This window comes from Bombina bombina, chromosome 2 (genome assembly GCF_027579735.1).
Source record: "Bombina bombina isolate aBomBom1 chromosome 2, aBomBom1.pri, whole genome shotgun sequence".
Classification (NCBI taxonomy): domain Eukaryota; kingdom Metazoa; phylum Chordata; class Amphibia; order Anura; family Bombinatoridae; genus Bombina; species Bombina bombina.
The window spans coordinates 822519785-822663963 of record NC_069500.1 but is presented as its reverse complement, the minus strand read 5'-3'; the positions used below and the strand labels follow the sequence as shown (position 1 = coordinate 822663963).

At 38.5% G+C, this 144179-nt stretch overlaps 1 protein-coding gene across 1 annotated transcript; it reads left to right on the top strand.

Moving 5' to 3' along the window:
• The first annotated feature begins 40288 nt into the window (after positions 1-40288).
• Positions 40289-130242, top strand: SCAMP4 (secretory carrier membrane protein 4). Its single transcript, XM_053703083.1, has 8 exons — positions 40289-40369; positions 52819-52890; positions 53059-53105; positions 54743-54871; positions 100750-100906; positions 101030-101131; positions 109453-109570; positions 129185-130242. The coding sequence occupies exons 3-8, from the start codon at positions 53099-53101 to the stop codon at positions 129359-129361; spliced, it is 690 nt and encodes a 229-aa protein (XP_053559058.1). The 5' UTR covers positions 40289-40369; positions 52819-52890; positions 53059-53098; the 3' UTR covers positions 129362-130242.
• Positions 130243-144179: the final 13937 nt, after the last annotated feature.

Here is a 144179-nt window from a genome sequence, read left to right as displayed (position 1 = left end):
GCAGGTAAAACAAGTAGGGTATATTTCTATATCACAGCTAGTGAACCAGTTTAGCTCCTATTCACCACTCCAACATGTTTCGTGCCTAACCGGCACTTCGTCAGGGATAGGGGTTACCTGTGATTGGTGTATTTAAAAATGTGTAACAACCTATCATGAATAGTCTGGCTCTATACGCCCATAAGGGTATGTGTCATCTCATACGTCACAAAATTTATTTTAGCGTTATAGGTTGATATTCTGACAGGTTATTATACATATTTTAAAAGTTTAACATATAAACATAACTCCTATACAAATGGGTGAATATAGAAAAAATGCTCTGGGAATAAAAAGTTACGCTGGTGGCAATGTTAATTAATAGTGAGTCCCACCAAAAACCATTGTTATATTGCTACACTTTACTACAAGTTCGTTACTGTATTAGATAATATGTACCAATTATTTATCTTAGAAGTATATTAACACAGTTTACGAATATTGCAGTAAATGGGTACTCTACTATGTTTAGTTACAATGTGCTTTTTGGTCTATGTATAATGCCCTAGGATTATAAAGATATAGACTATGACGCTACTATCTGTGTTTTTAAAGGGCAAAAAGCAATTCTACCATTGTCGAACATGTACAGATTTTCGATATGTTGGGAGGTACCTCAGAAGGTTGTTATTAATTATTTATTTATTATTATTTATTTAGTATAACTTAAATATCAACTGGCTCAAAAATAATTTGTAGGGTTACAATATGGGAGAGTAATCAGCTTTAATAGAGTATTACTTAAGTTTTAAGACAATTGTCCGTGAATATTAATATTAATGTTAATATTGATAAATACACAGTTAAAAACAGGTGAATTGTTTTTTTTTTAATATTTTTATTGTTTGTTTATATATATATATATATATATATTTATTTATTTTTTTCATCTTGACCTTAAGTATGTGTGAATATAAGTGAATGTTAGTGAAAAACGAATAAACTATTTTATTTTTATCTTTGTCAATAATCCATTTATCATTTGTTATTTTTTTTGTTTTATTGTTTTTTTATGTTTTTTTTCACTTTATATTTTTTTTTTTTATTGTTTTTTATATTATTTGTTTTATACTTTTTGTTTGCATTTATCCCTTGTCCTATATTTTCTAGCCTTTGTTCACCCATCCAGCATTGTTAGATATATCAAATTAACATTATGGTGAAGAGATTTAAGTTTTTTGCTATGGCCTGTGCCCGTTTGTATGCAGGTTGCTTAAACCCCTATCCCTGACAAAGTGCCGGTTAGGCACGAAACATGTTGGAGTGATGAATAGGAGCTAAACTGGTTCACTAGCTGTGATATAGAAATATACCCTACTTGTTTTACCTGCAAAGTAAATAAAAGTTATATTTTATACCGCTCACTTTGGCCAATTGGACGGCTGATTTATTTCATCGTTGGAGGTGATATCCTATGTTCCTATTGAGTATTTCAGGCGGAGTTGGCTTATCCACCATATCGGCCGTTATTCAAGCTCACCTGGCCTCTGCACAGAGAAGGAGCAGCTGTAATCCCTGTCAATTCGAAGGTTCCCAAGGCGTGCTTACTAATTGCACTAAGAGCCCAGTTTGAATCAGTCTGAGTGAACCGAGGACCAGCTTGCGACACATACGTACCGATACATACCGGGTGAGTGAGTTTTGACTACATGTTATGTGTACAGTTTGCTAATCACAAGTGATGCTACAATTTTACTAAGTGAAAAGATTGTCACTTTGTTACAACACAACTTGGTACAAACGAATGAGGTATTTGTTTACCGAAATACATATATTATACAAGCTGATACAATACCGGTATTCTGAAATAATTTGTTGCCAAAAGTGTGAATTATATCTAGCACTGTACATTTCTTGGCCCCGGCGCTTTGTCCCACTGAGTAAAGAGCCGTAAGGCAGTACATATATCAGACAAACAAGCTCATTATTGTGGTGATAAAGACTTTTTAAGCCTGTCTGATTTCCAATGGAAGCCGAAAATATCACAGCTAGAAGGGCAAAACTACAAGCCCTAATTAGAAACCAGTCTAGCAATGATCTAGAAAATGTGGATCTGGCAAGTTTATTCTCTAAAAGGGAACAAATTGAAATTAAAGAACTAAAGTTATGGTGGGAGATAGAATTTTTACAAATCTATATAGAAGAAAGCAAAGTCCCCAGAGGCTTGAGGATGAAAAAATATCCTGCATATGCCACACAACGAAAAGAGTTTATGTCAGAATGAAATAGTACTCTGACACAATGTTCATTGATCCTTATGAAACAATTGTGGAAGAACAAACAAATTGATCATACTGAGGTTATGGAAGAGTTAAAAGTAATTAAAGAGAGTATGACCTCATTTCCGACAGATCCAAACTATGAGAGTTACAACAACCAATTAGAAGAGACTTTAAAAAAGATAAATGAAGAACTAGCAGATTGTAAAGCTAAAAGATACCATCGAGATAACAAAGACTACGAATTGGATGTTGTATATAACTGGAATACAATACAAAGGAATACCAACAGATCAAAATCTAATAAGGGAAATAAGAAAAATCAGAGTGGCAAAAAAAGTCAAATTTTCCAGCTTTGAAGGATCTTCAGTTGAAAGTCCCAGGTCATCTACCCCTGTGCAGGATACAGATGAAGAGATAAGTGTAAGACCTAAAGATGGTAGTCATCCTGTACCTTTACCAGAATTAACCCCTTCGACACCTGATAATAAAATGAAAGAAGCACTCAAGAAGAGACAGTCAAAAAACGGGGAAGGAAAAAAGGATCAGCCAGCAAGATATCCAAGCAGGAGAAAGGGATGAATGAGAGCAAGCCCAAGGAAATAAGTTTAATTAACTTAACAGATACAACACTATCTGATGTGGAGATTGCAGTTCTGACTAAAGGACTTACTTTTTCACCAACAGTGGACTTCTCTTTGTTTAATACACTGGTTGATATTAATAAATTTACAAGAGGACTCACGCTAAAAAGACATTTCAAAGTTGGTATGAAATATACAAATACCCAGTTAGAAAATCTAGAGAATTCAGATAGCCAAATATGTGCAAATGAAACAGCAGTCAGCAGTAATGATAGTCAAAAGAGTACCCCTGTCCTTAATTTTGGAGAACAATGCAGTCTTACTGATTTGATTAATCTTAACAGTGATAGTGTGAGATATAATACCAATACACATACTACCCCAACATCTAGAATAAGATATAAAAATGAAAAATTCTATCCTGTACAGATGAGGGGGGATTTATTAGAAGCTTTTCACACCATTGTTGAAAAAGAGATTACAGATCTACATAATAAAGTTAAAACATCAAAAATAAATAAAACAAATAACTTAACACTGCAGGAAAGAAGGGCTTGGAATAAGCTAAAAAGTAATCATAAGGGGGCGGAGCCAGCTATCATGCAGAGAGGACGTGTTTGAACATGGCTCCTGCAATAAACGATAAAAAATTGTCAAAATTTAGCCAATTTGCACAACAAAGGAGATGTACCCACTCTAAATGAGCCCTGCAATAGCTGAGGATCTAACTGGCAATCTATAAGAGGGTTTTAAGCACCAGAGAGGAGCGACAGATTGAGGCCTAGCCGAGCTCGGGGCCTCCCTGAGAGAAACGTTTGCCACGTCTTTCGCAGCAAGACGATAGTAAGAGGGCCTGAGCTGGCTTTGCGGAGTGGTGCCTGATGGAGTGTGGGGCCTCCGGGACCATGGAGGGGCTGTTTGCGACACTGCAAAATTGGCTTGAGGACTTTGATGGCAAGATGTGCCGAAGATTTGACCGCCTCCTATCCATCATGGCGGATACCCACGCAGAAGTTGCTACTGAAGTCTCGGAGGTGGCACCCCATGCAGCTTTGAGTGCACAGCACAGTGACTCTCAGGAGGATAACGATCAACCCCCGGCTAACCTACCGCACAATCGGAGGCCTGCGGATTACCGACGACCCGGTGCAGGTCAGATCTCTTGGTCCAGATACCCAGGGGGGACTGTGGGAGCTCCTGCTGTTGTGCCGCTACACTTCAGGAGGGTGCACATGGAAGACAACTTGACTTTGACATGACTAACTGTCTGGGGCTACATCTGATGGACATGTCATGCTGGAAAACTCTGGATCTACCTCCCCCCTCTCCATCCCTTCCCTCTTCCCTTTCCCCCCCTTCCTCCTCCTCTCCCTCCCCTCTCTTTCTTCCCTCCCTTTCCACCCCCCTCCTCTTCCCTTTCCCCTCTTTCCTTCCCCCCCTCCCCTGCTCCCCCCCCTCTTCCAATTGTGTAGTAAAGGGATAAATAATGTATCCTCTATGCTCTTATCTGGCAGAGTTATGCAGTCTCTGCCCTGTTCGTAGAGCCCAGGTTAGAGAATGTACCCATATAAGTGTAAAAATGGCTCTTCGAATGTCATTAATGTAACAATTTATTATGAATGTCATTCATTGTTTAATATCTAGACTGTATATCATTATTAGTTTACTGTATCTGCAACCTCACTTATCTATCTAATGTTTCTCCTAGAATTACTACTATGTTGTCTAAGGCTCAGAGATTCTGGGACGTCCGATTCACGTGTTTTCCACTCATACGCTGCCCACCACGGTGGTATAAGCACTTAATCACCTCCAGGTGATTACAGAAGTTTGTAGCCCAGTCAGCAGCCTATTTTTTTTGCAACGTTATAACCCCTTTTGAGCCTGCAACTCCTAGTTTGTTTGTTTTTTTGCCTCAATGCTCTTCCTATATTTGTATTCTTGTGAGCAACTACACTCCTTTATATATTAGTATGTGAGCTTATATGAGACGCAGTTCCTGCAGTTCGTTTTTCTGATACAATGTGAGATATTGGAATATTTAATGTTGCTATACTTGATTATATCATCTCCTTCAATATTACTCTCAGTCTCTCGGACCTTTCTAGGGTCCTAGTTGTCATTGGAAGGAGTCTATCAGCATAGGCCTTGATTGGGTCTGTGCTTTCTAAAAGCCCTCTGAATAGTACCCTTAATTCATAGAGGTCCAAAAGTGGCCTCAGCTACCTTTGAGGGAAAAGAGGGCGATTTTGAGTTTGTTCTCCAACTTTTATCCATTTGATGTATTCTTCAACTTGAGAACACTTTGTGAATTTTGATAGGAGTTTTATCTCTATAGTTGTTCTTCTACATTTATAATTGTCCACAATACTTGTTTTATTATATGCTATATACCACATCCTTGTTGGGGCAAACTGTTTTTGTGTATTTGTAAGTGCAATTCCCTCAAAAAAAAAAAAAAAAGTAATCATTATCTTATCATTACCAATTCAGATAAGGGAGGATCAGTGGTTATTCAAAGTAGAGCTAAATACACTGAGGAAGCACTGAGACAGTTAACTGATACAAATACCTATACCAAACTTACATTCAATCCTACTACCAAATTCCAGAGAGAATTGGATCTGTTTCTTAAAGAAGCAGTATATAAAGGTTTTCTCACTAAAACTACAGCAGAAAAACTCAGGGTAGAATACCCCCAGGTCTCAGTATTTAAGCATATTCCCAAAGTGCATAATGATCCATTACAGCCTCCAGGTAGGCCTATTATATCTGGCATAGGCACTCTTGGAGAGAAACTAGGAGCATACATTGATGAATTGTTACAACCGCTTGTGTCCATTACACCAGGTCATGTAAAAGATACCAAACACCTTCTCAAAATGTTGGATAATTTAACTATTGATGATGATTGTATTTTAGCATCATTAGATGTCTCCTCACTATACTCCTGCATCCCTCATACTCTTTTTGACAGATGTTAAAAATGTTAACTGATTTTGATGGTAATTTTATAGGCTTTCTTATTGAAACCATAGGATTTCTGTTGACACATAATTATTTTGTTTTTATGGGAAATTTCTATGTGCAAAAATGTGGCACAGCGATGGGGGCAAAATTTGCCCCCGCCTATGCTAATTCATATCTAAGCTTTTTCAAATTCATTAAGATATTCACTGAAATTAATTCATTTAAACAACAGATAAAGGCATACTTTAGATATATAGACGATCTGTTAATCGTTTGGAGAGGCAGTGCCACACAGTTACAAGACTTCATGAATTATATAAATAACAACGAAATGAATTTGAAATTCACACATAATAGTGCAAATTAATTGCCTTTTCTAGATTTATTCCTTACACTCAAAGAAAACAAAATAGTCACAGAGACCTACCGTAAACCCACATCTGGTTATACCATTCTAAGGGCTAACTCACATCACCCTGAACACCTTAAGAAACTCATCCCAAAAGGACAGTACATACGAATACGAAGAAACTGTACAGAAGTTAATAGATATACTGAACAAGCTAGATAACTCACAAAGAGACTAGTTGATAGAGGCTATAATGAAAAACAGTTGGAAAATATTGCATTAATAGTGAGGGACATGAATAGAACAGATTTATTGAGAGATAAGGATTATAGCAGAACAACAGATTTCTCTAGCAACACAGTGGTATTCACCACTCCATACAGTAGACAATATCAACAAATTTGCGCTATTATCAAGAAAAATCTAGCAATCCTAGATAAGGATAAATTGCTAGACAATGAAATAATAGACAATATAAAATTTGTACCAAAAAGAGCAAACACTATTGGAGATAGCCTTAAAAGACACTTTGATTGTGACAGGATAGTATCAAAGAAGACATGGTTAACCCCAAAAAAAGGTTTTTTCAAATGTGGAACAAGACCATGTAAGTCTTGTGAATATGTGGATATGGGTTCAAGTTTCACTTCAAGTCAAACTAAAGAAGAGTTTAGTATAAAACAAAATCTCACATGTAATTCTACTTTTGTTGTATATTTAATAACATGTCAGTTTTGCAAAAGTCAGTATGTAGGGCGTACCTCAAGAATGCTTAAAGACAGGATTTGATGAAGAGAAACCAAAAACACAGGTTGCTAGACATTTTCATACTCATGGTGTAAATCCACTGAGTATTTTCACCTTTAAAGCTATAGATTATATCCCTAAAGTAATAACAGGAGGAAATAGGCAAACAAAATTAAACAAAAGTGAAATATACTGGATATTTACTCTACAAACAGGAGCCCCCAAAGGAATGAATGAAAAATCTAACTTTAAATTATATACTGGTCAATAAGTAATATTAATATCTAATTAGGAGGCTGGCTTCAATAGGGCAGATGACATAAATAGACAGGAGCCGCCAAAGGAATAAATGAAAAATCTGACTTTAAATTATACACTGGTCAATAAGTAATATTAAGACCTAATTAGGAGGCAGGTTACAATATGGCAGATGACATAAATATAAGAATTTAATTATATTAATAGAGTTCCCCCACACATATAATATATCCTTGTATAAATAAAGCTATTTATATATTAAATAACACTTCAGAAAGTTTTTGTGTGCACTTAGTGTTATCACGGTTTAATTAATCTTATTTTTTCACATTGACAGTTAGTGTGCTCACTATTTCAGTCAGGTTATTGCTAAATATTACGAGATTATAAACTCAATTATAGTTAATACATATAGCATTTTATGTATATGTTTTTTATTGTTTTACCCCTCTCTTCTGCCTTTGTTCATAACATATGTGGTAATGCCATAATGAATCATCTGGTGAATGGATCATTGCTATGATTTAAGCAACCTGCACTTTCATTTATATTACATACAAACGGGCACAGCCCATAGCAAAAAATTTAAATCTCTTCACCATAATGTTAATTTGATATATCTAACAATGCCGGATGGGTGAACAAAGGCTAGAAAATATAGGACAAGGGATAAATGCAAACAAAAAGTATAAAACAAAGAATATAAAAAACAATAAAAAATAATAAAAAAAATATAAAGTGAAAAAAAACATAAAAAAACAATAAAACAAAAAAAACAAAAAAATAACAAATGATAAATGGATAATTGACAAAGAAAAAATAAAATAGTTTATTCGTTTTTCACTAACATTCACTTATATTCACAAACATTCACACATACTTAAGGTCAAGATGAAATATATATATATATATATATATATATATAAAAACAAACAATAAAAATATAAAAAAAAACAATTCACCTGTTTTTCACTGTGTATTTATCAATATTAACATTAATATTCACGGACAATTGTCTTAAAACTAAAACTTAAGTAATACTCTATTAAAGCTGATTACTCTCCCATATTGTAACCCTACAAATTATTTTTGAGCCAGTCGATATTTAAGTTATACTAAATAAATAATAATAAATAAATAATAAATAATTAATAACAACCTTCTGAGGTACCTCCCAACATATCGAAAAACTGTACATGTTCGACAATGGTAGAATTGCTTTTTGCCCTTTAAAAATACAGATAATAGCGTCATAGTCTATATCTTTATAATCCTAGGGCATTATACATAGACCAAAAAGCACACTGTAACTAAACATAGTAGAGTACCCATTTACTGCAATTTTGGTAAACTGTGTTAATGTACTTCTAAGATAAATAATTGGTACATATTATCTAATACAGTAACGAACTTGTAGTATAGTGTAGCAATATAACAATGGTTTTTGGTGGGACTCACTATTAACAAACATTGCCACCAGCGTAACTTTTTATTCCCAGAGCATTTTTTCTATATTCACCCACTTGTATAGGAGTTATGTTTATATGTTAAACTTTTAGAATATGTATAATAACCTGTCAGAATATCAACCTATAACGCTAAAATAAATTTTGTTACGTATGGGATGACACATACCCTTATGGGCGTATAGAGCCAGACTATTCATGATAGGTTGTTACACATTTTTAAATACACCAATCACAGGTAACCCCTATCCCTGACGAAGTGCCGGTTAGGCACGAAACATGTTGGAGTGGTGAATAGGAGCTAAACTGGTTCACTAGCTGTGATATAGAAATATACCCTACTTGTTTTACCTGCAAAGTACATAAAAGTTATATTTTATACCGCTCACTTTGGCCCATTGGACGGCTGATTTATTTCATCGTTGGAGGTGATATCCTATGTTCATACATTATTTAAACATTGATGATAACTTTAGCGACATAGCCATATAGTTATAATAAGGCTTATTAGTTATAGTATAGATTATTAAACGTAGTTATTTTTAGGAAGTTAGATGAGCTTTACAGGAGAGTGTTGTTTACACATTACGTCAGTGTAGATGGTATTAGGGACTGGGTGTTTCGGGGAGGTGTAGGTTAGGCGTAACGTAGGTGTAGGTGGTCAAGGGGAGTTAGCTGGGCAGTGCAGGGAAGTGTAGGTTAGCTGTGATGGTGTAGGCGGTGGGTGGGGGTAGCGAGGCGGAGCAGGGGGAGTGTAGCTTAGCTGTGACGCAGAAATAGGCGTTTAGGGGGAGTTAGCGGGGTGTGCTAGTAGGAGTAGCCTACATTTTTCTTTGGACACATCAACACAAGATCGATATGTTCAAAGCAGCGAAGTGCAGGTTGCAAGGGTGGTAGTGGTCATGTTTTTCTCACTAGCTATCAGCTGACGTGTAGGTATTGTAAAATGTAAGTCCCCACGGCAATATTTGAAGTGTGCCTGCCTACATAGAAAATATTTTTTATTTCATGAGTCCACTGTCTGCACCGTTTAAGCATACTTCGAATAGGGCCTCCTTCACAGTAAAATGCAGAAGAGCTTGCCAGCATTGCTCAAATATGCTGCTTTTTTTAACATTCTGACGAATCGTCGGGCTGCAATGCCAACGAGGCACTCAAAGCAGTTTCCTGACGGTACGTCAATGTTTTGAACATCAGGGCCGTAGAGAGAACAACTGGAAATTAACATGTTATTGCTTATATAATTTACCTTCCACTGGAAGTGTAATTTCTTCTGCTGGCTAAGTTTATATTGGTAAAATTTAGATCTCATTATTTTATCACTTTCTGTATACACACACATTTTTCCTTATCTTATATCTGTCTGTATACCAAAGCCCAATACTTAGGCCCCCGATGATCAAAAGTGCTAAAAGCGGCAAAATATTCTAAGGGATCCAGCACTATATTGAGCGAGCCTGTTAAAATATTCCAAGCTCCTAACATAGCAGCATTGCTGAGAGGCATTTACTATACATGCCATTAGTCGGCGATGTTGGCTATAGATATTTATAGTAAAGGATCCATTGAAATAGAACTGCCATGCCTAACTACTAATCCTAAAACCGCTAAACCGAAGTACCCCACGATTGCAAACTAACACTACACTAATAAATATCTAAACCACTACATACCCACCGCAATTACTATCCTATTAACCCCTATATTGCCACATACCCACCGCATGTACTTATCCTATTAACCGCTATATCACCACATACCCACTGCAAGTACCTATCATATTAACCCCTATACTGCCATATACCCACCGCAAGTACTATCCTATTAACCCCTATGCCCCCACATAATCACAGCAAGTACCTATCCTATTAACCCCTATATCACCACATACCTACGCAAGTACTAACCTATTAACAATTATACCGCCACATACCCACTGCAAGTACCTATCCTATCAACCCCTATACTGCCACATACCCACTGCAAGCACCTATCCTACTAACCCCTATCCCGCCACATAACTAGTGCAAGTACTATCCTATTAACCCCTAAGCCACCACATACCCACCGCAAGTACTATCCTATTAATACCTATACCACCAAATACCCACCGCAAGCACAATCCTATTAACCCCTATACCCCCACATAATCACAGCAAGTACCTATCCTATTAACCCCTATACCGCCACATACCCACGCAAGTACTATCCTATTAACAATTATACCGCCACATACCCACTGCAAGTACCTATCCTATCAACCCCTATACTGCCACATACCCACTGCAAGCACCTATCCTACTAACCCCTATCCCGCCACATAACTAGTGCAAGTACTATCCTATTAACCCCTATACCACCACATACCCACCGAAAGTACTATCCTATTAACCCCTAAACCGTCACAACCCCTAATGCAAACTAACCCTACTCTACCAAGCCCCCCCTCTAAACTAAACCCCCGAAGTTAAGTTAAAATAAATTAGTCCTAAACCCCACAACCCCCAATGCAATCTAACTCTACACTACCTAACACCTTAACCACCCCTTTAAACTAAAACCCCTAAGTTACATAAAAACAAAATCTAATTTACATCTACATGCCCCATAAAAAAACACCCAAAACAAAAAGAAAACCTAAACCCTAACAATAAATTACAATAGCCCTTAAAAGGGCCTTTTGTAGGGTATTGCCCTTAAGCTAAATTGGCTCTTTTACAATAATAAAAAATTACAAACCCCCCTCTACAATACAAGTAACCTCCCATCCCTGAAAATAATAAAATCTACCTAAAAAACCTATCCTAAAAAATAAAAGCCCTCTTCAACCCGGTTCCCGGTGCCAGGGGCCCATCTTCGGTGCCCTCTTCTGCTCCACATCTTCTTTTCTTCGGTTCTCTTCCTAAAGCCCTGCTCTTCATGCAGTCGCCGCTGCACATTGAATTTCCAGAACCCTTTAATCAGCCAATAGCAAGAAAGCTTTTAATTTTAAATTCTTATTATCCTTTTCTATTGACTGATTTAAAAACAGCCAATAGGGATGAAGCGGTACCCCTATATAAAGGGGTTTCATGCTTCTGGAAAGTCAGTGTTTGGTCACAACCGTATGAAAAGTAGGGTTCTAGGAAGAGAGTCGAAGAAAAGAAGATGCAGAGCGGAGGCGGCAGAAGAGGCCTCCGAAGTCCGCCTTCCGTGAAAATGAGTCCCTGGTGCCAGGAACTGGGATGAAGAGGGCCCCAAAGTCGATGAACGTTGCAGAACGGAGGTGGCAGAAGAGGCTGCCGATGTCCACCTCTGCAAAGATGGGCCCTTGGTGCTAGGAGCTTGTATGGGGGTTGATTAGGTGATTATTGATATTAAGCATGCAGTAGGCCTTTATCTCCTAGCCACTCCCATACCTGTATGGGGGTTGATTAGGTGAGGGCAGCTTAGGGGTTAATAGGGCATGCATCTACAGTGTTTAAAATATTATGCATTCTTATTTATGATACATATTCTTTTAACTATTGTATATAAATTAATATGTATTTATTTATTCTTGTTGTGTTTTTCATTGTAAACATAAATATATATTTTAAAATGTATATTTATGTTACAAAGGGCATTAGCATTACAATTGTATTATTATATAACAGGCATACAATTATGTAATACTATATTGGATGTACATAAAGCGTCCGGTCCTGATGATATTCCTGGACATGTGTTAAGATCCTGTGCGTGAGTATTGGCTACAGTAATTGCTGATATTTTTAATCTGTCTCTGGCTCAAACAACCGTTCCTATATGCTTTAAGGAAACCATCATCATTCCTGTGCCTAAACAATCGACAGCAGTCTGTTTCAATTACTTTCGCCCCATTGCACTCACTTCAGCCTTTATGAAATGTTTCGAGAGGCTGGTCATGGCCTATTTTAAAACTTGCCTACCACCTGCATTGGATCCTAACCAATATGCGTATCGCCGAAATAGGTCAACAGAAGATGCTATCTCGTCAGCTCTGCATTTTGCCCTCACTCATTTAGATCACAATAACACCTATGTTAGAATGTTGTTTATTGATTTTAGTTCAGCATTTAACACAGTTGTTCCTATTAAGCTGGTTGCCAAACTCCATGATCTTGGTATTAATAATTTATTATGCAACTGGATTCTGGACTTGACAAACAGACCGCAATCGGTAAAAATTGGTAATCACATCTCATCTACTCTGACCCTTAATACTGGTGTTCCACAAGGGTGTGTATTGAGTCCACTGCTATACTCTCTTTTTACTCATGACTGTTTGCCTAAGTATGTATCCAATAGTATCATCAAGTTTGCTGATGACACCACTGTGATAGGCCAGATCAGTAACAACAATGAATCAGCTTATAGAGAAGAAATAAGGCATCTGGCTACTTGGTGTGCTGAGAACAACCTGGACCTAAACACCAAAAAAACTAAAGAAATTATTATTGATTTTAGGAAATCCAATCGATGTTTACATTTGCCCATTTATATAAATGGAACTGAGGTTGAACGTGTATCAAGTTTTAAGTTTCTGGGCACACACATCTCTGAGGATTTGACTTGGTCTTTGAACACCTCAATTTTAGTGAAAAAAGCACAACAACGTCTCTATTTTTTAAGATCACTGAAAAAAGTTAATTTATCTACTCAGATTTTAATTAATTTTTATCGCTGTACTATTGAGAGTATTCTCACTAACTGTATCACAGTATGGTATGGAAACTGTACGAATTCTGATCGCAAAGCTCTGCAATTCAGGTGATATTTTCCTGTCAGCTTTTTACAGTTATACTGCATCAGTTTCAAGTGATTTAGCATATGAGTATTATGTCCCTTTAATGGTCCTTTTTCACTTCACTCTTTATTCACATAACACATATAATATAAAATACACATGTGTTTCATATAAAACACTCACGATTCACATTATATATATATATATAATGTAAATATACACATATGTGTGCAAGATGACCAATTTTTTATATTACATTTTTTATACACACATATATACTCTTTTGTATGGAACTGATTTTTTTTTTTTTTTATTTTTTTTTGCACTTGCACTTTATTACACTTGCATTGTATTTATTTTTGCGGTATAGAAATTTTTTGCACAAGTCACTTGAATTTTTGCTATCTATTAGTCTTACCATTATAGTGCTATCTGTGTATAGGATTGGTTAGATTTTCAAATATAATTTCGTTCTCTGTTTTCCTACTTTGTACAATGACAATAAAACGAATCTAATCTAATGTACAAAAAACCAAAGCAAGAGAAGCGCGGACTCAAGTGTAGCATTAAAAGTTTTAATAGTAGTATAACACACATAAAGTTAAAAACTCACAAGATGCTTGTAGCATATGTGCATATCATAGCCGTCTGCAATTGATGTCCCAATTTCCAATGTCCCTCAGAGTCTGTATCCCGTAAATGTAAAATTCAAAATTTTCCCTTGGTGTAAGAAAGCTTGTTACTTACAAGCCTGCAACTCCCGCTCTGCAGTCGCGGGGAGGTGACGTCTTACGTACGTCGGAAAATAGACTAGTCCGTGGATGATTAGAAGAGTTACGGATCCTCCAAGGGACCAAAAAGCAGTATACTTCAACGCGTTTCGTCGCAATCGACGGGACTTTGTCAAGAATACTGCAGCTGCTCATATGATGCCCTTATATACCGGGGTTTTAACACTCCCACATAATAAAAGTATAAATATTCAATTATGGGTATATAAAGGGCTCAAAAGGGGTTAATTAGTGTTTAACATTGTCTACAATCAACTATAAATAAACTATTACCTTATTAAATATAACATTAAAACAATTGCATACTATATAATTCCCTTCAAAATTCATAAGTTATGTATAACGTACGCCAATAAACTCATACCATAATAAATGCAATATTAAAACAAATACATAATATACATTTTATACTTCCCCTAGTTATTCTATATCAATTGTGGTTCCCTTCATAATATAGACCATACTTCCTGCATATTTCATTCATAATACGAACATTATATAAGCTCCAAAAAACACTAATAAATACGATTAAAAAACATATTATTATACATTTAAAAATATAAATTACATTTGATAGTATATAAAAACGAATATAAAAATTCATAAAAACGCCTGAATGTCTAACTCTATATTTAACCCTTTTGGTTCAAGGCAATCTAAGGTTTTTATCCAAAAGGTCTCGCTTTGTCTAAGCTTCAGTAACCTATTAGTGTCCCATCTATCTTGTGCAACCCATTCTATAATTTTAATACTAAGATCTTTAGGATTTTTATTATGGCAAATTTTAAAATGGTAGGACACACTATGATTGTCAAAACCTGTTTCTATGTTGTTTATATGTTCTCTAAGGCGATACTTGATTTTTCTTTTGGTCCTTCCAACGTAAATTTTGCCACATTTGCAGCTGAGTTGATATACTACATAGTTGGTGTGGCATGTACACCTAAATTTGCACTTGTATGAGCGACTACCATCAAAATTGGTAAAGGTAGTGTGAATAGTATCTATAAGGGGACACATCACACATTCTGAGACTTTACAGGGATATAAGCCTACGTGTCCCCCACACCAATTAGTTAGAGTTCCATTATTGGTCTTATGTTTCAATTTCGTGGGTGCTATATAATTTTTTAAATCCTTATTTTTCTTGAATATAACTTCAGGTTTATCCCCTAGCACACTACCTAATATAGGATCAAGTTTTAATACCTTCCAATGTTTATTAAGAATATTTTTAATTTGGTAATGTTGACTATTATATTTAGTGATAAATTTGACATTCCCTTGATCTGGGTTCTTTAACTTTTTGTTTTTGTTTGTATTCTTATTCTCTTGTTTATTACCAATAAGCTGCGATCTATCCATGTTTATAACTTTAGTTCTAGCATCATCTAATAGTTTGATGTCATATCCTTTCTCTATAAATTTTTTAGTTAGATAATCTGCTTCCTTATTAAAATCTTCTATATAGGTACAGTTGCGTCTAATCCTCTGATACTGTCCTAGAGGCACATTATTTATCCACTGTTTGTAGTGACCGCTCTTGGCATTCAACAACCCATTTCTTTCAGTAGGTTTGTGGAAGTTTTTTACACATACCTTATTTGTATTGGTATCACTATATAGGACTAAATCTAAAAATGAAATGGATACTGGGGAGCTTTCGTATGTAAATTTTAAATTAAAATTATTACAATTGATATGAGATATAAACTCATTAATTTGATCTTTAGGACCCTGCCAAATAAGTAAAATATCATCTATGAATCTAAAATATTTTATTATGTTATTTAAATAAGGGTTATTTTTCCAAATAAAACTATTTTCAAAAGAGGACATGTATAAATTAGCGTAAGACGGAGCAAAAGTAGTGCCCATCGCAGTACCCTGTACTAGGTGGTAAAAAATTCCCTCAAATAAAAAATTAGTAAGGACAAAAAGTATAGCATCTTCAATGAATTTTTTCTGTGATTCTGGTATGTGTACATTCTTTAGAAATTCCCTAGTAGCTGCTATACCTTTTAGATGGGGAATACTAGTATATAAAGCAGCTGCATCGCAGGTTATCCAAAAATAATCTTTGTGCCAATCAATACCCTCCATTTTGTGTATGACATCGATTGTGTCTCTGAGATAGGCTCTAGTGGAAACCACAATGGGTTGTAAAAAGGAGTCCACATATTTAGACAAATTGTCACATAAAGAGCCTATCCCAGAGACAATCGGTCTTCCCAGGGAATTTACAGGGTCCTTATGGACCTTGGGAAGATGATAAAAACATGCAATCTTAGGGGACACTTCATATAAAAATTTAAATTCATCCATATTTAAAATTCCCATATGTTTGGCTTCATTTAGAAGTGTGAACAATTCTTTCTTAAATTTAATAGTGGGGTTAAAAGTTAAAGGTATATAAGTATTAGTATCCCCTAGCAGGCGGTGTGCTTCTGCTAAATAATCTCTCCTGTTTTGTACCACTATAACACTGCCTTTATCGGCGGCCCTAAAAATGATGCCATTATCTGTACTAAATGATTGGAGAGCTAACCTTTCCTCCCTTGAAAGATTATCCTTATCAGCTTGTAATTTATATGGAGTTTTTTTGGAGAGTGTCTCGATATCCTGACATACCAGCCTATTGAATATTTTGATATATTCCGTTTGGGTATGGATAGGGTAAAAAATGGATTTACGCTTCAGGGTACAATGTTTAACTGTAAAGTCATCACTATCTTCATATATTGAAAGGCCAGATAAATTTAAATCCACTTCAAGGTTGTCTATGTCATCAACCTCCCCTAAATTCTCTAAGATATTAATATCTTCATTCATGATGATATCTTGGGTTTCCAAATTATCCTGTCTAGCTATTTTTGAAAAATATCTTTTTAGGGTGACTTTCCTAATAAATTTTTGAACATCAATATAGAGATTAAAATAATTAGGTGTACTGTTAGGTGCATAATTTAAACCCTTGGTAAGTAATTGGAGTTCACACTTGGAAAAAGTCTTATCTGATAAATTAAAAATCATTTTAGTGTTCTCCTCTAATTCCATCGCTCTTTGTTTCTTCTTTCTTGATTTATACCCTCCCCTATTTCCTCTTGGTCTATTTCGTCTAGGGTTCTTTTTGGATTCCTCTGACTCTACTGATACTATAATGTAACTGTCTTTAGTTATAATTTAATATGTATATTTAAAATAATAAACACATCAAGCAATAATATATACATTGTAATGTACAGTATATCAAACAAACTATTTTTTCCTTTCTTTCTCCCCCTTATTTCCTCTTAAGGTTTAAGTTTCACACCTTAGTCAGACCCTTCTAAACAGACCGGTATGATTGTTTTAAGCTAATCAATGGACTGCAGACTCTCACCAAGTGTCAAAAAAACTAAACAAAAAAACAGCAGAAGGGGTATAACAGTGACCCGAATGAAAGCAAATACAATAGTCTGTGACTTTCTCTGTAGTCACTTAGTAGCCAAGCTTCAAAAGTTAGGCAGTCTGTTACAGCTACAACGAACCACAGGCTATATATTTTTTCTCCCTTTTTTTTTCCCTTCCCTTCGGTTCCTTATGCTTATTCTCTCCCCTTGCCTAGATGAATATCTTTCTTCAAAAAGAATATAGATAAATTGGCTATCATCACAATTTACACCGTCCAGGATTTTTAAACAGCCCCAAACATCACTAAGCTGCCTTTCTCAGGCTCCAAGAGCAGGCAAAAGCTCTATCAAATAAAAAAAAAGGCCTTCTGCTTGTTTTTTAAAGTCAAGGGATATAAACAGTTTTTATTATCCAATCCCTCTAAGACTCACTTTGCTTTTCTAATTCGCTCCCTTCTTTCTTTTGGCTAATACCCAGTTGAGGGAGTGCTTATAAAAAGGCCTTTATGTAGCAAGGGTATAGGCAGGTCCTTGTTACCATTTTATTTGTTTTCCTTTTTGTCCGCTACCAACACACAGTTACTGCAACATTTAAATTGACATTAGAAGTTCCATATCCCGCAATCCACTTTTGGCAGAAAATATTTTTTTTTCTTCTCTATATTGAACAGTATCAGTCCTGCACCATCAGTATGCAACAAAAAACTCCTCAGCGTTCTGCTTTCATATCTAGCCCAGGTCTTAACTCTGATATTATTATACTTTATTTATGAAGCGCCATCATATTCCGCAGCGCTGTCCATGGATACAGTTCATTTGAATAAAACAATAATATAAAACTTCTAAGACACAGGACAAAATTTACAAACACATACAGGAGGAATTGAGGGCCCTATTCCCGTTGGAATTTACAATCTAGAAGGGTAGGGGGTTGAGAAACAGGAGGTGAGGACTGCAAGATTGAGAAAGATGTTAATGCAGAGTTAGAGGAGGGAAATGTTGTTAGGAAAGAGAAATATTATTGAGTTGGGTGGTAGGCTTGAGTTGGGTGATATCCACATATTTTGGTTTTTGGCTTTACAGAGCCCTTGGGCATACAATAAGAAGGGCACAAAAAAAAAAAAAAAACAAGCATATTAGTACAGCTCTTCCCCGTTCCCTTTTTTTTGCTTTTCCCCTCTATTCCTGATAGTATCTACTTATTTGTAGTAATGTCCAACGAGCCAAGGAGTGGCCTGACTTTTCCACAGTCCCTCTATAGTGCTGGAGGATATGTCCGGTGTATATCCAGGGAATGGGGACTCAGCAGCCCCTGCCGCCCCTCTCCTGAATTAGATATTCGCTGAGACTGCAGTGTAGTATCCGGCGTCTGAGTTACTCTCCTCTCAGATCGCCTAGGGCAAGAAACGCTTCCACACGCGGCTTGCTCCGGGACCAATCCGTCTGTGGAGTCCGGATCTCACCTCACACAAGCCGGTTAGGGCACACAACCCAAGGTTCACCGCGCTGTCTGGGACGCCATACCGTTGAGAAGCGCCACTGCTAGGATCTGCCCACCGAAGTTTCTCTCACCCCCGAGAACCTGGGTTATACTTGCTTATTGGTGGGTAAATGTAAGCCTCCAATAAGCAAGCGCTATCCATGGTGCTGAACCTAAAATGGGCTGGCTGCTAAGATTTACATTCCTGCTTTTAAAATAAAGATAGCAAGAGAACAAAGAAAAATTGATAATAGGAGTAAATTAAAAAGTTGCTTAAAATTTCATGCTCTATCTGAATCATGAAAAAAAATTGGGTTCAGTGTCCCTTTAAACACACAGTCCTGCCGGGATGATAGTCTTAAAATTACATTCTCTAAGGAATTATAGATTGGGATACCACAGGCAAAATCAGCTATTTCAAATTCCGAAATAAGGATAAAGAAGATATTTGTAAACAATTTAAAACATTCAGGGCTAGATTACAAGTGGAGCACTAAATTATTGTGTTTTTGCCCGTTTATGGGCGTGCAATCTTTAACCAGCCATTACAAGTGGCTGGTTATTGCTACCGCGAGCTTGCGGTAGCAATTAGCGCTCCAAAGATTAACCAAGATTAGATTTCTGGTTAATTTTCTAAAAGTGCCCCAAATGCCCTCAAAATAGAGGGTATTATAGTTTTTTTTAAATAAAAAGTAAAAAAAAAAATAATAAAAAATGACTGCACTAGGCAGTTTTGGGGCTTTAAAGTTGGTGGAAGTGGGGTCTTAGAAAAAAAACAAAACGGCACTGAAAAGTGCCTTTACATTGGGGTTTATGGGACTTGTGTGTTCCCATAGACAGCAACGTAAATATATATAATTATATACAGATATATTTAAGTGTTAATATGTGTATTTACACATATTAAAACAAATATATACATATATATTAATATACATTAAAGATGCTGCCTGTCGCTGCGCTACTTACCCCCTTTGCTCTCTGACGGCATCAGAACGAGGCTCCCATAGGAGCCTATGGAAGTGGGCTCGCGTTCGCATTGTGATTTACTTGTAATACTAGTGCACATTAGCGTGCATTGGTTTTACAAAGTGGAGCGCAAATATTGCTTGCTCACAAGTGATATTTAGCGTTCCACTTGTAATCTAGCCCTCAGTCAGGTAAAATGGATCATAAGGAACAAATTAAAGGGGATACAAATTTAGGGTAAACTGACACTTTAAAGGGATGGTAAACTCATTTACTTTACAATTTCATATTTACACTGCTATAGGTATATATGATCAAACCGCATTATTCTTTTTTTATATTTATATGTAATTTATCCTCAATTTTCCTAATGTTTTTTAACCTGTTTGCTCCGCATCTCCCCACCTCGCTCCGCCCCTCTTATATGCCCGTAACAACACTATGGCCTAGATTTGGAGTTTGGCGGTAGAAGGGCTGTTAACGCTCCGCAGGCTTTTTTCTGGCCGCACCATAAATTTAACTCTGGTATCGAGAGTTCAAACAAATGCTGCGTTAGGCTCCAAAAAAGGAGCGTAGAGCATTTTTACCGCAAATGCAACTCTCGATACCAGAGTTGCTTACGGACGCGGCCAGCCTCAAAAACGTGCTCGTGCACGATATCCCCATAGGAAACAATGGGGCTGTTTGAGCTGAAAAAAAACCTAACACCTGCAAAAAAGCCGCGTTCAGCTCCTAACGCAGCCCCATTGTTTCCTATGGGGAAACACTTCCTACGTCTGCACCTAACACTCTAACATGTACCCCGAGTCTAAACACCCCTATCCTTACACTTATTAACCCCTAATCTTCCGCTCCCGCTATCGCTGACCCCTGCATATTTTTTTAACCCCTAATCTGCCGCAACCTACGTTATCCCTATGTACCCCTAATCTGCTGCCCCTAACACCGCCGACCCCTAGATTATATTTATTAACCCCTAATCTGCCCCCCTCAACGTCGCCGACATCTGCCTACACTTATTAACCCCTAATCTGCCGAGCGGACCTGAGCGCTACTATAATAAAGTTATTAACCCCTAATCCGCCTCACTAACCCTATCATAAATAGTATTAACCCCTAATCTGCCCTCCCTAACATCGCCGACACCTACCTTCAATTATTAACCCCTAATCTGACGACCGGAGCTCATCGCTACTATAATAAATGGATTAACCCCTAAAGCTAAGTCTAACCCTAACACTAACACCCCCCTAACTTAAATATAATTTAAATCTAACGAAATTAATTAACTCTTATGAAATAAATTATTACTATTTAAAGCTAAATACTTACCTGTAAAATAAATCCTAATATAGCTACAATATAAATTATAATTATATTATAGCTATTTTAGGATTAATATTTATTTTACAGGCAACTTTGTAATTATTTTAACCAGGTACAATAGCTATTAAATAGTTAAGAACTATTTAATAGTTACCTAGTTAAAATAATAACAAATTTACCTGTAAAATAAATCCTAACCTAAGTTATAATTAAACCTAACACTACCCTATCAATAAAATAATTAAATAAACTACCTACAATTACCTACAATTAACCTAACACTACACTATCAATAAATTAATTAAACACAATTCCTACAAATAAATACAATTAAATAAACTAGCTAAAGTACAAAAAATAAAAAAGAACTAAGTTACAAAAAATAAAAAAATATTTACAAACATAAGAAAAATATTACAACAATTTTAAACTAATTACACCTACTCTAAGCCCCCTAATAAAATAACAAAGCCCCCCAAAATAAAAAATTCCCTACCCTATTCTAAATTAAAACAGGGCCCTTTGCGGGGCATGCCCCAAGAATTTCAGCTCTTTTGCCTGTAAAAAAAAACATACAATACCCCCCCCCAACATTACAACCCACCACCCACATACCCCTAATCTAACCCAAACCCCCCTTAAATAAACCTAACACTAAGCCCCTGAAGATCTTCCTACCTTGTCTTCACCATCCAGGTTCACCGATCCGTCCTGAAGAGCTCCTCCGATGTCCTGATCCAAGCCCAAGCGGGGGGCTGAAGAGGTCCATGATCCGGTCAAAGTCTTCATCCAAGCGGGGCAGAAGAGTTCTTCCATCCGATTGAAGTCTTCATCCAAGCGGCATCCATCCGTAGCGAAGCGGCAGGATCCTGAAGACCTCCAGCGCGGAACATCCATCCTGGCCGACGACTGAACGACGAATGACGGTTCCTTTAAATGACGTCATCCAAGATGGCGTCCCTCGAATTCCGATTGGCTGATAGGATTCTATCAGCCAATCGGAATTAAGGTAGGAATATTCTGATTGACTGATGGAATCAGCCAATCAGAATCAAGTTCAATCCGATTGGCTGATCCAATCAGCCAATCAGATTGAGCTTGCATTCTATTGGCTGATCGGAACAGCCAATAGAATGCGAGCTCAATCTGATTGGCTGAGTGGGTGGTGGGTTGTAATGTTGGGGGGGGGGGGTATTGTATGTGTTTTTTTTACAGGCAAAAGAGCTGAAATTCTTGGGGCATGCCCCGCAAAGGGCCCTGTTCAGGGCTGGTAAGGTAAAAGAGCTTTTAACTTTTTTAATTTAGAATAGGGTAGGGCATTTTTTATTTTGGGGGGCTTTGTTATTTTATTAGGGGGCTTAGAGTAGGTGTAATTAGTTTAAAATTGTTGTAATAATTTTCTTATGTTTGTAAATATTTTTTTATTTTTTGTACTTTAGTTAGTTTATGTAATTGTAGTTATTTGTAGCAATTGTATTTAATTTATTTATTGATAGTGTAGTGTTAGGTTAATTGTAGGTAGTTTATTTAATTAATTTATTGATAGGGTAGTGTTAGGTTTAATTATAACTTAGGTTAGGATTTATTTTACAGGTAAATTTGTTATTATTTTAACTAGGTAACTATTAAATAGTTCTTAACTATTTAATAGCTATTGTACCTGGTTAAAATAATTACAAAGTTGCCTGTAAAATAAATATTAATCCTAAAATAGCTATAATTTAATTATAATTTATATTGTAGCTATATTAGGATTTATTTTACAGGTAAGTATTTAGCTTTAAATAGGAATAATTTATTTAATAAGAGTTAATTAATTTCGTTAGATTTAAATTATATTTAAGTTAGGGGGGTGTTAGTGTTAGGGTTAGACTTAGCTTTAGGGGTTAATCCATTTATTATAGTAGCGATGAGCTCCGGTCGTCAGATTAGGGGTTAATAATTGAAGGTAGGTGTCGGCGATGTTAGGGAGGGCAGATTAGGGGTTAATACTATTTATGATAGGGTTAGTGAGGCGGATTAGGGGTTAATAACTTTATTATAGTAGCGCTCAGGTCCGCTCGGCAGATTAGGGGTTAATAAGTGTAGGCAGGTGTCGGCGACGTTGAGGGGGGCAGATTAGGGGTTAATAAATATAATCTAGGGGTCGGCGGTGTTAGGGGCAGCAGATTAGGGGTACATAAGGATAACGTAGGTGGCGGCGCTTTGCGGTCGGCAGATTAGGGGTTAAAAAATTTTAATCGAGTGGCGGCGATGTGGGGGGACATCGGTTTAGGGGTACATAGGTAGTTTATGGGTGTTAGTGTACTTTAGGGTACAGTAGTTAAGAGCTTTATGAACCGGCGTTAGCCCAGAAAGCTCTTAACTCCTGCTATTTTCAGGCGGCTGGAGTTTTGTCGTTAGAGCTCTAACGCTCACTTCAGAAACGACTCTAAATACCGGCGTTAGAAAGATACCATTGAAAAGATAGGATACGCAATTGACGTAAGGGGATCTGCGGTATGGAAAAGTCGCGGCTGAAAAGTGAGCGTTAGACCCTTTAATCACTGACTCCAAATACCGGCGGTAGCCTAAAACCAGCGTTAGGAGACTCTAACGCTGGTTTTCACGGCTACCGCCGAACTCTAAATCTAGCCGTATGTCCTTTGTCCTCTCTCCACCCTCTCCTCACGTCATACTGATTGCTCGTTCCCGATATTCTAATTTTTAACTCATGCGCATTCGTTTGCATGTTTTCGTAAATAAAAACCTAACGCATGCGCAATGTCTATCTACCTATCAACTGCGATCTGCTAAATAAAACCTAACACCTAACGCATGCGCAATGTCTATCTACCTGTCAACCGCGATCCCCCGCCGCAAACCCTAAAAAAATATTTAACCCCTAAACCGCCGCTCCCGGACCCCGCCGCCACCTACATTAACTACCCCCTAATGTGATCCCTCTACACCCTCGCCAACTATATTAAACTACCCCCTAAAGTGAGCCCCTTACACTGCCGCCATCTACGTTACCTACCCACTAAAGTGAGCCCCTTACACCGCCGCCATCTACCTTACCTACCCCCTAAAGTGAGCTCCTACCCCGCCGCCATCTATTTTAAAATTATTAACCCCTAATTTAATCCCCCTACCCTGCCGCCAGCTATATTAAATTATTTAACCCCTAATCTAATCCCCTACCCCGCCGCCAGCTATATTAAATTATTTAACCCCTAAAATAATAAACTATCCCTATCACTAAACCTAAGTCTAACCCTACAAATAGCCCTGAAAAGGGCTTTTTGCGTGGCATTACCCCAAAGTAAACTGCTCTTTTGCCAGCCCTTAAAAGGGCTTTTTGCGGGGCATTACCCCAAAGTAAACTGCTCTTTTACCAGCCCTTAAAAGGGCTTTTGGCGGGGCTTTGTCACAAAGTAATCAGCTCTTTTGCCTCTAATCTAAATCCCCCTACACCGCTGCCACCTATAATAAATGTATTAACCCCTAATCTAATCCCCCTACACCGCCGCCACCTATATTAAACACATTAACCCCTAATCTAATCCCCCTACACCGCCGCCAGCTATATTAACTATATTAACCCTAATTATATTAGTGTTAATATAGTTAATATCGTTATTATATTATATATATATATATATATATATATTAAGTATAATAACCCTATCTAACTCTAACATCCCTAACTAAACTCTTATTAAAATAAATCTAATATTTTTATTATTAATTGAAATATTCCTATTTAAATCTAAATACTTACCTATAAAATAAACCCTAAGATAGCTACAATGTAATTAATAATTACATTGTAGCTATTTTAGGGTTTATATTTATTTTACAGGTAACTTGGTATTTTTTTTAACTAGGTACACTAGCTATTAAATAGTTAATAACTATTTAATAGCTACCTAGTTAAAATAATTACCAATTTATCTGTAAAATAAATCCTAACCTAAGTTACAAATACACCTATACTATCAATAAATTAAATAAACTACAAATATCTAAACTAAAATACAATTAAACTAAACTAAATTACAAAAAATAAAAAAAGATTACAAGATTTTTAAGCTAATTACACCTATTCTAAGCCCCCTAATAAAATAATAAAGCCCCCCAAAATAAAAAAATTCCCTACCCTATTCTAAATTAAAAAAAGTTAGCTCTTTTACCTTACCAGCCCTTAAAAGGGCCTTTTGTGGGGGCATGCCCCAAAGAAAACTGCTCTTTTGCCTGAAAAAAAACACACAATACCACCCCCCAACATTACGACCCACCACCCACATACCCCTAATCTAACCCAAACCCCCCTTAAATAAACCTAACACTATCCCCCTCCCCCTGAAGATCTCCCTACCTTGTATTCACCCAGCCGGGCAGAACTCTTCATCCGATCCGGGCGATGTCTTCAATCAAGCTGCAGTGAAGTCTTCTTCCATCGGCGATGTCTTCAAGCAAAGTATATATGATCAAACCGCATTATTCTTTTTTTATACTTATATGTAATTTATCCTCAATTTTCCTAATGTTTTTTAACCTGTTTGCTCCGCATCTCCCCGCCTCGCTCCGCCCCTCTTATATGCCCGTAACAACACTATGTCCTTTGTCCTCTCTCCACCCTCTCCTCACTTCATACTGATTGCTCGTTCCCGATATTCTAATTTTTAACTCATGCGCATTCGTTTGCATGTTTTTGTAAATAAAAACCTAACGCATGCGCAATGTCTATCTACCTATCAACTGCGATCTGCTAAATAAAACCTAACACCTAACGCATGCGCAATGTCTATCTACCTGTCAACCGCGATCCCCCGCCGCAATCCCTAATAAAATATTTAACCCCTAAACCGCCGCTCCCGGACCCCGCCGCCACCTACATTAACTACCCCCTAATGTGATCCCCCTACACCCTCGCCAACTATATTAAACTACCCCCTAAAGTGAGCCCCTTACACTGCCGCCATCTACGTTACCTACCCACTAAAGTGAGCCCCTTACACCGCCGCCATCTACCTTACCTACCCCCTAAAGTGAGCTCCTACCCCGCCGCCATCTATTTTAAAATTATTAACCCCTAATTTAATCCCCCTACCCCGCCGCCAGCTATATTAAATTATTTAACCCCTAATCGAATCCCCTACCCCGCCGCCAGCTATATTAAATTATTTAACCCCTAAAATAATAAACTATCCCTACCACTAAACCTAAGTCTAACCCTACAAATAGCCCTGAAAAGGGCTTTTTGCGTGGCATTACCCCAAAGTAAACTGCTCTATTGCCAGCCCTTAAAAGGGCTTTTTGCGGGGCATGCCCCAAAGAAAACTGCTCTTTTACCAGCCCTTAAAAGGGCTTTTGGCGGGGCTTTGTCACAAAGTAATCAGCTCTTTTGCCTCTAATCTAAATCCCCCTACACCGCTGCAACCTATAATAAATGTATTAACCCCTAATCTAATCCCCCTACACCGCCGCCACCTATATTAACTATATTAACCCTAATTATATTAGTGTTAATATAGTTAATATCGTTATTATATTATATATATATATTAAGTATAATAACCCTATCTAACTCTAACATCCCTAACTAAACTCTTATTAAAATAAATCTAATATTTTTATTATTAATTGAAATATTCCTATTTAAATCTAAATACTTACCTATAAAATAAACCCTAAGATAGCTACAATGTAATTAATAATTACATTGTAGCTATTTTAGGGTTTATATTTATTTTACAGGTAACTTGGCATTTTTTTTTAACTAGGTACAATAGCTATTAAATAGTTAATAACTATTTAATAGCTACCTAGTTAAAATAATTACCAATTTACCTGTAAAATAAATCCTAACCTAAGTTACAAATACACCTATACTATCAATAAATTAAATAAACTACAAATATCTAAACTAAAATACAATTAAATAAACTAAACTAAATTACAAAAAAAAACCCCACTAAATTACAAAAAATAAAAAAAAGATTACAAGATTTTTAAGCTAATTACACCTATTCTAAGCCCCCTAATAAAATAATAAAGCCCCCCAAAATAAAAAAAATTCCCTACCCTATTCTAAATTAAAAAAGTTAGCTCTTTTACCTTACCAGCCCTTAAAAGGGCCTTTTGCGGGGCATGCCCCAAAGAAAACTGCTCTTTTGCCTGAAAAAACACACAATACCACCCCCCAACATTACGACCCACCACCCACATACCCCTAATCTAACCCAAACCCCCCTTAAATAAACCTAACACTACCCCCCTGAAGATCTCCCTACCTTGTATTCACCCAGCCGGGCAGAACTCTTCATCCGATCCGGGCGATGTCTTCAATCAAGCTGCAGTGAAGTCTTCTTCCATCGGCGATTCAAGTTCAATCCGATTGGCTGAACCAATCAGCCAATCGGATTGAACTTGAATCTGATTGGCTGATTCAATCAGCCAATCAGATTTTTCTACCTTAATTCCGATTGGCTGATAGAATCCTATCAGCCAATCGGAATTCGACGGATGCCATCTTGGATGACGTCATTTAAAGGTACCTCATTCCTCGTTCAGTCGTCTTGCCGGATGGATGCTCCGCGGCGGAGGAGCGAAGAAAGAAGATTGAAGATGCCGCTTTGCTTGAAGACATCACCGATGGAAGAAGACTTCACTGCAGCTTGATTGAAGACATCGCCCGGATCGGATGAAGAGTTCTGCCCGGCTGGGTGAATACAAGGTAGGGAGATCTTCAGGGGGTAGTGTTAGGTTTATTTAAGGGGGGTTTGGGTTAGATTAGGGGTATGTGGGTGGTGGGTCGTAATGTTGGGGGGTGGTATTGTGTTTTGTTTTTTTCAGGCAAAAGAGCAGTTTTCTTTGGGGCATGCCCCGCAAAAGGCCCTTTTAAGGGCTGGTAAGGTAAAAGAGCTAACTTTTTAAATTTAGAATAGGGTAGGGAATTTTTGTTATTTTGGGGGGCTTTATTATTTTATTAGGGGGCTTAGAATAGGTGTAATTAGCTTAAAAATCTTGTAATCTTTTTTTTTATTTTTTGTAATTTAGTGTTTTTTTTTGTAGTTTAGTTTAGATATTTGTAGTTTATTTAATTTATTGATAGTGTAGGTGTATTTGTAACTTAGGTTAGGATTTATTTTACAGGTAAATTGGTAATTATTTTAACTAGGTACCTATTAAATAGTTATTAACTATTTAATAGCTATTGTACCTAGTTAACAAAAATACCAAGCTACCTGTAAAATAAATATAAACCCTAAAATAGCTACAATGTAATTAATAATTACATTGTAGCTATCTTAGGGTTTATTTTATAGGTAAGTATTTAGATTTAAATAGGAATATTTCAATTAATAATATTAATATTAGATTTATTTTAATAAGAGTTTAGTTAGGGATGTTAGAGTTAGATAGGGTTATTATACTTAATATATATATATATACATATATATATATATATATATATATATATATAATATAATATAATAACGATATTAACTATATTAACACTAATATAATTAGGGTTAATATAGCTGGCGGCGGTGTAGGGGGATTAGATTAGGGGTTAATACATTTATTATAGGTGGCGGCGGTGTTGGGGGATTTAGATTAGATGCAAAAGAGCTGATTACTTTGTAACAAAGCCCCGCCAAAAGCCCTTTTAAGGGCTGGTAAAAAGAGCAGTTTTCTTTGGGGCATGACCCACAAAAAGCCCTTTTAAGGGCTGGCAATAGAGCAGTTATCTTTGGGGCTATGCCACGCAAAAAGCCCTTTTCAGGGATATTTGTAGGGTTAGACTTAGGTTTAGTGGTAGGGATAGTTTAGTATTTTAGGGGTTAAATAATTTAATATAGCTGGCGGCGGGGTAGGGGGATTAGATTAGGGGTTAATTAATTTAATATAGGTGGCGGCGGGGTAGGGGCTCACTTTAGAGGGTAGGTAAGGTAGATGGCGGCGGGGTAGGGGCTCACATTAGGGGGTTATAGATTTAATATAGCTGGCGGCGGGGTCCGGGAGCGGTGGTTTAGGGGTTAATAACTTTATTAGGTGGCGGCGGGGTCCGGGAGCGGCGGTTTAGAGGTTAATACATTTATTATAGTTGCGGTGGGGTCTAGGAGCGGCGGTTTAGGTGTTAATAACTTTTTTATTGTTAGGATAATGAAAAATAACCTAAGACGCATGCATTAAATCGAACGTGCACGCGCAAATTCTTAGACGGATTGAGAGGATGTTGATTGGTTGTTAGGATCGTCGGAAGTGATCGTTAGGGCGCATGCGCAAATATTGTATGGCAAAGAGCCTGTCTAGCGACTGGATAGATGATTGGACACAGGCAGGAAAAAACATAATTTATGTAAGAACTTACCTGATAAATTCATTTCTTTCATATTAGCAAGAGTCCATGAGCTAGTGACGTATGGGATATACATTCCTACCAGGAGGGGCAAAGTTTCCCAAACCTCAAAATGCCTATAAATACACCCCTCACCACACCCACAAATCAGTTTAACGAATAGCCAAGAAGTGGGGTGATAAGAAAAAAGTGCGAAAGCATAAAAAATAAGGAATTGGAATAATTGTGCTTTATACAAAAAAATCATAACCACCATAAAAAGGGTGGGCCTCATGGACTCTTGCTAATATGAAAGAAATGAATTTATCAGGTAAGTTCTTACATAAATTATGTTTTCTTTCATGTAATTAGCAAGAGTCCATGAGCTAGTGACGTATGGGATATAAATACCCAAGATGTGGAACTTCCACGCAAGAGTCACTAGAGAGGGAGGGATAAAATAAAGACAGCCAATTCCGCTGAAAAATAATCCACAATCCAAAAAAGTGAAACAAATTGATTGAAACTATAAGCAGAAGAATCAAACTGAAACAGCTGCCTGAAGTACTTTTCTACCAAAAACTGCTTCAGAAGAAGAAAAAACATCAAAATGGTAGAATTTAGTAAAAGTATGCAAAGAAGACCAAGTAGCTGCTTTGCAAATTTGATCAACTGAAGCTTCATTCCTAAACGCCCAGGAAGTAGAAACTGACCTAGTAGAATGAGCTGTACTTCTTTGAGGCGGAGTTTTACCCGACTCAACATAAGCATGATGAATCAAAAACTTTAACCAAGATGCCAGAGAAACGGCAGAGGCCTTCTGGCCTTTCCTGGAACCGGAAAAGATAACAAATAGACTAGAAGTCTTTCGGAAATCTTTAATAGCTTCAACATAATATTTCAACGCTGATATGTGGGTGTGGTGAGGGGTGTATTTATAGGCATTTTGAGGTTTGGGAAACTTTGCCCCTCCTGGTAGGAATGTATATCCCATACGTCACTAGCTCATGGACTCTTGCTAATTACATGAAAGAAATTAATGTGACGTCACGGTGGGCTGGGGATTTTTCAGAACGGATATATTCTTTAGTTGTAAATTGTAAGTAAATGGCTATTTCATGTTTTTAGTGAAATTTCATGAGAACATTTATTAATATTTGATAATACCTATAACATATTCACCCTATACTGAGTTTACCATCCCTTTAAGTATAGAAACTTTCAGTATAGGTAGGCATACCACAAGCTAAAATCAGCTATTCCAAATGCTGAAATAAAGTAAATAGAGCTATTTCCAAAAATTTAATATACACCAGGTAAAATTTATAATTGGGAACAAAGTAAAGGGGGACAATTAGGGTAAACTGTCCCTTTAATTAAACAATTGATATTTCTTGGACCACAATTGTTATGGTGTTTTTATCTGCATCAGATGTAGGGAATACAAATATTTCCTTAAATAGTCCTGATGTCTAGATCAATTCCAAACAGTTTCAGTTACTTGAGGAGGGATTGGAATGCTGGTTTAACTAAATAAGAGTATGAGGAGAAAAAAAAAAAAAAAAAAAAGGTGGTGTATGGTTACGATTTGAATTTAGATCCATCTTACTGTCATTTCCCTAGGCTACTTATTTGTATCTATTTCTATCAATTATTGTGTTGCACCTCACTGTCCATTTTCCTCTTATGATTCAGATAGAGCGAAACATTTTAGAAGAATTTTCATCTTACGGTTTTTCAGGGGTTAAAGTTATGGTAAATTTGAGCTTTTTAGAATAGCTCATTAGGTTACCGTTATGATGTATACTAAAGTTGCTTAATTTTTCCCTAAGTTTAAAAAAATGATATCCTAGATCTAATTATTTACTGGTCCTTCTTCCACCACGTTGAAGTATCAGCTTTCGACTGCCTGTGATGTAGAGAGCAGTCCCATCTGCTCTCTACATTGGCGTCCAGGTGCACTTTGATCAGGGTGCAATGTAGCACATGCGCATTACTTCCGAATGAGGGTTGGGCGTCTAACGACCTGGAGATTAATTGGATATCAAATACAAATGTCAGGGGTAAAAAATAAAAAGAGTACATCGGTGGCAAGTGGAGGAGTGGCATCCCAAATACAGCGACAGTATCGTCGATAAGAGATTTATTTGGCTGTTTTTAAAAAAATAATGATGAAATAAAGTGATGTTTATTTTTGATAATACCTCTAATGCTATTGTGCAGAGCAATGAACTGTACCATCAATTGAAACAGTTATATTCATGCAATAATTCTGTAAATTCTGTAAAAATGCTCAATATATTCATATTCCTTTTTGCTACCTCTTGTCTCTATAACAAACTACATTATTCAATTACTCCTTTTCTCTCTCCACCTGCACTGTTCATTAGCCCATCTCTCTTAAACTCACCTTACTTTTGTACTCATGGACTTTACCTATTCCTAAATACTCTCTCTCCCCCCTGCAGCTCATCTCAAAAGCAGTCTCACTACTGCAAATCTGTATCTCATCTCATGTCACTCTCCCTCTTGCTTCTACTTACTGCTGGTGACATCTCCCCTAATCCTGGTCCCCAACCACTGACAAGCCGTGCACATCCATGTATACCATCCCATAGACTCAGAAAACAAAACTCTGCACACCTTACTCACATTCCTCTTGCATCTAAAGCCACTACCCCTTTCACTTGTGCACTCTGGAACTCTAGCTCTGTTTGCAACAAGCTCACTTCTATACATGACCTCTTCATCTCCCACTCCCTCAACCTTCTGGCCCTAACAGAAACCTGGCTCTCTCACCTAGACACAGCATCCACTGCTGCTCTGTCACATGGGGGTCTCCACTTCAGCCACACTCCTAGGTCTGGTAACAGACAAGGAGGTGGTGTAGGTATTTTACTTTCCTCTCGTTGCACCTTTCAACAAATACATCCTATCTCTTCCCTCACTTTTCCCTCATTTGAAACCCACATGATTCGCTTATTCTCCCCTCTCTCTGTACGTGTTGCAGTCATATACCGACCCCCTGGCTCCTCAACTCAATTTCTAGATCACTTGGCTGCCTGGCTACCCTATTTCCTTTCCTCAGACACCCCTGCCCTCATTCTTGGCGACTTCAACATCCCCCTTAACAATCCCACTGCCTCATCTGCTAAACAACTTCTGCAACTCACTTCCTCTTTCGGTCTGTCACAATGGACTGATTCTCCCACTCACAAAGACAGTCACTCTCTTGACCTGATCTTTAGCTATCGATGCACTCTCTCAAACTCCCCTTTTCCTCTTTCTGACCACCATCTCCCCTTCCTTCTACTCCTCACACCAAACTTCACAGAAGCATTAGGTCTTTAGATCAGCAACAACTTGCTAATTCCCTTAAACCGCTCCTCTCAACCTTCTCCTCCTTTTCATGCCCTGAACAATCTATCTGCCACTATAATTCCACCCTTATATCCGTCCTTGACAATCTCGCCCCTCTTACCATTACTCGGAAATCACACACTCATCCCCAGCCCTCGCATACTCCTTTGACACGGTACCTACGAAGATGTTCCCGTACAGCTGAACGGCATTGGAGAAAATCACAGAATTCAGCTGATTTTCTTCATTACAAATTCATCTTGAACTCCTACTATTCTGCCCTTAATCTCCACAAGCAACACTACTTCTCTGCTCTTATCTCTAATCTTTCTTCAATCCCAAAACGTCTGTTCTCCACTTTCAATACTCTCCTCCGCCCTCCCCCACTTCCCAAAACAACTTCTCTGTCAGCTCAAGACTTTGCCAGTCACTTCATTAACAAAATTGACTCCATCAGACATGAAATCAGCTCTCAACATAATTACATTCTGTCCCCCCCTCAAATGCTCTCACTCAACCACAACCCTCATAAGCTAAAACTTAGTTCATTCTTCCCTGTTACTGAGGAAGAAGTTTTGGCACTTATACTGCGCTCTCACCTCACTACCTGTCCCCTTGACCCTATACCCTCACAGCTACTCTCCTCCCTCTCTGCTACCCTTACCCCTATACTAACACACATTTTCAACCTCTCCCTCAGCACTGGTATATTTCCCTCCTCCCTCTTGCTTCAAAGCTTCTCGAAAAACTAGTATATGCACGCCTATCCCATTTCCTTACGTTAAACTCCTTTCTTGACCCACTGCAATCTGGATTTCGTCCCTATCACTCCACAGAGACAGCTATTGTTAAGGTCACCAACGACCTACTTACAGCAAAATCAAAAGGCCAATTCTCTCTGCTTATCCTCCTTGATCTGTCCGCAGCCTTTGACACTGTCCACCACCCTCTTTTGCTCCAAACCCTCTAATCCTTCAGCATCTGTGACATAGCCCTTTCGTGGCTCTCTTCCTACCTATCAAACCATACCTTCAGTGTAGCCTTTTCTGGGGCCTCCTCTGCCCCGTCACCACTTTCTGTCGGAGTACTGCAAGGCTCTGTCCTTGGTCCCCTTCTCTTCTCAATCTATACGTCATCACTAGGCTCCCTAATTAAGTCCCATGGTTTCCAATATCATTTGTATGCCGATTACACCCAAATCTACTTCTCTGCACCAGACCTATCTCCTTCCTTGCTAACCCGTGTCACTAACTGTCTTTCTCACATCTCTTCCTGGATGTCCTCCCACTACCTCAAGCTAAATCTCTCCAAAACTGAGCTCCTCATTTCCCCCCCTTCTTCCAAAATCTCCACCCCCAATATCTCTATAACTGTTGACAACTCCATCATTACCCCTACCCCGCATGCCCGATGTCTCGGGGTCACATTTGACTCAGATCTTTCCTTCACTCCTCACATTCAGTCCTTGGCTAAAGCCTGCCGCTTCCACCTTAAAAACATTTCCAAAATTAGAGACACTTCCTTACACAAGACACAACTAAGATTTTAATCCACTCTTTCATTCTTTCCCTGCTTGATTACTGCAACTCTGTCCTCTCTGGTCTCCCCACCTGCCGCCTAACTCCCTTACAATCCATAATAAATGCCTCTGCCAGACTCATCCTCCTTACACGTCGCTCTTCATCTGCTGCTCCTCTCTGCCAATCCCTTCACTGGCTTCCTCTTGCCTCTAGGATCAAACACAAAATTCTCACTCTGACATACAAAGCCCTCAACTGCACTGCTCCCCCTTATATCTCAGACCTTGTCTCCAGATACTCTCCCTCCCGTCCCCTTTGCTCTGCTCATTACCTCCTACTCTCCTCCTCTCTGGTTACCTCATCGCACTCCCGTTTGCAGGACTTCTCCAGACTGGCTCCCATCTTGTGGAACTCTCTGCCTCGCACCACAAGACTATCCCCTAGTTTTGAAAGCTTCAAGCTCTCCCTAAAGACTCTACTGTTCAAGGATGCATACAACCTATGCTAACCTTACTTTATACCAGTTCCACTCCTCCATTGCTATTCCCTGAACCCCCTTAGCATGTAAGCCTTAGAGTCCAGCTGTTTGTAGATCACCTTCTTAAGAGTGGATTACAACAGTGCAACTCTTGGCAGGGCCCTCTACCCATTTGATCCCTTTAATTGTTTTGTTGTGCTCCCCTATGTTTATAGCGCTGCGGAATCTGTTGGCGCTCTACAAATAACCGATAATAATAATAATTAAAGGGATAATGAACCCAAATTTGTTCTTTCGTGATTCAGATAGAGAATGCAATGCCACCAACCAGCAAGCGCTATCCAGGGTGCTGAACCAATAATGGGCCGGCTCGTAAGCGGACATTCCTGCTCTTACAAATAAAGATACCAAGAGAACGAAGAAAAATTAATAATAGGAGTAAATTAGAAAGTTGCATGCTCTATCTGAATCATGAAAGAACAAATTTGGGTTCAGTATCATTTTAATAAAATGCATTAACACAAAGCATTTTCTTTTTGTACTTGTATGTCCCTTTAATATGTCCTTCTTAATCTTTTTGGTATTCCTTCTTGCCAATATTTTTTGCTGGGGCTCCTACTTTTAACAAGTTATAATTTTGCCCCTGACTTGACTGTTCTCTGTATTTTTCTTTTAACCTTTGTTCATATTGTCTTTCAGACTTTCTTTTGCATTTAGCTGTAAACCACTTCTCTTTATCATTAACTCTGATTTTTCCCTGAACATAGCCTTTCTTTCACAACCTCTAATTTGTTGTTTTTATCCAGACACGTAGTTTCCTTCAGGTTAACAATCACCTAAATTACGAGTTGTGCATTCGCGTTTTAATGCTGAAAAAAATGTTAATTTCAGCGTTAAAACCGGACTACAGCCATTACAAGTCTTGTCGGTATAGCTGTACCGCATGCCTTTTAGCCTGTAACGCAACGTCAGTCCCACACTCAAAAAAAATGACGTTTTTTCATGGGACTTCCACAGCACAGCCATTATGAGTTTTACGGTGAGGCTAAAAAGCTTGCGTTGCAGGCTATACCAACACGATCTGTTTTACAATCTGAGAGCAGTAGTTATGAGTTTTACACAACAAAACTGTTACATAAAACTCATAACTAAAAAGTGTTATAAAGTCCCATAACACCCATAAACTACCTATTAACCCTAACCGCCACCCTCCCGCATCACAAACACTATATTAAACTTATTAACCCCTATTCCGCCGCTCCCCGACATCGTCACCACTATAATAAATTTATTAACCCCTAAACCGTCGCCCTCCGGCATAGCAAACACTATTTAAATATTATTAACCCCTAATCTGCCGTCCGCCCACATCGTCCCCACTATACTAAAGTTATTAACCCCTACACCGCTGCCATTATAATAAAACATGTTCATGAGTTGTTTTGAAGACAAATTTGTCTATGAAAATGCTTTATTCTTAAAGTATGGGGCAGCCTGGTGGCGCTTCATAAATGACGTGTTTGGCGTGTGGTGGGGTGACATTGGTTCCCTTTTGGCTTTTGTAGATCAGTTGAATAGTGCAGTGCAGGGACTAAAATTTACACTTAATTTTAGCGAGACAAATATTGTATTCTTGGATACTGAAGTGCACAAGGATGTCATGACTGGCAATTTAAAAATTGACATGTACAGGAAGAGTATAGATAGAAATTCCCTACTTAAATATGATAGCTTCCATCATGAGTCTTTGAAAAATTCCCTACCTAAAAGCCAGATGCTCAGAGTTCATAAAATAGTAAGTGACAGCCATGTGAAAGAGATAAGACTTAGAGAGATGACTGAGAGATTTGTACAAAGGGGTTATCCTTCTAGCTTAGTGGAAAGAGAGAAACAAAAAGCCAATAGTGTCAGTGAAAATAGGCACAAAATTAGGAATAAACAGGATAGAATAGTGTGTGTAACACAATACAATCCTTATAGTGCTGAAATTGCCCAATACCTTAAAAAACATTGGCACATTATAAAAAATTGTAATACAGATATTACTGAGTTTCAAAACTATCCACTAATGGAATATAGGAGAGTGCCCAATATTAAAGATCTAGTGGTAAAGAATGACATTGGGGCCAAGGTGAAAAAACAGACATACATATCATCTAAATCATGTGGCACCTATCCCTGTTTAAACTGTGCCAGTTGCCATTCGGTCATAAAGGGTAGAGAGTTTGTACACCCCCAAACAGGTAAGAAGTTTAACATCAACAAATTTTATACATGTGAGTCTACACATGTAATTTATCTTATTAAGTGTCCATGCTCCAAAATCTACTTGGGCGAGACTGTTAGAAAAATACGTGATCGCCTCAGTCAGCACAGATCAAATATAAGATGTGGGGACATGAAAGCCCCGGTAGCCTGTCACTTTATTGAAGCTGGTCACAATATCTCACAATTGAGGTGGCAAGTCATTGATAGTGTTGAACCCCATAGAAGGGGTGGGAATAGGGAAACTCAGCTAAAGAGGAAAGAATCCTTCTGGATACACAAGTTAGATGCTTTAGTTCCCAAAGGGATTAATAGAGAAATAGACATGACAGTATTCTTGTGAGTAAAAATTTGAATTTAAAAATTTGAAATAAAAGATATTTTTCTCAGTTTGTAATACAACACAATATAGTATTCTCTGTAAATAAGTAAACTGTAGCAAAGATAATAATATTATCATATGATGAATGTGTAAGATATACATCTGGAAATTGTAACTACTAACAGCAGATTGTTTTTAACTATGTATTTAACAATTTTTATAGGAATAATGAGTTTTGACCACTAGGTGGCGATATTTTGTAGTTGTTTAGGTAACACAATGTTATTTGGTGTATTAAGGGTTAATGTCATATGGTATTTAAGGAGCAGCTAACAGGTGTTCTGAATAAGCATGAGTAAGGGTTAACAGCCTGAAACGTCGCTTTTTTTGCTGCTGTGTGCCAAGTGCTAAAATGGAATAATAAAGGCTAAGTTTATTTAACAATTTTCCTATCATTTTTTGGTGCTGTGGAAATCAGTTGTCTACACATTACAGAGAGGTGTGTGCAGTGGCCCTCTACCACGAGCATCAGGTGTGTGCTGTCTGTCACTTGGGAACTGTTTGCCATTATAATAAACCTATTAACCCCTAAACCGCAAGCCCCCAACAATGAAATATACTAAATTAAACTATTAACCCCAAATCGAAAGCCCCCCACATCGCAATAAACTAATTTAAACTAGTAACCCCTAAACCTAATGTCCCCCTAACTTTATATTAAAATTACAATTTCCCTATCTTAAATTAAAACTTACCTGTCAAATTAAAAAACTAAGTTTAAACTAACAATTAAACTAATATAACTATTAAACTAACTACCAATTAAAGAAAACTAAAACACACATTAAAAAAATAATAATACTAAATTACAAAAAATAACAAACACTAAAATATGAAAAATAACAAACGAAATTATCAAAAATAAAAAAAGAATTACACTTAATCTAATAGCCCTATAAAAATAAAAAGTCCAGCCAAAACAAAAAAACACCTAGCCTACAATAAACTACCAATAGCCCTTACAAGGGCCTTTTGTAGGGCATAGCCCTAAGTTAAACAGCTCTTTTACCAGTAAAAAAAAAAAATACAAAGACCCCCAACAGTAAAACCCACCACCCAACCAACCTTCTAAAATAAAAAAAAACAACTCTAACAAAAACCTAAGCTACTCATTGCCCTGAAAATGGCATTTGTATGGGCATTGCCCTTAAAAGGGCATTTAGCTCTTTTAAAAAATGCCCAACCCCTAATCTAAAAAAAAAAAACCCACCCAAAAAAACCTAACACTAACCCCTCTTTAGGTACTCACAGTTGCTGAACTCTTGCTTGGAGGATCTTCATCCCGGCGGCATCTTTTATCTTCATTCCGGCGGCGCGGAGCGGGTCCATCCTAAAGACATGCGGAGCATCCTCTTCATACGGTCGCCGCCGTACACTGAATCTTCAATGCAAGGGAGCCTTTTCTAAATGGCATCCCTTGCATTCCTATTGGCTGAATTGATTTTGGAAATTCAAATCAGCCAATAGGATGAGAGCTACTGAAATCCTATTGGCTGTTCAAATCAGCCAATAGGATAAGAGGTACTGAAATTCTATTGACTAATTTGAACAGCCAATAACTAGGTAGTTATTATATAGTTAATAACTATTTACTAACTAGTCTACCTAGTTAAAATAAATACAAACTTACCTGTGAAATAAAACCTAAGCTAGCTACAATATAACTATTAGTTATATTGTATCTAGCTTAGGTTTTATTTCACAGGTAAGTATGTATTTAGTTTTAAATAGTTATTATTTAGTTAATAGTAGAGCGGCGGAATAGGGGTTAATATATTATACTGTGGGCGATGTAGGGGTGCGGGGGAATAGGGGTTAATAACTTTAGTATAGTGGCGGCGATATCGGGAGCGGCAGATTAGGGGTTAATAACTTTATTTAGGTGTCTGCAATGTCTGGGGCAGCAGATTAGAGGTTTATGTTAGGGTGTTAGGTTTAAATGTAACTTTTTTTTTCCCATAGACACCAATGGGTCTGTGTTATGGAGCTTTTCTTTCCGCGATCGCAGGTGTTAGGTTTTTCTCTAACCGCTCTCCCTATTGATGTCTATGGGGAAAGCGTGCACGAGCACGTCAAAACAGCGCTTGGAACTTTGCTGCGTTCGTTAAATTCCCTATAGCACGCATAACTCTACCTGATAGTTATTCATATTAATTAATCATTCCTTCGTGGATTACGCATTTCTAAACCGATCATCTAGCTAACACATTTATCCACTGCTAACTTCACCTACTATAGCTTTTTCCATAACCCTCTATTAAACTGTTTCTTCATAGCCACTCTTGTCCCAATAATCACTAAATGAGTATATGGCAACAATTTTTCAAAATGATTTGTATATTTATTTCTGCTGTTTCTTGGTTTTACGAAATGTTTTCTTCATGCCCTTTTTTCCCGCACTAACTGCTCTTTTTCTTCAGCCTATTTAGGTTTTGTTTTTCCCCCCACACGACTGCTCTATTCCTTCAGCCTATCCGTATACCCCACGCAGCTCCCCCATTATACACTTACAGTGGTTTCCACAGAACTACCATATATACAGAGGTAATCACATGTCAGGAGAATGCATAGGTTGCTGGTAGTTGTAGTCCAAATCCTTTTTGTGGTCCGCCTTCCCACCTCCTCTAAACTACAACTCCCATCAGTAAGTGTGTGGAGGGTGTGGAACGGATCTGCTGTGTTGGAGATATAGAGAACGGTGAGCTCAGCGATTAATTAATGGTTAATTAAAATGCAAGAAAGATATCTGCTTTACACAGCGTGTAACTTTATATCGTTGTAGCTCTTGACATCTGTGTGGTTAATTGTTGTATTCCTGTGTGTCTACGATGTATGAGTGTCACGTGTGTTCTAACAGTGTTTTCCCGTAGTATAATTAAAGTGATTGCACAGGCATAAAACATACATTTATTTTGTAAATGCATTATATTGTGATCATCACGATACCAGCTCAGTCGCGTATCCAAATATACGTATATACATTCTCCTTCCGTACGCTGGATCCAATTAAAAACAGACAAATTCCCAAGTGACCCTTGCATTTTTTCCAGTAGATGTAAAAATACTTTTATGTATTTCATAATTATGCAAAACTTGCACTCCATATACAATTCTCCCTTACAAACGTCCTTTATGTATACATGCGTATTCTTCTTGCACAATTTACTTTGTATCCATATTAATTTGCTATATATACATTTTTACATCCCCAATACTTACTGAATATAAAACAAGTGATGTGTAACGCCAAACATATTAGGATTTCTGTAGCTTCCTTACCAGAGCACATGAGAGTCAGTAAACTTCAGGAAATTTGATTAATCTTCAAGCAGAGAAAACATTGTATTTAGTCTGTAATGATTTAACACAATGGTAAAGGTATGCAAGTTCTGCATACTATCGTATGCCCTATGTAGATTCAGATGCGGTTCCCAATATGATGAATGTAAGTATTATTAGATAAATAATTGCATCACCCTATAGCATTTTATTTAAAGGGACATAAAATTGAAAAAAAAAAAATGTTCTAATGTGTTAGATCATTTTATTATTGCACTATGGCATTGGCTTGCATATAACTGTGTTTAACCTCTGCTAAGGGCATAAACACATAAAATCAGCTCTCAAACAGCAATGCAATGAAAGGCAATCTTGGAATCTATAATACACACAGAGAGATAGCTGGACACATCTGTTGATCCAGTGTCAAGAGCCATATGTGTGTAGCCACCAGTTGCCAGCTAGCTACCAATTGTTGCTGCTTTTGAGCCTTACTAGATATGCTTTTCATCAAAGGATACTTAAAGAACTAAGTAACATTTAAAATACAAGTCATTTAAACAGGCCAATAAAAATCCATGTGCTATTTGAAACATAAACATTTATTTGCCATTTTTTTGGGGATGGTGAGCGATGAACCAGGATTTGTTAGTCAAAAGGAAGAGAGTCCAAGAATCCAAATATTTAAACTTGAAAAGCTTTAATCCAAAGATGCGTTAAAAAACATATAACGATCACTCAACATGGTAGAAAAATAGAAATGGGTTATAAGCGCCTAGATAATAAGCTTACGCGTTTCGGCCGTAACCTTAGTCATAGCTCATTCTCAACATACACAGCTGTGAAATTAAAAGGAACTTACTTGACTGTGATTGGTCTCAAACTTAATTGGCGTTATTAACCCTGTGCTATACTAAGCTGTAAATTTATACATACTAGTGTCTACATAGAACATATGGTAAGCACAATTGTGAACAATTCATGACACAATATATGAATCTAATATAAAATAAGCAAAATACAGTCTAATGTGCATTGTGAACATATATAAATATACCATTTGTCCTTTACGACACACACTCGCCACTATAACTAGACGCACCTAGCAGGTTATCCCCCTGTATAACAGAATTTTTTCAGTATTTTGGGGACTAATTAAACACTCATTTACTAGTATCTTTTCTCCACATTCAATTGAGAACTTAAAGGGACACTCAGGTCAAATTAAATTTTCATGATTCAGATATAGCATGTAATATTAAACAACTTTCCAATTTACTTCCATTAAAAGAAAATGTGCACAGTCTTTTATATTTACACTTTTTGAGTCACCAGTTCCTACTGAGCATGTGCAGGAATTCACAGACTATACGTATATGCATTTGTGATTGGCTGATTGCTATCACATGGTACAGGGGGAGTGGAAATATACATGACTTTAAAATTTGTTAGAAAAAAATCTACTACTCATTTAAAATTCAGAATAAATGCTATTGTATTGCCATGTTATCTTGCATTTGTTGATTATGCAAATCTATTGTGTTTACTGGTCATTTAAAGTGCCATAAAGCATTTTGAGTTATGTGCATATTATAAAAGGGCTAACTGAAGTAAAACAGTGTAAAAAAAGTTTATAAGTATTTTAATAAAATTTCCAACAATCTGCAAAATGACTTTCACTTTAGTGTAGCCTGCTCCACCCACCTTATCAGTGTCCTACTCCAAACCCTGGGGTATCATGTAACAAAGTGTGCTTTTGAGGATAATTACTTTTGCAAGAGGCTTGATTGTTTCCATGTCATATGCTTTGTGAAAGCTTTAGCATTATAATGTGAACTGCTTTAGTCAAGTGTCATGTTACTCTGCCCGTGCCGTGCACGAGTGTGTTCTGCTGAAGCTATGGCCTGGATAGCACCTTCCATTTATGGAAATGCCAAGGGGGGAGCTTGCTGCAAACAAAACTATGTCTGAATTAAAGGGGTTAATAGGGGTTAAAACAGAAACCGTTCTGCAGGTAAACTTTGGCTGCATTATTATATATTTAGAAACTTATGTTAGTTCAACAATATCTTGTATCATTTAGGCAATATGCACACGTCATAATACAGCTTATACATGCAACCTAAATATATTTTTATATAATTTTTAATACTTTTGTATATACAGTACCCTCAGAAAGCTAGTACAGTACTCTAATAATATAAAAATGCCTTTTTTAAAAAAAATAAATATAGACTATTATTTGCATTTAGAATTTAAGAACCAGTCCAAAGACTGAATTTGTTGACATTATTTTATGTTTAAATATTTTTTATTAAAGTTTGCAAAGATTTATGAAGTACATTTACATCAAAATTTGCCAATTACATTTTCAAATGAATTGAAAATAAAACACATCGTAATAACAAAACATAACATATATGGTGTCCTAGACCACGCTCTATTGACACATTATTTTAAAGGGACAGGAAACCCAGAATTTTTCTTTCATGATTTAGATAGAGAATACAATTTTAAACAACATTCCAATTTACTTCTGTTATCTAATTTGCTTAATTATTTTGGTATCCTTTGTTGAAGAAACAGCAATGCACATGTGTGTGCCAATAACACAAGGCATCTTTGTGTAGCCACCAATCAGCAGCTCTTGAGTCTATTTAAGTATGCTTTTCAACAATGGCTATCAGGAGAATGAAGTAAATTTGAAAGTTGTTTTTAAAATTTAAGGAAAAAAGGGTTTTGTTTCTCTTTAAAGGGACGTTAAACACTAAATAAATGCTAGATAGAATGATGCATTCAAATAAAAGATTAGTCTGAGAATAACATGTAGATGTATTTTTTAAAGTTTTATTAGCAGTTTAAATATTGACAAAATAGGTGTTTAAGTTTTAGTGTCTACTAAACAATGGGAGCTGCCATGTTGTAACCTAGGTTACTTTGTCTGCTGTGTCCAATTAGGGACAGTTATAAATAGGTCACAAGAGTGTGCAGCCAATGGCTGTGTGGAATTTAACAGTGTTCTGCACTTCCATTTCTAACAGCAAATGAAAAGCTCACAATTTCAGAATAGAATTACAGAAAAGGGGACAAAATAAATAATGTAAGTATATTGCAGATTTTGTTTTTAATTATGTATACAGTTTTATCATTTTATATTGCCATCTCAAAGTGTTTAATGTCCCTTTAAGTAACGTATCAGAAATAGATATCTCTGTCATGTTTTCTGGTAACTTTATGTTCTCAAACATTTTGTTTACCTTGAGACACTGACATTTTGTTTGTCTTTGCAAAGTTTTGAAATGTAAATTATTCCAATAGTACCACATGATCTTATCAGATAAAGTAAAAAAAAATATTCAGCTTTAGTTTATGCTGGTGTATATAGAGAGTGTGCTGGGTGACATTTTGAAGTAGCCATGTGGGGGCAGATTAATACTTTGATGTTGGTGGTGTGCCCATCAAATAGGTTCTGGAGAGAACTCTGTATTGAGTAAAAAATAGATATTTAGCTTATAATGTATTTTTAAGGACTTTCATAGCTAAAATAATTGACAGACACACACGTCAACAAAGGCAGAAGTGATTCATTTCACAAAGAACCCTTGTCCAGTCTCTCTATTCTGACGTAAAAATAGATATTGCACCTTTCTTGTCATTATGACTCATTCGTGTTAATCAAACTACTTCTTTTAACATTGGCATAGTCAGGCATTAAAACACTTGCTAGTCCCTGTACAAACCTACTATACTAGGATGTTAATAGATTACCGTCACAGACATGATATTAAATGTATAAACAATTTATGTTCCAGTTATCTTAGACTGAAAAAAATAGTTGTATAATCAGAAAAGAAGACTAGTAGATGGGATTATTATTTGAGGTGTTGGTTGTGGAATTATTTTATTATTATATGAATGCTCATTGGTAACTAAATGCAATGTTCTCCACAATATTTTGCCAGCTGGGTGGCATTATGAAGTAGCCGGGCGGGGGCAGTGTTATATATTCTAATATTATATCATTTTCTGCTATGCAAAGCACAAATTAATTACATTATTTAACATACATGTATTTAATTATAATTTAATAATTATAATATTAGCTAAAATATTAGCCGGGTGTTGCACCCACTCAAAAGGTCCTGAGGGTAACACTGATATGTATGAATACCTCCCAACATTTGTGGTTAGGTATTAGGAACCCAGGAGGTTGAGAGGAGCCGTTGTGGTTTTGTGGGAGGGGCCAGGTTGGGCTAAGGTCACTATTGGATAGTAGGCGGGTAATGGGAGTGTCTAAGCACTAGTAGGCATGTCTGGGTGGCCTGTGGGTGGGGCTAAGGGAAATTCTGAAAAGAGGGACATGGTTGCCTCAAAGGGACAGCAGGACAGAGGTCAGAATTAGGAACTGTCCCACTCAGAAACAATTGGGAGGTCTGTGTATGACCCACGCAAAGGGATTAGATATTCTTAAAAGGACAACACTTTGAGGTTGTTATATAAAATGTGTAATAAAAAAAAAAAACAGTTGCAATATACTTTCATTATTTTGCTCCCTTTTTAATGTAATTTAACTTAGAAACCTTGACATGCACTCTTCAGAATCCTAAATGCTAACTTTACAACTCTTCTATCCCTGATTGGACTTAGCAGGGAAGATTACTTGTTAACAAGCCTGTGTTGGTTCTTCTATAAATGACAAGTGGCAGGTGGAATTTGGATTTGAAAAACAATTGCAGCAATAAAAATGTTAATTTGTTTTAAAAAAAAAAAACTTGTTCTAATGTAATAACTTTGCGTTCTGCTGAAGAATCAATGCTTATCACTCAAATAATGTTTGTATACATTTTGTTACCGTCTCCTATAAAAAGTAGAGATCATCCTGTAGTACAGATCTAAAGACATGGCCTTATACAAAATCTAAATTTTTACCAAGGATTTACAGTTCCTTCTTGCATGGCTCCATCAATATCACAAATATTCAAACAAAAACAAAACAACAGAAAACAACACAGAACAAAACAGCAGAAAACAAGACAACACAAATACTTTGACCTCAGTATTTTCTCCCTAATTCTTAAAAGAGGTCTAGCTAGAACTTGATAAGATACCTTTTGTTTCTACCAAGAGTAGGGGATAATAAAATAATGAAACAACTTGTATAGGTAAACCTAGCAATACTCACTTAATTCATCCTAGTAATTCGTTCTTAAAGGGCCATTATACACTCATTTTTCTTTTTATAAAGCCCATAGTTTTTTTTAGTTTTTTTTTTTTAAATGTATAAGTTTGCTTATTTTTAAATAACATTGCTCTGATTTTCAGACTCCTAACCAAGCCCCAAAGTTTTATGAGAATACCGTCAGCTACCTTCTCCAGCTTGCTCCTGTTTGTGTAAAGGGTCTTTTCATATGCAAAAGAAGGGGGAGGGTCTTATTTCTCATTTGCAGTGGGCTTTCCAGCTGCCTTTTCAACAAAGCTAAACTGAGAGCTTCTAAGTACGTTTTTAAACCGTTTTATACTGGATTTTTATATCAGTATCTGTGCATCTTAGCCTTAATAGTAGTGTATATTACATGCAGTTATATGAAAATGAGTGTATACTGTCCCTTTAATTCATACAATATCAAAGCTCATAGCTGAGGACCTATGAACAGCAGCACTGAGAAATAAACAAAACAAAACCTGTAAACAACGTACCTCTACTCTTCCGAGGGAAAAAAAAGAAGGGGGGGGGTGATCTTAACCGGTTCTTCACCAGATATTTAATAAAACAATCTCTGAGTTTCTAGACTCGAAGATCAGATAATCCCTTTCCTGTTGTGGTAAGGTCCTTATAAGCGATGCCCATTTAAAAAAAAAAAATGAAACTGTCTTTTTCTGAGTTCATATCGGTATTTAGTTGTTCTAGAATACAATATTTTTTTAAATAGTTCTTGATCTCGCTTATATTTAAGGGTCTTTTATTTTTCCATCTCTTGAGAATTAAATTCTTGGTAGCTATAATTAATAATTCTATTATTAACTAACATTCTGCTAGATTACAAGTTTTGCGTTCTGAGTGAAAAAGCTTCATAACGATGCTTTTTCACTACCGCTGGTATTACGAGTTTTGCAGGTATATCTGTACCGCACACTTTTTTGTCCGTAACGCAATGTAACTACCGCAGCTTTCAAAAAGTCCTTTTTCAATGGGACTTCCACAGCGCCGGTATTACGAGTTTGCCTGTCTGGCCAAAAAGGGAGCGGTACAGCCTATACCGTCAAGATCTGTACCGTAAACTGAAAGTCAGTAGTTATGGGTTTTATGCTACAGAGCTGTAGCCTAAAACTCATAACTAAAGTGCTAAAAAGTACACTAACACCCATAAACTACCTATTAACCCCTAAACCGAGGCCCTCCCGCATCGCACACACTAAAATCAAATTATTAACCTTTAATCTGCCGCTCCTGACATCGCCACCACTATAATAAACATATTAACCCTTAAACTGCCGCACTCCCGCATTGCAAACTCTAGTTATATATTATTAACCCCTAATCTGCTGTCCCTAACATCGCCGCAAACTACATTACTGTTATTAACCCCTAATCTGCTATCCCCAAAAACGCTGCCACTATACTAAAGTTATTAACCCTAAACCTAACCCTAAGTCTAACCCTAACACCAACTAACTTTAACATAATATAAATTATTCCAAATAAAAATTACAATTACTACCTAAATAATTCCTATTTAAAACTAAATACCTGTAAAATAAAACCTAAGTTAGCTACAAATAACTAATAGTTACATTGTATCTAGCTTAGGGTTTATTTTTATTTCACAGCTAAGTTTGTATTTATTTTAACTAGGTAGACTAGTTAGTAAATAGTTATTAACTATTTACTATCTACCTAGTTAAAATAAATACAAATTTACCTGTAAAATAAAACTTAACCTGTCTTACACTAACACCTAACCTTACACTACAATTAAATACATTACATTAATTAAATACAATTAACTAAATAAAACAAACAAACACTAAATTACACAAAATAAAACTAAACTAAACTGCCAATAGCCCTTAAAAGGGCCTTTTGCGGGGCATTGCCCCAAAGAAATCGGCTCTTTTACCTGTAAAAAAAAAAAAAATACAAACAACCCCCCCAACAGTAAAACCCACACAACCAAACCCCCCCAAATAAAATCCTATCTAAAAAACCTAAGCTCCCCATTGCCCGTAAAAGGGCCCAAACCCTAAGCTAAAAATAAAACCCACCCAATAAACCCTTAAAAAAAAACAACTAAGACTAAAATCCACTTACAGTTTTTGAAGACCGGACATCCATCCTCAATGAAGCCGGGAGAAGTCTTCATCCAAGCAAAAAGAAGTGGTCCTCCAGGTGGGCAGAAGTCTTCATCCAGACGGCATCTTCTATCTTCATCCCGACACGGAGCGGTTCCATCTTCAAGACATCCGGCGCAGAGCATCCTCTTCATACGGTCCCAGCCGTACACTGAAGGTTCCTTTTAAATGGCGTCATCCAAGATGGCATCCCTTGAATTCCGATTGGCTGATAGAATTCTATCAGCCAATCGGATTTAAAGGGGAAAAAATCCTATTGGCTGATACAATCAGCCAATAGGATTTCGCTTCAATCCTATTGGCTGATCCAATCAGCCAATAGGATTGAGCTTGCATTCTGTTGATTGGAACAGCCAATCGAATCCAATCCTATTGGCTTATTGCATCAGCCAATAGTATTTTTTCATTTTATCAGCCAATCGGAATTCAAGGGACGCCATCTTGGATGACGCCATTTAAAGGAACCTTCAGTGTACAGCTGGGATAGTATGAAGAGGCTGTCGTCCCCCCCCCCCCCCCGGATGTCTTGAAGATGGAGCCGCTCCACGTCGGAAGGATGAAGATAGAAGATGCCGTCTGGATGAAGATTTCTGCCCGCCTGGAGGACCACTTCTTTCCGCTTGGATGAAGACTTCTCCTGGCTTCGTTGAGGATGGCTGTCCGGTCTTCAAAAACTCTAAGTGGATCTTCGGGGGTTAGTATTAGGTTTTTTTTTATGGGTTTATTGGGTGGGTTTTATTTTTAGATTAGGGTTTGGGCTGAAAAAGAGCTAAATGCCCTTTTAAGGACAATGCCCATCCAAACGCCCTTTTCAGGGCAATGGGGAGCTTAGGTTTTTTTGATAGGATTTTATTTCGGGGATTTGGTTGTGTGGGTGGTGGGTTTTACGGTTGGGGGGTTGTTTGTATTTTTTTACAGGTAAAAGAGCTGATTTCTTTGGGGCAATGCCCCGCAAAAGGCCCTTTTAAGGGCTATTGGCAGTTAGTTTAGGCTAGTGGGTTTTTTATTTTGGGGGGTGGGCTTTTTTTAAATTTTGATAGGGCTATTAGATTTGGTGTAATTAGTTTAAATATTTGATCATTTCTTTTTTATTTTGTGTAATTTAGTGTTTTTTTTTGTAATTTAGTTTAATTATATTTAATTAATGTAATTTATTTAATTGTAGTGTAAGGTTAGGTGTTAGTGTAAGACAGGTTAGGTTTTATTTTACAGGTACATTTGTATTTATTTTAACTAGGTAGCTAGTAAATAGTTAATAGCGATTCTACCTAGTTAAAATAAATATAAACTTGTCTGTGAAATAAAAATAAAACCTAAGCTAGCTACAATGTAACTATTAGTTATATTGTAGCTAGCTTAGGGTTTATTTTATAGGTAAGTCTTTAGTTTTAAATATGAATTAGTTAGGTAATGATAGTAATTTTTATTTAGATTTATTTTAATTATATTAAAGTTAGTGGGTGTTAGGGTTAGACTTAGGGTTAGGTTTAGGGGTTAATAACTTTAGTATAGTGGCGGCAACGTTGGGGCGGCAGATTAGGGGTTAATAAGTGTAATGTAGGTGTCGGCGATGTAGGGGGCGGCAGATTAGGAGTGTTTAGACTCAGGGTTTATGTTGGGGTGTTAGGTGTAAACATAACTTTTCTTTCCCCATTGTAATCAATGGGGCTGTGTTACGGAGTTTTACGCTCCTTCATTTCAGGTGTTAGGCTTTCTTTTAGCTGGCTTTCCCCATTGATGTCTACGGGGAAATTGTGCACGAGCACGTAAAACCAGCTCAAAACAGCGCTGGTATTTGTGTGCGGTATGGAGCTCAATTTTGCTCAACGCTGCCATATTGCCTGCTGACGCCGGGTTTTTGCAAACCTGTAATAGCAGCGCTATAGGGAGGTGAGCGGTGGCAATAACTTGCACGTTAGCACCGAGCCGCTCATAACGCAAAACTCGTAATCTAGCCGATTGAGTCTAAATTCATCAGAAAAACTGCATCTTCTACAGAGATGTAGTTCTCTGAAATCTTAAGAGTTCTTAGGATTTAGTGATCAAGTCTATACCATAGCTGTCGTATTTTCAGGCATGACCATATCATATGGATTATTTCAGCTGCAATTAAAGGGACAGTCTACACCAGAATTTTTATTGTTTTAAAAGATAGATAATCCCTTTATTACCCATTCCCCAGTTTTGCATAACTAACACAGTTATATTAATATACTTTTAACCTCTGTGATTATCTTGTATCTAAGCCTCTGCAAACTGCCCCTTTATTTCAGTTCTTTTGACAGACTTGCAGTTTAGCCAATCAGTGCCTGCTCCCAGATAACTTCACGTGCACAAGCACAGTGTTATTTATATGAAATACATGAACTAACACCCTCTAGTGGTGAAAAACTCTTAAAATGCATTCTGAAAAGAGGTGGCCTTCAAGGTCTAAGAAATTAGCATATGAACCTTCTAGGTTAAGCTTTCAACTAAGAATACCAAGAGAACAAAGCAAAATTGTGATAAAAGTAAATTGGAAAATTGTTTAAAATTACATGCTCTATCTGAATCATGAAAGTTTATTTTGGCCTAGACTGTCCCTTTAAGGCATATTTTGGGCATTTATTATATTTAGGGTTATACTATTTATAACCCTTTTCAGGGGTATAATAGGTATGATATAATAATTTCAGGTGGGTCTCTCTCCAGTCAGCAGACAACGTAATCTGTTTTATTTTATTTATAGACCGTTTTATAGAGTCCGCCGAGATATTACTTACCGGAATTAGATTTCCCCATTTCATGGCCATGTCCATTAAATTCATTTTGCCCCTTTGTGAAACTAGGAGATTATTACCACGTAGAGATTGAAAACATACTGTTTTTGGCCAACACTGGCCAGCCATCGAGCTTCCCCCATGTCCATCTCCAAGAAAAATCGTTAGCCTTACTAAACACATAATGCCTTGCTTGTAAGTAGGCAAACAAATCACAGTGCTCAAGATTAAATTCCTGCTTCAATATATCAAATGTTTTAATACTCTGCAAATCCTGGTCTATAAATTGATGCAGGAAAATCAGGCCCTTCCTCTGCCAAGTAGAGAATAAGGGGTTCTGTGTACCATTTTGAAACTGGGGTTCCCAAGAAGTTTTGAAAATGTTTATGTGTTGATATGCTATTGTACAGCAAGACAACAGAAATATCTTGTAATTAGGAGGAGTTTTGTTTCCCTCTAACATTGCGCACTAGGCGTGCTCCAGAGCTGGTTCTGAGTAGGACACGGATAGTGATTGGAAGTCGCATGTATTTGCTGCTCTTGATCTGGCTTTTCAGCTGTGTTCTTCTCAAAAGTGCAAGTTTATTTGCCTTAGTTTGGTTTTAACACACAGTTGGCATTTATGGAATAACACGTTTTCTTTCATGATTCAGATAGAGCATTTGATTTTAAACAACTTTCTAATTTACTTCTATTATCAAATTTTCTCCGTTCACTTGGTATCCTGACCATGTGTAGCACTGTTGTGTCTATTAGATGTCTGGCCATGTGTAACACTGTTGTGTCTATTAGATGTCTGGCCATGTGTAACACTGTTGTGTCTATTAGATGTCTGGCCACATGTAACACTGTTGTGTCTATTGGATGCCTGGCCACGTGTAGAACTGTTGTGTCTATTAGATGCCTGACCATGTGTAGCACTGTTGTGTCTATTAGATGCCTGATCATGTGTAACACTGTTGTGTCTATTAGATGCCTGATCATTTGTAGCACTGTTGTGTCTATTAGATGCCTGACCATGTGTAGCACTGTTGTGTCTATTAGATGCCTGACCATGTGTAGCACTGTTGTGTCAATTAGATGCCTGATCATGTGTAGCACTGTTGTGTCTATTAATGTCTGATCATGTGTAACACTGTTGTGTCTATTAGATGCCTGGCCATGTGTAACACTGTTGTGTCTATTAGATGTCTGGCCATGTGTAACACTGTTGTGTCTATTAGATGTCTGGCCATGTGTAACACTGTTGTGTCTATTAGATGCATGGCCACGTGTAGCACTGTTGTGTCTATTGGATGCCTGACCACGTGTAGCACTGTTGTGTCTATTAGATGCCTAATCATGTGTAGCACTGTTCTGTCTATTAATGTCTGATCATGTGTAACACTGTTCTGTCTATTAAGTGCCTGGCCATGTGTAACACTGTTGTGTCTATTAGATGCCTGGCCATGTGTAACACTGTTGTGTCTATTAGATGCCTGGCCATGTGTAACACTGTTGTGTCTATTAATGTCTGGCCATGTGTAACACTGTTGTGTCTATTAGATGTCTGGCCATGTGTAACACTGTTGTGTCTATTAGATGTCTGACCATGTGTAACACTGTTGTGTCTATTAGATGCCTGGCCATGTGTAACACTGTTGTGTCAATTAATGTCTGACCACGTGTAGCACTGTTGTGTCTATTAATGTCTGATCATGTGTAACACTGTTGTGTCTATTAGATGCCTGATCATGTGTAACACTGTCTTTTTTTTTAGGTGAGATTCGCCTACAACATTAGGAAGCATTGTGTGTCTCTTTTAGCCCAGCCATCAAACACAGTCCTCTAGGTAAGTTTCTTCATCTGGTTTGTGATTTAACCCAATTTTTCTGGAGCAAGGAACTTGTCTTTATTTTGGAACCAATCGGGATTGGAATGAGAAGTGAATAGATTTGTTTGTGATAACTTCACTTGCAGAATTTAATAATCTGTTTATAATCTATTTCTGTTTGTTTAGGTGCTGTTGCTCCATTTCTTAGTAAATTTGAATTGTAAATATGACAGGTAAGTGTTTAACACATCATTTTACTTAAACCGCAAACTCATCTTCCCAGTATCTGTAGTATACAATATGGGTGTTTCTGGTCACTCTAGCAGATATAACTATTTCTTATACTCAGCATCATTACTATATTGTGCTGCTAGTTACAGCATACAATATTCACACTATAATGCCCCTCCTAAAGCCATTTTTAATGTATGTTTAGGTAATAAAGCCTAAACACAAAATAATTATTTCAAGAGCATTTAAAACTGCAGTTAACCTCAGTATGTAAATTCCCCATTAAATCATTTTTTTACATTTGTTTTTTGAACTGTCATTACTCATTTACCTGCTTTTCCTTCAAGTAAACCCTTTCCCTCTTGCATGTTACACAGTGCTTGTTTGATGTGCGCAGGAGCAAATTTATAAAAATTTGTACCTAACTGACCACAGCAAAACAGCAATCAAGGGAACTATCCTTGGATGACAAAACAATGCAAATTTTGCTGAAAAGTATAAAAAAAGACATTTGAAATGCTTTTTTTTAAAAAAATATTTAGGCGTAGATTACAAGTCAAGCATGAGTAGTGAACTATTTTGCTCTTGAACTTGCGCAAACAATAACACAATCAGTTATTAGACGTTGTTGGATACAAAGCATTTTTAACACACCTGATACATAAAAATGGTGTCCTGTGCTTTCAGTGGAAAGCGACAGTAGCGCACTGCCTCAGTCATCTGCTCGTCAACTGCACAATTCAAAATACCGCTTTCGTATTTAGCGCTTTTGAAAAACAGGTATTGACTTTGATTGCTTGCTATTGTCCACCCAAAACCATGTGTATAGCAACATCTTAACAAAAAGTCAGCTACACTTGAACAGAATTATTGCGCTCCATTGGTTTATCACTCAAGTGTTACCGTGCATGAATTTTAGTGCGTTCCCTCATAAAAAATGTATTATATGAGGAAAGAACTTTATACTACTGCACACACAATATAAATTTCCCATGAGACATTAAACACTTTCAGATATCAAAATAAAATGTTTAATTATGTGTTGTAAAACAACTTTACAAGAAACTTTCATAATTTTAATTTTGTTTTGTTCCCTTTCTTCTGTAATTTAATTCTGAATATTGTGTGCTGTTAAAAGTGCAGACATAGCTGTATTCTACACAGTCATTGGCTGCACACTCTAGTAAGCTATTTATAACTGTCCCTTATTGGCCATAGCAGAAAAAGAAACCTAAGTTACAATATGACAGCGCCCACTACTTTATGGACATTAAAATGCTCAGGAGAGTGCACACGTCTTTAGTATTCTGTGGCAGCAGTGTTTTGCAACATTGTATAACAAAGCTACAAATAATGTTGTAAAACACTGCTGCCATAGAGTACTAAAGACACATGCACACTCCTGAGCTCTTATGAGCCTACCTAGTTTTACTCTTCATTAAAAGATACCAAGAGAATGAAGCAAATTTGATAACAGAAGTACATTGGAAAGTTGTTTAATATTGCATGCTCTATCCGAATCCTGAAAGTTTAATTTGACTTTACTGTCTCTTTTTTGCAAATCTAAGGCAGAAGTTATATGTAAATTTTTCCCTTTGTTATTAAAATGATTTAACAATGTGTGCTTGCTTTTCCGCAGATCACCCCAATAACTTTCCTCCATTGCCTAAATTCATCCCTTTACGGCCCTGCTTTTACCAGAATTTTGATGAAGATATTCCACCAGAGCACAGGACCCTGGTACGGCGGATCTACCACCTTTGGATATGTGCGTATACATTTATACTAGAATATCTATAAGTATTAGATATACTTGTTTGCACAAATTGCACAGCCCCAAACCTTACTTGATTCTGACATTCCATTGGGTACATTGCGTTTTATAGAGATACCAGTCCTAAAAATCTTGTACACGGGCCAAAATCCGCATCCACTTGGATTCCTTCCCTGCTGCTCTCAACTTTTTATTTTTTTCTGTAGTACAGCAGTCCCATCCGCCCCCTCTTGCTCGCGCCCCCCCCCTCTCTGCTGTCTGATTCTCACTGACTGACCCTCACTTAGGGCCAGGTATGTTTGTCTCGCGCTGCAGTCTCTACTGCGCATGACTGCATCGGACAAACACACCTGGCCTTTTTTAATATAGGATTAGTTGCACAACAGCTGACAATACTCTGTATGTAGGACACAAAGAAGTGAAAAACTGCACAAGTTGATACAAATTCTGTGAAGCTTGTTTCCTTCCTTTTTTGTTAATAGGCTTCATAGAATAGCATAGGGATTTGTATTATTTTTTTAACAATATTTGCTATTCTTAGTGAATCTAGATATTGGTATCTGTGTGTACAACAGTCTATGGAGCCATCAGTCTGCATCACAATACTAGTATGTAAATCTGTGTAGTACCCAGAGCTGTCTAACCTTTTTGCCATGGTACAACAGTGATTTTTTTTTTTTTTTTACTAGGAGAGCTGGTGAGCAAACTGTATACTTTTAAATGAAACAATAAATAATATTATTATTATTAGTGTTCTCCCTAAGACCAAGTAGTTTCTACTGATCAACTGGATACAATTTAAGACAATAATAAGCTAAAATTATTATTATTATTATTTTTATTATATCAATTTCTTTTATATATAAATAATACTTAAGCTATTTATAATTTCATAATTTAACATAAATTGAGTTAGAGATATGAAACCCCAATTTTTTTTTCTTACATGATTTAAACAACTTTCTAATACCATTTTTTTTTTGGGGTATCCTTTGTTGAAAAGCAGGAATGTAAGCTCAGGAGCATACACATGTCTAGAGCACTATATGACACCACTATTTCCTGTCATGTAGTGCTCCAGACACCTACCTAGGTATCTCTTCAACAAAGAGTTCCATGGGGAAAAAAGCAAATTCGATAAAAGAATTGGAAACATTTTTTTAAATGGTCTGTTCTGTCTGAATCACAAAAGGAAATGTTTAGGTTTCATATCCCTTTAATGATAATTTGTGCAATAAACATTGTAAAAGAAATAAAACATTTATAAATAACTGAGCATTTTATTATAGTATTACACCGCCCCCACTGGGTACTTAATATTGCCACACTGTTGGCTAAATGTTCTATGGAGAACACTGTTAACCCGTTCTGTTATACATTTAGCAGAACACATTGCCTGTGTTTCTAGGAATATTAAAATATAATATTATTGATACATTCATCAGACACATGAAATGTTCAAGTTAAAGATGTATAGGGATAGATAAAAAAAACCATTGTAGGGCTGCCTTGTTGCCCCGTGTCTTATGTTGGATAAGCTAGGTATAGTTGCATCTAACTATATCACTATGTGACTGCAGAGTGCAGTTACTGCTCATATTTGGCCAGCAGCAGCCAATGGCGTTACATTCTAAAAACCAGTCAGAATACTGAAAAAGCAGTGCTTTGATTTACAATGTGTCTAATTAAAGATTTTTTTTGAGAGATGTTTTTTTTTAATTAGAAAGCAAATTAGCCCTCAATTTTCTGCTAGTAATCCAATGCATAAATGTGTTAATTAGAGACACCTTCGCCTTTAGAAAAGTCATTTAATTCCTATGTTATTCTAGCATCTCCAAAACTTTAAGGGACATGAAACTTTGCTTTGTTCTCTTGGTATTCCTTGTTGAAGAGCATACCTAGGTAGGCAGCGTGCATATGTGTAGAGCATGACATGGCAGCAAACACTGCTGTCATCTAGTGCTCTTGCTAATGTATAACATTGTTTAAAGCATTCTTTCAAACAGCAGACATGTGCACGGCCTTGAGCTACCTACTTGATTTTCAACAGAGGATACCAAAAGAACAAAATACATTTCATAATATAAATAATCTGGGATTTTATTTTTTTTTAATTTTACACTCTTTCTGAATAACGAAGGAAATTTTTTGGGCTTCGTGTCCCTTTAATAAACCTTATTATAATGCTCTGAATTATTAAAAAAAACATTTGGTTTTGTGTCCCTTTAAACACATGTCCATGGTTATTTTTTTATTTAAAAAGATTTATTAGAAAAGGGAAAGTCAAAATGTATCTAATAAATGTATCTAATAAATGTATCTAATAAATGTATCTAATAAATGTATCTTTCAGATAGTCAACAGAATGAAGAAAGTTTCAAGCTTTCAAATGACACCAATATCTTATTATGACAAAACTGATTCTAGTTTATTGTTCATAAAGTTTATGGGGATTTTTGTAGATAATTCCATGTTTTCCTAAAGGATTTAGCCACCAATCAGCAAGCGCTACCCAAGTGCTGAACCTAAAATGGGCCAGCTCCTAAGCTTTACATTCCTGCTTTTCAAATAAAGATACCAAGAAAAATTGATAATAGGAGTAAATTAGAATGTTGCTTAAAATTGCATGCTCTGAGTCATGAAAGAAAAAAAAAAATCTGGGTTTAGTATCCCTTTAAGTGTTTACAAATGCAATACACACCACCACTAGTAAGCAGCCAGGGTGCTTGAATCCTGATGCTCTAGACGCGCGTAGCATATGTGCGTATGTCTCTAAAACAGGAATAACTTTTACTAGAAGCACTTTTGCTAATGGAAGTATATTGAAAATATGTTTCTATTTGAAATTGTATTGCACCCATGTGAATTTGAATTGTGACCTTTTTTCCTTTTAAAGTGTAGAAGGGGAGGTGGACACAGAAGACATTTAGGGGGCGATTTACCATCTGTCGAACGGACATGATACGCTGCAGCGAGCATGTCCGCCCGACACCGCTGAATGCCGACAGCATATACTGTCGGCATTTAACACTGCACAAGCAGTTCTGGTGAACTGCTTGTGCAATGCCGCCCCCTGCAGATTCGCTGCCAATTGGTCGTTAGCAGGGGGTGTCAATCAACCCGATCATATAGAATCGGGTTGATTGCTGTTTGCTGCTCAAGTAACTCGCTGTTTCCGGCGAGAGTTATTTCAGTTGTATGTGAAGAGTCAGGTAATTCAGACATACTTTCTGCTCTACCCTGATAATAAGGCACTCAGCAGTATGTGTTTGCTTGCTGACAATACTAGGAAGCTCATTAATGCATCCTTCCTTGTCCTCTCCCTGAACTGTATCATATGGAGTCATATGTGTTTCCTCCCTACATTCTTTAATGTGGGGGAGGAACATGGGCTGTTAAAAAAAATGTATAGAGCCATTTTGAAGAGGAAATATAGGATAAGCATATTATATCCTACATGTGATGTTTAATTAAAGAGACAGTCAAGCCAAAATTAAGCTTTCAGGATTCAGATAGAGCACATAATTTTAAACAACTTCCCAATCAATTTCTATGATCTAATTTTGCTTTGTTTTCATGGTATCCTTTATTTAAAAAAATCATACTAAGATAGGTTCAGGAGCAGCAATGCCCTATTGGCGCTAGCTGTTGGTCAGTGACTGCACATATATGCTTCTTGTTACAAGCTCACCTAATATGCTCAGCTAGCTCCCAGCAGTACATGGTTTCTTTGCCAACAATGGATACCAAGAGAATAAAGTTAGATAATAGAAGTAAATTGGAAAGTTGTTTAAAAAAGTCTACTCTGTCTAAATCATAAATAAAATACATTTTAGGTTTCATGTTGCTTTTATTAATGTTCGTGTTCCTTTTTTAAGACGTTGGGAAATTAATGTTCATAGGAGGGAGATTTAGAAGAGACTGAAGATTGTAATGGAAAAGGTGTCAAGGGTCCTTGTCAGCTATTAAGTTTTAAGGGACATTAAACACTAAACAATGTCATGCCCCTCTCTCTAATCACAAGGGCTGCCATTATGGAGCCTAGCTTAATACTGCTGGTATCTGAAGCAGAGTTACTGCACATGTGCAAACATCAGCACTGGAATGTAGTGAAAGACAGATTTTAGTAGTAGATTTTTTTTTTTTCTGACAAATTCATTTATGTCTATTTCCACTCCTGTATCATGTGACAGCCATCAGCCAATCACAAATGTATATACGTATATTCTGTTATTTCTTGCACATGCTCAATAGGAGCTTGTGACAAAAAAAACACTCTTAACGGACGTAAATCCAGGTTAACTCCATGTGGGAAATCATTTACACCAGTTTAATGCAGTCACTAGGAAGAGGGGAAAAAAAGGCTAGAATGTGCAATGTGACCACCTATTAACAACAGGGATAGGAAACTGTCATTATCGCTGTATAGCAGCCCTCGTGCAAAATAGCAGCTATTACTCTTGCTTGATAATTGTTGCATTGCATCCATTTTGTGTGGTTCAAATTTGATCTTGTGCAAGCTGCTATTGATAGCAACAAGGTTGTCACATTGTCTCTAGAATAGTATCTAGCTTTATGTGTGTATGTATGTGTGTGTGTATATATATATATATATATATATATATATATATATATATATATAGTGTTTGCTTATTTAACAACATGAAAACAAGAATAGAATAACCAGTTAAAACTAATTCAAGGATTCCACACGTTTATCAGAAGCTATAGTAATTCCCCTGAACCTCCATGTCACTGAAACTGCATAGGGGAACCTTATATCTTCTATCAAACTGCACTTATATGCAAAAAATAATGCTGCATCTGACCTCTCGTATTATTGTCTATAACACTCTGTAACTATGTTTCTCTGTTATTGATTTTTCTGTTTTGTCATCTAAAATCAAAATCTTTACACCACCTTTTTTAAAGTGATTGCAAACAGAAATCACTAAAATATATTTATCGTTGTGCCTCACTCAGTACAACTATTTAGTATCCCAAATATTCACTATTAATAAGAGGACCTCTCAAACCCCAATGTTTTTTCTATCTCAAAATGGCTCCAATGTCTATACGACAATTCTCCCAAGCCTGAGGAACTGATTCATAGATATTCATTTTCTCTACTGTAGTGGGTGACTTGCATGTACTTTCAAATGATATAACCTGGTTGTAGTCCTTTTTATAGTCCTGTTTCTCAGACTCAGATGATCAACGTTTCTTTTGAGCAGCATGATATCATCAACTCACAAACCTTGCTATGTTTTCATATGGTGTAATTCTCAAAGAAACTCTGTCCTGCATTGTAAAGGTAATAAATGAAGGGCTTTCCAATGTATAGTATAGTTTTCACAAACTATAAAAATTCATACATATTAGCAAATGGCGACACATAGTGAGAATGCATATTTTTGTTGTATTAGTGCACATTTTCACTATAGACATTCTTTCCTCTTTACATTGAGATAATTAAAGGGAAAGTCAAAATTAAACTTTCAATTTCTTTCATCTAAGTTGCAGGGTTTTTTTTGTTTTAAAGGGTAACTCAAGTGAAAATAAACTTTTATGATTCAGATGGAGCAGCAGTTTTAAGACACTTTCAAATTAACTTCCATTATCACATTTTGCAGTCTTTTTATATGCACACTTTCTGGGGAACAAGATCCTACTGAGCATGTGCACAAGATCACATGGTATACGTATACGTCTGTGATTGGCTGATATCTGTCTCATGATACAAGGGGCTGGAAAATGGTCGAAAAAAATAATTTCTCAGGAAAAAATCTATTGCTTATTTGAAATTTAGAGTAGGTGTTATTGCCTTGTCTTTTTATTATGTACTACTGCATTGAGTGGTCATTTTAATAGGATACCTAGATAGGCCCAGGAGCTGCAGTGCACTACTGGGAGTTAGCGGTTGATTGGTGGCTGCACAAATATTCCACTTGTCATTATTTTACATGATGTGTTCCGCTAGGTCCCAGTAGTGTGTTATTGCTTTTTCAACAAGGACAGCATGAGTATGAAGCAAATTTGATAATATAAGTAAATTGGAAAGCTGTTTAAAATTCTATGTTCTATCTGAATTACAAAAGACAAAAAAAATGTGGGTTCCATATCCCTTTTTAATAACATTTAATGAAATGGTTATAAATTAAAAAACGTATTATTTCTACCTGTACAGTTTGCAACCGGGATGAACATGTCCAATGGCATCATTCTGCTCTCTGTCGCTTGCAAACAGTATATACAGCATTCAACAAACAAAACAGAATTTTGAACAATTAGCAGCCTTCAGAGAATTAGGCCTTCAGTCTTTGGTGTTACTTTTAAATATGTAGTTTTAGAGCTAAATAAGAAACAATCAGAGGTGGCAATTGTAAAATTGTAAAGATTATGGACTATACTATATTATATTATATCTGATCTCTGGTTAATTTTCTGAGCGCAGTTACCCCGAGCTTGCAGTAGCAATAACCAGCCATTTGTAATGGCGTGTTATTTATTGCGTGCCCGCAAACGGGCAAATTTGCCCGTTAATCGGTGCACAATAAATTAGCACTCCACTTGTGTTCTATATGCATATCAGTTAATTAAATCTGGAATCTGTTCTCTTGGCCTTTCCCATATTAGAATCAGATCATTAATCTTATGTAATACATTATATTGTCTTTGTAGGGATTTTTACGAATGATTAAAAATGATTCAAACCATCTTTGAAGTGCTTAGCTTAGCCTAGCATGAAATGTTTGAGATCACTGGGGCACCAACCTCTACTGTGCATGTTTTTAATTGCTAAAATAAGTTATATTTTACACCTTACTAGCCTTATAGTTTCTATTGCTGGTACTGCCATATTAAAACCAGATGGTTATTGAATCTTCTACACTGTCTTTGTAGAGATTTCTACTGCAAAATATAATGGATGATTCAACCCGGGCCAGAACTACATTTGCATATGAGGGGTTACAGTTTGGTCCTATCACTGTACAATGCTTCAATGAGCAGAACAAAATGTTAACTTGCAACTTCCCAAGAAATGTTATAAATTCTTTAAAATCAGTGTGTCTGCATAACATCAGTCAAAATTGACCTTTCATGATTAAAAAATAGAGCTTACCATTTTAAAGCACTTTCTTTACTTTCATTTTCAAAATGTGCACAATTGTATATGCAAGAGTGCACAGTATGGGCTAGATTACAAGTGGAGAGCTAATTTATTGCGCGCCCGCAAACGGGCAAATTGGTAGCAGTTAGCGCTTATACAATTAACCCGAGATCAGATCTCTAGTTCATTTTATGAATGTGCCCCAAATGCACCCAAAATACAGTGTAGTATATTTTATTGAAAAATAAAAATTGTAGCATTTTTATTTTTAATAAAATAACTGCTCTAAGAAGTATTTTCGGAGTAAAGTTGGCGGGAGTGGGGTATAAGAAGAAAAAAAAAACAGCCTTTACATTGCGGTCTATGGGAACTGTGTGTTTCCAGAAAATATATGTACACATACAGTGTATGTGTTTGTGTGTGTGTATATATGTGTGTATGTGTATGTATATATATATTTACAAACTGCTGCCATCGCTGCACTACTTACCCCCTTCGATGCGCTCAGGTTATGTGCTGTCTCTGACGACATCAGAACAAGGATCCCATTGAAGCCTATGGAAGGAAGCGCGCTCTCTTGAGTGCAACTCTTCCTAGCAATACACACCACTGCCAGCTCTATGGGCAGACATGGTGTTTGAATACTGGTACACTGCACTCACAGGATATGTGCATATGCTGCTAACAGTAATAACTTTTTACTAGAAACATTTTTGCTAATAGAAGTATATTGCAAAAATGCTTTTATTTAAAATTGAAATTTCCCAAATGCACATTTCAATTTTGACTGTTTTTGTCAATTTTAAGAGACTTTTCAATTTGCACCTGTTATCAAATGTACTTGCTTCTCTTTGTTAGGTAGGCTCAGGACCATCAATGCATGACTGTGAGCTAGCTAGCTGCTGATTGGTGGCTACAGATACAGTATATGCCTCTTGTCATTGCTCACTAGATGTGCTCAGCTAGCTCACAGCTCTGAGTTAAACACAGTTATAATGATGGCACAATAATAAAATGCTCTAACACGTTAACTTATCGATTTTTAGAAATTTCAAAAGATCTACATACAAAAAAAAATAATTTTGTGGATTGCATTTTTTTGCTTTCCAGGTAATATCCTTTTATACACCTCTTATCTCCTTTTATTGAGGCCAATTAAATGGACAGTCTACTGATAATCCCTTTATTACCCATTCCCCAGTTTTGCATAACCAACACTGTTATATTAATATACTTTTTACTAGGGGTAGACTGATATATCGGAGCGGCCAATATTTGGAATTTCAGAAACAATCGGTATCAGCAAGAAACATACCGATATGGAGCAAATCAAAAGTAATTTTAGCGAGAGGTTGTAATGTGGACTTCCGGTGGGCGGAGCGCAAGGGAAGGGAGTGCGCTAAGGAGCTTGTACCCAAGATCTACGTCGCCCAAACGAATACTCCTGTTGCTGGGGAGAAGAGTACCCTGGCTGGGGAGGAACCACATGGAGAGCGGAAGTCCTCAAGTAGCCACACGCTGGTCGGATGGAGCTGGCCCGGATACACACAGTGCAAACAGCGTAGCAGAGCCCGAAGATAGTGCGTTTATAAAAAACATAATTTATGCTTACCTGATAAATTCCTTTCTTCTGTAGTGTGATCAGTCCACGGGTCATCATTACTTCTGGGATATTACTCCTCCCCAACAGGAAGTGCAAGAGGATTCACCCAGCAGAGCTGCATATAGCTCCTCCCCTCTACGTCACTCCCAGTCATTCGACCAAGGACCAACGAGAAAGGAAAAGCCAAGGGTGAAGTGGTGACTGGAGTATAAATTAAAAAAAAAAATATTTACCTGCCTTAAAAACAGGGCGGGCCGTGGACTGATCACACTACAGAAGAAAGGAATTTATCAGGTAAGCATAAATTATGTTTTCTTCTGTTAAGTGTGATCAGTCCACGGGTCATCATTACTTCTGGGATACCAATACCAAAGCAAAAGTACACGGATGACGGGAGGGATAGGCAGGCTCTTTATACAGAAGGAACCACTGCCTGAAGAACCTTTCTCCCAAAAATAGCCTCCGATGAAGCAAAAGTGTCAAATTTGTAAAATTTGGAAAAAGTATGAAGCGAAGACCAAGTTGCAGCCTTGCAAATCTGTTCAACAGAGGCCTCATTCTTGAAGGCCCAAGTGGAAGCCACAGCTCTAGTAGAATGAGCTGTAATTCTTTCAGGAGGCTGCTGTCCAGCAGTCTCATAAGCTAAACGAATTATGCTACGAAGCCAAAAAGAAAGAGAGGTAGCGGAAGCTTTTTGACCTCTCCTCTGCCCAGAGTAAATGACAAACAGAGAAGACGTTTGTCGAAATTCCTTAGTTGCCTGTAAGTAAAATTTTAGAGCACGGACTACATCCAGGTTGTGCAGTAGACGTTCCTTCTTTGAAGAAGGATTTGGGCATAAAGAAGGAACAACAATCTCTTGATTGATATTCCTGTTAGTAACTACCTTAGGTAAGAACCCAGGTTTAGTACGCAGGACTACCTTATCTGAATGAAAAATCAAATAAGGAGAATCACAATGTAAGGCTGATAATTCAGAGACTCTTCGAGCCGAGGAAATAGCCATTAAAAATAGAACTTTCCAAGATAACAACTTTATATCAATGGAATGAAGGGGTTCAAACGGAACGCCCTGTAAAACATTAAGAACAAGGTTTAAACTCCATGGTGGAGCAACAGTTTTAAACACAGGCTTAATCCTGGTCAAAGCCTGACAAAAAGCCTGGACGTCAGGAACTTCTGACAGACGTTTGTGTAACAGAATGGACAGAGCTGAGATCTGTCCCTTTAATGAACTAGCAGATAAACCCTTTTCTAAACCTTCTTGTAGAAAAGACAATATCCTAGGAATCCTAACCTTACTCCAAGAGTAACCTTTGGATTCACACCAATATAGGTATTTACGCCATATCTTATGGTAAATCTTTCTGGTAACAGGTTTCCTAGCCTGTATTAAGGTATCAATAACTGACTCAGAAAACCCACGTCTTGATAAAATCAAGCGTTCAATTTCCAAGCAGTCAGCTTCAGAGAAGTTAGATTTTGATGTTTGAAGGGACCCTGTATCAGAAGGTCCTGCTTCAGAGGTAGAGACCAAGGTGGACAGGATGACATGTCCACCAGGTCTGCATACCAAGTCCTGCGTGGCCACGCAGGTGCTATTAGAATCACTGATGCTCTCTCTTGTTTGATTCTGGCAATCAATCGAGGAAGCAACGGGAAGGGTGGAAACACGTAAGCCATCCTGAAGTCCCAAGGTGCTGTCAGAGCATCTATCAGGACTGCTCCTGAATCCCTGGATCTGGACCCGTAACGAGGAAGCTTGGCGTTCTGTCGAGACGCCATGAGATCTATCTCTGGTTTGCCCCAACGTCGCAGTATTTGGGCAAAGACCTCCGGATGAAGTTCCCACTCCCCCGGATGAAAAGTCTGACGACTTAAGAAATCCGCCTCCCAGTTCTCCACTCCCGGGAAGTGGATTGCTGACAGGTGGCAAGAGTGAGACTCTGCCCAGAGAATTATCTTTGATACTTCCATCATAGCTAGGGAGCTTCTTGTCCCTCCCTGATGGTTGATGTAAGCAACAGTCGTGATGTTGTCCGACTGAAACCTGATGAACCCCCGAGTTGTCAACTGGGGCCAAGCCAGGAGGGCATTGAGAACTGCTCTCAATTCCAGAATGTTTATTGGCAGGAGACTCTCCTCCTGACTCCATTGTCCCTGAGCCTTCAGAGAATTCCAGACGGCACCCCAACCTAGAAGGCTGGCGTCTGTTGTTACAATTGTCCAGTCTGGTCTGCTGAATGGCATCCCCCTGGACAGATGTGGCCGAGAAAGCCACCATAGAAGAGAATTTCTGGTCTCTTGATCCAGATTCAGAGAAGGGGATAAGTCTGAGTAATCCCCATTCCACTGACTTAGCATGCACAGTTGCAGTGGTCTGAGGTGTAAGCGTGCAAAGGGTACTATGTCCATTGCCGCTACCATTAAGCCGATTACCTCCATGCATTGAGCCACTGACGGGTGTTGAATGGAATGTAGGGTGCGGCAAGCACTTTGAAGTCTTGTTAGCCTGTCCTCTGTCAGGTAAATCTTCATTTCTACAGAATCTATAAGAGTCCCCAGGAAGGGAACTCTTGTGAGTGGAACGAGTGAACTTTTCTTTTCGTTCACCTTCCATCCATGTGACCTTAGAAATGCCAGCACTAACTCTGTATGAGACTTGGCAGTTTGAAAGCTTGAAGCTTGTATCAGAATGTCGTCTAGGTATGGAGCTACCGAGATTCCCCGCGGTCTTAGTACCGCCAGAAGAGCACCCAGAACCTTTGTGAAGATTCTTGGAGCTGTAGCCAATCCGAATGGAAGAGCCACAAACTGGTAATGCCTGTCTAGGAAGGCAAACCTTAGGTACCGATAATGATCTTTGTGAATCGGTATGTGAAGGTAAGCATCTTTTAAATCTACAGTGGTCATGTACTGACCCTCTTGGATCATAGGTAAAATTGTCCGAATAGTCTCCATCTTGAACGATGGAACTCTTAGGAATTTGTTTAGGATCTTTAAGTCCAGGATTGGTCTGAAAGTTCCCTCTTTTTTGGGAACCACAAACAGATTTGAGTAAAACCCCTGTCCCTGTTCCGATCGTGGAACTGGATGGATTACTCCCATTAACAAGAGCTCTTGTACGCAGCGTAGAAACGCCTCTTTCTTTGTCTGGATTGTTGACAATCTTGACAGATGAAATCTCTCTCTTGGAGGAGAGTATTTGAAGTCCAGAAGGTATCCCTGAGATATTATCTCTAGCGCCCAGGGATCCTGGACATCTCTTGCCCAAGCCTGGGCGAAGAGAGAAAGTCTGCCCCCCACTAGATCCGATCCCGGATCGGGGGCCTTCAATTCATGCTGTTTTAGGGGCAGCAGCAGGTTTCCTGGCCTGCTTGCCCTTGTTCCAGGACTGGTTAGGTTTCCAGCCTTGTCTGTAGCGAGCAACAGCTCCTTCCTGTTTTGGTGCAGAGGAAGTTGATGCTGCTCCTGCTTTGAAATTACGAAAGGAACGAAAATTAGACTGTCTAGCCTTAACTTTGGCTTTGTCCTGAGGCAGGGCATGGCCTTTACCTCCTGTAATGTCAGCGATAATCTCTTTCAACCCGGGCCCGAATAAGGTCTGCCCTTTGAAAGGTATATTAAGCAATTTAGACTTAGAAGTAACATCAGCTGACCAGGATTTTAGCCACAGCGCCCTGCGTGCCTGAATGGCGAATCCTGAATTCTTCGCCGTAAGTTTAGTAAGATGTACTACGGCCTCCGAAATGAATGAATTAGCTAGTTTAAGGACTCTAAGCCTGTCCGTAATGTCGTTCAGAGTAGCTGAACCAATGTTCTCTTCCAGAGACTCAATCCAGAATGCCGCTGCAGCCGTGATCGGCGCAATGCATGCAAGGGGTTGCAATATAAAACCTTGTTGAACAAACATTTTCTTAAGGTAACCCTCTAACTTTTTATCCATTGGATCTGAAAAAGCACAGCTATCCTCCACCGGGATAGTGGTACGCTTAGCTAAGGTAGAAACTGCTCCCTCCACCTTAGGGACCGTTTGCCATAAGTCCCTTGTGGTGGCGTCTATTGGAAACATTTTTCTAAATATCGGAGGGGGTGAGAACGGCACACCGGGTCTATCCCACTCCTTAGTAACAATTTCAGTAAGTCTCTTAGGTATAGGAAAAACCTCAGTACTCGTCGGTACCGCAAAATATTTATCCAACCTACACATTTTCTCTGGTATTGCAACTGTGTTACAATCATTCAGAGCCGCTAACACCTCCCCTAGTAATACACGGAGGTTTTCCAGTTTAAATTTAAAATTTGAAATATCTGAATCCAGTCTGTTTGGATCAGAACCGTCACCCACAGAATGAAGTTCTCCGTCCTCATGTTCTGCCACCTTGACGCAGTGTCTGACATGGCCCTAATATTATCAGCGCACTCTGTTCTCACCCCAGAGTGATCACGCTTACCTCTTAGTTCTGGTAATTTAGCCAAAACCTCAGTCATAACAGTAGCCATATCCTGTAAGGTGATTTGTAATGGCCGCCCAGATGTACTCGGCGCTACAATATCACGCACCTCCCTCTGAGCGGGAGATGTAGGTACTGACACGTGAGGCGAGTTAGTCGGCATAACTCTCCCCTCGTTGTTTGGTGAAATTTGTTCAATTTGTACAGATTGACTTTTATTTAAAGTAGCATCAATACAGTTAGTACATAAATTTCTATTGGGCTCCACTTTGGCATTGCAACAAATGACACAGGTATCATCCTCTGAATCAGACATGTTTAACACACTAGCAAATAAACTTGCAACTTGGAAATACAATTCAATTAGAATAATATTAAAACGTACTGTGCCTTTAAGAAGCACAGAAGATCTATGACAGTTGAAAATTAATAAATTGAAACAGTTATAGCCTCAATCCTTGTAAACAACACAACTTTAGCAAAGGTTTAATCCCATTAGCAAAGATAACAAATTCTGAAGCAGGAAACAAATTACAGAATAAACGTTTTTTATCTCAGTCAAACTACAATTCTCACAGCTCTGCTGAGAGAAATTACCTCCCTCAAAATAAGTTTTGAAGACCCCTGAGCTCTGTAGAGATGAACCGGATCATGCAGGGAATACAATGAGTTGCTGACTGAAATATTTGATGCGTAGTAAAAGCGCCAAAAAACGGCCCCTCCCCCTCACACACAGCAGTGAGGGAGAACAGAAACTGTCAGAAAACAGATTAAGCAACTGCCAAGTGGAAAAATAGTGCCCAAACATTTATTCACTCAGTACCTCAGTAAATGAAAACGATTTTACATTCCAGCAAAAACGTTAAACATAATCTCTAGTTATTAAACAGCTTTATGTATTTCTTACAGTGTAATTCTAGTGAAGTACCATTCCCCAGAATACTGAAGTGTAAAGTATACATACATGACATTATATCGGTATGGCAGGATTTTCTCATCAATTCCATTGTCAGAAAATAAAAGCTGCTACATACCTCTATGCAGATTCATCTGCCCGCTGTCCCCTGATCTGAAGTTTACCTCTCCTCAGATGGCCGAGAAACAGCAATATGATCTTAACTACTCCGGCTAAAATCATAGCAAAAACTCTGGTAGATTCTTCTTCAAACTCTGCCAGAGAGGTAATAACACACTCCGGTGCTATTTTAAAATAACAAACTTTTGATTGAAGATATAAAACTAAGTATAATCACCATAGTCCTCTCACACATCCTATCTAGTCGTTGGGTGCAAGAGAATGACTGGGAGTGACGTAGAGGGGAGGAGCTATATGCAGCTCTGCTGGGTGAATCCTCTTGCACTTCCTGTTGGGGAGGAGTAATATCCCAGAAGTAATGATGACCCGTGGACTGATCACACTTAACAGAAGAAATCTGCCTTTGGTAAAGCTCAATTTATGGCTTGGAAGCAGCAGCTGAGCTGAGGAGTTTCTACACACAGACATGTACAGATCTTCATAATTCCGCCAAGCTTTCTGCCACACGTGGAGCCCGCCAGCAGGGGTGAGGTGTCACAACTGAGGCTGGGCTGGGAAAGACGATGGTGAAGTGGTCGGGAGAAGCATCCAGAGGCTGTTCCAGTCATAGGATTAAGGAGACCGCAAGTATCATTATAACTTATAAAGCAATTGCAAATTAATGGGACTTGGGCTACGCTGTGAGAGTATCAGCTAAAGATTAGTGTGTGTCTGTGTGGTGGACTGAGTTTATACCGCAAATACGTATTAGTTTCACTGTGGAACAACTGGATATATAAAAGTCTTGTACGGAGTAACTACCATATGGATAAAAGACGGAGTCATTTTGAGAAAACTCTCATATGTAAGACGGCTCTGGCTTACTCATAATATTTTTTAAGAATTCTGCTATGGTGGAAATGGAACTAAAGTTAAAAAACTAACAGGCGTACACTTTTTAATTGGTTGCACAGAGCTTGACATTTTCTGGGACCAGAGGGCGGACAATTTATTTCTACACCTCTTAGATTAATGGAACCTGGGCTCCCTCAGAACTAGAGGGGTATATAAAGAACACTTTGTTGAAATAACTGCAACCTAAATATACTTAGATGGCTTAAGGGGAGTGCAAGCTACAGTTCATATTTTAAATCAATATATAATATCAGGCTAATAATAGTGGGGAGTGTGTCAGTAGGTAGGGAGGGAACCCCACACAAAGGTTGGACTTTCTGGAGAGATATTGTCAAGCTGTTAGCCAACAGAATGTGCTTGTTTGCATATATCATACTATCCTGGAAACAGGTCTGTGTAATCAGAGGTGGTTACACCAGACAAGATCTGTGAATATAAAGTGTTTTTTTGTGCCATTATATTGTAACGCTACACCAATATGTTTTGAGACGAAGCCACAATTCTAGAGTACATGGGAACTGAAGTTTTTTTTTTCTCACTGTGATGTATTGCTTGGTAATAGGATCAAATGTATTGCAGGGGGCTATAACAGATAAGATAACTGAATACAAAGTGTTTTTGGTACTATTATATTTCTACGGTGCATAATTAGGCTTTAAGATCAAGGTATAGATTCAGAATAAGTGGGAATGGTATTTTGTTTGTTTTCCGTTTAACTCTGATTAGTTGGTACCAATATTTAGATTCAGGTGAGGAAACTAAATAAATAAACTTGCTGTGTATACCTAATGCCAGAATAAAGCTCAGAAAGATGCACACTGTAGGTGAATTAGTACACACTTATATAAAGCAGAATTGATACAACAACATACACAGTTTTTTGGTAGCATTGTGTACCTCCTTCTTTGCTCCTTTTTTTTTCCGTACCCCCGCAGATAGTTGCACACAAATACACAAATTCATTACATTAAGAGTCTATGGAAAGATATATATAACGAACGTTAAAACTAGATCGCCTGCCATGCCTTTAAAAAAAGATTAAAAAAAAACAAACCACCGCAGGAGACCAGTATAGAGGTAAATGCGGATAGTCCTGTCAAGTCACATGAGACACAACTTACTATAAATCAGCTCGCAGATTTAATATTGCTACAGTTTGAGATACTCGAGAAAGAAATTATGGATCTTTCACAAGAGGTTAGGCAATTCTCTACTAGAATCACAGAAGTTGAGACTCGGGTCTCCGACTTAGAGGATAGAACCAATGCACAAGAGGCAAATTTGGATAAACAGGAAGTTAAAATCAAAGCATTACAACTAAAAATTGAAGATTTAGAGGATAGGTCAAGACGTAGCAATATACGTATCGTTGGGCAACCAGAGACTAAAGAATATGAGGATTTATTAATATTCGGGGTAACCACTCTACCTTCTTTAGTGGGGATTCAGTCAGCAACTGGTATACTACAGGTAGAAAGGGCTCATAGGATTGGGACTATCAGGAAATATGCTGATGGTAATACACAACCACGTATGGTATTAATTAAATATCTCAACTTCCAAGATAAGGTCAACATAATGCGTCAGTATAGAAAGGTACAAGCACTTATATGATTGGTACTAAACATCTATATATATTTCAAGACTTTTCTGTGGAAACTTCCTCTAGGAGGAAAACAATGGCACCTTTCTGTACAGGGTTAATTAAAGCAGGACTAAAAGCCAGTATGAGATATCCTGCTAAAATAACAGTACTCAGTGTTGAAGGTACCATTGTTTTAAATTCAGTGGAAGAAGCCAAATCTTTTTGTCTAGAGAATAATATTGAACTGTGAGTAGGTAAATTTTATTAGGATATTTCTGATAAGATTGCTAAATACAAGATGGATATTGCTAAGACTGTGCAGGTTGATTTATTTAACACGAGTTATGGTACAGTTTTTTTGGGGGGAGGGGTTCTTTCTCCTTCTCCTTTCCCCTTTTAACCACTAAATATAAAAAATGTATGTATGTGTGTGTGTGTATATATATATATATATATATATATATATGTGTATATATATATATATATATATATATATATATAAGAATTTAAATGAGCACATCCTTAAATATTATATCGTGGAATGTGGGCGGGATCACCTCCCCCTATAAATGAAAAAACATCTTTAAAATGCTCAAAAAGCATAAACCTGATATCATTTTATTACAAGAACTTCATTTAAAGAGCCATGCGATAGATAAATTAAAGACAAACTGGATATCGGAAATTATTGCGACCCCATGTAATAAGAGGAAACGGGGGGTGGCGGTACTTTTAAATAAGCACATGACATATAATATTATCAATAAAGAATTAGACCCTAAGGGAAGATTAATAATCCTCCAAATAAAGGTAGACAACATAACTTTTTGCAATATATATGGACCAAACAGATTTGAGGAAGAATTTTGGTTAAAGATTAAACAGAAACTTATACCTTATCTTGGACAAAATTTAATTATGGCGGGGGATATGAATCTCACCTTATACCCAGACCTAGATAGATTCCGACTAAAACATAGGCAGGCATACCGTAGAGAATCCAAATTCTTTAGAGAATATATTAAGACACTTAAACTCAAAGATATCTGGCGCTTGCAACATCCAGAGGAGCGTGCATACACGTGTGAATCCAAGGTACATAAAAACTTTTCACAAATTGATATGTTCTTATTAGATGAGCAACTATTAAAGCTAGATACAGTATAAAGTATTACCGATATAATTATATCAGATCATGCGATAATTAGTCTTAAGATTACTTCTAACATTAGGGTAAATAGCAAGATAAATACATTCCGATTTCCGGGCTATATGAGTAACAACACACAATTATCTAACTGGCTTAATAATAAATGGAAAGAATATCACTCCCTAAATCAGGATTATGTAAACAAGGTTGAAATCCTGTTGGAGGCAGGAAAGGCCGTTTTAAGAGGGGAAATCAAAGCCTATATGGTCAAAATTAAACACAAAAACAAAGCTAGAGAGATTCAGTTGGCTAACCAGCTTAGAAATACATATGAAAGATATCTAGTCAACCCCAATACAGTCACATGGGGAAAATACACTCAGGCTAAGATTGATAGGGAGAACTATTTAAGGGAAAGTTGGGCAAGTGAAGACTTAAAGGCAAGAGCAGTATATCAAGGATACCAAGGGATATCAGCCAAACATCTGGCCAGGATAGTGAAATTCCGTAAGCAAAATAATATAGTACCAGTAATCAAAGAGGAGGATAAAACCTATACCAAAGCACCAGATATTAGAGAAGTATTCTTTAAATATTACCAAAAACTATACTCCAGAGAAAGTATAAATAAGATAGGGAAAGAGCAATTCTGGCAGGGGCTGAAAGTACCACAGATGCTCAAGAAGCACTAAAACAGATTAATTCACAAATCACAATTTCGGAAATCAAAAAAGCAAGAAAAAATGCCAAATCTAGTAAGGCTCCGGGACCGGATGGTTTGCCACGGAGTTTTACAAAATAACATCTGATTCAGTTGAAGAAACTTTAGCGAGTCTATATAATAATTATTACATTAAAAATAATATGACGTCATCCTACTTTTCTGACTTTATAATCACATTAATATATAAAAAAAGGTAAAAATCCAGAACAAATGTCCTCTTATCGCCCGATTTCTCTGTTAAATCAAGACTATAAAATACTGATGTCAATCCTAGCTGAAAGGCTTAAGAGAATAATTGGAGGGCTGATACATACAGATCAGTCTGGATTTATACCTGGTAGAAATTCAGTCTGCAATATGCGTAGGGTATTAACGATGTTGGATCATTTTCATCAGGTTGACCAGGATTACAGGAGAGGGCCTCGCACTAATAAAAAAACAGATCTTGCAATACTGACAGTAGATGCAGAAAAGGCATTCCACTCAATCATATGGAATCATTTGTTTACTTCACTTGAGAAATTTGGCTTCGCGGGCAACCTGGTTATCCTGATTAAACTGGTATATAACAGACCTAGATCTCAATTATTAGTGAATGGGGAATTGTCAAACTATATAACCCTACAAAAAGGGTGCCCACTATCGCCCTTACTGTTTGACATTGCATTAGAACTCTTAGCTATATGTATAAGAAAAGAACTGAGCCCGATTAAAGTAGGTAGTCAAAATTTGGTGATTTCCTTATATGCGGACGATATTTTATTATTTTTTACAAGTTACTTCTTTCAGCGTCCCCGCTTTCTTGGAGATTATAGGTAAATATAGTCAATTTTTAGGTTACAAAATAAATTCTAGTAAATCAGGTGCTGCTTTGGGTCAATAAAACGAGGGAAAGCTTGAAATATTGTTTTAAGGAGGTACAATATATAAATTATTTAGGGATCAAAATAGGAAAGAATCCCAAAGACTGGTATCAGCTTAATTACAAAGATCTCTTTGATAACATCCAAAACGAATTGAATAAGTGGAATTTATACTATCTATCTTTATCAGCACGGGTAATGGTGATTAAAACTATTGTTTTTACAAAACTGCTATTCCTATTGCAAAATCTTCCGTTACTTATTTTGAGAAAAGATATAGAAAGATATAATAGAGCTTGTTTGCATTTTATCTGGGGGGAAAAGAAGGCGCGAATATCTTTGGAAAAATTATCACATATGAAGCAGTATGGTGGCCTATCATTCCCTAATATTAAATATTATAATTATGCCGCATACTTTACTTTAGATAAGAGGCGGCCTTCAAGGACTTAGAAATTAGCATATGAGCCTACCTAGGTTTAGCTTTCAACAAAGAATACCAAGAGAACAAAGCAGGCTCATATTCTCTTCAAAACTGCATACACAGCTTGATAAACTGAGCTCTCTGTGTGTGTGATCAGCATATTCTGTGTTATCTGGAGTGACCGCCATTTTTTGTGTACCATGTATGTTGCTGCAGTCCTGGGCTTCTCTCTGCCATGATCTCGCTAAAAATAGCGAGATTGCACTATTTCTGCATGCCCCATGAGTGGGGCACTGCAGAAATAGATTTGCAGAGTTACCGATGCAGAGAGGGCCACTCTGTGGCCCATCTCTGCATCAGACAGCGGTGGTGCCGATCGTTGGTGGGTTGGAGCCATAGCAGGTAGGCGGGTGGGCAGCTCATTGCCGGAGCTGTTCTGGCCAGCGGGGATTTGAGTTCCGGCAGTGCGTGGGAGTGTGCGCCTGCTTCAGATCACAGTAAAGTGATCAAATGTAAGGGAAGATGGGAGATGGAGGGGGAGTAAATGTTGGGAAAGGGATCTGGGAAGGGGAGGGGGGCTACCTAAATGATGGGGTAACATAAAAAAGGATGGGGTAAAAAAACACACACAAAAAAACAGCCCAATTTTATTGCAAAGTGGGTACTGGCAGACAACTGCCAGTACCAAGATGGCGGCAATTAGGTAGAGGGGGGAGGGTTAGGGAGCTGTTTGGGGGGATCAGGGAGGTTGGGGGCCAAAGGGTATCCAACACTGCAGAATAATATATACAAAATAAATTATTTAAAAAAAAAAAAGCCTTTTATTTTAGTACTGGCAGACTTTCTGCCAGTACTTAAGATGGCGGTGACAATTTTGAGGTGGGGGGGGGGAAGAGACCTGTTTGAGGGGGGTTAAGGAGGGATCAGGGGGTTGGATGTGTCAGGTGGGAGACTGATCTCTACACTAAAGCTAAAATTAACCCTACAAGCTACCTAATTAACCCCTTCACTGCTTGACATAATACTAGTGTGGTGCAATTAGCGGCCTTCTAATTACCAAAAATCAATGCCAAAGCCATATATGTCTGCTATTTTTTAACAAAGGGGATATCGGAGAAGCATTTATAACCATTTGTGCCATAATTGCACAATCTGATTATAAATAATTTCAGTGAAAAAGTGAACCATTTTTTTTATTTGATCGAATTTGGCGGTAAAATTGTGACATGAAATATACCAAAATGGGCCTAGATCAATACTTTGGGTTGTCTACTAAAATATATATATATACACATGTGAAGGGTTATACAGGGATTCCTGACAGATATCAGTGATCCAATGTAACTATCGCTAATTTTGAAAACAAATTTTTTGGAAATAGCAAAGTGCTACTTGTATTTATTGCCCTATAACTTGCAAACAACAGGTAAACATTGGCTATTTCTAAACTCAGGACAAAATCTAGAAACTATTTAGCATGGGAGTTTTTTGGTGGTTGTAGATATGTAACAGATTTTGGGGATCAAAGTTAGAAAAAGTGTGTTTTTGTTTTTACATTTTTTCATCCTATTTTATTAATAAATTTTTTTTATAATAAATTACAAGATATGATGAAAATAATGGTATCTTTAGAAAGTCCATTTAATGGCGAGAAAAAACGGTATATAATATGTGTGGGTACAGTAAATGAGTAAGAGGAAAATTACAGCTAAACACAAACACCGCAAAAATGTAAAAATAGTCCTGATCCTTAAAGGGACATAATACTCATATGCTAAATCACTTGAAACTGATGCAGTATAACTGTAAAAAGCTGACAGGAAAATATCACCTGAGCATCGCTATGTAAAAAAGGAAGATATTTTACCTCACAATCTCCTCAGCTCAGCAGAGTCAGTTCTGTGTAAAAAGTTATACTCAGCTGCTCCCAGCTGCAGGTAAAAAAATTAAAAAAAATGAAGAAATGAACAGCAGCCAATCAGCATCAGCAGTGCTGAGGTCATGAACTCTTACTGTGATCTCATGAGATTTGACTTAACTCTCATGAGATTTCATAGTAAGCTTCCTTTACCTGATTGGTGAAATAATATGAGAGTGCACGATGCTCATCCCCTAAGATGTCCCAGGACAGACACACTAAAATGCTGCTTAGAAATCCTTTACAATGGGAGGTGGCTACTGAGGAACTTTTGAGGTAAAATATCTTTCTTTTTTACATAGAGATGTTCAGGTGATATTTTCTAATCAGCTTTTTACAGCTATGCTGCAGCACTTTAAAGTGTTTAAACATTTGGGTATTATGGCCCTTTAAGGGAAAGAAAATTGAAAAAGGGTCTGGTCACTAAGGGGTTAAAGGGACATGAATCCCAAAATGTTTCTTTCATGATTCAGATAGAGCATGCAATTTTAAACAACTTTCTAATTTATTTCATGTGTCTGGAGCACTATATGGCAGCAGTTTTGCAAGAATTTTATCCATTTGCAAGAGCACTAGAGGGCAGCACTATTTCCTTGCCATGTAGTGCTCCAGACACCTACCTAGGTATCTCTTCAACACAGAATAACATGGGAAGGAAGCAAATTTCACAATAGAAGTAAATTGGAAACTTTTTTAAAAAATCGTATGCCCTGTCTGAAGCACAGAATATTTTTTGGGAAGTATCATATCCCTTTAATACCAACTTTCTTATATTGACATATATAATAGTGTTGAATATATTAAAGTAAGTAGTGGCGGTAAAACCTTTTAGGCAATACTATTATATTTATTATTTTTTATTATTATCACTTATTTGTAGAGCGCCAACAGGTTCTGCAGCGGTAAAGACATGGGTCTAATATGCAAGGTGACGGTTATGAGAGACAAACGCAATGGAGGGCCCTGCCAAGAGTTTCACTGTTGTAAATCATCTCTTATAAAGGTGATCTATAAAGTAGCTAGGCTCGTAGGTTTACATGCTAAGGGGGTTCAGGGGGCTAGCTAAAGGAGGAGAGGAACTAAGATAGGAAAATGTTAGTGTATATTATATGCGTCCCTGAACAGTAGAGTTTTTAAAGTGAAAGTAAATCTAAGTGTTGTACAAACGCTAGGATTGACTATTGAAACAAATAAAGGGCACTTTCATTCATGAAGTATAAGATACTTCATGTAGAAAGCTCCTTTATTTGATTCAATCGATTGCCGCTCTTAGCTCCTACAGCAGAGCACGGCTAAAACATTTTTTGGCTAAGAGGTGACGTTTTCAGCTCTTAGCCAATAGCAGTGGGGTAAATCTTGCTCCCACGGGCGCCAAGCCGGATTTACCGCACGGCTATTGGCTAAGAGGTGAAAACGTCACCTCTTAGTCAAAAAATTTTTTAGCCGTTGGCTGCTGTAGCAGCTAAAAACGGAGATCGATTGAATCAAATAAAGGAGCTTTCCACATGAAGTATCTTATACTTCATGAATGAAAGTGCCCTTTATTTGTTTCAAAAGTAAATCCTAGCGTTTGTAAAACGCTAGGATTTACTTTCACTTTAAGGAGTGCTTGAAAGTTAGAAAATTATGTGAGTCGTGTAGAGCAAGGCAGAGAGTTCCACAAAATAAGGGCCAGTCTGGAGAAGTCTTGTAGACGGGAATGTGAGGAGGTAACAAGAGAGCAGGAGAGGAGGAGGTCATGAGCAGAGCGAAGGGAATTGGAGGAAGAGTATCTCGAGACTAGGTCGGTGATATAGGGTGGGGCAGTGTTATTGAGAGCTTTAAAAGTCAGGATTTTATGTTTTATTCTGGAGGTTAAAGGAAGCCAGTAAAGGGACTGGCAGAGAGGTGCAGCGGATGAGGTGCGATGTGTGAGGATGATTAGCCTGGCAGAGGCCATTATGAATTGTAAGAGACATAGACATCAACTAGGGGGGCTGGAGAGGATGGAGTTGCAATAGTCAAGGCGGGAAATGATGAGAGAGTGTATTAAAGTCTTAGTTGTGTCTTGTGTGAGGAAGTGGCTAATTTTTATGAGACGTTTTTAAGGTTGAGGCGGCAGGAATTCGCCAAAGACTGGATGTGAGGAGTGAAAGAGAGATCTGAGTCAAGTGTGACCCCAAGACATCTGGCATGCGGGTTGTGTTTGTCAATTCATAAGAAATTCTCTGTTTGGATATCTGTGGAATGTGAGATTTTAAGGGAACCTGAAATGGGTGCCTTATATCTGAGCATGAAATGCTAAAAGTTATTTAATTATCTGAAGAAATAATATATTGTGTCAGAAAGGGTGGTTGATTCATGGAATAAACTTCCATTATAGGTGGTAATGACAAACACTGTGGGTGAATAATGCATGGGATAACCATAAGGCTATCCTACAAACTAGATACGGTTACACATTTCGAAAATTTTGGGCAGACTTGTTGTTTATCTACCATCAAAATCTCTATGTTACAATGTTTTGTTTTTAAAAAGTCTTATTTTTTTTTTCTTGGAATGCATTTCACCAAGATTAGACACTATCCAAGTTATCAGTACCCGTTTCATATTTATTACACAAAACCCGATTTATTTATTTTTCTTTAATGATTCAGATAGAGCATGCAAATTTAAGCAACTTTCTAATTTACTCCTATTATACATTTTTATTCATTATCTTGCTATCTTTATTTGAAAAAGCAGGAATGTAAGCATAGGAGCCGGCACATTTTTGGTTCAGCACATGGGTAGCACTTGCTGATTGGTGGGCTTTGTGTCCCTTTAAAGTTGACCTAGGTATGTCTTATTATTACCCGTTTAAAAAAAAAAAAAAAAAAAAAGAAACGACTTTATTGGTACAAACATATGTATCGTACATCACATTGGAAAAGAAAAATATGCAATGAACATTCCACTAGTACAATTTTCTGTGAACAGTGTCGTTTTACAAATTTGTTTTCTCTTTTATCTACGTTGTTACACAGTATAATGCAGTAAACAAATGCCATCTAATACAATTCGTTGCTACGCTTGTCAGGGAGATAAAACAAAAAGTCATACACTTAAGTACACGTTTTCGGGTGATCAGGTTTAATTACTATGTTGAAAAAATTTTCGCGACATATTTGTCCCATACATTTTTCATTTGACTATGATTCTTTGGTCCTTAGTTTAATGTAAGCATACTACTCCAGCTGCAGAATGTGTTGAAACATGTGAAGCCATTTGGCCATACTAGGTGTATCTTTTTGTTTCCAATTTCTTGCTATAAGTGACTTCATACTATTACTAGCAATAAATATTAATTTCTTTGTATGTGTTTGTAATTTAGTAGGAAGAATATTAAATAACAATATATGGGGGTCCGGGGGGACTGTAAATTCCAACATTTCTGCGGTCTCCCTAGCAACACTTTCCACATGTCTGATTGAAGGACATTTCCACCATATATGGGCCATGCTACCTTTTGATGAATCGCATCTCCAACAAGTATCACTTGCCGATTTGTAAAGCTTGTGGATTCTAGAAGGGGTATAATACTATCTTTGAATTATTTTTATATTCAATTCTATTAATTGACTGGAGGATGAGAGTTTAGTCACATTAGAGAAGATCATGGATACCTCTCTTGGTGTTAGGTCTAATTCCTCCTTCCACCCGTCTATAAAATATGGGGTGTAACAATGTGGTGGGATTTGTAATAGGGCGTAGGATATTGCCAGTGTCTTTTTGTGTGGTGTTGACGGTTTGCAGAGTAATTCAAATGTGGTCAGCGGCCTCACTAGATTTCTTCTGTCTGGGTGTTTTGTGATATAAGACTGGCATTGATACAGGAGAACAGTACACAGGTGACAGCAAATCCTTGTTTATTTTAAGGAGACAAACAGGCGACGTTTCGGGATAATATCCCTTATTCATGCAATGGCATGAATAAGGGATATTATCCCGAAACATCGCCTGTTTGTTAGTCTCCTTAAAATAAACAAGGATTTGCTGTCACCTGTGTACTGGTCTATTATATGTGTTGGGTCCTGGACAGTGGCCCATAGGTGACTTGCAAAATATATATACACATTTGTTTGCTGGAGTGCTGGAACATTTATTTGCTTTTAGTATTGATACAGGAGAAACCAATTTTTTAGAAATTTCCACTCCACTATTTGCTAACTCCTCAGAGTTGTAGAATCTGTGCTCATTTCCCAACTGATATACCGCTAATGATTTTTGTGTTGGAGTTAGTGTTCTACCAGCAAAACCAAGACCTGGGAAGAAATCTATGTTATCCGTTAGAGGTGTTAGTGGGGAGTTTTAAGAGGATAGGTTCGGGTATGCTATTAAGATTTTTTTCCATATGTGGAATGTCTCATGAGATTATAGAGTTGGGGTTGGGTTCTTGGGTAATCTGTTTGTTTGTTAGCCAGAATTGGAACCCTAGATGTGGTGCTTTAACTATGTCGTGCTCAAGAGCAACCAATGCTTTCGTTGAATAATTTGTGCACCAGTCAATAATTCTCTGTAAAAACATTGCCTGTCTGTATTTTTATAGACTTGGTACACCCAGACACCCCCTCTAATTGGCATGCACATTAATTGTCTATTAATCCTGGCTGGTCTATTATCCCACACATATGCGAATAGCTTTGTTTGAAGGGAGTTAAGAAAATTCCTGGGCAGGGGGGTGGGGAGAGTTTGTAATATATATAATATCCGTGGAAGGACATTCATCTTTAGGACTGTGATTCTCCCAACCCAGGATTTGTTCTTTGATCTCCAAGCCGAGAGGTCTGCAATGATCGTCTGTTGGATATGGATATAGTTAAGTTTAAATTGTTTACTAGTCGATGGGGCTAGATAGATACCTATATATTTGAGGGATTTTTCTTTCCGTTTGAATGGGCACAACCGACTCATATTGTGAGTGCTAATGTCTTCGCAATTTAAAAGGAGCATCTCTGATTTTGATTTATTGATGAGAAAGTTGGATACTTTTTTAAATTTGTCTAACTCTTCGCAGAGTTTGGGTATGGAAGTTGTAGGGTTAGTAAGAAAAAACAGGATGTCATCTGCATACAGTAGTATTTTGTGAGTTGTACCTGCTATGTCTATATCGTGAATTGATTGTTTTTCTCTGATTGCAGAAGCTAGAGCTTCCACCGCGCAGACGAACAGTAGAGGAGACAAAGGGCAACCTTGTCTGGTGCCATTCGATATGGTGAAGGGTTGTGATAAATGACCGTTGACTCTAACCTTAGCTGAAGGGGAGTGGTATAGGGCAAACATTTTTGATATGAAGGTATTACCTAACTGGAATTTTCATAACATAGCCCTGAGAAAGTTCCAACAGATGCGGTCGAACGCCTTCTCTGCATCCGTCGAAACCAAGGCCAGCATCATTTTTCGTTGATGGGTATACGGGTATGCGCTTCCCATAATAACCGGTTGTCTAAAACTGAGTTTTGATTTAGTGTGAAATATTCTGATAAATAATTTTTTCGATTTTGAATTAATTTATTAGATCTCTTAATAGGTTTTCATCTAATCTCCAGGTGTGTGTGACTGGGTTCATTTGGGGCTAATGTATAGTGCATCCCACCATCGAGTGGTCAGACCATGTTCTGGGGAAAATAGTGAGGTCTTTTACTCTGGACAGACTAGCTACATCCAGCATGATATAATCTATCCGATTAGCGGGCATGGGGGTATGAATAGAAGGTGTAATTTCTCACACCGGGTATTTCACTCTCCAGGCATCGTGAATGGTAAGATCTTTTAGACACTGTCTCACAACATTGATGGTTTTGTTAGTGACCGATGAGGTATGGTTGGAGTTATCTAAATACGGGTCTAGAGTGAGATCAAAGTCCCCTCCTATTATTAAAGTGCCCCTGGACACTTCCAGCAATAAATTGGCTAATTGTATGAAATATACGTCCTGTCTAATATTGGGGGCGTAGACACAGACCATGGTTACTAATGTGTAACTAATGTACCTCCCTGCCTTGTCCCTATGTGTCGATATTAGTTGGAAAGGGATATTTCTTTTAATTAATATTCCCACCCCATTCGTTTTAGCTGAATTAGATGCATAAAAAGATTCACCAAACTTATATTTAAATGTTTTAGGCTCTCGGCCCTTTACAAAGTGTGTTTCTTGTAGGAAGATAAGATCGCCTTTCTTATCCATTAGATCTTTCAACACTACAATTCTCTTTTGTGGGCTATTAAGACCTTTAGCATCTTCCCGTTAAGATATTAAGACTATTCTTTTGCCTTGCTGACATCTTTTCTAGTTGAGTAAAGTGAATAACCCTTTACTGGAACCTGGTATTTGAATAGTATCAGATTTTTGTGTTGACCCTTTAAGTGTTTTCAACTATGTGTTGCCTGACCTGTAGCATCACAATAGTATTGACATATAACATTGAGTACATCACAACTTAAAACTGCATATACCATAAACATATTAAACATTTCAAGCATTCCAATTTCTGCACAATCCATCTTGTGCAGGGAATCAAGAGCAGGGGGAATTGCTGGTGGACTCATCCCAAATTAAACTTAACTTAGATGGGAAGCGGGGGGGGGGGGGGTAAAGGTGCATTTCCAAGAGGGGAAGAACTAGGATTGTATTCAATACAATATCGGTGCAATTTGTGCAACAGCTTCACTAAATTTAAGTTTTAACGTTAAACATTCTTAGATTATAACCGACCTGGGCTTCTAGGGAGTACTGCCCAGAGTATAACTGTCTTTACATTGAATAAAGTCATTACAGTAAGTAACATGAGGGGCCCAGGTGGATCAGCATTCCCCTTAGACCTGGCGCCACTCTGTGGCAATGTCCTGGAAAATACAAAAAGAACCATCTCACCCTCTGATGCGATGTCCTGGAGTTCATCCTGGCTCACTGTTGACATTAGGTGTAGGTTTTGGGTGTCTGTCCTTTCTCTTTTTAGTGATAACAGTTGACCAGGCTGGTTTTTGACTTGCTGGCTTGTGGAGGGTTGTGGCATTTGAGTATGGTCTTATACTGTCTTCTAATGTAGATGGCGTATTGAAGGAGATGTTCAGTAGTTGGGATAAAGCTTCCATATCAGATGGAGATCTATATGACACTGATCTTCCTTCATGTTGAACATGCAGGTTGTCAGAGATATGTCAAATCAACACTGACTGTGTGTGCCTATGAGTATTTTAAGTACAATAACCGCTTTAGTTTGGGATTTTAGCTTAGGTTACATATGCTTTGTATTGACTAATAGCAAATGGTAAATGTGACAGTGAGGATAACTACTATCTGTAATAGTGTAGGTTATCCCTACTGTCTTCCTATAGCCCAGAGATAAGTGTCAGACTTTACAGGATGGAAGCGACACGAGAATCTGCTAGGCAGGAGGATCAGTACACATAACTGTATACAAACTGTATAAGAATGTAAATAGAAACCACCTTCCAGGTCAGGGGTTTACACAAGGCAACATAAAGAACAGCTGGTATCTTTATATGTTGATAAACATTACAAGAGAGAGATGTAGCGTTCATACGACCTGCTGTTACGGATCTGCGTGATGGAGGTGTAGCGATGGCTCAGCGTAGGAGCGGAGCAGGCTAAGCAGCTGTGAATGTCAGTTGGCGGTTCTTGCTGAACACCGGCGTCTGACAGTGCAGGGTGAACATCGGCGGTAGCTGATGACGTAAGCAAGCTCACACAGACTCGCTACGTGGAGATTTGCAGGGGAAAAGCAAGAGTGAGTACCGTAACCGCTTCAGGTTACAGGGAAGGTATGTGGAAGTCTGTTGCGGTTTGTAGCAACTTGAGTTGCAATTAGATCAAACGTAAAGTGAGGCTAGAGTAGCTTGAGTTAGACCTACTGAATAGGCAGGCTCTACAATAATCCAGCAAGGTATGCTGGTACTAGGAAGCTTAAATAAGTATGTGAGAGGCCAATTAACACCTTAAAGGGACAGTGATGGAAAAGAGGAAGGAGGTCCTGACACAGGCAGAATGGGAAGCCCCATTTGTATCTAACATTCTTCTCTTGAAGGACTTTAGTTATGAAACAGACCTCTTTTTTCTTTTCTGCACTATTATTAGACTGAGGTCGAGGAATATTTGTAAATGATGATCCAAGTAAGATATTTGTCTCCGCTGTCTCGCCTGTTGCCATATATGCTCCTTGTCTGTAAACCGTAGAAAGCGTGTTATAATATCTCTGGGGGGAGCATTCGGTGGTGGAGGTGGCAGCAGGGCTCTGTGTGCCCTATCCAGTTCCATATCAGATGCTTGTGGATTGTTCTGCAGGTGTTTGAACAACCCTTAAAAATATTTAGGTATTTCTGAAGGTGTTATTGATTCAGGCACAGCTCTTATCCTCAGATTATTTCATGCGGCCCCTGTTGTCTAGGTCTTCTAATTTGTCATCCATTGCTTCTATATTGGCATCTTGTTCAGTGACATGGGTCGATAGAGAGTCCATTATTTTGACTGTCTTGAGATTCTTCTATGGACTCTATTCTGTGTCCTATTTCCTTTATGTCCTGCTTCATGGTAGATAACTCTGTTTGAATTATTGACTTCAGTCCATCAAAGTCTTGCCGGTAAGGCTGCATTGCGCTCTGCTCCCTTCCCAATTTTTGTTGGATTTGCGGGTCCCTGCTACTCCTACAGGTATATGCTATTGAAGGGGAAATTTAGAGCCCAGTAATTCTTCATCCGACTTCTGTTTTTTAATGAGATTCGTCGCACCTGCTCAGAGCCTCAGAATCTTGCGGCCATTTCCAGCTTGGCCTCGCTCCACCCAATTACTTTGTTTGTTTTTTATAGACTCTCAACTAGTTGGTTTTAGGGCTGCACGATTAATCACGGTTGCTGTTTTTAATCACGCCCCATGTGAACAGGCTTAGCGGCGACTGAAGAGAAGATCCTGAGCGCACACGTGGCGTGTATCTCCCTCTGAGCAGTCAGCGTTCCTGGGATGGTCCCGGGGAGGAGGGGCGGGACATAGACTGGGAAGGAGGTGTCTCTAGGAGGTGATTGGTGTTACTGTAGCATGAGAGTAGCCCATCGGAATTTAGCACCGACACAACACCGACTTTTTCATTACAGGCGGTGCTGTGGGATAATGATACTTCCTGTTCTGTCACTACAGTTCCTGTGAGCCCCATCTGAGGGAAAATATTAACTTGTTCTAATGTTTATAATGCACTGAGGTCCCTGGGAGGCAGCTGAGAGGCTAAAACGCTAATAAAGTACTGCTTTATTATGCACTGTGTTTTAATTTGAAATAGTATTTTCTAAGCTGCCTCCCAGGGACCTCAGTGCATTTTAAACATTAGAACAAGTTATTATTTTCCCTCAGCTGTGAAGACGTGGGGCTCACAGGAACTGTAGTGACAGAACAGGTACCATGATCCCACAGCACCACCTGTAATGAAAAAGCCGGTGTTGTGTCGGTGCTAAATTCCGATGGGCCACTCTCATGCTACAGTAACACCAATCACCTGCTAGAGACACCTCCTTCCCAGTCTATGTCCCGCCCCACCATCCCTGGAACCCTAGCCCAGCGATCGGCCTGTATAGTGAACAGCATCACCAGGGCTTCTCGTTTTGCTCGGTGACATTACGTGCAATGACGTGATGACGTTACCGCGCAACTTTATTGAAAAATCACAATAAGTATAGGGAAAGGGGGCATGCTGCTTAGAAGCCTGTATCTCAGACATCTAAGCAGCTGCAGACCCCCAAGACCCACCGTTGGAAAGGTAATCGCCTTTCCAACGGTATAAGTCTTGGGGATCTGAAGAAAAGAAAAAAGTTAAAAACTAACAGTCCAAGCCGCTACAAAGTAGCGATATCTTTTGAGAGACTGCTTGAAAGGTGATGGGCTTATACGTCTCCTGCCTGGATATTATTTTGGCTTCTGAAGCCAGAAAGATTTCACAAAAGATCCCAACTGACTGCATCTGAGGTCGATACGCTACATGGTAGCGTCACACTTCCAGGAGATTTTTTCTATGCCGAGCAACCTGCATGAGGATACAAGACACCAATCCGGTGTAAGTAATTATTAATACCTTTATATTGCAACTTTATACTTGGTCTCATTGTCTCATTGCAGGAATCCCGGATTTTTTGTGCAGCATTTACGATATCAACAGCTCTAAATAAGCCTCTTGGTTCAAATCTTCAGCGAGAAACTGCATTGAGCTCATTGTCCATATAAGACTTTTATATGATCCTTATACATTGTTTTTTTATTTTATATGTATGATTGTATTATGTTTGTGCACATTACAATGTTTTAAATCTTGTATCAACTTTTATATATTAAAATAGATTTCAGACATAGCCGGAAACTGCACTTATTTAGCTCTTCACAGAGTGCCGCAGCTTTGAATTTAGTGTGTCTTTGAACACACTATTTTTAACTGTTTCATTGTATATTTCCTTTTGCAGACTATCAGTTTCAAAATTGGGAAAAACATATTTAGGAAGTAATTTTTTCTTACCTGGGGTATAGTCTTTTCTTCAAAATTGACTGTTTTCATTCGAGGGCAAAATTAGGCTTGCGAGGCTGCAAAATGCTGATATTTATTGCGTCATTCTTGGCGCGAAGGTACGTTCGGTGACGCAAATTTGTAATTTCCGGCGTCTTAGTTGACGCCAGGTTTCCTTGCACAAGGTTGCGTCTGGCATGACGCGAGTTGCGTCATTTCCGGATGTTGTTGGCGCCATAGAATTTAATTTTGTGTTACACGTCATACTTGGCACCAAATAATTTAATTATTAAACCCCACTTCCGATATGCCTCTTGCCTTTTTCTTTGCTCAGAGGGCTATGCTGTTTGCATTTGTTTTCCATTCTTGAAACTGCCATATAAGGAAATTGAGAATTTTGCTTTATATGTTGTTTTTTTCTCTTACATTTGCAAGATGTCTCAATCTGATCCTGTCTCAGAAACCACTGTTGGATCCCTGCTGCCTGATAACAGTTCTACCAAAGATAAGTGTATCTGTTGTAAATTAGCAGAGATTATATCTCCAGCTTTAGTATGTAACAGTTGTCATGATAAGCTTTTTACATGCAGATAATGTATCCATCAGTACTAGTACAATGCCTGTTGTTCATTCACCATCTAATGTACATGATATTCCTGTGAATATAAAAGATTTTATTGCTGATGCGATTCAGAAGGCTTTGTCTGCTTTTCCGCTTTCTAATAAACGTAAAAGGTCTTTTTAAAACTTCTCATAAAGTTGATGAAATTTCAAATGACCGACAATATACTGAATTATCCTCCTCTGATGATGATTCAGAAGATCCTACCTCAGATATTGACACTGACAAATGTCAGTATATGGCCGGGTTATAACACAATATATTTAATAATTATTCTTTAAAACAAACCCCCAATAACATGCATATACTAAACAATTAAAATTAATATAAATTCCTAAATTCTTTTTATTAGTTAAAGTTATAAACACATTGAATTATATTTATAGAAAACCAGATTATGAATCAGACGATACACACTTATGCTGTTATAATATCCTTACAAAGATCATAAAAATATATCTTTACAATTTACCTTATTCACAATAATCGCATTAAAATACCACAATTGAATGCCAGAATCTTCTGTTATTAACCAATATCTCTAGTTCAATGCTCAATATGGATTACCAATTTACTATGCTTAATTTAATAACTACCAGGGATATAATCTCAATAACCAGTTTATGTACAGTTCTGAAAGAGGTCACTATAATAACTGACTTATAAATCTGGAGTATAAAACCCTGTCTAGTAAAAAAAATTATTTAGCAATAATGACTAGTTAAGACTACACAGGACTATGAAACACAAGCTTAAAATACTAATTGTGCCCTTTTAAATTTACTAACTGCAATTAGACTGTATCAACAACAAATGTATTTGCTTTAAAATATCAAGTTATATATTTAACAATTTCTTATACTTCACCCAAATAAGCAAATCAATTCTTCCAGGGTTCCTCTGATAAATCCAATTTCACCTCATAAATTAAAAGTTAATTTTTGCAAGGGGCAATTAACAGGTCTGTGCTAATTACTGTATTCTCAGAATTTCTGTTTGTTACCCCTACGGGGCTGTGAGCTTCAAAGCTAAACCTTTTGTTGTCAGATGCTCTGTTAATCAGGAGAAATATATCTTATGTCTGATCTAAGATTTGCAATACACAGCCATATAGATGACCATCTCTTTAAAATAACTGCCTGATCTTTGAAATGACTGCCTGAACTAATTAGACCAAATGTTTTCTTTTGAATCCTTAGATGTCTAAGGTAGAGAGGGGGGTCTGTTGTAGTTACAGTCTCACAAATAAATGAATCATTTGGTGTAGACAACTATATATATAAAATTAAATAATATATATATTATTTAATAACACTCACAGATACCCTGACATAAATCTACTTATCTCTTTAAGATGGAGTATATTCGTTCCTTGTTAAGAGGTGTTGATTACTCTGGATATTGAGGAAACTAGTACTCTTGATACTAAAACTAGTAAACGTTTAAATTCTGTTTATAAACATCCTGTGGTTACTCCAGAGGTTTTTCCAGTTCCTGATGCTATTTCTGATATGATTTCAAAGGAATGGAATAGGCTTGGTACTTCTTTTATTCCTTCCTCTAGGTTTAACAAGTTGTATCCTTTGCCAGAAGTTAGATTGGAGTTTTGGGAAAAAATCCCCAAAGTTGATGGGGCTATTTTTCGTTTGCTTCAACATGCTAATCATTTTATCTGTGATGCTATTTTTGATATAATCAAAATTGATGTTAAATATATGTCTTTAGCTATAAGAGCTTTGTGGCTCATATATTGGAATGCTGACATGGTATCTAAGTCTAGATTACTATCTCTTTCTTTCCAAGGTAACAATTTATTTGGTTCTCAGTTGGATTCAATTATTTCAACTGTCACTGGGGGGGAAGGGATTTTTTTACCTCAGGATAAAGATCTAAGGGTAAATCTAAAGCTTCTAATAGTTTTCGTTCTTTTCGACAGAATAAGGAACAGAAAGCCAATCCTTCCCCGAAATAATCTGGTTCCAATTGGAAACCTTCTTCAAGTTGGAATAAATCCAAGCCTTTTTATTATATAATGTTTTTTTTTGAACAATAAACAACATTGATCATATGTCCATATACAATTGGAACGAATGTGAAAAGACCTTAGTAAGGAATATGCTGTTATTAGAGTGATATAGTAAGCAGCGGACAAAATAAAATAGCTCTTAAAGTAAGAGCCCAAATAATATCCTTGTGAGAACCTCCTTGAAGATAAACTAAGCTGTGACACTCTAGGGAGACGGCAAACAATCCAATATTTACGATAGTAAGTGTGTGTAAAGACATATTATTATGGAACCTTGTTTTAAATAGGGTTACATGATCTCCTGCACAACGCCCTAACATTTGTGTACCAAAAGATAGAAGTTAGGTGGTATGGTGTAAGGGAGAGACTTGATCAGTATATATAACCCTCCGAAACCAGCTAGAAAAATCAGTTAGTAGCTGCAATTTGTGGATTCTATTAATAAATCTGTCCCTCAAGGTGGTACTATCTGGGAATAACATAAAGGCGTGGAGGAGGTGAGTTGGTGGAGAACTATAGAGAAAAGAAAACAGAAAACAGCGGGCAAGAGCCGCTCGTGTGAGAAGAAAGAAATACAGCCTAATTCTATGAGATGTGTATATGTTGATAGAGGAGTTTAGTGTGTAATGATAGGGGAAGGGCACTATTCATATGTATATAGATATCATCTGAGAAGGGGTGTGGTATAGTATAAGAGGGTAGCTAATTGTGGCTTAATGAAGAGAAATATCATGAGCTTATGTGATCTGGCAGCCACAAGCGTGCTATCGGTTGGAATGTCTCTGTAAAGATAGCCTAGACTAGGGGTAGACCCATTTAAGGGCTCTAGTGTCTCCTTTACTGAAAGTCTGAGTAGTGCAAGGAACTAAAACCAAAAGTTAGTCAGTGAGAAATGGGCTATGAATTACAGTTGTGGAGGAGTCTAAAATATCTAGGATATTAGTAGTTCGTCTCTCAAACCCATTGATTGTATGTTGCATGAGTATAAGGATCTGGGAGTCATGGTTGGCCTAGCTGTGTACATTACTTACATCTACATGGTGTGACTGAATAAGGGTATGTCTCAATCTGCATAGCCCTACTAAGTCTGGTAAGCTTGTGAATATTTGTTGGTCCTGAGCTCCCTGCTATTCCAGCTAGGTATTATTATGGCTTATAATAGTCATGTGCAGTCTATATATAGCCCTGTATATGGAGGCATCGTTAAAGAGATATGGGGGCTGTATACCACATAAAAGTTCAGACATGCTAAGTAGATTTCCCTAGCAGATAAACAGCGAGTAAAGGAGACATTACCAATGTAACATATAGAATATGATCTAAGGCTAGTTACTTAGATTCGGCTTATAATACAGTTCTATAGAATATGGGTGTTACTCCAACATTAAGGTCTAATAAGTCTTGTACTACCAATTACATATGAGCAACTTAAAACATTAAACTTGTGAACCAACATATGCTAAAAACGCTATGCCATATGTAGTATGGGAGAAGTTCGCCAGATTTTATAAAGATCCTCTCTAGCCCACTCCCGACCTGCAGCCAGTCTGTGTGTGACAGTGTGCATCTGGGTCACAGTAAGTGATGTGATCGGAGCCCGAAAAGCCCAGTCCTTGCAGGTTTCTTGATTCATAGGAAAACAGCAGCCACATAGTCCAGAGTCTACTCTCCCGCTCTGTGTGTCTCCCATGAGAGATATAAAAAGGCCCCTGCATTCGCCCATATGGGTTAGCCGTATCCCCCTGCAATATATTCAGATATGAACGAGGAGACTCCAGGTCGATTCGGGGCACATGACTGGGAGGCAAGGTATATTGAAGGATCTTCCGTCGACCATACGGAGTAAGACTTTCCTGCGGGAGCTTCTGTGCAGCTAAGCATGGTGGGCTGTTGGCAAAGAGTGGTGGTGTTCCTTCATCCGGCTTGTGAGTTATTGTTGCGACCGTAGTCGTACTAGGGAGCTCCGCCTGTGTGATGAGCAAGTTTGCTGTAGGCACCAAAGGTTCAGTATCACAAGATGCGGGTAGACTGGCGCCATCTTGGAGGCGCGCGTGGTCATTAGTAGTCAAGGGATCATTGAGTCTTCTCTCAGCTTTGCGACTGATATCCTCCAGCAAGGCTGCTACACGTGTGAAAAACTCCTCCATCATAGGTGTCTTAGGTCGTGGCTGATACCCGGCCAGATAGGAAGCCGGGGGGGGGGGGGTGGTGGTTGGTAATATGATGGACTAGGCCAATGTAGTCAGTCTCGAATGGATTGTATCTTTTAGAGTCAGATTTGCGGTGTTATTGGCATCGTCCCACTCAGAATCCACTCCTTGATTGATATTTGGGTATCTTTTGGTCGGATGGGAAAGTAAATAGAAGATAAACAGTGGGTTATGTAGAATGTTGTAAGAGCTTCAGCAGTGAACGTCCGACCATGACTGCGGCTTAGACACGCCCCATAAATCCAAGCCTTTTAAGAAACCAAAGCCAGCCCTCGAGTCTGCATGATGGTGCGGCCCTCATTCCAGCTCAGCTGGTGGGGGGCAGATTAAAATTTTTCCAAAACATTTGGGCAGATTCTGTCCAAAATCATTGGATTCAGAGTATTATCTCTCAAGGGTATCGAATAGGATTCTCAGAGTAAGACCTCCTGTGAGAAGATTTTTTCTCTCACGCGTTCAGCAAATCCAGTGAAGGATCAGGCTTTTCTGTAGTGTGTTTCAGATCTAGAGCTTTCAGGGGTAATCATACCAGTTCTGTTTCAGGAACAGGGTCTGAGGTTTTATTCAAATCTATTCATTGTCCCAAAGAAAGAAAATTCATTCAGGCCAGTTTTGGATCTGAAAATTTTGAATCGTTTTGTAAGAGTGCCAACTTTCAAAATGGTGACAATAAGGACTATTCTGCCTTTTGTTAAGCAAGGTCATTATATGTCCACGATAGACTTACATGATACATATCTTCATATTCCGATTCATCCAGATCACTATCAGTTTATGAGATTCTCTTTTCTAGACAAGCATTACCAATTTGTTGCTCTTTCATTTGGCCTAGCGATCGCTCAAATAATTTTTTCAAAGGTTCTCGGTGCCCTACTCTCTGTAATCAGAGGTATTGCAGTGTTTCCTTATTTGGACGATATCTTGGTACTAGCTCAGTCTTTACATTCTGCTGAATCTCACACAAATCAACTAGTGTTCTTTCTTCAAAGACATGGTTGGAGGATCAATTTTCCAAAAAGTTCCTTGATTCCTCAGACAAGGGTCACCTTTTTAGGTTTCCAGATAGATTCAGTGTCCATGACTCTGTCTCTAACAGACAAGAGATGAATAAAATTGATTTCAGTTTGTCGAAACCTTCAGTCTGAATCATTCCCTTCAGTGGCTATGTGCATGGAAGTTTTAGGTCTCATGACTGCAGCATCGGACGCGATCCCCTTTGCTCGTTTTCATATGAGACCTCTCCAGCTTTGGATGCTGAAACAATGGTGCAGGAATTAAACAAAGATATCACAGTTAATATCCTTAAATCTCAATTTTCGACTCTCTCTGACTTGGTGGCTAGACCACCATCGTATAGTTCAAGGGGCCTCTTTTGTTCGTCCAACCTGGACTGTAATCACAACAGATGCAAGTCTTTCAGGTTGGGGAGCTGTCTGGGGATCTCTGACAGCACAAGGGGTTTGGAATCATCAAGAGGCGAGGTTACTAATCAATATTTTAGAACTGTGCTATTTTTAGGTCTCTTCAGGTTTGGCCTCTGTTGAAGAGAGAACCATTCATTTGTTTTCAGACAGACAATATCACAACTGTGGCATGTGTCAATCAGGGTGGGACTCGCAGTCCCCTAGCTATGAAAGAAGTATCTTAGATACTTTCTTGGGCGGAATCCAGCTCTTGTCTAATTTCTGCGGTACATATCCCACGTGTAGACAATTGGGAAGCGGATTATCTCAGCCGTCAGACTTTACATCCGGGGGAGTGGTCTCTCCATCCAGATGTGTTTTTTCAGATTGTTCAGATGTGGGGTCTTCCAGAAATAGATCTGATAGCTTCTCATCTAAACAAGAAACTTCCCAGGTACTTGTCCAGGTCCAGGGATCCTTAGGCGGAGTCGGTGGATGCATTAGCAGTTCCATGGAACAATCATTTGTGTCTCTGGTAGCACCAGCATGGCCTCACAGGTTCTGGTATGCGGATGTTGTCCGGATGTCCAGTTGCCACCTTGGCCACTTCCTTTAAGACCAGACCTTCTGTCTCAAGGACCGTTTTTCAATCAGGATCTCAAATCGTTAAATTTGAAGGTATGGAAATTGAACGCTTAGTGCTTAGTCATAGAAGTTTCTCTGACTCAGTGATTACTACTATGTTACAGGCTCGTAAATCTGTTTCTAGGAACATTTATTATCGAGTTTGGAAGACTTATATTTCATGGTGTTCTTCTCATAAATTTTTCTGGCATTCTTTTAGAATTCCTAGAATTTTACAGTTCCTTCAGGATTGTTTGTATAAAGGTTTGTCTGCAAGTTCCTTGAAGTGACAAATCTCTGCTCTTTCTGTTTTATTTCACAGAAAGATTGCTAAGCTTCCTGATATTCACTGTTTTGTACAGGCTTTGGTCTGTATCAAGCCTGTTATTAAATCAATCTCTCCTCCTTGGAGTCTTAATTTGGTTTTGAAGGCTTTACAGGCTCTTCCTTTTGAGCCTATGCATTCTTTGGATATTAAACTACTTTCTTGGAAAGTGTTGTTCCTTTTGGCCATCTCTTCTGCTAGAAGAGTTTCCGAATTATCTGCTCTTTCTTGTGAGTCTCCTTTTCTGATTTTCCATCAGGATAAGGCAGTTTTGCGGACTTCATTTAAATTTTTGCCTAAAGTGGTAAATTCTAACAACATTAATAGGGAAATTGTTGTTCCCTCTTTGTGTCCTAATCCTAAGAATCCTTTGGAGAGATCCTTACATTCTCGGGATGTGGTAAGAGCTTTGAAATATTATGTTGAACTACTAAAGATTTCAGGAAGACTTCTAGTCTATTTGTTGTCTTTTCTGGTTCTAGGAAAGGTCAGAAAGCTTCTGCCGTTTCCTTGACATCCTGGTTAAAGCTTTTGATTCATCAGGCTTATTTGGAGTCGGGTCAGGCCCCGCCTCAGAGAATCACAGCTCATTCTACTAGATCAGTTTCCACTTCGTGGGCTTTTAAGAATGAATCTTCAGTTGATCAGATTTGCAAAGCAGCAACTTGGTCTTCTTTGCATACATTTATTAAATTCTACCGTTTTGATGTATTTGCCTCTTCGGAAGCAGTTTTTGGTGCGCTGGGCGTGCGTACGGGCGCACAAGCAGGCACGGGGGCGGGAGCGGTGGGAACCCTACACTATGGAACTAAGGAAGGAGAGAGGAGGGGGAGGAATTGGATCTAAGCGAGGGGGGGCAGCTACACTACAGAAAAGTTTAGTTTTTTCATTAGAATGTATAAAAAAAAACTAATTATATGCAAAATGGTGTAATAGTAGCAATTTGAACAAGCCTTTAATTTTGTGTTGTAACTCAGAAACAGCAATTGCCTCAAAAGTAGGTTTGTAACATAAAAGAAGCTTGATGAATTCGTTGTTAGTGCTTCATATAATGTATTAATATTTGCCCAATAAGTGTCAGTTTATTAACTTCATAAACTGTAATTCTTTCAGGGCAATTGTAAATGCAAACAGTTCAAATTAAGCAATAACGTAAATTATTGTATTCCTTGATTAGGCAGGTATAGTTCATCAAATTATGTAAAAATAACGAATAATAATGGATTAAATAGTTCTGACCTGAGAACCCAGGAGTTTGATACTTGTGTCCGTTTGCTATGAACAGCAGCGTGGTACTCACAGGGAGAACGGTTGTTGGCTGCAGCTGATGACGTCACCGCTACTTGCTGTGCTGTGTCTGAAGCGGCTTGCAAATCCTGTTACCTTGTAACTGCTTCAGGATGAGATGTCGAGTCAGTTTGATTTCCTTGCAATAGGTAAAATCTTCCAGTATTGGATTAAGTAGTAGAGCTGCTAAATGTAGGAATGAAAATAAGAGATGTTATCAGTAACTTTTAGGAACTCTTCAAATAGAAAATAGAGTGGCTGTTGGAGAGTGTGGAAAACTCTCAGAGACATGCTTGAGCTGTGAATCCTTTCTCAATTAACCAGCAATGAGTGCTGGGGGGAAGTGCTTGATATAGGAAGCACTTAAAGGGACAGATCATTAGTAAGCAGTAACCCTGACAGAGCCCCCCACAAAAAGAACCACAGCGAGGTCAGGGACGATCAGGGTTACGTCTATGGAAGAGAGAGATCAGACGTGGAGCAGATATGTTCGAGGCAGGCTCCCAGGAATCATCTTCATGTCCAAATCCTTTCCAATGAACCAAATAGAAAAGATTCCCATGACGGAGTCTAGAATCCAGAATGCTATGAACCTCATACTGCATATCAAGGGTAGCAGAAGGTATTGGGTCTGCTGATGTAACATTTGATATGGGTAGGTTACAAGGTTTGATAAGAGACACATGGAAAGTCGGATGTATCTTGAAAGTTGATGGCAGTTGGAGTGTAACTGTTGTTGGACCATTTACCCTGATGATAGGGTAAGGACCCAAAAAGAGTTTACCTAGTTTCCTACAAGGATAGGGTATCTTGAGGTTCTTAGTGGAGAGCCATACTTGTTGTCCTACGGAATATTGAGGACTAGGTCTGTGGCGAAGATCGTAGTACCTGCGTTGTGATGCTTGTGCCTGAAGAATATGTTCACGAATCGAAGAAAAGTTGGCAGAAATGTCGTTAACCAGATCATTCACCTGAGGACATGGGGTATCAATCTTCGGAAGTAGTGAAATTTGGATGTAAACCACAATTTACAAAAAATGGTGATGTGCCAGTTGTGGAACTCTTATTATTATTATAGGCAAATTCTGCTAGGGGCAAGTAGGAGGCCCATGAATCTTGTTGGTGAGAGCAGAAGCAACGTAGGTATTGCTCGAGCCACTGGTTCACCCTCTCCGTCTGCCCATTCGTTTGAGGATGGTAGGCAGTGGTGACTTTTTGTTCTATATGAAGAGCAGCACACAAATTTCTCCAGAACTTAGATGTGAATTGGGTTCCACGGTCACTAAGGATGGTTTTAGGTATTCCATGCAATCTTACAATGTTTTGAATGAACAATTCACTTGTGATCTTGGAAGTGGGTAGGGAGGCAATCGGTGTGAAATGTGCCATCTTTGAGAATAAATCGGTGACAACCATTATAGTGGTGTAATTGTTAGAGACAGGTAAGTCCACGATAAAGTCCAGAGATGCCGCCTCCCAAGGTACTTGTGGTACAGGTAAAGGCTGTAAAAGACCCGCAGGAAGTTGTTTAGAAGGTTTGGAGGTTGCACATATAACGCATTTAGATATATATTCTTTGAGATCGAGGTTAAGAGTAGGCCACCAAAAAGATCTCTTTAGTAAATCCAAAGTTTTATCCCTTCCCATGTGTCCAGCAAGGGGGGACTCATGAACTGTTTTCAAGATTGAAGATCTAAGATTTGGAGGTATGTATAGCTTCCCGTCCTTGTAGAGTAAGCCGTCAGAATTGTAGGTAAGATCTGTATGAGGTACTGATGGGTCAATAGCAATAGCATCTTTTAACACTGTAGTTAGACTTGTTATAACACCAATGGTAGAGTCCTTAGGGACAACAGTAGTAGGAATGCATGGTATTATAGGTTTAGGACCTTGTCTAGAGAGGGCGTCAGCCTTGCCATTTTTAGTACCAGGCCTGTAGGTAATGATGTAATGGAAACGAGAAAAGTAAAGACTCCAGCGTAATTGTCTGGAGGATAGGGTTCGATTGGACTGAAGATATTGCAGATTTTTGTGGTCAGTATATATGACAGTTGGTTGTGTTGCGCCCTCAAGCAAGTGCCTCCAGTGATCGAAGGAACACTTTATTGCAAGTAATTCTTTCTCGCCAACTGGATAATTTAACTCTGCTGGTTGCATCAATCTAGAGAAAAATGCGACCGGGTGTAAGGGATCTTTGAACGATTTCCGTTGAGAGAGGATTGCCCCTATTGCGAACTCAGAAGCGTCAACTTCCAGGATGAATTGCTTTTCTAAATCCGGGTATTGGAGAATGGGTGCTGTAGTGAATTTATTTTTTAAAAGGTCAAATACCTGTTGAGTGAATATGTTTGGTATAGGATAATTCTGTGTACACAAACACTAAATCCTTGCTTCCTTATGGCTGGTTAATTCTGTAATAGTAGCAATTTGAACAAGCCTTTAATTTTGTGTTGTAACTCAGAAACAGCAATTGCCTCAAAAGTAGGTTTGTAACATAAAAGAAGCTTGATGAATTCGTTGTTAGTGCTTCATATAATGTATTAATATTTGCCCAATAAGTGTCAGTTTATTAACTTCATAAACTGTAATTCTTTCAGGGCAATTGTAAATGCAAACAGTTCAAATTAAGCAATAACGTAAATTATTGTATTCCTTGATTAGGCAGGTATAGTTCATCAAATTATGTAAAAATAACGAATAATAATGGATTAAATAGTTCTGACCTGAGAACCCAGGAGTTTGATACTTGTGTCCGTTTGCTATGAACAGCAGCGTGGTACTCACAGGGAGAGCGGTTGTTGGCTGCAGCTGATGACGTCACCGCTACTTGCTGTGCTGTGTCTGAAGCGGCTTGCAAATCCTGTTACCTTGTAACTGCTTCAGGATGAGATGTCGAGTCAGTTTGATTTCCTTGCAATAGGTAAAATCTTCCAGTATTGGATTAAGTAGTAGAGCTGCTAAATGTAGGAATGAAAATAAGAGATGTTATCAGTAACTTTTAGGAACTCTTCAAATAGAAAATAGAGAGGCTGTTGGAGAGTGTGGAAAACTCTCAGAGACACGCTTGAGCTGTGAATCCTTTCTCAATTAACCAGCAATGAGTGCTGGGGGGAAGTGCTTGATATAGGAAGCACTTAAAGGGACAGATCATTAGTAAGCAGTAACCCTGACAAATGGGTACTGGCAGACAGCTGCCAGTACCCAAGATGGCGGACAATAAGGTAGAGGGGGGGTTAGAGAGCTGTTTGGGGGGGATCAGGGAGGTTGGGGGCTAAGGGGGATCCTACACAGCAGAATATATATTTAAAAAAAGCCTTTAATTTTAGTACTTGCAGACTTTCTGCAAGTACTAAAGATGGCGGGGACAATTGTGGGGTGGGGAAGGGAAGAGAGCTGTTTGGGAGGGATCAGGGGTGGGATGAATCAGGTGGGAGGCTGATCTCTACACTAAAGCTAAAATTAACCCTACACGCTCCCCAATTAACCCCTTCACTGCTGGGCATAATACAAGTGTGGTGCGCAGTAGCATTTATCAGCCTTTTAATTACCAAAAAGCAATGCCAAAGCCATGTATGTCTGCTATTTCTGAACAAAGGGGATCTCAGAGAAGCATCGTCAACCGTTTGTGCCATAATTGCACAAGCTGTAATAGGTTCTGTGTAAAACCTAAAGTTTGTGAAAAAGTGAACAATTTTTTCTATTTGATCGCATTTGGCGGTCAAATGGTGGTATGAAATATACCAAAATGGGCCTAGATCAATACTTTGGGTTGTCCACTACACTAAAGCTAAAATTAACCCTACAAGTTCCCTAATTAATCCCTTCACTGCTGGGCATAATACACGTGTGGTGCGCAACTGCATTTAGCGGCTTTCTAATTACCAAAAAGCAACACCAAAGCCATATATGTCTGCTATTTCTGAACAAAGGGGATCCCAGAGAAGCATTTACAACCAATTGTGCCATAATTGCACAAGATGTTTGTAAATAATTTCAGTGAGAAACCTAAAGTTTGTGAAAAAGTTAGTAAAAAATGTAATGATTTTTTTTATTTGATCGCATTTGGTGGTGAAATGGTGGCATGAAATATAACAAAATGGGCCTAGATCAATACTTTGGGTTGTCTACTGAAAAAAATATATATATGTCAAGGGATATTCAGGGATTCCTGAAAGATATCAGTGTTACAATGTAACTATTGCTAATTTGGGGAAAAAAATGATTTGGAAATAGCAAAGTGCTACTTGTACTTATTGCCCTATAACTTGCAGAAAAAAACAAAGAACATGTAAACATTGGGTATTTCTAAACTCAGGACAAAATCTAGAAACTATTTAGCATGGGTGTTTTTTGGTGGTTGTAGATGTGTAACAGATTTTGGGGGTCAAAGTTAGAAAAAGGGTGTTTTTTTCCCATTTTTTCATTATATTTTTTTTTATAGTAAATTATATGATATGATGAAAATAATGGTATCTTTATAAAGTCCATTTAATGGCGAGAAAAACTGTATATAATATGTGTGGGTACAGTAAATGAGTAAGAGGAAAATTACAGCTAAACACAAACACAGCAGAAATGTAAAAATAGCCCTGGTCCCAAACGGTCAGAAAATAGAAAAGTGCTGTGGTCCTTAAGGGGTTAAAGGGACTTGAGACCCACATTTTTTTTTTCATGATTTAGATAAAGCATGTGATTTTAAACAACTTTCCAATTTACTTCTATTATCTCATTTGTTTTGTATTCTTGGTATCCTTTGTTGAAAAGAATACATAAGTAGGCTCTGGAGCTGCTTATTGGTGGCTGCACATAGATGCCTCCATGTTATTGGCTTACCCAATGTGATCAGCTAGCTCCCTGTAGCACATTGCTGCTTCTTTAACAAAAGATACCAAGCGAATGAAGCAAATTTGAAAATAGAAGTAGCTTGGAAAGTTGTTTAAAATTATATTCTCTATCTGAATCATAAAAGAAAAATTTTGGGCCTCATGTCCCTTTAAGCTATTTGTTGCTTTTCACTTGAAGAGGTTAGATACCCGTTATAGATTTCTCTATGACTTATTTTGCTTTGTACAAATGCTTATGGTCTCTTCTACAGTTTATTGCATCTCCCTTGCTGTGAACCTAGTTGCGTGCCTAGCATGGTGGATCGCTGGAGGCTCTGGTACAAATTTTGGGCTGGCCTTTCTCTGGTTGATCTTGTTCACTCCATGTGGATACGTGTGCTGGTTTCGGCATGCATACAAAGGATTCAGGTAAGCAGAACCTCATGAGTTTAGGAACTGTGATGGATGGTTATCGGACAGATTTCCAAAGAAATGTGCCTCATTATGTGGTCCAATTTGTCTATAACCTGATTCTGTTTTTTTAACCTCTAGATCTGACAGCTCCTTTAGCTTTATGGCTTTCTTCTTTGTATGTGGGGCACAGTTTGTCCTCTCAGTCATCCAAGCTATTGGAATTTCAGGATGGGGAGCTTGGTAAGATCTTAATCTGTTTTGTTTGTATCCTTTTGTCTCAAATGACATTTTATCTTGTTTGTATTATGTTTTTGGCTTAGATGAAAGATCACTGGCATTTATAGTATTTTGGGATAGTATACAAAAAAAATATCACAAACTTCCCATTTATCCTTAAAGGGACATTATACATCAAAATTAATATAGGCCATTTAAATAAATCATTAAATCCAGATACAATTTGCAATTGACATGCATTACCTATTTTGCAGCAAATTTCCTAAAAATGGGAAAAATAATGCAGGGTGTTTCACTGAATATGTTTACCTAAGTACTATACTCTAATCACTGAGCTATTGTTTTTCCCTCACTCCCTAACTAACTGCCTACAGACAGGAAGTCACTAACTTACATGCCCGACACACTGAAGCTGCAGCTGCACTAGGTTATATGAGGTCTGCCGAGAAAGTGTTGTTTTATTTGTAAAATAGGAACAGTAAAAGAGATGCACACAACTGCCTAAATCTATCCCGCTATGTCTGTCTCCCACCTCCTTCGGTAACGCTGTGCAGCGCCTCACCGGACTAAATTTCTCACAGACACTTCTCTGAGAGACAATCTCCTTCTAGTCAGAATCATATTTCACTGAGAAGTGTGTGAGATGTTTAGCTCCGTGTGTAGAAGCTAATTTGCCTAAAATCAGACAGCTGCACCGGGTGGTTACAATGTAATAAACTAGCGGTGGGAGACAGACATAGCACTGTGGGAGTTTTAGGCAGCTCTGTGCATCTTTTTTACTGTTCTAATTTTACAAATAAAACAAAAGTTTCTCAGCAGACCTCATATAACTTACTGCAGCTTCAGTGAGTCAGGCTTGTCAGTTAGTGACTTCCTGTCTGTAGGCAGTTAGTTAGGGAGCGAGGGGAAAACAGTAGCTCAGTGAATAGAGTATAGTACTTAGGTATACATATTAAAGGGACATAATACTCATATGCTAAATCACTTGAAACTGATGCAGTATAACTGTAAAAAGCTGACAGGAGATATCACCTGAGCATCTCTATGTAAAAAAGGAAGATATTTTACCTCACAATCTCCTCAGCTCAGCAGAGTAAGTTCTCTGTAAAAAGTTATACTCTGCTGTTCCCAGCTGCAGGTAAAAAAAAATAAAAAATGATGAACAGCAGCCAATCAGCATCAGCAGTGCTAAGTCATGAACTCTTTTACTGTGATCTCATGAGATTTGACTTAACTCTCATGAGATTTCATAGTAAGCTGAATAGGGAAATAATATGAGAGTGCACAAGGCTCATCCCCTAAGATGTCCCAGGACAGACACACTAAAATGCTGCTTAGAAATCCTTTACAATGGGAGGTGGCTACTGAGAAACTTTTGAGGTAAAATATCTTTCTTTTTTACATAGAGATGTTCAGGAGATATTTTCTAGTCAGCTTTTTACAGCTATACGGCATCACTTTCAAGTGTTTAAACATTTGGGTATTATGGCCCTTTAAGTAAAACACCCTACATGTTTTTTCCCATTTTTAGTAAAGTTAGCTGCAAAATAGGTAATGCATGTCAATTGCAAATTTTATCTACACCTAATGCTTTATTTAAATAGCCTATATTAATTTTGGTGTATAATGTCCCTTTAAAGGGAAATAGACAAAAATAATCCGTTCCCATTTTATCAACTCAAAGGTTGCTTACTTATTTTCTAATTTACTCCTATTATCAATTTTTCTTCGTTCTCTTGCTATCATTATTTGAAAAAGAAGGCATCTAAGCTTTTCTTTCATGTAATTAGCAAGAGTCCATGAGCTAGTGACGTATGGGATATACATTCCTACCAGGAGGGGCAAAGTTTCCCAAACCCCAAAATGCCTATAAATACACCCCTCACCACACCCACAAATCAGTTTTACAAACTTTGCCTCCCGTGGAGGTGGTGAAGTAAGTTTGTGCTAGATTCTACGTTGATATGCGCTCCGCGGCAGGTTGGAGCCCGGTTTTCCTCTCAGCGTGCAGTGAATGTCAGAGGGATGTGAAGAGAGTATTGCCTATTTGAATTAAATGATCTCCTTCTACGGGGTCTATTTCATAGGTTCTCTGTTATCGGTCGTAGAGATTCATCTCTTACCTCCCTTTTCAGATCGACGATATACTCTTATATATACCATTACCTCTACTGATTCTCGTTTCAGTACTGGTTTGGCTTTCTACTACATGTAGATGAGTGTCCTGGGGTAAGTAAGTCTTATTTTTGTGACACTCTAAGCTATGGTTGGGCACTTTTATATAAAGTTCTAAATATTTGTGTTTAAACATTTATTTGCCTTGATTCAGGATGTTCAATATTCCTTATTTCAGACAGTCAGTTTCATTATTTGGGATAATGCATTTGAATAATTAATTTTTTTCTTACCTTAAAATTTGACTTTTTTCCCTGTGGGCTGTTACGCTCGCGGGGGCTGAAAATGCTTCATTTTATTGCGTCATTCTTGGCGCAAAAAATTTTCTTTATTTCCGGCGTCATACTTGTCACCGGAAGTTGCGTCATTTTTTGACGTTTTTGCGCCAAAAGTGTCGGCGTTACTGGATGTGGCGTCATTTTTGGCGCTAAAAGCATTTAGGCGCCAAATAATGTGGGCGTCTTTTTTGGCGCTAAAAAATATGGGCGTCATTATTGTCTCCACATTTATTTAAGTCTCATTGTTTATTTGCTTCTGGTTGCTAGAAGCTTGTTCACTGGCATTTTTTCCCATTCCTGAAACTGTCATTTAAGGAATTTGATCAATTTTGCTTTATATGTTGTTTTTTCTATTACATATTGCAAGATGTCTCAGATTGACCCTGAATCAGAAGATACTTCTGGAAAATCGCTGCCTGATGCTGGATCTACCAAAGTTAAGTGTATTTGCTGTAAACTTGTGGTATCTGTTCCTCCAGCTGTTGTTTGTAATGAATGTCATGACAAACTTGTTAATGCAGATAATATTTCCTTTAGTAATGTTACATTACCTGTTGCTGTTCCATCAACATCTAATACTCAGAGTGTTCCTGATAACATAAGAGATTTTGTTTCTAAATCCATTAAGAAGGCTATGTCTGTTATTCCTCCTTCTAGTAAACGTAAAAGGTCTTTTAAAACTTCTCATTTTTCAGATGAATTTTTAAATGAACATCATCATTCTGATTCTGATAATGATTCCTCTAGTTCAGAGGATTCTGTTTCAGAGGTTGATGCTGATAAATCTTCATATTTATTCAAAATGGAATTTATTCGTTCTTTACTTAAAGAAGTCTTAATTGCATTAGAAATAGAGGAATCTGGTCCTCTTGATACTAAATCTAAACGATTAAATAAGGTTTTTAAATCTCCTGTAGTTATTCCAGAAGTTTTTCCTGTCCCTGATGCTATTTCTGAAGTAATTTCCAGGGAATGGAATAATTTGGGTAATTCTTTTACTCCTTCTAAACGTTTTAAGCAATTATATCCTGTGCCATCTGACAGATTAGAGTTTTGGGACAAAATCCCTAAGGTTGATGGGGCTATCTCTACTCTTGCTAAACGTACTACTATTCCTACGGCAGATAGTACTTCCTTTAAGGATCCTTTAGATAGGAAAATTGAATCCTTTCTAAGAAAAGCTTACTTATGTTCAGGTAATCTTCTTAGACCTGCTATATCTTTAGTGGATGTTGCTGCAGCTTCAACTTTTTGGTTGGAAGCTTTAGCGCAACAAGTAACAGATCATAATTCTCATAGCATTGTTAATCTTCTTCAACATGCTAATACTTTTATTTGTGATGCCATCTTTGATATCATTAGGGTTGATGTCAGGTATATGTCTCTAGCTATTTTAGCTAGAAGAGCTTTATGGCTTAAAACTTGGAATGCTGATATGTCTTCCAAGTCAACTTTGCTTTCCCTTTCTTTCCAGGGTAATAAATTATTTGGTTCACAGTTGGATTCTATTATTTCAACTGTTACTGGGGGGAAAGGAACTTTTTTACCACAGGATAAAAAATCTAAAGGTAAATTTAGGTCTACTAATCGTTTTCGTTCCTTTGGTCATAATAAGGAACAAAAGCCTGATCCTTCCCCTACAGGAGCGGTATCAGTTTGGAAACCATCTCCAGTCTGGAATAAATCCAAGCCTTTTAGAAAGCCAAAGCCAGCTCCCAAGTCAACATGAAGGTGCGGCCCTCATTCCAGCCCAGCTGGTAGGGGGCAGATTACGATTTTTCAAAGAAATTTGGATCAATTCGATCCACAATCTTTGGATTCAGAACATTGTTTCAGAAGGGTACAGAATAGGCTTCAAGATAAGGCCTCCTGCAAGAAGATTTTTTCTTTCCCGTGTCCCAGTAAATCCAGTGAAGGCTCAAGCATTTCTGAAATGTGTTTCAGATCTAGAGTTGGCTGGAGTGATTATGCCAGTTCCAGTTCTGGAACAGGGGCTGGAGTTTTACTCAAATCTCTTCATTGTACCAAAGAAGGAGAATTCCTTCAGACCAGTTCTGGATTTAAAAATATTGAATCATTATGTAAGGATACCAACATTCAAAATGGTAACTATAAGGACTATTCTGCCTTTTATTCAGCAAGGGCATTATATGTCCACAATAGATTTACAGGATGCATATCTGCATGTTCCGATTCATCCAGATCACTATCAGTTTCTTAGATTCTCTTTCCTAGACAAGCATTACCAGTTTGTGGCTCTGCCATTTGGCCTAGCAACAGCTCCAAGGATTTTTACAAAGGTTCTCGGTGCCCTTCTGTCTGTAACCAGAGAACAGGGTATTGTGGTATTTCCTTATTTGGACGATATCTTGGTACTTGCTCAGTCTTCACATTTAGCAATCTCATACGAATCGACTTGTATTGTTTCTTCGAGAACATGGTTGGAGGATCAATTTACCAAAAAGTTCATTGATTCCTCAGACAAGGGTAACCTTTTTAGGTTTCCAGATAGATTCAGTGTCCATGACTCTGTCTCTGACAGACAAGAGACGTCTAAAATTGGTTTCAGCTTGTCGAAACCTTCAGTCTCAATCATTCCCTTCGGTAGCCTTATGCATGGAAATTCTAGGTCTTATGACTGCTGCATCGGACGCGATCCCCTTTGCTCGTTTTCACATGCGACCTCTTCAGCTCTGTATGCTGAACCAGTGGTGCAGGGATTATACAAAGATATCTCAATTAATATCTTTAAAACCGATTGTACGACACTCTCTGACGTGGTGGACAGACCACCATCGTTTAGTTCAGGGGGCTTCTTTTGTTCTTCCGACCTGGACTGTGATTTCAACAGATGCAAGTCTGACAGGTTGGGGAGCTGTTTGGGGGTCTCTGACAGCACAAGGGGTTTGGGAATCTCAGGAGGTGAGATTACCAATCAACATTTTGGAACTCCGTGCAATTTTCAGAGCTCTTCAGTCATGGCCTCTTCTAAAGAGAGAGTCGTTCATTTGTTTTCAGACGGACAATGTCACAACCGTGGCATATGTCAATCATCAAGGAGGGACTCACAGTCCTCTGGCTATGAAAGAAGTATCTCGAATACTGGTATGGGCGGAATCCAGCTCCTGTCTAATTTCTGCGGTTCATATCCCAGGTATAGACAATTGGGAAGCGGATTATCTCAGTCGCCAAACGTTACATCCGGGCGAATGGTCTCTTCACCCAGAGGTATTTCTTCAGATTGTTCAAATGTGGGGACTTCCAGAAATAGATCTGATGGCTTCTCATCTAAACAAGAAACTTCCCAGGTATCTGTCCAGATCCAGGGATCCTCAGGCGGAGGCAGTGGATGCATTGTCACTTCCTTGGAAGTATTATCCTGCCTATATCTTTCCGCCTCTAGTTCTTCTTCCAAGAGTGATTTCCAAAATTCTAAAGGAGTGCTCGTTTGTTCTGCTGGTGGCTCCAGCATGGCCTCACAGGTTTTGGTATGCGGATCTTGTCCGGATGGCCACTTGCCAACTGTGGACTCTTCCATTAAGACCAGACCTTCTATCGCAAAGGTCCTTTTTTCCATCAGGATCTCAAATCCTTAAATTTGAAGGTATGGAGATTGAACGCTTGATTCTCAGTCATAGAGGTTTCTCTGACTCTGTGATTAATACTATGTTACAGGCTCGTAAATCTGTATCTAGGAAGATATATTATCGAGTCTGGAAGATTTACATTTCTTGGTGTTTTTCTCAACATTTTTCTTGGCATTCTTTTAGAATTCCTAGAATTTTACAGTTTCTTCAGGATGGTTTGGATAAAGGTTTGTCTGCAAGTTCCTTGAAAGGACAAATCTCTGCTCTTTCCGTTCTTTTCCACAGAAAGATTGCTAGTCTTCCTGATATTCATTGTTTTGTACAAGCTTTGGTTCGTATAAAACCTGTTATTAAGTCAATTTCTCCTCCTTGGAGTTTGAATTTGGTTCTGGGGGCTCTTCAAGCTCCTCCGTTTGAACCTATGCATTCGCTGGACATTAAATTACTTTCTTGGAAAGTTTTGTTTCTTTTGGCCATCTCTTCTGCTAGAAGAGTTTCTGAATTATCTGCTCTTTCTTGTGAGTCTCCTTTTCTGATTTTTCATCAGTATAAGGCGGTGTTGCGAACTTCTTTTAAATTTTTACCTAAGGTTGTGAATTCTAACAACATTAGTAGAGAAATTGTGGTTCCTTCATTGTGTTCTAATCCTAAGAATTCTAAGGAAAGATCGTTGCATTCTTTGGATGTAGTTAGAGCTTTGAAATATTATGTTGAAGCTACTAAAAATTTCCGAAAGACTTCTAGTCTATTTGTTATCTTTTCCGGTTCTAGGAAAGGTCAGAAGGCCTCTGCCATTTCTTTGGCGTCTTGGTTAAAGTCTTTGATTCATCATGCTTATGTCGAGTCGGGTAAAACTCCGCCTCAAAGGATTACAGCTCATTCTACTAGGTCAGTTTCTACTTCCTGGGCGTTTAGGAATGAAGCTTCGGTTGATCAGATTTGCAAAGCAGCGACTTGGTCTTCTTTGCATACTTTTACTAAATTCTACCATTTTGATGTGTTTTCTTCTTCTGAAGCAGTTTTTGGTAGAAAAGTACTTCAGGCAGCTGTTTCAGTTTGATTCTTCTGCTTATAATTTCAGTTTTTTTCATTATAAGATTTAAACTTTGTTTTGGGTGTGGATTATTTTCAGCGGAATTGGCTGTCTTTATTTTATCCCTCCCTCTCTAGTGACTCTTGCGTGAAAGATCCACATCTTGGGTATTCATTATCCCATACGTCACTAGCTCATGGACTCTTGCTAATTACATGAAAGAAAACATAATTTATGTAAGAACTTACCTGATAAATTCATTTCTTTCATATTAGCAAGAGTCCATGAGGCCCACCCTTTTTTGTGGTGGTTATGATTTTTTTGTATAAAGCACAATTATTCCAATTCCTTATTTTTTTATGCTTTCGCACTTTTTTCTTGTCACCCCACTTCTTGGCTATGCGTTAAACTGATTTGTGGGTGTGGTGAGGGGTGTATTTATAGGCATTTTGAGGTTTGGGAAACTTTGCCCCTCCTGGTAGGAATGTATATCCCATACGTCACTAGCTCATGGACTCTTGCTAATATGAAAGAAATGAATTTATCAGGTAAGTTCTTACATAAATTATGTTTTTTTGGTTTCAGTACTCTGGACAGCACTTTTTTATTGGTGGATGGATTTATCCACCAATCAGCAAGGACAACCCAGGTTGTTCACCAAAAATGGGCCGGCATCTAAACTTACATTCTTGCATTTCAAATAAAGATACCAAGAGAATGAAGAAAAGTTTATAATAGGAGTAAATTAGAAAGTTGCTTAAAATTTCATGCTCAATCTGAATCACAAAAGAAAATTTTTGGGTACAGTGTCCCTTTAACCTTGGATGAAGGAACCTCCATTAGGTTAAAAACATGTGAATGGGACTCTGTTTGACCCATCTACAGTATATGCAAGTAATTCATTAAAAGTGTTAGCACCCATCCAAGTGTCTACAGGCTTCTTTCTGGAGGTATTATTGGCTCGTACCAAAGACAGAGCCCCCCTCAAGCTACCATGCTCTTGGTCCACTGGACAAAACTTAGAATAAAGGAAATAAAGAGTCCCCATTAACATGGCAAAATACTCTTTCCTGTAGTAATTACTATGTGTAAGAACACAATAATGTAATTGAAGGAATTATATGTTTTACAGGTATATAGGAAGGGAAGAAATACTGAATTTGTAGAAGGTTCATTTGCAGTATAATATCACAAAGAAATGGGCAACAAAAAAGGATAGAAATTCAAACATTGTTTCCTGATATATTACAGTGGCTGGCTGGCAGCTGTAGGCTTCTTCAACACCAACGTGGGAGCTGCAGTGGTGATGCTGTTTCCTGCTGTGCTCTTTACAGTCTCTGCTGTTGTAACAGCTCTGGTACTTATCCGGGTAAGTGACCTGCATCTCCATTTTTAGAACTGTCTATGCAATAGATTTAGACAATTTAATTAATCAATCAATTCATTAATTTATTCAAAATTCAGATCAAACAATCCTGGGGCTCTGTAACAATAAATAGTTTGCAAAACAACTTTATCTGTTTATAAAAAAAAAAAAAGGTTTTATTTCTAAGATCAGCACCATTTATTCATCCTTACAGCCAATTTGGCATATGCAGCCTCAAATTTCTGTGTAAGCTGATAATGTGCTTGATTAGCAGGCAAGGTTGCACACCGTTTGCACGCACAAAAGAGGTGTTTGCAATCCTCTCAAAACTATTCTTGTGCAATTAATTTTGCTTAGTTCACTTGGTAGCCTTTATTAAAAGGAGAGAGACAGTCAACAACAAAATTGTTATTGTTTAAAAAGATAAATAACAGCTTTACTACCCATTCCCCAGCTTTGCACAACCGATATTGTTATATTGATATACTATAACATTTAAACCTCTAAATTTCTGCCTGTTTCTAAGCCACTACAGACAGCCTCTTATCACATGCTTTTTTTATTAACATTTCACAACAGGGGAGTGCTAGTTCATGTGGGCCATATAGATAACATTGTGCTCTCTCCTGAGAAGTTGCGGCTGACACTTTACTAATTGGCTAAAAGGCATGCCAATAGATAATTAAAAAAAAAGTAATGTGATCAGGGGGCTGTCAGAAGAGGCTTAGATACAAGATAATCACAGAGGTAAAAAGTATATTAATATTACCATGTTTTCTGTTCAAAACTGGGTAATGGAGGGATTATCTATCTTTTCTTCTTAAATGAAGAGTCCACAGCTGCATTCATTACTTTTGGGAAATAAGAACCTGGCCACCAGGAGGAGGCAAAGACAACCCAGCCAAAAGCTTAAATACTCCTCCCACTCCCCTCATACTCCAGTCATTCTTTGACTTTCGTCCCAGGAGGATGGCAGAGAAGTGTCAGAATTTTTTCTTTTTGTCTCTTATGGAGGGTAGTACTCTTCGGCATGGGACAGGAGTTTTAAGTAGTCCTGTCAGTCTCTCAGTGAGGGCTTGGATGAAAGTTAGAGTCCGGATATGCCAGGAGTTTCTTTCTGCGAAACCATCCCGACTCATATTAACAGCTACTCAAGCAATCGGCATTGTCGAACTTCGCTTCACTGCATGCTTTCTTCTCTCAAGTCCATGGCAGAGGCGATACTACTATCCGTCACACTTGAAGGGCCGTGTTCCTGTTCCACGGCGTAGATTCCGGTAAGATCGTTTCATTTTACTTTATTTGCAATGTACTGTAATGTGAATGTTTCCCGAGAGGCTACCACCTTGCGGGTCTAACTATACATAAGGGTCTCAGTGAGTCTCTTTTAGTATCTTGGAATCGAGGGTTAATATCTCTTGAGGGGGGTTATTGAACAGGGGGGTTTTATAATCATGTTTATGTGATTCAACCTGCTTATGTGCGATGTTTACTGGGCTCGTGGTGGAACATTGAGGCCTTTGGAAGTGACACAGCCTTTTGGTTGGGCGCGCTTGTTCGGACTGTACGGTTCACTTTGTGTTCGGGCGTGGCTACATTCCGTTGTTCTATTTCCGCATTACCGACTGCGTGGCAAAGCAAATTTTCTAGTCCGCAGGGGTCTGGTCATAGGAGGTGGTGAGTGCCCCATCCATTGGGGGTGTCAGGTGCCATTTTAGTTTTCACTACTTTAGTCCATATTTAAATATTCTCTATCCAGCTATGGAGGATTCTGACGCTGAGACTGTGTTAATTTCAGATTCAGTTACAGAGGATTCTGATACTGAGACTATTTTGATTTCAGATTCTATGTCCAGTGAAGAATCCGGAGTGGCCTCATTGACGCCAGTCAACCAGTTTTGTTCCGTATGCCATTTCAAAGCGCCTGGTTCCTCGAGCTCGGGAGGTGTTAGGGAGACTAGTCCTGCTAGTAGAATTTTTTGGACCTCGAGGTATCCCTTGGTTGTCCTGAGGCTCTGAGAAGTATCTTCATACGACTTCTAGCCTCGCTTTTTTGGACAGTTGGACTTTAGCTAGAGGTTTTTCCTCCCTTTGGTCAGAGCCTTCGAGTTCTTCTCGCTATCCGGATTCTCTGGATATGCATCCATACCATTGTGTCTGGCTTTTTGGCCGGTTGGGGTGTTTAGTTCAAGGGTAAGGTTTGCCTTAACTATTAGGTGCCTGGACCTGTTTTTTCTCCCTGAGTCTTCCGGTTGCCGATGCTCTGCTTGGCTTTTTTACTGACCCAGTCTTGGGTGGTTTTGGAATCTTGGATCTCAGGGCTGGTCGGGGTGTTCCACGGTAGTGGGAACTTGGGCTATGTCCTTGCTCCATCTACCTCACCTGGTCATGGTTGGCCAGGTTTTCGGAGTATTTTTTACTCTTTGCCACAGAGTGACTCATGTCATCTGGGGGTTAGCTGTGTGGCTTGAGCCTCAAGGGTGGTTGGTTCATACCCAGCTGCTGGCGCTGGATGTCCAATTTCTGGTGCGCCTTAGGGTTGCATTCCCCTGGTCAGCTTGCCAGTGTTCCCGTGGATTCCCTGCTCTGCAGGCGAATGGGTTGGCTATGCCTCTGCTCGGCAATCTACTTGTAGGGGGGGTCCTCTTCTAGGACATCTGTGTTGGGAATTTCACTTCCCATTAGCTGGTGCATTTGGGCCTTGAGGACAGTTGTTGCCCTTCTGGCATCATCCCTTTTCTGTAGGGGATATTTTCCTCCTAGGAGATAGAGTCCTTTCTTGGGGCTTCTCCTGGATGGGAGGCGGAAAAGTGGGATTGGTTCCTCCTGGAGTTTTGCTGGCTCCAAGCAGACTTGTTGGGCCTTTCTTTTGATAGATCCTTAGGTCTATGGCCTTGTTGTCTGTGCTCTGTGGGGATGGCTGTGCTATCCTTAAGCTCGTTCCTGTATCTGTTTCGGGATTCTTTTGTTTCCTTGTCTTGGATTCCAGAGGCTGGGTTGGTCCAGCTGAGTGTGGGTCTGCAGGTCAGGATGGCCGAGCGGTCTAAGGACCTGCGTTCGCGCAGTCTCCTCTGGATGTGTGAGCTTGTTGAGTCTATCCTGTTGGCTTAGTCTGCTAGGGTATAGATTTCCCTTCAACTTGCTCCATTGATTAGAATAGGGTTTACTCTTCCTTCGGGTTCTGAGAGTATACTCTCCTTCTTGGGGGGCCTCGATTAAGGTTTTTGTGTTCCCCTTTTCAGGGACCTGTGTGTAGTTCCGGCGACTTAGGTTGCCTGGAACGTGCCCTCTATAAGGGGGTTGCTTTGCAATCTGTTTCTTGCTTGACTGCTTCTTCTTCCTCGCAAGTATCCTCTGTGTTGTCCTATTGTGGACTCTGTGTTCTCAAACTTGGGGTTTTTCACCTGGGTGTATTACACACTTTTTCATTGTCGCATACCTTGGTATTCTATGGCCAGACACTGGGAGGACTTTGCCTCTTCCGATGCATCCGTACTTGCATGATATTGGGGAGACGTCTGTTCTGTTTCTGTGCCCGGTCTTATCCCAGGTTTCGCTTGGTATAGGCGTGGCCTCCTTTCCCTGTTTGGGCCCCTTTGGGTCTCTGTGAGCTGGGCTCACTCGTGGAGGTGTTCCTTTTTGTATTAGGGGACCTTTCGGTTTACTTGGTTCTCCTTTGCCTTGTCCCCTTGGGGGTTTCGGCTGGGGTCTCCTTCAATTGTGGAGATGAGCGGTGGGGGACCATTTGTTGGGCGACGGTGTCTCCTGGAGGACTGTTGGCTCAGTCGAGTCCATTTGCGGTCTCTAATTTGGCTTCTGGACTAACTGTGAGTCAGTGTCATTGGGGCTTTTCCTCTTAAATTTTTTCAGCTCCGGACGAAGCAGGTTTTTTTATTGGGTAGAGGTTCAGGCCTGGTGCCCTCAGTATGGGCCGCCTATTGTACCCTCCCGTCTTGGCATTCAGTGTCCTCTTTAGCTTGGGTATTGTTTTCCCAAAAGTAATGAATGCAGCTGTGGACTCTTTCCATTTAAGAACAAAAACATAAATTATGCTTACCTGATAATTTCCTTTTCTTCTGATGGAAAGAGTCCACAGCCCCCCACCTGTAATTTTATGTGGGGCATCTTTATATTCTTCTGGCACCTTTCACCCTGATATTTCTTCTACTGTTCCTTGTTCCTCGGCAGACTGACTGGGGGATGAGGGGAGTGGGAGTAGTATTTAAGCCTTTGGCTGGGTTGTCTTTGCCTCCTCCTGGTGGCCAGGTTCTTATTTCCCAAAAGTAATGAATGCAGCTGTGGACTCTTTCCATCAGAAGAAAAGGAAATTTTCAGGTAAGCATAATTTTATGTTTTTTAAACAATAACAATTTTGGTGTTGACTGTTCCTTTAATCCTAGGTGAGCTCAGGAACATGCACATATCTTTAGCCATCTGGCCAGCAGTATTTGCCACAATGTGTTTATAGTAGACGTGTGCATTTGGATCCTTCGTTAGGATCCGAATGTGGAAAGCGACGGACGCTTGTGGCATTCGGCTTTTTTTTCGGAGCCTGATTTATTCTTTTGAAAATGCATTGTACTAAGATCTGGATTTGCAACTATCTTAGTGTGTTGATCTTTCACAAGAAGAAATCTGTCCGCATTTGGCAGCTACATTTATATCAATAGTTACAAACACTGCTGCCATAGAATGCTACATCTGCCTACCGAGGTTTACTCTTCATCAAATGATGTCAAAAGAACAAAGCAAATTTGTTAGTAGAAGTAAATTTGAAAGTGGTTTAAAATTGCATGTTCTTTCTGATTTGTGAATGTGTTTAATTTTGACTTTACTGTCCCTTTAAGAAACAAATGCAAAGCTAATTGTAGCTACAGGAAGAAAAAAGGAAAATTAAAGACTTGTTTTATATGTGTGCATTATATCTACAAGCAAGTCAGCAATACATTGCTTAGATTTACATGCAAATTAAATGTTTCAAAAGCATTTAAAACTGTAAAAGTACAGTTTAGTAAATCCGAAACTTAATTTGAACTCTAAAGATTGTGTTTTTCCATTGTTTCATTTCTGTCCATAATTTAAGGGATATTCCAGCCAAAATTAGAAACCACATGGGAGCATTTCGGTATTGAACAGAAGCATTTTTCTTCATAAATGGAAAGAGTCCACAGCTGCATTCATTACTTTTGGGAATTCAGAATCTGGCCACCAGGAGGAGGCAAAGACACCCCAGCCAAAGGCTTAAATACCTCTCCCACTTCCCCCATCCCCCAGTCATTCTTTGCCTTTCGTCCCAGGAGGTTGGTAGAGAAGTGTCTTTGTTTTGAATTAGTCTCTTATGGAGGGTAGTACTCTTCGGCAAGGGACTGAAGTTTGAAGTAATCCTGTCAGCCTTTCAGTGAAAGCTTGGATGAAAGTTAGAGTCCGGAGATGCAGGGAGAGTCTTTCTGCAAAACCATCCCGACTCATTTTAACAGCTCCACAAGCAATCGGCGTTGACGAGTTTTGCTGCCTGCTTTCTTCTCAAGTCCATGGCAAAAGCGTTGCTACTATCTGTCACACTTGAAGGGCCGTGTTCCTGTTACAAGGCGTAGATTCCGGTAAGATTGTTTAATTTTACTTTCTGCATGAAACGTACTGTGTTACAGATGTTTCCCCGAGGGGATACCACCTAGCGGGACTAACTTATATCAAAGGGCCTCAGTGAGGCTCCTTTTGTATCTTGGAATCAAGGGTTAATATCTCCTGAGGGGGGTTATTGAACAGGGTTTTTTTTAATCATGTTTGTGATATGATTCAACCTGCGTATGTGTAGTGTATTTTGGCTCATGGCTGTGGAACATGACGGCTTTTGGAAAGTGACGCAGCCTTACGGTCGGGTGTGCTTTTTTGGACTATATGGTTCTCCTGGTGACCGGGCGTGGTCACGTTTCTGGCCTCCATTTCTGCATTCCTGACCGTGTGGCGACGGAGAAATTCTGGTCTGCTGGTGTCGGTCATTGGAGGTAATGAGTGGCCCAGCCATTGTGGGTGTCAGGTGCCGTTTAGATCTTTTGGTCCAATCTTTTGTATTCAATATCGTAGTTATGGAGGAGTCTGATATTGTGGAGACGGACGTCACTCTTTCATTTTCTACTCCTTGCGAAGAATGCGTATTGCCCCGGATGATACAAGCCTATCAGCTATGTTCTGAATGCCGTATTAGAGTGCTCAATTCCTCGGGATCGGGGAATCAAGGGGCCGCTGAACCATCCCGCCTCTGGGGCTTCTGTCCTTCGAGTGGCGAGTTCCCTTTCACCATCTCTTACTACGCATGCAGACTTTGCTTATCCTTCTCTGGAAGGTGGCTTGTTCCCGCCGGAGGTTTCAGCACGATTTCGCATGATTGGTGCTGGCGAATCTGCAACTTCCAGAAGTGTGCTTAAGATATTGTTCGTGTTCCGTTATCCAGGGCTCTTCAGGCATGGGATGGCCTGTTCAGCTCTCTGGGGGAACGACTGTCCCTGAGGCTTCAGGGGGTCAACCTTCGGGGCCGGAGTCGTCTTTTGCTCCGGCGGGGGTATGCTGTGCTTTTTTATATAGACTGGCGCGCCTTCGTGTTTTATTGAGACACGCTTTGGCGTTGTCAGAAGATCCCATCCTTAATGGATCTGAGAATTTTCAGTCTGCTTCTTCGAATAGCTTACAGAATTAGACGTAAGGGAATGAAGTAAACTTCTTATAGTCTTGTTTGAGTATCCTTTCCAGTTCTGAGCTTGGAAGAACAGGGTCCCTGTTGGGCCGGTCCTGCGGGTGCGCCTGTTTTTCTTTGACGATAACCTGCGGGTTGCCTTATCTTTTATTTTTATCCGGTGAGGATTGTTTTTATTTGGTTTAAAGCTCATGTTGGTTTTATATTTCATTGGGAATTTTATCTGGAATCGATACTCGCGATTGTTTGATCGCACTGTTGCTTCTAAGGAAGTTTGTTCTGGACGAGTTTCAGTCCTATGTTTGTCTGCTGTTTATTTCTCCCTCTCTAGGGGAGATTCTATGCGGCCTTGACAGTGAAGGCCCTTGTTTTCATGCTGGTCCTGATTGGGTTCAGATTCTTCTGTCTTGAGGCCTAATCAGACACGTGGCGCCTGTTTTGCCTGGCTGGTCAGATTAGGGCGCAGAGTGCTTCATTATTATTTGCGTTATTTCTTGTTTTTCTTTAACAAGTTTCAGCTAAGCATTCTGAGAGGACCTGAGGGTCCGTGAGGCATGGGGGATTGGTTCAATCCTCATTAGCCTTTCATGTTGGTCGACTGGGACTAGGAGTTCTACTGCAACACACTCAATTGATTCCATTTTTCTGTCGGGTCTTGTAGTGTCTCCTTTCCTGCGTGGGTTGGAGGTTGGGAGGACTTCGGACCTCCTTGCTGCCGGTTCCTGCCGGTTTTGCCTTCTGGGGCTCTTTGGAGATTGTCCCTTTTGGTTTTGTTCCTTTTGAGGTTTTCTTCCTTCGGGTCGAGACTTGATGGTTTTTGCCGCCTAATTGAGGAAGTGAGGGACGTGTGGCCTTTTCCTACTTCCGGGAGTTAGTCGTCTCCATATCAGGGACGATAGGCTGTGTTGTCTCCTTCTCCAAGCTTCACTTAGGGGGTTTGTCTACTGGGGTTTGGGATGCTCTGCATTCTTTTTCCTTGGGTGTGGTTCTCTGGTTATGTATCCTGAGAGGACTATGGACACTAGCCTTTATTCTACTCTCTACCTTCGGGTGACTCTGTCCTTGTTTTTTCCCTTGGTCTTGGACTTCCTGTATGTTGTCCTTGACGCCCGTGGGTTCTAGAGTATTTGCTCAACTCTGTCACGCCCTAGTTTATTTTTGGAGGGTGGAATCCTGCTAGGGGTGTCTCTTCCCTTGGGCTGGGAATTACGAGTGAGTTCTCCGGTTTAGTCCAGTTATCTTCCTCTGTGAGATCTGATTCCTTCAGACGAGGTATTTGTGTTCCCTGGGGGGGTATTTGTTTTTAGACGATTCTGGGGCGCGGGCCCAGGGTTTTTGTCTTGGAACCTTATGGATGTCTGAAGACTTATGATCCTGTGGACTTGTTCGGGGCGACCCAGTTTTTCCCGGGAACACAGGCTTTGGCTTCATTGCTAGCTCATTGAGCCCGCAAGCAGCTGAGCCAGGATTTGCGTTCACCTTCGGGTGCTGGCATGTTCCTTTTGGCCTGTTTGGTCCTTGGAAAGGTCCCGCAATGGTTTAGTTGTAGGCTTTGCGGGCCTGTAATCTGATAGTTGAGATTTAGATTCCAGCTATATGTTCTTCACAGTGCATGTCCTTTCACTTTGTGGACGAAGTGTGTTTGGGGAGTTTTCTCTCTGTGGGATCAACAGTGGTGTCTGGATGAATTTAATTCGGTCCGTGGTTTGATCAGACTATGACTTTCTTGTCTTCTGGGCATGTGCACTGTCCTTTATCTGTGCTCTACCCTTGAGGGGTAGTTGCCTTCCTTAAGAGGTTGGGTTTTTCCTCTCTCGGGAGTGTCGTTGACCTGCCCTGTGTGTAGGAGGTTGGAACAGGTGCTAGGGGATAGCGGTTTGCTGTTCTGGGGCTTGTTCTATTCCAACGATGGAAGTTGAGGTCTCCATGTCGGGACTGTTATAGAGAGTTGTGCCAGGTCTTCTCAGGGAGCTACGGCACTTTTCTCTGTTCAGGTCCTAGGGGGTTCTCCTTGAGAGTACCTATATTGGAAGAGCGGATTGGGTTGGCACCCGAGCTCTGTTGGAGTTCCTTCCACTCTTTCCATTCCCTGGGGGCTTGTGGTTGGGGTTTTTGTCTGTTCCCCGTCTTTCAGACGTGCCTGTCGCTTGGGCTGGTCTGGTGTTTGGAGCAGGATCTGTGGTCTATTGCTCTGCTGCTTCATCCTTGGGTCTTCGAGGTACAGGGAGCCTCCTTGAGGGCTCTGTGTCTACTCCAAGTTCAGGATCTGTGGAAAGGAATGGCGGCTCTTGGATAGCCCGTGACGTGTCCACTGCTTAGTGGATGCTTAACAGTCTGATGGTTTGGAACCTATCTTCAGCTACTCTTTACTTGTCCTGCAAGTTTTCAAATTTCAGAGTCATCTTTGGATGACTGTAGCGTGCAGTGTTTTGACTCAGGTGTTTACCCATTTGTGCTGCACGTGGTTTCGGTTTCTGAAGATTTAGATATCTGAGCGACCTTGGTGACTCTGGGGACCTTCGTCTTCAGTTGTCTTCTAGGTGCGGTTGCACTGCGTTTGGGAAGAAGATCTCTTCTCTGTTCAGATTCCTGGTCCTACCCCGTGGTTTCTGTACAATCTGGGGTCTGGGCGTTGACTCCCCTTGTTTCTTCGAGACTGATTGGGTCTCTGTGAGCTTGGCCCGGTTTCTCTGGTTTTTGCATTGTATTTTTATTTGGGACTCGTTCCCTATTTAGTTTTTTTTTTTTAATCCTTGATGGATGTTTATCCGTGTCTTTTCCCTTTGTGGGATATACGGTAGTCTGATCCCTTTCTCTAGTAAGGGGTGCGTTGTTTGGGACCGACTGCTTGGCGACGGTGTCTCCTGGAGGCTTGTTTGCTTAGTCGTGTCTAGTTCCTGCGGTCTCTAGCAAGGTTTGTGGACTATCTGTGGGTCAGTGTCATTAGGGCCCCTTCCTTTTTTTCAAGGTTTTTTTTTCGGCTTTGGACAAAGTGGGTTTTTGTGGGGTAGGGGTTTTCAGGCCTGGTGCCCTCAGAATGGGCCGCCTGTTGTACCCTCCCGTTTTGGCATTCAGTGTCCTCTATAGCTTGGGTATTGTTTTCCAAAAAGTAATGAATGCAGCTGTGGACTCTTTCCATTTATGAAGAAAAACTTAAATTATGCTTACCTGATAATTTTCTTTTCTTCAGATGGAAAGAGTCCACAGCTCCCCGCCCGTATTTTTTCTGTGGGGCATCTGTTATTTTTATTCTTCTGGCACCTTTTCACCCTGATATTTCTTCTACTGTTCCTTGTTCCTCGGCAGAATGACTGGGCAAAGTGGGGGGAGTATTTAAGCCTTTGGCTGGGGTGTCTTTGCCTCCTCCTGGTGGCCAGGTTCTGAATTCCCAAAAGTAATGACTGCAGCTGTGGACTTTCCATCTGAAGAAAAGAAAATTATCAGGTATGCATAATTTAAGTTTTTGTAATATAAATGTATTAGCAAAAATGCTTCTAATAAAAGCTATAACTGTTTTAAAGTGTATTTAAGTATGCAACATGCACCAGCATTTTAAACCCAGCACTCGTTTAGAGAGCATAAGGTGCTTGTACCATCTAGTAATGACTCAGTTTGTTAATTGTTGACATGATAAAAGCCCCACTGATGATCTGAGCAGCTGCAGTATTTAAAATATGGGTGCAGTGAAAATATCTAGCTATGCTTCACATGCAGAGAATTTTTTAACACTAAAACAGTGATATCTTTTACTAGAAGCATTTTTGCATATATTGCAAATTATGTTTCTATTCAAAGGTGTAATTAATCTATGTGCAATTAAATTTTGACCGGAATGTCCCTTTAACCTGTTTTTTTTTTTTTTTTTTTTTTTTTTTTTTAATTAAAGAAAACCTAGATTACAACTTGGCAGCACACATTATTTTATGTAATCTTAAATGTTACACTTTTATTAGTTGTATAAATATTGAAGAAATTATTTTAAAAATCTGTGTACTATTCTAAGGCTAAACTTTGCTTTACATACATCATTATGCCTAGCATTATTTTAGTGCTTAAAGGGACATAAAACCCAAGATTTTTCTTTCATGATTCAGATAGAACATAACGTTTTAAACAACTTAGCCTTTGTTGAAAAGCAAAAAGGTAAGCTCAGGAGTGTGCACGTGTCTGCAGCACTATATGGCAGCAGTTTTGCAACAATGTTATACATTATCATGAGCACTAAATGCAGCACTATTCCCTGTCATGTGATGTTGCAGAAATGGGCACACTAGCTATCTAGATATCTCTTCAACAAAGAATAACATGAGAAAAAAAATATTTGTGTTTCAAATCCCTTTAAATGTTCATAATATATATTCATATGCTGGGTCTTAAAACCAATAAATTGTCCTAGATGACATTCTGAGTGCATACTTAGATGCTGATTGGTAAGAATGCCTGTGTGAACTCTGGCACATCATACCAATCTCAATCTTTATATATTGTTTTGGGGGTTTTTTTCATCATTTTTTTATTGAGATTATTAGCAAGTACAGAAGTAAACAAATGTTCAACAAAGAAGATAAGTGTCTCATCACTAATTGTTGCACTATTACAAGAAGGTACACACATAAATATTCTATACATAAGACTAAGTATTATCTGAATAACCAAAACATCAGTAATGCTAAGGTACATATGGGGATAAAACCAAATTTTTAAGTATTTTAAGTTCCTCCTGAAGCACAAAGGGACACTCATGGACCCTGGTGAGCATAAACAATGTGGGGGAGGAAATCTTATTATATATAGAAGGTCGCTCATGGACCACTGGTATTAAAAAGAGATACATGATATCTCAGAAACATAAAATTGTATAAGCTTAAAAGTCTGCAAAACTAGATCGACATGCATAATAAACATGTGAATCTACAAGATAGGAAGAAGATCTATAGCATTACTTGAGTAACATAGGAAATGTAACTGCATAGCAAGGTGGTAACAAGTATAGATATGAAACTACAAGATCATAAAACCAGGTGCTCATGCATAACGTATAGATATTGGCTGGTAGTTGTTTGATATATACAGTACTTGCATAGCTATACGGGCAAAAAAGTTGGTCACAAAACTCTAAGATCTAGTTAAGTAAGAGGTCTGTATTGGCAGATTGGTGAATTACATCTATGTGCGAATTACCACTAATGGATGCATCATATAGCTATATATGGATTGTAATATGAGATATCAAGCCACTGGCTCGAACAGGCAAGTAAACTAGAGATTATTAGAAAATATTGGGAGAATATGACCAGCCCCTTCCTATAATCTCCAATACAGGCAAATTAAGTAGAATTCATCTGAGCATGCTTTTATAGTAGCCTAATGAGAACACCTAGATCAGACATCCTCAAACTTGGCCCTCCAGAGGTTTTGGAACTACATTGCCCATGATGCTCAGCCAGCTAATATGCTTAAAATAGTTATTTTAAGTAGATAGGTAACTATGTACCCCGTAGTGAATAACTACCATTGTCGTTACAATCAACAAACACCACTCCTTTGTAGCTGATCGAGTCCGGGTGTATAGCACAAAAAAATTAGAGTCAGTTTATTGAGGGACCACGACTTGTCAGATAAGCTCGGTCGGCTGAGATTACTGGATAGTATGGGGCTTAATCAGATATGTGTTCTATGTTTTGCGGTGAGCTGCCCCTCACAAATTCCAGCGCATCTCCAGGAGCCTCTTTGCTCTCTCTGTACTGATAGGATCTGGACTCTTCTACTCAGTTCTCTGATTGTAACGCCGTCACATACCAGGAGGCTGGCCGTACCATCCCAGTTTTCAGCTAAAGAAAACTTTGCATGAGATCCATTTTCCTGCTCAGTAGTGCTAGATCCAGCGGTGACACAATCATTTCTCCAACATTGGTGTGTTCGGTCCACGGTTTCATCCTTACTTGTGGGATATTCTCCTCCCCTACAGGGAATGGCAAGGAGAGCACACAGCAAGAGCTGTCCATATAGCTCCCCCTCTGGCTCCGCCCCCCAGTCATTCTCCTTGCCGCTCTGAACAAGTAGCATCTCCACGGGGATGGTGAGGAGTTTGTGGTGTTAGTTGTAGTTTTTTATTTCTTCTATCAAGAGTTTGTTATTTTGAAATAGTACTGGTATGTACTATTTACTCTGAAACAGAAAGAGATGAAGAGTTCTGTTTAAAAGAGGAGTATGATTTTAGCAGCAGTAACTAAAATCAGTTGCTGTTCCCACGCAGGACTGTTCAGCTGAGAGAACTTCAGTTGGGGGGAACAGTTTGCAGACTTTTCTGCTCAAGGTATGACTAGCCATTTTTCTAACAAGACTGTGTAATGCTGGAAGGCTGTCATTTTCCCTCATGGGGATCGGTAAGCCATTTTCTTAGACTCAGAAAGAATAAAGGGCTTATTATGGGCTATTAACTGGTGGACACTCTTAAGGGCTAAATCGATTGTTTATTTAAGTTGTTTTTTAAAGTTTGAAGTAGTTTTCACACTTTTATTGTTTGGGGAACGTTTTTATCGCCAGGCACTAGTTAAGACACCTTCCCAGTCAGGAAGGGCCTTTCACTGTAGTAGGCAGAGCCTCATTTTCGCGCAATTATTGCGCAGTTTCTTTTGAGTGCAGTGCATGCAGCTGCATGTGTGAGGGTCTGGTATCCACTGAAAACGTTCCTAGAAGGCTTGAATTTGTATCGTATACCCCCCTGGGATAGGTGACGTCGCAACCAAGGCTGTGGCTGGGACTGTAGTGGGGTTAAAATTGCAAACGGCTCCGGATTCCACATTTTAAGGGTTAACAGCTTGAAAATTGGGGTGCAATACTTTGAATGCATTAAGACACTGTGGTGAAAATTTGGTAAAGATTGGATAATTCCTTCATAGTTTTTCACATATTCAGTAATAAAGTGTGCCCTGTTTAACATTTAAAGAGACAGTAACGGTTTTGTTTTAAAACGTTTTTTGTGCTTTATTAACCAGTTTAAGCCTGTTTAACATGTCTGTACCTTCAGATAGATCATGTTCTGTATGTATGGAAGCCAATGTGGTTCCCCCTTCAAATATATGTGATAATTGTGCCATGGCGTCCAAACACAGTAAGGACAGTACTGTCACAAATAGTAAGGTTGCCCAGGATGATTCCTCAGATGAAGGAAGTAGGGATAGTTCTACATCTTCTCCTTCTGTGTCTATACCAGTTATGCCCGCGCAGGCGACCCCTAGTACTTCTAGCGCGCCAATGCTTGTTACTATGCAACAATTGACAGCAGTAATGGATAACTCCATAGCTAATATTTTATTCAAAATGCCAGCATTTCAGAGAAAGCGCGATTGCTCAGTTTTAAACACTGTAGAGCAGGAGGGCGCTGATGATAATTTTTCTGTCATACCCTCACACCAGTCTGAAGTGGCAATGAGGGAGGGTTTGTCAGATGGAGAAATTTCTGATACAGGAAGAATTTCTCAGCAGGCAGAACCTGATGTTGTGACATTTAAATTAGAGCATCTCCGCGCATTACTTAAGGAGGTGCTATCTACTCTGGATGATTGTGACAATCTGGTCATCCCAGAAAAATTGTGCAAGATGGACAAGTTCCTAGAGGTCCCGGTGCACCCTGATGCCTTTCCGATACCTAAAAGGATGGCGGACATAGTGAATAAGGAGTGGGAGAAGCCAGGCATACCTTTTGTCCCTCCTCCTAATATTTAAGAAATTGTTCCCTATGGTCGACCCCAGGAAGGACACATGGCAAACAGTCCCTAAGGTCGAGGGGGCGGTTTCTACACTAGCCAAACGCACAACCATTCCCATTGAGGACAATTGTGCTTTCAAAGATCCTATGGATAAAAAATTGGAGGGTTTGCTTAAAAAGATTTTTGTACAGCAAGGTTACCTCCTTCAACCTATTTCGTGCATTATTCCTGTCACTACAGCGGCGTGGTTCTGGTTCGAGGAACTGGAAAAGTCGCTCAGTAGGGAGACTCCGTATGAGGAGGTCATGGACAGAATTCACGCACTTAAGTTAGCTAATTCCTTTATTTTAGACGCCGCTTTGCAGTTAGCGAGATTAGCGGCGAAAAATTCAGGGTTTGCAATTGTGGCGCGCAGAGCGCTCTGGCTAAAGTCTTGGTCGGCAGATATATCTTCCAAGACAAAATTGCTTAATATCCCTTTCAAAGGTAAGACCCTTTTTGGGCCAGAATTGAAAGAAATTATTTCAGACATCACTGGGGGAAAGGGCCATACCCTCCCACAAGATAGGCCTTTCAAGGCTAAGAATAAGTCCAATTTTCATTCCTTTCGCAATTTCAGGAACGGACCGGCTTCCAACTCTGCGGCCTCTAGACAAGAGGGTAACGCTTCCCAGACTAAACCAGCTTGGAAACCAATGCAAGGCTGGAACAAGGGTAAACAGGCCAAGAAGCCTGCTGCTGCTACCAAAACAGCATGAAGGGGTAGCCCCCGATCCGGGACGGGATCTAGTAGGGGGCAGACTCTCTCTCTTTGCTCAGGCTTGGGCAAGTGATGTTCAGGATCCCTGGGCACTAGAAATAGTCTCTCAGGGTTATCTTCTAGAATTCAAGGAACTACCCCCAAGGGGAAGGTTCCACATGTCTCACTTATCTTCAAACCAAATAAAAAGACAGGCATTCTTACATTGTGTAGAAGACCTGTTAAAGATGGGAGTGATACACCCAGTTCCAACTGTGGAACAAGGTCAGGGGTTTTACTCAAATCTGTTTGTAGTTCCCAAAAAAGAGGGAACTTTCAGTCCAATTCTGGATTTAAAAATTCTAAACAAATTTCTCAGAGTTCCATCGTTCAAAATGGAAACCATTCGAACAATTTTACCTACAATCCAGGAGGGTCAATATATGACTACCGTGGATTTAAAGGATGCGTATATACATATTCCTATCCACAAAGATCATCATCAGTTCCTAAGGTTCGCCTTTCTGGACAAACATTATCAGTTCGTGGCTCTCCCATTCGGACTAGCCACTGCTCCCAGAATTTTCACAAAGGTGCTTGGGTCCCTTCTAGCGGTTCTAAGACCAAGGGGCATTGCAGTGGCACCTTATCTGGACGACATTCTAATTCAAGCGTCGTCTCTTTCCAAGGCAAAGGCTCATACAGACATTGTTCTAGCCTTTCTCAGATCTCACGGGTGGAAGGTGAACGTAGAAAAGAGTTCCCTGTCTCCGTCGACAAGAGTTCCCTTTTTGGGAACAATAATAAATTCTTTAGTAATGAAGATCTTCTTGACAGAGGTCAGAAAGTCAAAGCTTCTCAACGCTTGTCAAGTTCTTCTCTCTATTCTGCAGCCTTCCATAGCTCAGTGCATGGAAGTAGTAGGGTTGATGGTTGCAGCAATGGACATAGTTCCTTTTGCTCGAATTCATCTAAGACCATTACAACTGTGCATGCTCAAGCAGTGGAATGGGGACTATACAGACTTGTCTCCAAAGATTCTAACATACCAGAGTGGGTCATTGTCACGACCGACGCCAGTCTATTAGGCTGGGGCGCGGTCTGGGATTCCCTGAAAGCTTAGGGTTTATGGTCTCGGGAAGAGTCTCTTCTCCCGATCAACATCCTGGAACTGAGAGCGATATTCAATGCTCTCCGGGCTTGGCCTCAACTAGCGAAGGCCGGATTCATAAGATTTCAGTCAGACAACATGACGACTGTAGCTTACATCAACCATCAGGGGGGAACAAGGAGTTCCTTGGCGATGAGAGAGGTATCCAAAATCATCAAATGGGCGGAGGATCACTCCTGCCACCTATCTGCAATCCACATCCCAGGAGTAGACAACTGGGAGGCGGATTATCTGAATCGTCAGACTTTCCATCCGGGGGAGTGGGCACTCCACCCGGAGGTGTTTGCCCAGTTGACTCAATTATGGGGCATTCCAGACATGGATCTGATGGCGTCCCGTCAGAACTTCAAGGTTCCTTGCTATGGGTCCAGATCCAGGGATCCCAAGGTGACTCTAGTGGATGCATTAGTGGCACCTTGGTCGTTCAACCTAGCTTATGCGTTTCCACTGTTCCCTCTCCTTCCCAGGCTTGTAGCCAGGATCGAACAGGAGAAGGCCTCAGTGATTCTGATAGCTCCTGCGTGGCCGCGCAGGACTTGGTATGCAGACCTGGTGAATATGTCATCGGCTCCACCATGGAAGCTACCTTTGAGACAGGATCTTCTAGTGCAAGGTCCATTCGAACATCCAAATCTAGTTTCTCTGCAGCTGACTGCTTGGAAATTGAACGTTTGATTTTATCCAAGCGTGGGTTTTCAGATTCAGTGATAGATACTCTGGTCCAAGCCAGAAAACCTGTGACTAGAAAGATTTACTATAAAATATGGAAAAGATATATCTGTTGGTGTGAATCCAAGGGATTCTCCTGGAGTAAGATTAAAATTCCTAAGATCCTCTCCTTTCTCCAAGAAGGTTTGGATAAGGGATTGTCAGCGAGTTCTCTAAAAGGACAGATTTCTGCTTTATCTGTCTTGTTACACAAACGACTGGCAGCTGTGCCAGATGTACAAGCTTTTGTACAGGCTTTGGTCAGAATCAAGCCTGTTTACAGACCCTTGACTCCTCCTTGGAGTCTAAATTTAGTTCTTTCAGTCCTTCAAGGGGTTCCGTTTGAACCCTTACATTCCATAGATATCAAGTTACTATCTTGGAAAGTTCTGTTTTTGGTTGCTATTTCTTCTGCAAGAAGAGTTTCGGAATTATCTGCTTTGCAGTGTCATACACCCTATCTGGTGTTCCATTCAGATAAGGTCGTTTTGCGTACTAAGCCTGGTTTTCTTCCAAAGGTTGTTTCCAACAGGAATATTAACCAGGAAATAGTTGTTCCTTCTCTGTGTCCGAATCCAGTTTCAAAGAAGGAACGTTTGTTACACAATTTAGATGTAGTTCGTGCTTTAAAGTTCTATTTAGAAGCAACTAAGGATTTTAGACAAACCTCATCTTTGTTTGTCGTTTACTCTGGTAAGAGGAGAGGACAAAAAGCTACGGCTACCTCTCTTTCTTTCTGGCTGAAAAGCATTATCCGATTGGCTTATGAGACTGCCGGACGGCAGCCTCCTGAACGAGTCACAGCTCACTCCACTAGAGCTGTGGCTTCCACATGGGCTTTCAAGATCGAGGCTTCTGTTGATCAGATATGTAAGGCAGCGACTTGGCCTTCTCTGCACACTTTTGCCAAATTTTACAAATTCGATACTTTTGCTTCTTCGGAGGCTGTTTTTGGGAGAGGTTTTGCAAGCCGTGGTGCCTTCCGTTTAGGTAACCTGATTTGCTCCCTCCCTTCATCCGTGTCCTAAAGCTTTGGTATTGGTTCCCACAAGTAAGGATGAAACCGTGGACCGGACACACCAATGTTGGAGAAAACAGAATTTATGCCTACCTGATAAATTACTTTCTCCAACGGTGTGTCCGGTTTTTTAATCAGGTTTGAAAAATGTCTCTTTTTCTTTATACACTACAGTCACCACGGCACCCTATAGTTTCTCCTTTTTCTAATAACCGTCGGTCGAATGACTGGGGGGCGGAGCCAGAGGGGGAGCTATATGGACAGCTCTTGCTGTGTGCTCTCCTTGCCATTCCCTGTAGGGGAGGAGAATATCCCACAAGTAAGGATGAAACCGTGGACCGGACACGCCGTTTGAGAAAGTAATTTATCAGGTAAGCATAAATTCTGTTTTTTAGGTTTCCACCTAGGTAAGGTAGGTCTCTGCTCCACTTTTGTCTCTCCGGCTTCTAGTATACAGCTCCATTTGTATTCTGCCGTGGGATATAGGAAACACTCATCAGCTTGGGGTCCCACATGCTGCACAGTGACATTCAGTATTTCTGCCATCCTAAATGCACCATTATTTTCTTCCACATATTGAACTAACTATATATATAAGTTTGTTGAAACTGCTATGTATCTGCAGCTCTAAATCTATAAGGAGTGCTTGTATCAGTGAATGATAATCCATGTTTAAATAAAGAGTTACAGAGTTCACTCTTGCTCTTAATACCCGGTTTCCCGGGGTGGGGGGGTGCTGGAAGTCATTTCTCAAAGAGCAGCCAGAACTTTCAACAGTCCAGTCTAGGAGTACTTCTAGTATTGAAGAAATGTAGCATTTAATCCAGCAGGCTATTCTTCATCAGTTAGTAAGTAGTAAGCCTAATTACATGGCGGTATGTAATCTAATTAAAGGGACAGTAAAGTCATAATTAGACATTCATGATTTAGAATTAGCTTACAATTTTAAACAATGTTCCAATTTACTTCTATTTAATTTGCTTCCTTCTCTTGTTATCCTTTGCTAAAAGGTTTATCTAGGACAGATCAGGAGAAGCAAAAAACCTAGGTTCTAGCTGCTGCTTGGTGGCTGCATATATATATATATATATATATATATATATATATATATATATATATATACTGATTATCATTGGCTCACCTATTTGTTAATTTAGAAACCAGTAGTGCATTGCTGCTCCTTCAACAAATTATTCCAAGACAATGAAGCAAATTTGAAGAAAATTGAAATTTTTTTATGTTTTACCTAAATCATGAAAGAAAATATTTGGGTTTCATGTCCCTTTAAGCTGAGCTCCCAGTTTGGCAGCCATACTTGGCCACAGCCCAGACATGCCCCCTTAATATTGTTTTTTAATTAGCAGCCTTTTTTTCTTTTCTTTTTGCTTTTACTTATCCTTTTTCATGCATATTTTTAAAACATATTTAACTACTGCTCTTTCATAACTATGATAAATAAAATAATTCAAATAGAAATATGGCATATTTGTCTATGGTAGTGATGATCGCAAAGGCATCTTTTTGTTTGTTCAGTGAGCAACCTAGAAGAATGTTACATGTTCATTTTCTGTTTTACAGGTGCACAGGCTCTATAGAGGAGGTGGAGGAAGCTTCCAAAAGGCTCAAGATGAATGGAAGAGCGGCGCATGGAAGAGTAATCCAAACCAAAGTGATCAGTACTCCAATTTCACTGGGCCAACTCTGCCACAGTACCCTACAGTGCCAAGCTACCCTACTGGTGCACAGTGGCCTTGAGCTCCTCTCCATTGGGTTTATATTGGTGCAAGATTTTCCTATTGAGGCCAAACACTGCACAGTTTGCACCTATAAAACTGTAATAGCCTATACTGGATTGGCTGTAATTACATAAGGCAATAGATGAGCTGGACCCAACAGGAAAAAAACCCTCCTAGTTTCATATTCTCAAGTCCAGGAAAAGCAGCAATGCTGTAAATGGAAAAGAAGGCAGATGAAGTGGGATAAAATATTCATTCTGCTGTGAATTAGAACAAAAAACCCCCCATATAAATGGTTTTGAATAGACACACTAAACATTTTACCATGATACCATAATAGGGAGCATAACTTCACATTTATTTCAAATTAATTGTTGCAGTTCAAATTTATTTTTCTCCCAAAATTACCATCTTCAATAGGCCTTGAGTTAATTTAACATTCTTTGTGTGTGTGTATAAATATATATATATATATATATATATATATATATATATATATATATATATATTTAAACCTCACCACGTTTTGTACATTTTGTAAACATTGCTTCTCGACCATTATTAATATTAAATAGTAATTTTCTTGAATATACTCTTAAACATTATAAAATCATAAATAATGTGTTACCTCTTGATATTATATACTGACGTTTTTGTTAATATTTTGGATAGATCTTTGGTCTAAAATCATTTTTACGATTACCATTTGTACGTCTTAAGTATTCTGCTTCTTGCTCTATTAACATACTTACAAGCATTGTTTTGGGTATTGTGTATGAGTAGGAAGAAAACTGTGTGAGTGCCTTATTGCATTTCAAAAATGTTTACATGGTAAGTGATTGTAGAATTAGACTGGAATTCTTTAGTGCTAATATTATTAAAATTTTTATTTGAAATCCATATTATGTCGATTTTTTCTTTCTTTAAAAGAGCAATCGTCATTTTTATATGCATTAGAATGTAAAAAATGCATTGCAAAAGATCTGTGCATAAAATAATTTTCCTAAAAGCACCTTAAAGTGATTGTAAATCCTAGCTTTTCTGAAACGCTAGGATTTATCATCGGAACAAATAAAAGGGACTTTCAGTCATGAAGTATTAAATACCTCATGCTGAAAGTTCCTTTATTTGTTGGAAGTGTTTGCCGCATTGAGCTGCTAAGGCAGCCCACAGCAGAACGTTATTTAGCTGAGAGGTGACGTTTCCATCTCTTAGCCAATAGCCGTGCGGGATATCCGGCTTCTGTCCACACTTGCAGATCTGACTGAGTAAAAATGTGAATCTCCTCATATTCATTTCTCTATAGCTTTGCTTTGAGAGTGACTAGTAGCTTTGTAAATAGTGAGGCACTATTACAAAGCCAAAGTGAAGAAACATCTCCCTGAAATGAGTTTCTGCAACAGAGGCCTACAAGAATGCATCCTTCAGGTGTAAATCGCTATAAGGTAAAAAGGTAGTTACCTTAGTTGTTAACTGGAATCAACTCTGCAGGAGATGAGCTACAGATCTAGGATAGGACCAAGTCTGAGTTGACACTGAGAGAGCAGTAGCATGAAGTGATAATTAGGAGATAACCAGAGGAGTAGTCAATAGTCAGACCAGGGTTCACTACCAGGTTAGCAAGCAGGAACCAAGCGTCAAAGACAAAGAGTGAGGCAGAAGAATAATCCAAAGTTCTGTTACAAGAGTCAGCAGCTAGGTAATCAGTTCACAGTACAGGCAAGGGTAAGACAAAGAGCATAAACCAGGCTACACGCCAGGATCAGGGATACAGGGCAGAAACAATAACACCAGGGCTTCCATAGAGAATAGCTAAGCACTTGACTGGCATTAGTAAGGTTTTTTTTAACACCTTCCACAAGTAAAGCGTCATTTCCAACTTTAGGGTCACAAATAGAGTTATCCTTACCATACTGTAGGTCACTGAGTCCACGCAAAAAATATTTAGCAAGAGTCACAACCACTCTAACCTCAGCATTCTTCTCTTCGTGTAAGGTGCAATCACTCTTACAGTGGCTCACTTTGACAAATATATGGTCTCCAGTGGCCTTCGATACAAGAAACATGATGGAATATAATGTTATCTTCCTTTCCATGCTTGTAAATTGAATACAATCATGCTGATTCAACTGCAGGGAAATATATACCTGAATTGCAGCAGACTTAGCAAAGGCGAACATACATATACTTAGTGGACTGAAATCTTCTTTAACTACACCTCTTTGGAGCACCCCCTGCATCAATGCTCCCTGCCGAGGCTTGAAAAAAGATTATGACCAATGCAGTATGTAAGACGTGGACAAGCTGAAAGTTATTTTTGGAAGAGGACAATAGAGTTTTACTTCTAGACCTGAAAGCAGACCTAGATACGTAGGATGATGTTTTCAAATGCCTATAAGGTTTTTATACTCAAAAATAAAAGTACTCCTTTCGCCCTTCCAGGGCCTGAAATGCTCCCATGCCATCAAGAATAAAAATCATTTCTTTCCTACGATATGGAGAGTCCACAACGTCATTTAATTACTAGTGGGTGTGTCACTCCCCTACCCATAATCCCCAGTCATTCTCTTTGCCTCTGTCAATGGAGGAGGTGAAGTTTGGTGTCTGAAGAAATTAATTCCTTTTTCGTGTACTTTTCCCTGCAAGCAAGGATTTGGGTTTAGCAGAGTCCACATCGATCTCTTCAGTAGAGTAGTGGTGGCTTTTAAGCAGTTAGGAAGTTGTGAGGTAGTCCTTGCTTTGTTTCCTAACACATTGCTGCCCATGGTACAGAAAGCCAGAGTTGATTACTCTGTTCTTTCTTTTTCTACAGATCTCTGTAAGGAGTATGTGTCCTTTCACGCCTTGTGAGCTGTCTTCCTGCCAGACAGCTAGACTGCAGGTAAGTGCTTTTGTCTTCTAGGTCTTGGAGACTTGCACTTCAGAAGAATTTATGTCATATGCAGTAGATGGGGAGATTTTTAAAAGCCTTTATACAGGATTTTCTTTGGTAGTGGGCAGGCACATTATGTATGTTGAGACTAGGGGTTAATCTTCCCTTTATTGGGATGTTTTTCCTCTTTGGGCTAATTTTGTTGAAATACTTTTAGTATGTGCGTGGCTTATGTTTTATACAGGGATTTATGTATAAACTTAATATGTGGCAGTTGGTTTTCTTTGCTTGCTTAGCTAGAACAGGCTAACTGACAAACTGCTTGAGTTTGAAACCCGCTTCAGCTACTTGCATCTTATGTTGTAGGCAGAGGGAAACGCGCACCTTTTACTTGCTGCGTAGTTTCCTCTCTCTGTCTGTCATGTGACTTCTCTCTGCTGTCGGATATTCGCGGAGCGGCGTCATTGAATTTCAGTGTCGATCTACTATATGATAGTTTTAGAGACTTCTAGCAGCCAAATTGTGTATGTGTTACGGTAAAGCACCTCAGCCTGTCTGAGGTGTAGGGGACCTGATTGGTTTATTATTTTAAAGAATTTTTGCATAACGTTAAGCGGCTGTAGTATTAAAAATTCTTAAAGTGACAGTGTATTTAATTTGAGGATTTTTTTATTTAGTATGATGGACATGGACCAAGACTCTGTGTCTTTTGACAAATGCTTGTTATGCCTTGAGGCACAAATTGTTTTGCCTATGCAATTCTGTGCTGCATGCTTAGCTAGAACACTTCAATTTAAAGATAAATTGTTGCCCTCTGAGCCCAATGTCTCTCAGGATTATGCTGTTCAAGCAATGCCACAGCTTTCTCCTCAAACGTCCCAAGCCTCTATGGCGTCATATACAGTGCCCTGCCGTTCCTCTCAGCCTCCTGGAGGAGTTTTTTTGCCTGCAGATTTTGCTGAACGGGTATCTTCTGCAGTATCTGCGGCATTATCTGCTTTTCCTATGCTGGGAAAGCGCAAGAGGAAAATTAGACATTCAGATAGTAAGGTTTCTGTTCCACCTACTGCTACGCAGGCTGCCCTCCCTCATAAGTATGATGAGGAGGATATGTCGGTAGTCTCTGAGAGTGAAATCTCAGATTCGGACAGTATTATTCCTTCATCTGATACTGAAGAAGTAAACTTCAGATTTAAGCTTGAACACCTTCTTGTACTGTTAAGGAGGTATTGGCTACTTTAGAAGACTCCGATACTTCTGTCGTTGTCAACCCTAAGTCTAGTAAACTTAATAAATACTATGATGTTCGTTCCTTTGTGGAAATTTTTCCTGTCCCAGACCATGTGACGGAGATTATTTCACAGGAATGGGAGAAGTCAAGGATTCCTTTCTCCCTGTCACCTGTATTTAGTTGAAATAATTTTTATTGTTTCACATATAACAAGGTTGACATCTTCATCAAACACAAGATTAAGCTTACAGTTATCTTTCTAAATTCAATGTTAAATTCACATTTTATCTATGTAAATGTCCCTGAGAGGTCTCTATTCTGGACCCATCAAGCAAGTCAATTATCACTTTTCTTGTGTTATTTGTCTCTTTATTGTGTTTATCAAGGAAATCATTAGGTTGCCAGAGCAGCATCTTCTCCAGACGAATGTTGATAAAGGATTCCTTGATTTTTAACAATGTAGTCCAATTTAGAACAATATCTTGTTAACAAATAAATAAAAATATTTATTGTGTTCATTGAATCTGTCTAGTGCTGTATCCGAAGCTATTTTAGCCTAAAGTTAAAAACAATATTAAAGGGACACTGAACACAAATTTTTTCTTTCATGATTCAAATAGAGCATGCAATTTTAAGCAACTTTCTAATTTACTCCTATTATCAATTTGTCTTCATTCTCTTGCTATCTTTATTTGAAAAGAAGACATTTAAGCTTTTTTTTGGTTCAGCACACTGGACAACACTTGTTTATTAGTCAGTTAAATTAATCCACCAATCAGCAAGAACAACCCAAGTTGTTCACCAAAAATGGGCCGGCATCTAAACTTACATTCTTGCTTTTCAAATAAAGATACCAAGAGAATGAAGAACATTTGATAATAGGAGTAAATTAGAAAGTTGCTTAAAATTGCATGCTCTATCTGAATCAAGAAAGAAAAAAATCTATCCCAAATATCTTTAACTGTGGGGCACTCCCACCACATATGAATAAAGGTACCAAGTTCTCCACATCCCCTATAGCAATGTCTGACATTTACTGTTGAGTAATATGAGGTCTTTATTGGGGTAAGATACCATCTAAAAGAGGTCTTTTATAGTTCTCCCTTAGATCGGCAGATATTAAACCTCTACAAGAATCATAAAATATTTTGTTCCATTCAGATTTCGGAAATTCTGCTCCAATATCTTTTTCCCACTTCTCTATTATTGTATATTTAGTGTTGTATTTACTTTCCTGGATAGTAAAGATAGTATGATATAGTTTAAAGATCATCCTTTTATCTCTAGTGGATGTTTTGGCTAGGTGTTCTAATATAGTGTAAGGTTGTGACTCCTGTTTGGTGCAGTATCTAGCGAGCGCTGAAGAGATTTGAAGATAAACATACCAGTGTAATTTTTCAGGGTTAATTTTATCTTGAATCTGAATATAAGTTAGTATATGTCCCTGCTCTAAAATGTCAGCCACTTTATATAACCCTTTATTTGCCCACTTTGCTATCTGTCTGTGGAGTTCCGAAGGTTGTAGCATCTTAATTGGTAGTAGTTTAGAATTTATAGAGGTCAGTTTTAGTGTCTTAATCAAGGTTCTCCATAGCTGGACTCTATCTAAAGTGATTGGTGATCTATAACCTCTAGGGTGAAGTTTACCCTCGAAGTCCCATATTAAATCGTTTGGGTTGTCATATTTTCCCATATCTGTTTCTATTTTGGTCCAAAGGATATTTCCCAATTTTTTACTGAACAAGGTGGTTTGTGCTAATCTAGCCGCTTGATAATAATCTAACAAATTAGGTATTCCCACTCCTCCCAGTTGTCTGTGTTGGGCCAAAATTTGGAAAGCTATTCTTGCTTTTTTTCCCCCTCTTAAAAATATGAGCAAATGTGCTTGGAGGTTATGTAAGTCCACCTGGGGAATCTTGATCGGGAGGGCTCTAAAGAGATATAGGATCCTTGGCAAAATATTCATTTTTATGGTAGATAGTCGGCCATATCACAAGTATTTACCCTTCATCCACTTTTCCCAGGTCCCTTTTAAACATTTTATAAAGGGGAACATCATTTAGTTTATATAGATCTGTATAAATCTCTGATATTCTAATTCCTAAGTAGGTAATGGATTGATTAGCCAAGTTTATATCAAAGTTAGTCTTGATACGTTTTTTAAGTTTGGGTGGGAAGGGCTAAAGGCAATGCTTCACTTTTATCTAGATTAACTTTATAACCTGAAATATCTGAGAAATCTTGTATAATTTTGGTAAAGATTCGGTAGAGAAATCAGAGGTCTGGTCAAAGTTAATAGGACATCGTCCGCGAACAGAGATGATTTATATTTTTTCGGTGTCCCCTACTAGGACTCCATTAATATCCTGACAGTTTCTAATACAAGAAGCAAGTGGTTCAATGCATAGGGCAAATAACAGAGGCGGCAGAGGGCACCCCTGACGAGTGCCATTCATAATCTCTATAGGTCTGGATTGAAAGCCTGCTGCTCCTATATAATCTTTTGGAGTTGAATGTATTCCCTTAATAGCCTGCACAAAGGCCCCATTCAAACCCATCTCTTTTAGGACCACAAACATATAAGACCAATCCACTCTGTCGAATGCCAGGGATAGAATCAGAGAAGGCATCCGAGTATACATCAGATACTCCACCAGTGTTATCATTCTTATATTATCAGAGGCTTCTCTATCTTTTATGAATCCAACCTGATCCGGGTGTATTAGATTTAGGAGAATTTTTTGGAGATGGTTGGCCAGAATTTTGGTAAGAATTTTAATATCCTGGTTAATCAGAGATATTGGTCTATAGTGATGTCGCGAACCTAAAATTTTGCGTTGGCGAACACGAACTTCGGCAAATGTTCGCGAACTGGGCGAACCGCCATTGACTTCAATGGACAGGCAAATTTTAAAACTCACAGGGACTCTTTCTGGCCAAAATAGTGATGGAAAAGTTGTTTCAAGGGGACTAACACCTGGACTGTGGCATGCTGGAGGGGGATCCATGGCAAAACTCCCATGGAAAATTACATAGTTGATGCAGAGTCTGGTTTTAAGCCATAAAGGGCATAAATCACCTAACATTCCTAAATTGGTTGGAATAACGTGCTTTAAAACATCAGGTATGATGTTGTATCGATCAGGTAGTGTAAGGGTTAAGCCCGCTTCACAGTGACAGACCAAACTCCCCGTTTAACGCACCGCAAACAACCGCAAACAGTCCATTTGCACAACCACGAGATCGATAGATTTGATAGATAGATACATAGATTACATAGATCAATAGATGCAATATACATTTGATAGATACGAATTACATAGATCAAAAGATGCAATATACATTTGATAGATACGAATTACATAGATCAAAAGATGCAATATACATTTGATAGATACGAATTACATAGATCAAAATATGCAATATACATTTGATAGATACGAATTCCATAGATCAATAGATGCAATATACATTTGATAGATACGAATTCCATCAATAGATGCAATATACATTTGATATATACGAATTACATAGATCAAAAGATGCAATATACATTTGATAGATATGAATTACATAGATCAATAGATGCAATATACATTTGATAGATACGAATTCCATAGATCAATAGATGCAATATACATTTGATAGATACGAATTACATAGATCAATAGATGCAATATACATTTGATCGATACGAATTACAGAGATCAATAGATGCAATATACATTTGATAGATACGAATTACATAGATCAAAAGATTGTATATATTTACAAATTATGAAACTGGCACTAGGAATAGTAGGTTTAGGGATAGGTAGATAAGTTATCCGGTGCTGACCCTAAATATATATATGCAAGAGGAGTTAAGTAAGGGAACCAAAAGGTTTAGGGTTTATTTAGCACTCATCCCTAAAAATGTAGAAGTTAAAAAATTGAATTTTTAATAATAACCATTTAAAAAACCAAGGAGAATCCTTGATAATGTACCCACGCTAAAACTGTGCACCTAGCCCCCCTGTTTCCTGGCCGATAGCAGCTCCCTCGGCTTCAGGTGTCAGAGACTAGGGACAGTATTAAAACCAATAGTAAGTGCACAACAAAGTGCTTACTGTAAGCACAAACGCGTTTCAGCTGTATTAATCAGCCTTTCTCAATGTGAACAAGAAAGCCGAGGCCCGGGTGCCACCCCTTTATATAGTGCTTGTAAAAAAGTTCATAGCTAATCCCTATCTCTCATTAACGTCCGCCCATTCAGTGACCAATCCAGAGCGGTATGTAGTAGGCGCGATTGCCATTTGCGGCGTGATTGGATCCAACAATTTTAGACGTACCAATCATTAAGTCTGCAGTGCTACAAGGGGGACCGGCTGGTCTATCAGATATCGATCCTTTGTAAATATCGTCATTGGATGTAAACAATGGCATAAAGCCCTTTTTGCGACTAGTTACTGCTTAATCTATAGATCGTTATGTTATTATTCATATGTATGATTATTATACACACATCCATAGTCGTTATTTGCCGGCTTAGGTGCTGCATGGCTACATCAAAATCATGGTATTAAGCTAATGTGGCAACCCCTGTGTTATGTCAGTATATCATGTCCCTATCAAGGATTGATATGTACACATACAAGGTCGTTATCCAGCGGCTTAGGTGCTGCATGATTAGATCCAGTCCATGTTATGGAACATATGTGGCAACACCTATGTTAGTTGTTATGTGTTATCCTTCTATAGATATTTATTTATTCCTTAACGTATGGTCAATAAGAGCTTATTCTCCCTATGTTAGTTTAATACAGTATCCTTTCTGTTCAGTGCGCTGTATAATACCTTAAGGTTCACCTTAATTCTGTACTGTGTGAGCTTTCATAGTAGAGATTACTGTTATCCTATTTCCCAAACATATTTCCTACCTCTCATTGTACACCTTAGTATGTTCCGAATTACCTGAGCATATACAGATTTATAATAAAACATAAGTTTTTTATTTATTATCATATTAAGGCCCAATATACTTGTTTCGGAGTACGGAGTTTTACTTGGTTGTACCTATGGTTCATTTTCTGAACTTACTATACATATTCTCCTATTCAGGTGCTGCTCATTTTATTGCATTAGTATGAAAATACATATACAATATAAAAGAAGCTCATGTGTGTAGTAAATGGTATGAATCATGTTTTTGAGGGTAGTGATGTTAATCAGAGTCATTGGGAGTTGGATTCCAATTGGAACATTATAAGGGAAATGGTAATGTGAACTTATAAAAAATATATAGCACTACGGGCGGCACTTTAAAAATGTGTTATCCGTTGATATTAATTTAAAGACAATTATTGATGAATACCTTTGTATAGTATTGACTTACAGTATCATCAAATATACTTGTCTGTTATAATAACTCCTGAATACATGCAACATTAAAGGTTGCTAGATAACACAAGAAGATGAATTTAAATCAGAGGCTACCTATTTCTGATTCTTCTACCAGTATCACAGGAATACCCAATAATTGTTTGCTTCATTCATCCCATGTGGCATAACTGAGTTTAATTTGAATATCCAACCTGTTTCTTTTTGTAACAAAGCATTTTCGGTGTTGCCACCTCTGATGCCAGGTTTAACCCTTTCAATGCCCCAGCATTTAAAGGATGTTGTTTTGCCTGCATGATGTGACAGAAAATGTCTAGCTACACTAGTTAATTTTTTGCCATCTTTTAGGTCCTTTTGGGCATTGCGTATGTTACATAAATGTTCTGTTATTCTTGTGCTCAATTTGCGTGTCGTCATCCCTGTGTATATTAAATTACACGAGCATGAAAGGCAGTAGATGACATTATCACTCTGGCAGTTAATGTGTGTTTTGATTTTCCATTTTTTAGAAAATCTGTCAGTTATAAATTCCTTTTTGCTCATAAATTGGCATGTTTTGCAATGACCACATGGTGTTGAGCCCTGATAGATTGGTTTTTTATTCCTGTTTCTATCAAAGTGACTTTGAGATAAGCTGTCCTTGATATTCCTGGCACGTCTGAAGGTGAAAGAAGGCTTTTCAGGTAGTAATCCCTTTAATCTTTCATCACTTCGCAAGACGTGCCAGTGTCTTTTCACTATTGAGCTTACAAGTTCACTTTGATTATTATATGTAGAAATGAATCTTAGGTTATTTGTCTCTTGTACACATTTTTTGTTTTTGGGTATGAGAAGATCAGACCTATTTATATTTAGGGCTTTCTGGTAAGCCCTGGCTAGCAATTTTTTGGAGTAACCCCTTTGAAGGAGTCTGTCACGTAATTCTAGTGCTGCCTTTTTGAAAGAATCTATATCTGTACAGTTTCTTCTAGTTCTCAAGTATTCACCGTATGGGAGGCTGTTAATTGTGGAAGGATGATGATTACTCTGTGCATGTAGGATATTGTTAGTTGCAGTGGTTTTCCTAAATGTTTCAGTGACCAATCCGTTGTTGCTTTTGGAAATTATCAGATCTAAAAATTCAACTTTATTGAAGCTTGTATTATATGTTAGATATAATCCAAATGGATTGGTGTTAAGTAATTTAATAAATTCTTCCCAGATTTCTAACGGGCCTTCCCACACCAGTAAGATGTCATCTATATACCTGGACCAGTGGGAGATGAATTTGGTGTATTGGTTCATATGATTATTGAACACTATCATCTCTTCCCACCAGCCCAGGTATAGATTGGCATATGTGGGCGCACAAGATGTGCCCATTGCGGTGCCACAAATCTGTAAGAAAAACTTATCATCAAAAACAAAATAATTATGTGTGAGTACAAATCTTAATGTGTTGATGATAAATTCTTTTGTCTGAAGATCCATATCAGTGTCCTTCTCTAAGAAATGAGCTACAGCTTTAATGCCCCACTCAGTTTTAATGCTCGTATAGAGGGATTCTACATCGCATGTAATTAAAATAGACTGATCTGTTATGGCAATATTTTGCAACTTATTTAAGATGTGCATTGTGTCCCTAGTATGTGATGGTAGGGCTTCCACAATTTTCCTTAGTCTAGCGTCAACATATCTGCTGGCTTTTTCTGTGAGTGATCCCATCCCTGACACTATTGGTCTCCCGGGCGGACAGGAGATATTTTTATGGATCTTAGGCAGTAAGTACATAGTGGCTACTTTCGGATTAGTAACTGTTAGATATTTATATTCCTTTTGGTCAATGATCTTATCTTTGAATGCTGTGTCAATAAGTTTTTTGTATAACTCTAGAAAATTCTCTGTGGGATTCCCTAATAGTTTTTTGTAATTGGAGTGATTAGATAGTTGTTTCATGGCTTCAGAGATGTACATAGTGTTTGGCCATATCACTATATTACCCCCCTTGTCACTATTTTTTATTTGGACATCAGTCCATTGTGTAATTTCATTCATAGCATCACTTTCTGCTTTGGTCATATTTTTCAGGTACCTTTTATCCTCATTAAGGGATATTATATCTTGACAGACCAAATTTAAGAAAGTAGTTGCTTGAGGAGATATAGTGCTTGGGGGGACAAATTGTGATTTTGTTTTTAAAATATCACGCCAATCATCATTACATTTCATTGGTGGTTAAATCGTTATCTTCAAGTAAAGATATAAGATCATTTAGGGCTCTTCTGTCTGTAGTATCAATATTAGACAGATTTTCTGATTCTGTATTATTAGAGAAATATTTCTTGAGTAACACCTTCCTTACAAACAAATGTGTATCTTTTATTGCCTCGAACTTATCAATATGGTTAGAGGGTACAAAAGATAAACCTTTCTTTAGCGCTGATATATGAACTGGGGTTAGTATTTTATCAGAAAGATTGATGATATTGAGGTTATCCTCTCTCTTGTTATCATCTATTTCTTTTTGTGTTGTTGACTCTTGTGGTGTTGTGGTTTCTGATTGAACCGGACATGTCGTCTGGTTTGGGGATTTTTTTTTTAAAGTGCCGCCCATAGTGCTATATATTTTTTATAAGTTCACATTACCATTTCCCTTATAATGTTCCAATTGGAATCCAACTCCCAATGACTCTGATTAACATCACTACCCTCAAAAACATGATTCATACCATTTACTACACACATGAGCTTCTTTTATATTGTATATGTATTTTCATACTAATGCAATAAAATGAGCAGCACCTGAATAGGAGAATATGTATAGTAAGTTCAGAAAATGAACCATAGGTACAACCAAGTAAAACTCTGTACTCCGAAACAAGTATATTGGGCCTTAATATGATAATAAATAAAAAAACTTATGTTTTATTATAAATCTGTATATGCTCAGGTAATTCGGAACATACTAAGGTGTACAATGAGAGGTAGGAAATATGTTTGGGAAATAGGATAACAGTAATCTCTACTATGAAAGCTCACACAGTACAGAATTAAGGTGAACCTTAAGGTATTATACAGCGTACTGAACAGAAAGGATACTGTATTAAACTAACATAGGGAGAATAAGCTCTTATTGACCATACGTTAAGGAATAAATAAATATCTATAGAAGGATAACACATAACAACTAACATAGGTGTTGCCACATAGGTTCCATAACATGGACTGGATCTAATCATGCAGCACCTAAGCCGCTGGATAACGACCGTGTATGTGTACATATCAATCCTTGATAGGGACATGATATACTGACATAACACAGGGGTTGCCACATTAGCTTAATACCATGATTTTGATGTAGCCATGCAGCACCTAAGCCGGCAAATAACGACTATGGATGTGTGTATAATAATCATACATATGAATAATAACATAACGATCTATAGATTAAGCAGTAACTAGTCGCAAAAAGGGATTTATGCCATTGTTTACATCCAATGACGATATTTACAAAGGATCGATATCTGATAGACCAGCCGGTCCCCCTTGTAGCACTGCAGACTTAATGATTGGTACGTCTAAAATTGTTGGATCCAATCACGCCGCAAATGGCAATCGCGCCTACTACATACCGCTCTGGATTGGTCACTGAATGGGCGGACGTTAATGAGAGATAGGGATTGGCTATGAACTTTTTTACAAGCACTATATAAAGGGGTGGCACCCGGGCCTCGGCTTACTTGTTCACATTGAGAAAGGCTGATTAATACAGCCGAAACGCGTTTGTGCTTACAGTAAGCACTTTGTTGTGCACTTACTATTGGTTTTAATACTGTCCCTAGTCTCTGACACCTGAAGCCGAGGGAGCTGCTATCGGCCAGGAAACAGGGGGGCTAGGTGCACAGTTTTAGCGTGGGTACATTATCAAGGATTCTCCTTGGTTTTTTAAATGGTTATTATTAAAAATTCAATTTTTTAACTTCTACATTTTTAGGGATGAGTGCTAAATAAACCCTAAACCTTTTGGTTCCCTTACCTAACTCCTCTTGCATAGATCAAAAGATGCAATATACATTTGATAGATACGAATTACATAGATCAAAAGATGCAATATACATTTGATACGAATTAAATAGATCAATAGATGCAATATACATTTGATAGATACGAATTCCATCAATAGATGCAATATACATTTGATAGATACGAATTACATAGATCAAAAGATGCAATATACATTTGATAGATACGAATTACATAGATCAATAGATGCAATATACATTTGATAGATATGAATTCCATCAATAGATGCAATATACATTTGATAGACACGAATTACATAGATCAAAAGATGCAATATACATTTGATAGATATGAATTACATAGATCAATAGATGCAATATACATTTGATAGATACGAATTACATAGATCAAAAGATGCAATATACATTTGATAGATACGAATTACATCAATAGATGCAATATACATTTGATAGATACGAATTACATCAATAGATGCAATATACATTTGATAGATACGAATTACATAGATCAAAAGATGCAATATACATTTGATAGATACGAATTACATAGATCAATAGATGCAATATACATTTGATAGATATGAATTCCATCAATAGATGCAATATACATTTGATAGATACGAATTACATAGATCAAAAGATGCAATATACATTTGATAGATATGAATTACATAGATCAATAGATGCAATATACATTTGATAGATACGAATTACATAGATCAATAGATGCAATATACATTTGATCGATACGAATTACAGAGATCAATAGATGCAATATACATTTGATAGATACGAATTGCATAGATCAATAGATGCAATATACATTTGATAGATACGAATTGCATAGATCAATAGATGCAATATACATTTGATAGATACGAATTGCATCGATCAATAGATGCAATAAACATTTGATAGATACGATTGATAGTTAGATAGATTTGATAGATAAATAGCTAATTTGAAAGATATATAATTTCCCAGACAGAATTACAAAGACGTGCGTTCTGGGTTACTTCCTTTTGCACAATCGAGTATACCAGTTGCAGAGGTTCTGACCCTGCATTCTGGCTGCACCTCTCTCTGCAAGAGAGATCTGTTACAGAGTCTGTGGGCCTCTATGCAAAGAGCTGGCCTGCCTGAAAGGAGCAGCAAGGCAGATCAAAAGATGCAATATACATTTGATAGGTACGAATAACATAGATCAAAAGATGCAATATACATTTGATAGGTACGAATTACATAGATCAAAAGATGCAATATACATTTGATCTATATGAATTAAAGAGATCAAAAGATGCAATATACATTTGATAGATACGAATTACATGGA

What these genes read in the sequence shown, in the direction of transcription:
- SCAMP4 (XM_053703083.1), top strand. An exon ending in GATCTACCACCTTTGGATAT is followed by an intron (nt 54,872 to 100,749) that starts GTGCGTATACAT and finishes TCTCTTCTACAG; the next exon opens with TTTATTGCATCTCCCTTGCT. An exon ending in ATTTCAGGATGGGGAGCTTG is followed by an intron (nt 101,132 to 109,452) that starts GTAAGATCTTAA and finishes GATATATTACAG; the next exon opens with TGGCTGGCTGGCAGCTGTAG.